The 144,179-nt window shown below is 41.0% G+C and overlaps 3 protein-coding genes and 5 long non-coding RNA genes across 8 annotated transcripts; 6 read left to right on the top strand and 2 right to left on the bottom strand.

Moving 5' to 3' along the window:
• Nucleotides 1-18,110: 18,110 nt before the first annotated feature.
• Nucleotides 18,111-28,124, bottom strand: LOC124262172 (sulfotransferase 1C2-like). Its single transcript, XM_046696628.1, has 5 exons — nucleotides 28,118-28,124; nucleotides 27,182-27,508; nucleotides 24,814-24,917; nucleotides 19,798-19,966; nucleotides 18,111-18,223 (listed from the first exon to the last, which is right to left on the bottom strand). Exons 1-5 carry the CDS (start codon nucleotides 28,122-28,124, stop codon nucleotides 18,111-18,113), a joined length of 720 nt encoding a protein of 239 aa, XP_046552584.1.
• A 1,668-nt stretch (nucleotides 28,125-29,792) lies between these two features.
• On the top strand, nucleotides 29,793-33,746 carry LOC124262177. Its single transcript, XR_006894516.1, has 3 exons — nucleotides 29,793-29,965; nucleotides 30,354-30,572; nucleotides 32,901-33,746. It is a non-coding gene; the product is annotated as an uncharacterized LOC124262177 (long non-coding RNA).
• Nucleotides 33,747-68,949: 35,203 nt separating this feature from the next.
• Nucleotides 68,950-69,598, top strand: LOC124262166. Its single transcript, XR_006894511.1, has 3 exons — nucleotides 68,950-68,983; nucleotides 69,162-69,344; nucleotides 69,437-69,598. It is a non-coding gene; the product is annotated as an uncharacterized LOC124262166 (long non-coding RNA).
• A 1,274-nt stretch (nucleotides 69,599-70,872) lies between these two features.
• LOC124262170 lies at nucleotides 70,873-74,534 on the top strand. Its single transcript, XM_046696626.1, has 5 exons — nucleotides 70,873-70,984; nucleotides 73,240-73,283; nucleotides 73,480-73,586; nucleotides 73,796-73,948; nucleotides 74,469-74,534. The coding sequence occupies exons 1-5, from the start codon at nucleotides 70,932-70,934 to the stop codon at nucleotides 74,532-74,534; spliced, it is 423 nt and encodes a 140-aa protein (XP_046552582.1). The 5' UTR covers nucleotides 70,873-70,931.
• Nucleotides 71,808-72,865, top strand: LOC124262176. Its single transcript, XR_006894515.1, has 3 exons — nucleotides 71,808-71,891; nucleotides 72,014-72,067; nucleotides 72,785-72,865. It is a non-coding gene; the product is annotated as an uncharacterized LOC124262176 (long non-coding RNA).
• A 177-nt stretch (nucleotides 74,535-74,711) lies between the features above and the next one.
• Nucleotides 74,712-75,637, top strand: LOC124262175. The gene is made up of 3 exons (XR_006894514.1): nucleotides 74,712-74,773; nucleotides 74,886-74,987; nucleotides 75,591-75,637. It is a non-coding gene; the product is annotated as an uncharacterized LOC124262175 (long non-coding RNA).
• Nucleotides 75,638-78,750: 3,113 nt separating this feature from the next.
• On the top strand, nucleotides 78,751-103,929 carry LOC124262174. The gene is made up of 3 exons (XR_006894513.1): nucleotides 78,751-78,844; nucleotides 89,812-89,815; nucleotides 103,881-103,929. It is a non-coding gene; the product is annotated as an uncharacterized LOC124262174 (long non-coding RNA).
• A 14,778-nt stretch (nucleotides 103,930-118,707) lies between these two features.
• LOC124262167 (mu-type opioid receptor-like) lies at nucleotides 118,708-119,926 on the bottom strand. Its single transcript, XM_046696623.1, has one exon. The coding sequence runs from the start codon at nucleotides 119,833-119,835 to the stop codon at nucleotides 118,708-118,710; it is 1,128 nt and encodes a 375-aa protein (XP_046552579.1). The 5' UTR covers nucleotides 119,836-119,926.
• Between the last annotated feature and the right edge of the window lie 24,253 nt (nucleotides 119,927-144,179).

Genomic DNA, 144,179 nt, shown 5'->3' with positions numbered 1-144,179 from the left:
AACATTCATTTAGATCAAGAGAAATCAGCCCACAAGCTCACAGATGATTCCAGAGACAAAGATACATTTGACAAATTCCAGTTTAGACAAGACATTAGTTTCATAGTAAGCCAGCCAATAGACTTTATGTTAATATCCCAGTTACAGTTATTTTGAAGGGTCAAGTCTAGATGCTTGTGATTATCTATGTCTTGAATTATCACACCGCTCATTGTAAGGTCAGGTTGGATGCTTCTGTTAAGTTTTCTACTAAACTGTAAAATAGGTTTGTCGCTGTGGTGACAATTATATACGTTTGAAAATGTTAAAACCTGCAATGAGAACACGACGCCACGCCAATAGCAACTCCATGCTTGTTTGATAGGTATTCTTGTCGATGCATAGAGAAGGGTTCCCATATTCATTCTTGTATCATTATCGAGATAAAGGGTAGGTTAGACATTTGGGTCAAGGTAAAAATCGTTTGATGTTTCGACAACGGTGTTGTTTTAAGGGATTCTACAAGATAAGAAAAACGTGTTCACTCAAGGAAAGAAATAAAACATGTATAGCAGACTACCAGTATGAGATTGAATCCATGTTAGTGAGTTCACACAGTCACTTTGATTTATAAATTAGTTCACTCAATTCATAAGTTGTGAGTTATTCATTTTCTTGCAGAAACTTGCTATAAGAATTTTGGAAATGACAGTTTTCACCATTATTTCTACAAATTCAGTTATGGTAAATGCACAGCTAGACTAGAAGTTTCTTCCTACTTTTCGTGGTTGAAGATATCTATGTGTAAATGGTTACCGGTATATGTTCATTCTGAACAAGAGAGAAGGAGAGAATGGATCTCATGGAGATGCAGTCAGAAAGACTGCAGAGCAACAGTCTCAACATTGAACGACATAATGTCTAAAATTCCTGGCCCGCGTTTCACAAAAGCCACCTAAATTTAGGAGGTTGTAGACCCTACGACCTTGTTTACGACCTCCTTTACGACCGTTTCACAAAGACGTCATATCCATGTCGTACGACGCGGTCCTAAATCCATGTCGTACATTGTATAAGAGGTACTTTGTTGCATAGCAACGCATAAAGCGAGACCGAACGGGCACCTGCTTATCCTGTTATTCCCAAAGTATTTCAAAATAGAAAAACAGTTTGAATAACAATGCAAATGTTATGTTTTTAATTCAATGTACAGGTTATCTTATGGTAAAAAATATCAATAAATGAATTATTTTGGATTCTCTCACTAAATTTCATTGAAAATTACAAGATAAAATGTATAAATCATTTCCATTAATATTATCAGTTTTACTTATAAGGTTTGAATTAAATCGCTGTCCATTAACTTGTTCATATGAAACTGCAATATTAGTCCCAATGTATTGAATATTGCACACTATAGGACCTAAAGTCAATGTTGCAGTTATGGCTACGCTTGATCTACTAACACTTGTGTAAAGGTTTAAAATGTGGTGTGATACTCTAAATGTGTCAATTTCTTTTGTAACTTTTATTCAAACAATCCAAAACGTTCAAAGAATAAAAACGTATACCCTGTATCCACGTATGATATGATATTAAACAAGGCTAAATGTAGGTAGAATCTACTGAAATTGGTTTCATGGGAAAAAAATATCTGAATGATACGCAAAATATACATCATAGTACTGAAAGTGTAATCAGAAGGATAGGACGATTGTGTTTACTCTTTTTTTCATCCGACCTTCACCTCAAAGATATTGCCTAATATGTAGTACTACAACAATGTTGACGTGTGACATCACAACCGATGACCGATTTCTTACAAAATGGCGGCTTCGCTGACAAGGGTACACAGGATTTTGCGAGGACTCTTCCCTTGCTTCAGGGATCGTTTGTACATAAATATGAAATGTAAGTAATCAGAGTGACTCTGACTATCTGTGTATTGTTATATGTTTTCTTTGTAAGTAAGAGAAGAAGCCAGAAATGCTGATAATTACCGTTGTCGTTCTGCGTGATTTTGCGTCTGTTATGGCGTCACGCTGCACGGAAACTTTGACAATTTCTTATGAAGTATCAAATCAAATCATTGCATTGTATCTATTTTTAATTTCCTCTTTCTTGCTATGATACTCTTTCCATACATATTCTAAAGGTATTGAGCCATTGCAAGCAATGAATAGCCGGCTGCTACGCAGTATAAATCGAATCTTTTCTTTGTTTACATTTCAAACTACAGTAGCGCAGTCTTCCGAGCACAGCGTTTGTTTTCACACCCAAGACCAACATTGATTTGATTTTAAAATGTATGGGGAATTCATTGATGCATTTGTCGCAGCTGACTATGAAATATACGTGATGTGATAGGCGTCTCAATACCGGCCTTTGCGAGACGTGATTTTGTAAACACTATCCAATAAGGCGGAAAGCGCACTTCGGCGGTCGTGTAAGTATATTTTCGAAAACATCCAAACCGATTCTAGGTTCATCGGCAGCGTTTCAGATTATCATTAGTGATATCATGAAAAACTGATTTCAGTGATCATTAATATGTTATTTTTTAAATTCACTACTCCCAGTAATTATCCGATTTTCACATTTGAAAACATACTGTCTACACTGTACAGCAAATAATGCTGTGAATCGTGATTTCGTATTGTGTATAAAATGGCGACATTTACGATGAAGCCTATTTTGAAAGGTTATTTAAGCACTTTAGCTTTGTCTTTTAGCTTTATTGTGAAGTATATTTGTGTGCCTGATATATTTAGAATTTTATTGGACTTCAAAGTGAGGGTTGAAGAGGAAGGACATATGTCCCTGTGGCACCCAGGGTTTTTTAATCAAGTCCAGATACGCGGCCAGAGCACAAGCGGTGTCGCGGAGTATTCTTGACACACTAGCTCGGGATACTCCATGGAGATCCCTGATTTCACTGAGGAAAATCCCTTTTGCCAAATACCTCTGTGTACACAACACTTGCAGGGAGGTCGGAATAGCATGTGAACGCCTTGTTCAGTTGAGTCTCTAACTTTCTGCACAGCTAGAAAACAACATGAGTGTCGAGCACGTTCGACCTGTCTCAAAATTTCTCAGGTCTTCTTTGTTAGCGCGTTTTAATCACTTGCAGTGCCATAATCGTTGACGCCATCTTTGTAGTGTTTACGACCTCCTAAGGCATTTACGACAGGTCAATCGGGGTCCTAAATTTTGGGCTGTTTCCGACACAGTGTAAATATACGAGGTCTTTGTGAAACAGGGTAAAAAAAGTAAGAGGTGGTCTACGACCGGCTTTACGAGGTCGTACCGGTAAGAGGGCTTTGTGAAACGGGCCCCTGGAGACCACAGCCACGGACCAGTACACAACGAAGTCAAGGAAAATCAAATCTCAAATAGATTGTAACAAAATGAGGAATGTTTTTTAAAAAAAGGTAAGAAGTATTCCTAACGTTATGTTAAAGGTCACATGCAACGTAAAACACAACTTTGCAGATTCTGATACCTTTCGGTATGGACGCGCGAAGTCGGAGTTCAAAAGATTCACTAATTTTCCCCAAGCGCTTGGGGGAAAAGTGGTTTCAACAGCTGGGCTGCGCTCATAGCACATGCGCAGTGAAATAGGTTCGCGCAGCGGGTTGTCCGGTGAATACTCGGTGAAGGCTTTGGTGTGAGCTATTTTTTTTTTAATGTTTTGTTCATATTTCACAGGCGCGAGCTTTTTATATGTTATACCAGTAGATTACCGATTTAACTGTTTATATAATTTCATTTGTCTATTTCACCACACGTTCTTCTTACCGAGTCACTTTCTCAGTTCGATACTTAAAAGCAATGTCATTATTTAGCGTTGACAGAATTTCTAACTGTGACACAGATATGTCGTTGTCACAGACAAAACTCAGTGTCGGTTTTATTGACACCTATGTGTCTGCCTGCCTGTTTGCTAATGACAATATTCAATACACAACTTCGATCACTGACCACATGCAATTTACACTTAACACCTATCAGGCTACACCATAAACAAAACGCATTGATTTATGGCCCGAGTTCGGTCTCTGTCACATTATGTAATTAGACAGACAGGCAGGTGTGATACTTGTACACATGACATGTTATGATGTCTGTTGATTGCAAATTGTTATACACAAGAAAATGAGCATGTATTTACGGTTCATTGCCGGGAATGCTAAAATCGTGACGCTTCTCGGTTCAATGAGCGTAGCCTTCGCGGTACTTGCAATGGCTGTGAGAGTTATGTGAGTATGAGTATGCCCCGTTCTTACCGCTCTGCCTTCTCCAAATTCAGATCAGGTATGCAGTGCTGCTCCTCTGCATTTGGAAACCGGCAGATATACAAATGTGAATTTGAATGAGAGGGTATGTTTTCAGTGCAGTGAGAGTGTTGAGGATGAAAGACACGTTCTGCTGTATTGCCCTATGTATGATGATTTGCGTGAAAGTTTATATGAAAATGTCTGTTTTAGCTATCCCAACTTCTTAGATCTTTGTGATGATGATAAATTAGTTTTACTTTTTAAACACCATGTATATTTCAGTGCCAAAACCTGCTTTTATATCTTGCAAAGAAGAAAACATATTTTATACGGATAGATTTTATACTGTATGTACCTATATCATTATTTAGTATTTAGTATTTATAATATTAGTCTCTCATAACCCTTAAAGGGTGGCTCACTTATATGCTATATTTTATAAATATATTTATATAAGTATTTTATGTGAGGTGAGACTGAAATAAAATATCTGTCTGTCTGCAATGTTATGGTTAAATGAACACGGGGCGCCTCACTCGGAGGCTCTGACAAATTACAAAGAAAACAGGATTAACGTGGACGCTCTTTAATTTGGGCACATACAAAAATATTGATACAGCTATACGTTTTCATTTTCAGTATACATTTTCTTGAATTCGACATTAAATTGTCATTATCCATAGCAAATCACATTTCTGTCAATCTACGTGGAGCTTAAGACAATTTGAGAAGTTCAGACACGTGGTCTGTGTAGGCGATGTCCCCGATGATGTTGTTCACAAGGCCCTTCAGGATTAAGTTGACTCTAACCTGCGCACCTGCCATCACGAATATGTGTACGATAGTTCGGTGTCAGTTTGCAACTTAAATATTATAGCAATGTTTTTCGAATTAAATACATCTGAAATAAAAACGCCACTTAAATACAGGTCTAAACAAGCGAAGAAGATAAATATGCCTGCTACATATTGAAGTTGGAAGATACCATAATGTACCTAGGGAAGAAATAATATGTGTCCATTGTTTATCTTTAAATCTTAATCGAATAGAAGACTGGTTCAAGTCTTAATAAATTCTATGTTCTATTCTGTTCTGATAAATACTCTATTATAACAATGTTTTGAAAAGAAATGTGATTATGCTTCCCGGCACCGTATCTTTAGCTTTGGTGGTACTCCCCTAATTAGCTCTCCCGGGAAATCCGAAATATACATTTTAGCCTTCCCGGGACATCTGAAAAATTCATTTTAGCCTTCCCGGTACGACACCGTATTTACAAAACCTAACATCTCTATATATACACACACAATGAGCCGTGAGGGCATCGGCAAATGAACCAGCCGTTACACTTGAGTGCACACCCACCCGCTCTGACTGGGTTCGGTATCCCGGCTGCTTCGTTTCTAAGTAAACCCAAGTACAAAATATTGCACTTTTGATTTGCGATTGTACGCTTTTAATTTTGTTTATATGTTTTTTCATAATCAGCAATGTATATTATATGCCATAAATAAGTGATAACTGTGTTTTAATTATGTTTGATTTTTGGGTTGCATGTGACCTTTAAGCAATCCACTCCTTTGATGATCTCCTAGGTGCATTATCGCGATAATGACATCGCGAGATATCGAACGAGCCTACAGCTCAGCAGGAACAGAAATCGTGACAATTGTTGTGAAAAATGAAAGCTATATGTTCTCACAATCTGCTGTCATTTAATTTTGTCACCTGCTTTGACTAGCCTCCGAGTGGGCCTAGGACAAATGCCACCCGGACAAAAGCCACCCGGACAAATGCCACCTAGGACAAATGCCACCCAAATAAAAATAAAAACCACCAACACAATAACATTTTTAAAAAGTCAACATTACTATGAAATCAAAATTTTACATGAAAATCAACTTTTTTATCAAAGTGAATATATTTTTTTAAGAACCCAAATTATTCATCAAAGTCTACATAATTTTACAACAAAATCAACATTAAAATCAATATGGGTGGTAAATGTCCTCTCTGTAATGATAAAATAACTGGGTGGCATTTGTCCGGGTGGCTTTTGTCCTGCTCCCCTTCCGAGTTACAACTTGTTTTCATAGACGATTCTGTCGTAATTCCCTGGTGTCGCTGGGCCTTACTTGTTCGAGTCAGCCGCTAGTGATAGTGAAATCTATGATGAGCCTCGCTCATCTCGGTTACGGTTAATTACTTCAACCTAAACAGTGCGACATTAGGAAGGGTGGATGCCCATCAGATGCGGTTATTTGAAAATGTCCCCGGTAGTTCTTGTCTGATTGTATTAAAGTATCAAAGCAGTGTGGGCTTTTGCAGGTTTTCTAATGGCTTTTGCCCATTTCTGTGGTTTTTTAATGCCTGGATGGTATTAATGACTATTTGATCATAATTGATCCCATTTCTGTGGGTTTTTACCTCGATATTTATTCACGTCATTTAAAAAAAATATGACGTTAATAATATTAAAAATGACATTTGATCTATTTGAATCCGTAAACTAAACAACCCCACTTTGCCATTGCTAGAAGACTCTGAAAATTTACTTAGGTGAATAGGTACATATAGTTTTAGCACATAGCAAATACTTATATGTATTTCTTATGCAACAATGAAGTTCTGTCCGTATTCTCAAAATAGTGTCGGCCCATAGGTTTTTCACATGCAATTAAAATTGCATGCAATACAGCAATTAATACTCCCTTGTTGTAACCCGTGTTAGGTGGTATAAACCTACACCTGTTATTTGTCATCATTCACTTGATGGTCAGTTAATGAATTTAAAACAGGTATAATTAGTGGTAACACCACTTAGATTACCCGACAAAGGTTCCCATTTTTCATTTCTTGTGTCTGGAGTAAATACTCAACATTATAAACATCGATCAAAGGATTAACCGATAACACGCTGATTGATAAATTACTTTTATCTTACACAGAAGATTTGTCAGAAGGTAGTGTTCATGTATGTAGATTTACTAATCTATACTGAATACACTCTGTCGTGTCGGTGTCTGCGTAAAACAACTTCCTCATTTCAAAGGATTAACCGCCAAGACATTGATTGATTGCTCATTATTGGCTAACTAAATTACTTTTTTGTAAAGAATGGTGGACATTATGCGATTAGTTCCCAGGTATGCTATCTTGGGTGACCAATGAGACTATATACCAATGTGAAATACCTGAAAAGATTTATCACTTTTCGTAAACATGTATTAGATGTATCATTTGGAACAGCTGCAGGTGAATGGCATATCACTCGTTTTTGTGGATATTGATGGATACATTCCTCGAACCAAGTAATAGCCTGACCTTGTTCTTATAACTCTTATCTGTTTTAATTTTAATAATTGCATTTTATTTTTATTCATTTGTCGTGGCATTCAACAGAATCATTGTTTTCGTCGTGAAGTAATGAGACAGACAACATACACTAGGGCGTGTGTGCGAATTATGATTTACATTGGCAAACTATAAAATGTCTAGATATTCAAGTTATAAGTATAGGCAGATCGCCTGATTTTTATTTAGTTTCAAAATGCATACAATTATGATAATAAAATAATTAGGATTATAAGACCAAATATAAAGACGCACGTTGACTAGTATCTACATACTGGTGAGTGGACGCCATAGTTTTGTTGTTTGTTGATTCCACACCTATTTTTTTTTAGAAACTGATTTCAAGACAATTTTCGTTCAACTTTAACAAAAATTGTGTGTTTGTTCGGGCTAGAAAGTTTACGTATCACGCAATTATTGGTTTAATTTGTGTTTGTCTTACATTGTGTGAAAACAACCATCACCGTGGTGTTTTTAATATCGGAACTGGTCTCTATGTTCTAAAAAGTCTTATCAGGTCGAATTGGTGAGATATCAATCTTGTATGCTTTGGGCCAAGAAACATTTTATCACATTCGTTTTGAGGAAGAAATGTCTGATGATGATGCCTTGGCCAGCCTTGATTTAACAGAATATTGATGTTTTGGCTGTAAAGTGATCCGGAATTGAGGAGACAAATTAAGGATCTCGGAAAACTGGAGCTGTGAAAGAAAATTGAAAAGAACAATGATATTTTCAAGCTGACACAGAAATATATCAGACAATAGATCGTTTGATAGACTTGTTCCGGCTTTCTCTCAAATGTCACGCTGAACTGTTTCTTGCATTTTGTGGCTAACAATTTGAAGTGGTATTAACTTGTTCCTCAAGCTAACAGGCCACAGTATAGGCTTGGTATGAAAATGGATGGTACTACTGTTGTTCAGTTTGCTCGGGAGACGGAAGCTTTTGTGCAAACTTGAAACTTGCTGTAAATTGATATTGCTATTGCTATTGGTACTGGACCTGTTCTGGTGCTGGCTGTGGTCACCCTGTTTGTTATTTTGAAAAGGTATTGTGCCAAACAATGTCAGAGAAAGTATTTCACCATTGAAACCGTAGTAGTACTACTTTGGGTCCCATCCAAGTGAACGCTGAACACAATCCACTGTCTTTTCTTCATATAATGAAGAACAAAAAAAAACCAATGCATAATGTGCTGCAGCTTGTTGCTGCAGGAATTTGATTGAGACGTATGAAAAGTAAATGAAACATTATCGCTGATGCATTGTAACGAGTTGGCAAAGGGTGAACACTTGCCTCCCATCTGACATTGTAGACCAGGTTACATGAAGACCAGCAAGTGTATGGAGATCTTTCTTACCCAGGATACTGTCACTCTATAATACCTAGGTAGTTATTTATCACTCTGCCTTTTTGTGCGTTTGTTTCCCATCAACGAGCAACACTGTACTTTACTTATAAAGTGTGATCCCAAATATAGCAATGGTTAGATTTTAAACTCAGTCACAATTGTACCTAACTGTCCAAGTTCTCTAAAGTACTTTCAGTCAAGAGGGATAGTGTGAGTGAGTATTGACTGAGCTGATTTTTAACCAATAGACTGTATGTTTTCAACTGTACCTGAAACGTGGCTGCAAGACAACAGTCTTTCACAGCGATTGATAACTACTCGCATATACATCCACTCATTTTGTCAGTAAATAAGTGGAGAATGTTGACAAATGTTTCGCCTTCTGTCTCCACGCTTAGTCTGTTTTGTCCACGTACTCGGCACCTTGTGTTATGATTATAACTAGTTATTAGCCACGATATGGCTGAAATATTTCGGATGTATCATAAAATCTTAGCTCACTCACTAACTCACACGCTAACACTCTCCCATTCTCTCCCACCTCACACCTGATGCTCAGATACTTATATTACAAATGTTACATATAAATACATTCTTCATGAATCGTCTTGAAATGAAGCAAGGCGTGGCATTACTGACGAAATCTAGACTTCCTGCAATTACGGCGTTTGTATTTAAGGCAGTCCTGGGTCGGAGGGAACGTACTTCGTTTCAGGGACTATGTTTTGGTAGTTTGTTTTGGTAGTTTGTTTTGGGATTAACGCTGCACTCAGCAATATTCCAGATACATGGCGCCGGTCTGTGAGTAATCGAGTCTGGACCAGACAATCCAGTAATCAGCAGCATGAGTATCGAACTACATAATTGGGATAACAATGTCACTTGTAGTGGCAAGCAGAGATATTACCGAAAGCAAACTGGGGGCATGAAGTGTTGTGCTTGACAAGTTGTACAGGCCTGGCAACGTTCCTGCAACGAGGTTGTCATGCTGACTGGTCATGCTGAAAGATGTAATGTAGGTACAAGATTCATAGTACCGGGATTGATACTGGCGGAAGATGTAATCAGTGGAGTGAGTGACTTTAGCTTTACGCCGCTTTTAGCAATATTCCAGCAATATCGCGGCGGGGGACACCAAAAATGGGCTTCACACATTGTGCCCATGTGAGGAATCGAACCCGGGTCTTCGGCGTGACGAGCGAATGCTTTAACCACTAGGCTACACCTGTAATCAGTGGAAGGGAAATAGCGATTTATCAAATGGTTATCAAATGATATCAGTTCATCAATATACCAGAAGCTTAATTTCATGAAATGAATATATTTGAGTTTATTGGGTTTTTTTACCGAACCATGATACTTTGAAATGTTTTCAATAGGTTTTGAAAATACACACAAATAAAATATTTTACATGCCATATAAGCAGATGTAAGAAGGATGTTCTTCGCAGTTGAAATTATTGTCAGATGTGAGAAGATTTTGCGTTTCTAAAAATGTTTCTACGGTAGGACTAATCCGGTTCCATAGACCATAGCTTTGCACCGAGTTACATGTTTTCATGTGCTTGTGTGTGTGTTTGTATTATTTGGTAGCTGGTTGGTTCAAGCACCGCGTGCATAACACTACCATGTAACCCATAGCGACTTAATATTGTAATTTAACCTCCAAGACACAGTGCAAATACACGTGTGCCTATTGTTTGGGGATTTGGACAACATATGACACGGCGTTATAATCTTATGCCCTTTTGCATGTCTATTTGCTGAGATAAGTTCAACCTTCATCGAAATAAACCCGTGAAGATCAGGATAAGAAAGGATTATTTAAAGACCGCCGTCATTTGGCTGAAATATTGCTGAGTGCGGCGTAAAACAACAAACAATCAATTCATTCAAAAAGCATAACTCTGACTCTCAGACTATTACTGCATGGTATTGCTTGTCTTTGATTTAGTGTAGTCTCACATTTGTCAAAACGAAACTGCATGCATTGGTCTTGATAATCATTTCATGATACGCATATTTTCAACTCTTGAATACTTTCGGTTGGACATATCAATGTTAAAATACTGATACATACAGACTAGGAAGAGTTCACTTTAAGACAGCCCGGGATTCGATATTTCCAAGTTTGAGAAAACGGGTTTGACTGTAAAGACAATTAAATGATTGACGTCATGAGCATCGACCTGAACAATCATGTCAGCCCGTCGCCTTTTATGACACGTATGGGTTACTGAAGATCAATTCTTCACGGCTCACCATGTATTGGCATCTCTTAACAACGGACGTAGGGCATGTTCGCGTTCTGTAGCCACATGGGCCATGTACACATTATCACGGCTCCATGCAACATCTATCCTGGTGAAGTAAATACGACTTACCCGTGTTCCTAGCGACGCCTTACCTGTAAATTCAAACATTGCTGTGCATGTTTGGCTTCACCGGAAAACAGGCGTATAAATGGGTTTGTTAACAATAAATTAGACCAATAAAAGACTAATACAAAACGTCAATGTTATGTGAGAAGCATGTTGTCATGAAATCCCTCATTTGAATCCCCTTAAATTCACTATATGGTTGTGTACACAGTTGAACAGGTTCGTAATCTAGATCCCCTTCCTGGTCTGTGCGGCAGTGTGTCGTGATTTTGCTTGCCAGTTTCAGCTTCGTTACAGGTGAGTGTTTTCTTAGAATATGTGTTTCAGCGCCAATTGAGGGCATCATATACCTGTTAGTATTTCTCAACTGTTAGTATTTCTAAACGGGTACCTACACAGAACGGTACAGACAACATTGGCGTAGATGAATCGGTACCTTAATATATCGTTGTATCATGCCGGATGATCAAAATACTGAATCATCCCACCCATGGGTGTAATTCAGAAAAGCAACATTATCTCAGCGATATTCAAACTATTTGTGAAAAGTAATGTTGATATATACAGATTCTATAAGTGTAACATGATCACATTCGGCAAGTAAGCTGGGTAGAAAGCATAATGTAAGTTTTGAACTTCAGTGAAAACACTTATGTTTGCTTTTCGATTGATCAACAATGAATGTATGCAGGAAGGTAGTCGCATACTGTCAGAACCTACTTCACTTTGCATTTAACATTTTTTTAAATGTTTTATTCACGTGATTTTGTATGGTTCCAGAAATGTTTTATAAACATTTTCAAAAACGTTTAACTATAAGGTTTTTAATGTTTTCCTGAAATATTTTTTTCGAGATGTTTTGGAATTTTTTAAAAATGTTTTATTCACGTGATTTTGTATGGTTCCAGAAACGTTTCAGCAATGTTTCCTCCAACATTTAGTGAATACATTCCATAATGGTTTACTATAGGTTTAAAGATGTGATTTTGTATGGTTCTGGAAACGTTTTAATAACATTTCCTTTGAACATATAGTTTTAACTTTTCAAACATATAGAATAGCCCTGATAACAATAGACCGATCCAGTCTGTCAATCAAAATGGCGCATGCTTCAAATTTGGCAAATCAGCAGGCCGGGCGCGCTGTGTGGATTTGTCGGACTTATTTCCGGGGTCAAACGATGTCTCCGAAGCGATGTGCTTCGAATTATGCCATTTACACTCGCTATATTTATTACATATTGCTGCGACTTGATGTGTACCTTTAACAAACCATTACGGTCAAGACAACAAAAATGGAGGCGGATCAAGAAACGCGATAGGCCTAACGATCAGTTAAATTTATGTCTGCACCATCGTTCAGGAAACCTACGTCTGCCTGCTGATGAGAATTTGCACGAATTTCCACTCTTTTGCACATGTGCAAAATCATTACCAATTGATGATAACAAATAGCAGTTTAAGACTTTGCAAGTGTTATAAACACGGACAATTCTCGTAACTACAAAATTGTTTTTGCTTAACGTATTTAGTCACAACTAGGCATTGAGTTGGTACGCCATAAAGCTCAAATGAGACAGGCGAGAAAGCCGTGACACAATGTAAACAAATCTCCATTTCGGTTACCGTCAACAGAAATAGCAAAACTTGTTACATGAAAGAACAATGTGGCGGATATTGTCCCCTTTGCTCTTAGATATTCTTCAATTTGTCACACATTTTAGGATGTTTTAAGTTTCATAAGCCCAATCTGAAGGCCTACAGTATCTTGTTAACAGAGCAAAATATTCGAGGAGTAATATTTTTTATTCAAACGGAAATATTGTCAGTGTCAGCAGTTGCCTATCATGCAATATCCAAGTATCAAACTTAATTCATATGAGTGCCTATAAAACCATGCTTTAAATATTTCAGCTCGTTTATAAAGAGTTGCATGGGACTTTGAATTGAATTACCTTCCTCCATGTTGATCGAATACGAAAACTATGTGAGAAGAATAGTGATCGACTTTCTGGAGTATTGGACGGAGTGAAATAAAGTGTATATCTTAATTATGAGAACATTATTTGAAGTTTTGTTACCACATAAATTATTCACATATATTGGTACATTTTAGGAGTAATATTACAACTGTAATTTTGATTAATTCACTGGAAATGATAGCAAAGTATGTTTAAAGAATCTTGCTTTTTTTAGTAAACGTGGAAGGGTAATAAAATTAATAATAATCTAATCAATAATAAATAATTATTTAAAGGTCACATGCAACCAAAAAATCAAACATAATTAAAACACAATTATCACTTATTCATGACATATAATATACATTGCTGGTTACGAAAAAATATATAAACAAAATTATAAGCGTACAATCGCAAATCGAAAGTGCAAAATTGTGTACTTCGGTTTACTTCCCAAGAAACGAAGCAGCCGGGATACCGAACCCAGTCAGAGCGGGTGGGTGTGCACTCAAGTGTAACGGCTGGTTCATTTGCAGATGCCTTCACGGCTAATTGTGTGTATATATATAGAGAGATGTTGGGTTTTGTAAATAATGCTCATTTTTTGTGTATAACATTTTGCAATCAACAGACATCATAACATGTCATGTGTTCAAGTATCACACCTGCCTGTCTGTGTAATTACATAATGTGACAGATACCGAACTCGGGCCATAAATCAATGCATTTTGTTTATGGTGTATAGCCTGATTGGTGTTAAGTTCAAATTGCATGTGGTCAGTGATAGCAGCTGTGTATTGAATATTGTCATTAGCAGACAGGCAGGCAGACACCCAGGTGTCAATAAAACAAGACATTGAGTTTTGTCTGTGACAACGACATATCTATATCACAGTTTGAAATTCTGTCAACGCTAAATAATGACATTGCTTTTAAGTATCGAACTGAGAAAGTGTCTCGGTAAGAAGAACGTGTGGTGAAATAGACAAATGAAATTATATAAACAGTTAATTTACTGTCATAACATATAAAAAGCTCGCGCCTGTGAGATATCAACAAAACATTAGAAAAATAGCTCACACCAAAGCCTTCACCGAGTATTCACCCGACAACCCGCTTCCAAGCTGCGCGAACCTATTTACTTGCGCACGTGCTATGAGCGCAGCCCAGCTGTTGAAACCCGTTTTCCCCAGAAAAGTCTGGGGAAAATTAGTAAAACGTTTGAACTCCGATTTCGCGCGTTTTTTCATCGCGTTATTTTTCAACTTTATAAGTTGAATTTGCATTTTTGACGATTTGTTTCGGTATGTCCATACCGAAAGGTATCAGAATCTGCAAAGTTGTGTTTTACGTTGCATGTGACCTTTAATTGATTGACATATCAGATTCTTATGATTTTAAGGCTGAACTAGGCAAACAAACACCATATCATGGCAGGACAATCACTTGGTATTAACTTAGTTTCTTGGCTCCTGCTTTTAGATGTTTTTTTAAATACTACATTTACTAATAAGATAATTCTGAAAGTGATTGCTAGTATCATAACTCATAAAAGTTATTTCAACATCCAGAGAATTTGAAAAAGCAAAGGCTACGTTTTGGTCAAACCCTGGTCATGCATTATCCAGTCCTGCAGGGCCTAGATTTTCGAAGCACTCTTAGCGCTAAGATATGGTCGGAAGTGCCATGCATTAACATTAACTTACGACTATCTTAGCGCTAAGAGAGCTTCGAAAATCTAGGCCCTGGAACAGAATAACTTACAAAAATCTCAGTTGACTTTTCATGTAACGGAATAAATATTGAAACATATATTTAACCCATATTTGATGTAATTCTTCTGATAAATCATCAGTTTTTTTAGGAGGTTATCAATATTTGAAGACTGAGCCAAAGCTAGTGTTTATTAAGATGATGGATTTTGACAAATTGTTCAAGGTTTGTTGATGGTTATTTGGAAAATGAGCTTCATATTAAATTGCACACTGGTTTGTAGGAGTCGAATGCTTCAGGACATTTTCATGTCTGTTTTCCTAAACCTTTGTTATGACTTTTAACAAATTTTGAATCAACTTTACTATAATTTTTATGACACCGGTAAGTATCTCAGAAAAGGAAATAGATCAAAATCAGTGTTATGTCCTCTAGGGATATGGTCTCAGATCTAATAAAACAAAGATTATCATTGTTTAATTAAGAAGCAATAATGTCAATATGTAATTGTATTGACAAAAAGCATTGAACATAGGATATATTCTTTGCACCTTATTTACACTAGTAGTTAGCAGTTAAACGTCTCTGATGAAAAAACAATAGATCTACATTTGTATTTTGTGTAACATTCTATTTTAATGCTAGTTAATTGTTCGGATAACTGTGGATTCTCTGTTCCAAGATTTTGCATCACATGTTTCGTATTTCTGGAAGATGGCTCAGCTAGTGTACAGGTGCAGACTGTATCTTGGATCTTTTTTGTGTTCTGGTACTGTGACATACCTGTACATAAACGCTGGCAGTTCATGAAGTCCAGTATTGTGGAAGTTTGTATGTAAATTAGGATTCAACAACAAAGTACATATAGAAAAGTAAAATGGAAATGATTAAAAAAATGATTTCCTTATATTCAGTGTCAGTTTATCATGGTGTACAGATTTTGAAGAGAGAAACTTTACTGAGAATTGCTGCAGATCAGCTGTTGAATATTTGCTTCTGGGTATGTCCAGATCTAGATACATCCATGGAAACATACTGTTTACAAGCCCAATTACTTTTCCAGATTTCCAAATGTGATTGATTTGTTTACATAAATTATATACAGACAAATAAAGTGCATGAAGTAGTACACGGGAAATATTTTCTGCTTTTTATTTACCATTCTCTTAATTCATTAAAAGATGGAAACCCATGTTTTCAGATTATTGAACTAAATTTGAACAACGCCAGCGGATAAGTAAAGGCACCAAGCGCAGTGTTGATAATCTATTTATAGATACCAAAACTATCTGCAACATGAACATGTGGTTGAGTTCACGAGTTTTATAAATTTATAAACTCAAACAACAAAATTTCAGTTACCCTTCCCCTGCTAATATCTGTGACGGAGGTGAATTGCCAGATAGATTAATTGATTCGAAAGAAATTACGCTTCCTACAGTCTCAGCAGCTAGTCGAGACGATTTTTCATCGGGCATGTAACTCATTTTCACTCGCCAGTTGCAATCTGCCAGCTATAATATAATAAAAATCACATACGTATAACTTGCCTCTTTAAATAACATTCACAAACGACGGATACTAAAGTATCACAAGCAGAATTCATCAACAACGTTCGCAATCACGTAACGTTTCGCCGGCGGTGACGCCATTGTGATTTGTCAGTGGTTGTCCCCCCTAACGTCAAAAACGAAGTTTGCGGGGCTTATCGGCCGGGACTGGATCGGTCTATTAGGTGGCGTTTTGTTTATAACGTAAACCACTGGAACAAAACGTAGAACACTAACAGTTAACAATGTACAATTTAATTAATAGTTAATTTAGCCAATTTGGAATTTGAAGGTTCTGATGTGTATTGTATGATCAGCAAGGGGGAAATGTTTGCCGTTATAAAAGCAATATATACTAATGTGAGGTCATGTGTTCGCAGCAGGGATGCTGAAACAGATCTCTTTGATTGTCCTTGGTTTTAAGACAAGGCTGTATTTTCAGTCCTATTGTTTTCATGTTTCATTAATGAATTATGTATATTGAAATAGCTTCAAATGGTAAACACGGTATCCAAAAGTTTCCTGACTTAATATAAGCTTTGAGGTTACTTTTTGCAGACGATGTCATTTTAGTGTCAAATCTATATTGTTGTTCTTAAAAGACAACTAGATGTTCTAAATGCATACACACAAAAATGGAAATTATCAGTGAAACTAGAAAAAACCCTAAGATATTTGTTCTTTTGAAAAGGTGGTCCAATAGCGCTAAAAGAGTGAGTGAGTGAGAATGGTTTTACGCCGCTTTTAGCAATATCACGGCGGGGGACACCAGAAATGAGCTTCACACATTGTACCAAAGTGGGGAATTAAACCCGGGTCTTTGGCGTGATGAGCCAACAATTTAACCACTAGGCTACCCCACCGCCCAGCACTGAAAGAAAGATGGTTAGTTGATGGAGAGTTAATCAGTGTAGTAGATCATTATTCATATTTAGGATTCTGTTTTTTGACACATAGTGAACTTGAAAAATTGTACCCAACATTTATCATTGCATGCAAATAAATGCTTTAATAAAGCTGTAATGTCTAGAATGTTTGAACCATGTCACCTAATATGTTCTTTAAGCTCTTTGATACCAAGATACAACCAATTATTATTATTATTAAACGGCTCTGAAATATAATGATTTCAGTGGTATTACTGTTGGGAGGTTTACATATTAGCATGTAACATATTCCTCTGTGTTCGATGCTCTACACCAAAACGTATGGTTTACGGTGATTGTGGTAGATACCCATTATATATTATTTCCAAAATTAGATTTTTAAAATACTGAGTCAAAATTCTTCATATACACGAATAGTGTCTCCCCAAAATAGTCTAAAATAGTTTCAATCTTGAAAGCACAATGAACACCCCCAGTTCGACATCGACTGTCACAATGTCTTCCAACAAAATCTCTGAACTAAAGCAATACACATTCTGGCACAACATTCCATAATACAGAAATCTGATTAATCGAGAAGGTTTCATTAGAAGTGATGCAGTCTTTATAACTGGTGTTTCACTCTGGAGAGATTTGGACATTCAGTGTGAATTCATCAAATCGAATATTTAAGTGGGAGATCATATCCTGTCATCTTCTCAGAGTAGACCTTGTCAAATTCCTCGTTCTGTGCCACCGTGTACCAGTTCTTCCAGTCCCCAACACCACCTGATTATAGGAGAAGAACAAAACACAACCATATGTCTGTGACCAGAACCTAGTGGGTTATACATTTTCCATAGCTACCTCATACATCTTCAATCATTATCACATTTGCTGCACCACATGGACATGCCCAGCCCGTTCCGAGTTTCTTTGGATTGTTAACGCCACACAGCTGTTCGTGGGCTTCATATAGCTGATGCAATTGTAAAAAGTGCATCACCTGGCGTCATCTCAGATAAGGTGATGTAAATTTAATACTTCCAAGGCGGCGAGGAAATAAAGAGACAACATTTCCAGTTTGTCTGTAGTCAGTGTAAACCAGTCGCCTCGTTTCATGCCCATAGGGCCTCGCATAGGATATTAGGTCCAGTTTCATCAACAGGTGGCAGTGGAGCTTACCTAACATGTCAACTTGTGTCCGTTTAGTTTTACGCCGCATTCAGCAATATTCCAGCTAAATGGCGGCGGTCTGTAAGTAATCGAGTCTGGACCAGACAATCCAGTGATCAACAGCATGAGCATCGATCAGTGCAATTGGGAACCGATGACATGTGTCAACCAAGTCAGCGTGCCTGACAACCCGATCCCACTTGTCGCCTCTTACGACAAGCATGGGTTACTGAAGATCAATTCTAACCCGGACCTTCACGGATCTAAGAACAGAATAACCTGTTGAGGACAGACTGATAACAGCCATACAACAAGCATGGGTTACTGAAGATCAATTCTAACCCGGACCTTCACGGATCTAAGAACAGAATAACCTGTTGAGGACAGACTGATAACAACCATACGACAAGCATGGATTACTGAAGATCAATTCTAACCCGGACCTTCACGGGTCTAAGAACAGAATTACCTGTTGAGGACAGACTGATAACAACCATACGACAAGCATAGGTTACTGAAGATCAATTCTAACCCGGACCTTCAAGGGTCTAAGAACAGAATAACCTGTTGAGGACAGACTGATAACAGCCATACAACAAGCATGGATTACTGAAGATCAATTCTAACCCGGACCTTCACGGGTCTAAGAACAGAATAACCTGTTAAGGACAGACTGATAACAACCATAAAACAAGCATGGGTTACTGAAGATCAATTCTAACCTGGACCTTCACGGGTCTAAGAACAGAATAACCTGTTAAGGACAGACTGATAACAACCATACGACAAACATGGGTTACTGAAGATCAATTCTAATCCGGACCTTCACGGATCTAAGAACAGAATAACCTGTTGAGGACAGACTGATAACAACCATACGAGGCAGGATGTGGTTTACAGTCAATTTAAGACACTGCTCCATTGCTGCCTGAGGTATCACGCGGAAAAAGCTGCGTGGACATGAGTGGATGTGATTGGATATGAGTGGACATGAGTGTATATGATTGGGCCGAGGTGTTACAGTCTACTGACAAATGGGTTTTAGTCCATGTCACAATTTCATTCATATTATGATTCATATTTTGTTTTTTTCATGTTAATAAATTCCTACAAAGACAAGTATCCAACAAGGATATATTTAAATGCATGACATATCAACCACACACTGACATGTACCTGCATCTCACCTTTTCTGAATACCTGCGGCACTCCGTCTTGTATCAGTCCTTTACCAACTTCCAAGGCAACGGTTTTCATATTTTCAAAGCCACATTTATCGCAGATGCCTTGGATAAGTTCCTCATCCACCTCCACACCAATGAAGTCAGCCAACTCCTGCACGCCAGCGACCGGGTCCTGTACACGCACCATAAATGTACATGAATGAGCATCACACACAGAAACTATTAATTACAGAATTTAGCACATGAATGTGTAACACTTATTCTTCACACAGGATATATGCCTTTCTAATATTTGAACCTGGATCAGATAATGTCATGATTCTGGAGGTTGGATGATGTGGCATCAGGCGATCAAGTCTTCTCTAAAGGCAACTATTGCTCTACATTGTCAAATGACTATGACCTTACAAGTTACATGAACCTTACACTCAAACGTGCTCATAGCCTTGTACTGAGAAATTACTATAGCCTTACAATGGCAAGTGACTATTACCTTTCAATAACAAATGACTACAATCGTACACTGAGAAGTGAATGTAGAAGATACTACTACTGTAGCCTTAGACGGACAAGTGACTACATCTTGCACTGACAATAGATTTATTCCGACACAATAACGTTACAGCCACAATATCCTTTCACGACCACTGTTTATATGATTATACAGAGCAGGGTCTATAATGTACATGCACTCGTGTAGACCGGGGGCAGAAAAGGTCCTCAGCACCATATTGTTGGTCGTAAAAGGGGACCAAACTGGGTAACCTGTTTGCCGTGGGTTGCGCGCATGTGTCGGTGGAAGAGGTGAGGTGAGGTGAAATTGGGTTTTACGTCGTGCTTGAGAATATTTCGCTCATATGACGACGTGCATGCGTGTGTATGTGTACGTGCAGCTGCTTGTACTAGCCCAGACTTAAGCTGGTTTTATAGTGCTACCTCATTGAGATACCATGCCGCAGTGAAGCATGAATACCCCACTCAGACACATTATACTGACTCCGAGCCGACCAGTCCTTGTTGTGCCCATTAATGCCGAGTGCCAGACTGAGACCAACAAGTACCATATTTTAATGTCTTTTGGTATGACGCGACCGGGGATCGGTCAATCGGCTGGTCACGCCAAGCCCTGTGCATAAAATATGCACATAAATTATTTGAATATAGAATATGTTTTGATTGGACATGGCCAAAATATTTATGTTTTCAAAATGAAATATGCCAAGAGTCTTATGCCAGAAGGTGGTAACTCATGGGATAATTTGGTGATGTTGACCTCCGAAATCTGTAAGTCTCCAATTTCTGGTTATGGCCCAAACCTGCCAGACACTTAATTTGGTAAACTAATGCGGCTTTTCGCGTCATACTTGCAGATGTATACCATCCCTGGTGTTTACATAGTGGATATCTGATCCTAATAAACATCGCTCATTTTGGCACTCCATGGTGTGTTTTATTCACAAAGTCTCAACAAAATCCTGGTTTAAACTGGTCAAAACGAAAACGTAGAATGAAACTGCACAGAATATAAATGTGTCTCCTGAACTGGATTCATGGTCTCGATTTGTTGTCATCAAAGCTGCAGATAAATATTTTGAACCAATTAAACACAACCCACTCGACTTTTCCAGAAGTGAAGTACGTGACACGTGTTTATGGTGGATCACTGCTTATTAAGTTTTCGCGGAGACAACATCGAAGTTGTCCGTGCATAAAACCTTGAACATTTGCCGTGGCATTGTTCGTGACAGAGCATGTTGCCTGTCTGAATTGTCTGAGATGGAAATTTCAAAAGAAAGACAAATATTAGTTACTGTAATCTTTCACTAAGTAGTTACACATACTATACTCTTTCAACAAGTAGTTACTATAACCTCACACAGTCGAGTGACTGTAACCGTCCACCAACATTTGACTATAACCTTCCACCAACATTTGACTATAACCTTCCACCAACATTTGACATTAACTGTCCACCTACATTTGACTATAACCGTCCACTGACATTTGACTATAGCCGTCCATCTACATTTAACTATAACTGTCCACCAACATTTGACTATGACCTTCCATCAACATCTGACTATAATCTTCCACCAACATTTGACAATAATCTTCCACCGACATTTGACTATAACCTTCCACTGAAATTTGACTATAACCTTCCACCGACATTTGACCATAACCTTCCACTGACATTTGACTATAACCTTCCACCAACATTTGACCATAACCTTCCACCAACATTTGACCATAACCTTCCACCAACATTTGACTATAACCTTCCACTGACATTTGACTATAACCTTCCACCGACATTTGACTATAACCTTCCACCAACATTTGACCATAACCTTCCACTGACATTTGACTATAACTTTCCACTGACATTTGACTATAACCTTCCACCAACATAAGACTATAACCTTCCACCAACATTTGACTATAACCTTCCACTGACATTTGACTATAACCTTCCACCTACATCTGACTATAACCTTCTACTGACATTTGACTATAACCTTCCACTGATTATTTGACTATAACCTTCCACCAACATCTGACTGTAACCTTCCACCGACATCTGACTATAACCTTCCACCGACATTTGACTATAACCTTCCACTGATAATTTGACTATAACCTTCCACCAACATTTGACTATAACCTTCAACCAACATTTGACTATAACCTTCCACTGACATTTGACTATAACCTTCCACCAACATTTGACTATAGCCGTCCTACTACATTTGACCAAAACCTTCCACCAACATTTGACTATAACCTTCAACCTACATTTGACTATAACCTTTCACTGACATTTGACCATAACCTTCCACTGACATTTGACTATAACTTTCCACTGACATTTGCCTATAACCCTCCACCAACATTTGACTATAACCTTCCACCGACATTTGACCATAACCTTCCACTGACATTTGACTATAACTTTCCACTGGCATTTGACTATAACCTTCCACCAACATTTGACTATAACCTTCCACTGACATTTGACTATAACCTTCCACTGACATTTGACTATAACTTTCCACTGACATTTGACTATAACCTTCCACTGACATTTGACTATAACCTTCCACCGACATTTGACTATAACCTTCCACTGACATTTGACTATAGCCGTCCTACTACATTTGACCATAACCTTCCACCGACATCTGACTATAACCTTCCACTGACATTTGACTATAACCTTCCACCTACATCTGACTATAACCTTCCACTGACATCTGACTATAAGCTTCCACTGACAATTGACTATAACCTTTCACTGATTATTTGACTATAACCTTCCACCAAAATTTGACTATAACCATCCACCAAAATTTGACCATAACCTTCCACCAACATCTGACTATAACCTTCCACTGACATCTGACTATAACCTTCCACCAACATTTGACCATAACCTTCCACTGACATTTGACTATAACATTCCACTGACATTTGACCATAACCTTCCACCAACATTTGACTATAACCTTCCACCAACATTTGACTATAACCTTCCACCTACATTTGACTATAACCTTCCACCAACATTTGACTATAACCTTCCACTGACATTTGACTATAACCTTCCACTGACATTTGACTATAACCTTCCACCAACATTTGACTATAACCTTCCACTGACATTTGACCAAAACCTTCGACCGACATTTGACTATAACTTTCCACCGACATTTGACTATAACCTTCCACTGACATTTGACCATAACCTTCCACCGACATTTCACCATAACCTTCCACTGACATTCGACTATAGCCGTCTTACTACATTTGACCAAAACCTTCCACCGACATTTGACTATAACCTTCCACCAACATTTGACTATAACCTTCCACCAACATTTGACTATAACCTTCCACCAACATTTGACTCTAACCTTCCACCAACATTTGACTATAACCTTCCACCAACATTTGACTATAACCTTCCACAAACATTTGACTATAACCTTCCACTGACATTTGACTATAACCTTCCACCAACATTTGACTATAACCTTCCACAAACATTTGACTACAACCGTCCACTGACATTTGACTAAACCGTCCACCAACATTTTACTATAACTGTCCATTTGACTATAACTTTACACATTGCAGTGACTGTAACTGTAATACAAGCAAGAGACTATAACCTCACACCGACAACTGAAAATATTCTGACACAAGCAAGTGACCATAACTTTACAAGTGTCTAGAACCATACATTGAGTAGGTCCTCACAAACATCAGATGAACGCTATAGTTAGCCCAAATGAGTAAATGTTCTTTGAGTAGTGTGCAGATAATGCCGGGAATGAATCATTAGGTGTTTGTTTCATACAGAGGAAGGTCTCGTCAATTACTGTAACAACAGGGTGCTCAAATGTCATCCCGAAGTCCCCCCCAAACCTGCACAATGTCAGCGTTGGCATGTATCATTCAACTGTATGGCTGGTGTTCCTGTGCCGTGCTCGCTGTAACTTTGTAAGGGTCAAAGAGACGTTTTAAGTCATGCAGAGAAAATAGGTTATGTTACCATGCAGGTGTACCGTATAAGATTCATTGTTAGTATCGTATTTCTGTGGGGTGAAGGCAGCTATTGTGCAATCCTTTAATAAGGGTTTTCATGTTAGTTCAGTGGACGACCAGCATTTGTACACAATGGATACACGAGTAAATTGTTCTCTTCACCAAAACATTTTAACCAAGAAGGTCACGCATTGTTCACGCATGTTGGAATTGATGTGAATTAACCATGTGTTTTGTTAGGCCTCCCAGCCCTTATGAAGTGAAACTCTATGACTATCTTCATCAACTGGACCTGTTTACAAAACGCTCTGAGAACATGTCTGTCGTTTCTTGAATTTTGCATTCATTATGTGAATCAGGATCTCGGATCTTGCGTTAAGGTGAGTTCCCGTGCTCACGAGTGAATGTTACCAAAGTAGTAAACTTGGGGCTTTCCTCACAAGCACTGGAACAAAGCTCGTGAATACATACCAGTTTCATGTCTTCATAATACATAAGCTTTATTGGAAGTTGAGGATTGTCTTGCTTTGCTCTTATGAAGGTGATAGTGTTGTCAAACCAGGAACCCCAGTCAACTGAAATATACAAGACGTCGAATGTTATAAAAAATTCGAACGTGAAGCCCACATTTAACAAAATAAACAAGACATTAGTTTTTTCATAGTTGTCCAGATATGGGCCCCGGTCCACTGCAATATACAAGATGCCAAACGCTTTACTGGTGTCGAGGAACCCCAGTTAACGGAAGATACATGATGTCTACATATTCTCTGGAACGGTATTGGTGGGTTCGAGATTACAGTGCTCCCTGGGAGAAGTCTCATTCGCTGCCTGTCCTGCATGGAGAAGGACAAGGCTACACGACCTGTTGTAGGACCTTACAAGATCACCCAACAAAAATGATGTACATGGGTAAATGCGGTTGCCATTTGTGTGTTCATCACATACTGATTGCTTTAAAAATATGCTATAAAAAGGTACAAATCTGATGCGGCGCCAGGGTCTGATGGTATTCGAAATCGTTAATGGAAACCTCTCTTGTCTCCAAACACTGTTACTTCACTGTTTCAGTTCACTCGTGGATTTAGGGATGTTCGCCCTTGGTTCTGCTAAGGTCAAACAATACTTCTCCCAAAGAAGGTGATTTGACTGATCCCCAAAACTTCCACACAATTACGTGTCTGAATACTCCATACAAAATATGTACAGATCTTGTGGTACCCTACTGTTCCTCCGATGATATTGACATGGTGCAGAACGGGGCCAGAAAGGTTGCAAGGATTGTTGGTTCTAAACATTGACCTACCACTGTAACCTTCCTATGTGCTGAATGTATGTCAGACTCGTGTATGATTCTGTACCTCACGCACGTATTGACCTCCCTGATCGATTGCATGTTTTACTCAAGTTTTTAACGAATTGCTGGTCAACTAAACTTGAGATGAATTCGTAGTGGTAGGTGCTGACCTCTGACCCCATTTACATTAGAAATGCAACATCCTTCATTTGAAACGTGGCAAGATAGAAAATGGAGGATCAGTCAGTTTGCTTGGGGGAGAAGTAATTAGGAGTGCAGGTTAGAGACAAACTCCAGAATGCCAGTATAAAGGCGAAAATTAAGATTCAGGCAGAATACGAATGTAGACTTAAGAAAACATGCAGTTGTCACTAAGGTGACATAATCCCCCTCCGCAAATTATCAAATCAAACCTAAAATGTAATGAAAGTGAAGGTCGTAGTTTAAGATGAAGTTAAATGTCATCAAAAACATTACCAGTCAACCTCTGTTGATATCATGCTCTGTATCTGTTCAAACACACAAATATTTTCAAGACTCACTTTGACCTTGACATGAATGTCATGGTGTATTGGAATATGCAAAAAATAGTAATAAAGAAATTGCTTATCAAACAACATTCAAAAGGAGTCTTGAAAGTCTATGAAGAAAATCCAGTGAACTGTTCTTGAGATATCTTGCTGACAATCTTAACATGCTGAAATCTTCAAAGTGTCGCTGTGACCTTGAATATTATGTGAAGGTCACCAAAATCGGCTGGGCCCTGCGCCTTCCCTAGATGAATCTGCTTGGTGTCAAATATGAAGAAAATCCAGTGACAGGATCTTGAGATATCTCGCTGACAAGGGTAAAACGTAAAAGTACCCTTGTGACCTTGAAATGAAGGTAAAGGTCACCAAACCTGACGGGGACCTTTCGCATACTGTGATGAACGTAGGTACCAAGTATGATAAGAATCTAGTCAACGGTTCTTAAGATATTCCAATTTGTACATACGTGTCTACATATTCTCCGGAAAGGTCTTTGTTGGGTCGAGATGGCTTCAAATCCTGGAAGAAATCCCATTCACTGTCTGTCCTGCATGTAGAGGGGGACAAGGCTACCTGACCTGTAGAAGGGCCTTACATGACCACTCAAGCCCTCTCTACTGCATACTATGTCTTAATATGAGACATTGACGCAGAGAGATCAAGAATTGCACTGGTACTCTATCAGAAGCACACCCCTTCTGACACTCTGGGTATTTCAGAAGGCTGCCGTGTTGGGGAATCTCCACATTGTCCGGGGAACGCTTCTTGGGAAAAGTCGCTATCAGGCTGTGTGCAGAGACGGCATGGGCACTTGGGATGGTGATAAACCTCACAAACCTGACAGTGCCAGGGTCAACCGCACCCTCTTTACTAGATTTGTTTGCATATGTAAATAATAGCAATAGCTACAAATGACACGTAGAGTAACATGGTTCTTAGATAACATTTGGCAGAATTTGAAGACTCTAAGAACATAGATATTGAGCAAATACTATTTATTTGGTATACATACCCAGCCCATCCAGAAACATCTGGTGGTAGTCCTTCCATTCCCCGTGGTAGTTATACATGTCCTTTAACGCTTTGTGATGGTTGTAAAACGACACAGACACGTCTTTTGGGTTCCTCATCACGTGTACAATTTTGCATGCCTTCTCTGCTATCTGTGTGGGCAGTTGATCAAACTGGACATGTGTGTTGAGAACCCTAGGGGAGGGCGCAGCGTCTAACGCTGACTTAGGGGAACACTCTATCATCAGGTCCCCCTTCCAGGTGTCTCTCATGTTCTCGGCCTTTCTTGCTGCCAGCTGACTGAGGATCTCCCAAAACCAATGTGTTCCTGCAAAACAGTTTGAACAATTGTTTTGTGTCTATGATCATTTCATTATAGCATCTTTTTGTCAATTGTTCATCACCAATAAGCGCTAATTAACTGTTGACTCTCTGTGTTACTTTACTTGGTTTTCATATTTCCTCTAGGCATCGTAGCATTCATTCTCCAAACATGTACTTTCTTATGTGTATAACTTCTAAATGCCCATTCTCAAAACATATACTTTCTGATGTGTATTACTTCTAAATACCCATTCTCCAAACATATACTTTCTTATGGGTATTACTTCTAAATGTCCATTCTCTAAACATATACTTTCTTATATGTATAACTTCTAAATGCCCATTCTCCAAACATATACTTTCTGATGTGTACTACTTCTAAGTGTCCATTCTCTAAACATATACTTTCTTATGTGTATAACTTCTAAATATCCATTCTCCAAACATATACTTTCTGATGTGTATAACTTCTAAATGTCCATTCACCAAACATATACTTTCTTATGTGAATTACTTCTAAATGCCCATTCTCCAAACATATACTTTCTTATGTGAATTACTTCTAAATGCCCATTCTCTAAACATATACTTTCTGATGTGTACTACTTCTAACTGTCCATTCTCAAAACATATACTTTCTTATGTGTATAACTTCTAAATATCCATTCTCAAAACATATACTTTCTGATGTGTATTACTTCTAAATGTCCATTCACCAAACATATACTTTCTTATTTGTATTACTTCTAAATGCCCATTCTCCAAACATATACTTTCTTATGTGAATTACTTCTAAATGTCCATTCTCTAAACATATACTTTCTGATGTGTACTACTTCTAAATGTCCATTCTCTAAACATATACTTTCTGATGTGTACTACTTCTAAATGTCCATTCTCTAAACATATACTTTCTTATGTGAATTACTTCTAAATGCCCATTCTCCAAACATATACTTTCTGATGTGTACTACTTCTAAATGTCCATTCTCTAAACATATACTTTCTGATGTGTATAACTTCTAAATGCCCATTCTCCAAACATATACTTTCTTATGTGAATTACTTCTAAAATGCCCATTCTCCAAACATATACTTTCTGATGTGTATTACTTCTAAATGTCCATTCACCAAACATATACTTTCTGATGTGTATTACTTCTAAATGCCCATTCTCCAAACATATACTTTCTTATGTGTATAACTTCTAAGTGCCCATTCTCCAAACATATACTTTCTTATGTGAATAACTTTTAAAATGCCCATTCTCCAAACATATACTTTCTGATGTGTATTACTTCTAAATGTCCATTCACCAAACATATACTTTCTGATGTGTATAACTTCTACATGCCCATTCTCCAAACATATACTTTTTATGTGTATAACTTCTAAATGCCCATTCTCAAAACATATACTTTCTGATGTGTACTACTTCTAAATGCCCATTCTCCAAACATATACTTTCTTATGGGTATTACTTCTAAATGTCCATTCTCTAAACATATACTTTCATATATGTATAACTTCTAAATGCCCATTCTCCAAACATATACTTTCTGATGTGTACTACTTCTAAATGTCCATTCTCTAAACATATACTTTCTTATGTGTATAACGTCTAAATATCCATTCTCCAAACATATACTTTCTTATGGGCATTACTTGTAAATGCCCATTCTCCAAACTTTTCAGAGTTGCACATAGCATTGCTAAAAATTCAAGGCCCATTTCGGATGATGAGTGGATGTGTTGTTTGGAAGGGAAGCTGGGTGTGGATCTAGGACCTACATACAGAAACCGTACATCATGCAAGGAGTTCATGATTTAAATAGCTGAGGTTGAGCGCCAGAAAATTGAAGATGAGTTGGCTCAGACGAATTACTGTACCATCATGTCTAAGGGATCAACAGATGTCTCGGGTGTTGAGAACGAGGTGGTGTATGTCCACTTTGCCAGACAAGGAGCATGTCACTGTTATTTCCTAGGGATGATGGAGACTGAATGTGCCAATGTTAGTGGAATTTACTCGGCAATAATGGAATCTTTGCATTTCAACAAACTCTCAACTGAGGAGATACAGGAAAAACGTGTCGGCTTTGCTGGAGATGGAGCATCAGTAAATACTGGTAAACTGAATGGTGTCATTGCATTATTTCAAGGCAGGATCAATCCGTCTTTTTTGATGATTCAGTGCATGGCACACCGTGTTGAACTGGGCTTGAAAGATGCTATGAAAAATGTTCCCCTGTTTTCTAAGGTTGTTGAACTTCAGGATGATATCTTCAAATTCTACAAAAGTGCTAAACAGAAGTCGGAACTAAAATCAGTCTTTGAGACTTTGAAACTGCAGTTCTCCATGCCTACTCGAGTTGGGGGTACGAGGTGGGTGGGCCATATGCTACTAGCGGTCAAGAACATGCTGAAAGGATACAGAGCCCTGGGTTTTCATTTGAGCAAGGTAAATTTATACATATAAAAGTTTAACAATTAAGGCTCTTGTGATAGTAACTTACAGTTATAGCAACCTTGATAGTACACATAAGTAATAGATAATAATATACTAATAATCAGATAGTACACATGATATATAATTACAATTGTCAGAGTGTGTTTTTTGTGAATACATTGAGATATATGTGTACACTAAACTGAACATTCTTGGTTGATATCTGTTGAAAAATGTTTGAGCAAAGAAAGTTAGTACAATGTCTGTTCTTTACTTGCGTTGTATCACATTCACAGTAATGTTCCTTTTTGTAAACATCATCATGATACTAATATCAGACTTATTTATAGTACGACAGTAGTACTCTGATAGTTTACTTAAATATTTATGTCTGTTTCAGGTTGCTCAGATACGTTCCCAGTCAGCAGCTCAGTCTAAGGCGATGAACTTCATCAAAAAGTTGAAGACAAAGAGTATTATCTTCTTTGCCCACTTCCTTGTAGATGTGCTCAGTGTTTTGGCTCGCCTTTCCAAGCAACTCCAGGACAAGAAGGATGTGTCTTCCAGGTCCATAGACAGCTTGAAACTACACTTATCAACCTGAACAAGCTGGGGAAAGGTGTGCATGTCAAGTGACCAAATATAATCTTTTAACTTGTATGTTTGTAGTGACCTGGCTTTGCAATCCTTTCCCTGCTAATGCTTATCTTTTCTGTAAACACAGTCTCTGCTTTTGTGTACTGACCATATGAATGCATATAATTAGTAATATCTAGTTCATTCAAACACCAGCATCTCAAATCTATTCTAATCCTACACCCTGCTTGTATTCTCTGTCTGTTTCCTGTTGTGTTCTTCTGTCAAGGAGCTCTAAGAATATGGTGGTGGCATTTCAGAGATGGATTTGAACTGAGAAAATTGCTTCCTCAGACACGTTTGAAGGTGAAAGTTTGACAGGAAATACATCTGAACATGATGCACAGTCAGCCAGAGTAATTAAAGGTCTAGTCAGCTGCCTTCAGAGAAGATTTGATGATCTTGACGGGAACTAGTCAAAAGGGCCGAAGGACAAAAGGGCCGAGAAGTGCCTAGTCAAAAGGGCCGATGGAAAAAGTCAAAAGGGCCGAGGTGAAAGTCAAAAGGGCCGTGACAAAAAGTCAAAAGGGCCGAGGTGAAAGTCAAATGGGACGAATAGAAAAAAAGTTTAGAAAGGTTTTACATTATTTATTGACACATATAGCATAATATCAGCATAACATTACTAAAGCATGTAGCCAAGTTTTCATGTAATGGCAATACATATATCTAATCAACACAAGGTCACATAATTAACAAAAATAACATTATGGCAATTTACACAAGTTCATTCGTTCATAATTTACACAATTTCATAATTGGTGCGGACTGACTGGTTGAATACAGACCAACTGACCACTGTGAAGATGGAGTGACTCATCCACTGTCGCTCCATGTAGTCACAGAGACCAACCAGCTTCTGTGACGACGCTCTCAAGACAAGAATAGGAACAGAAGATGACTTTGAAACATGTGGCTATATGAATATTATGCTTATACGAATGAATGAATGTGTTCCTGGCAATGTCGCCAGATGGCTTGTGTAAGATGGAAAACACAGCCGCGTAGCTTGACATCGGGGAGGAGTCGATCAAATACCTTCCATGTGGCAGCTTCGAAATCCATCATAATGCATCGGACTTGGGGTGGACGGGGTAGGACGAGCAGCATCTTCGTATGACTTTCAAATTCCAATTCCAAATCTTTCGGATTCTTTGGCCGAAGTTTTTCTCTACACCTGTTGGCGATACGAGCCAAATATTCAGGGTTGTCTCTGCTCCCAATGGCAGTATTGGATCTACCATATCGCTGGTGATATCCTCAGCTATTGACCTGGCAGACTTAAACAGGTCTTGCCTTGCAGTCCTCTTCACCTATAACAACAAGGTTGATTGATCCAATTACGAATCAATTCAATTCGTTAATATCTACCAATTAACAATTAAGGATGTTCAATTGACAATTTAACTAATCCTAATTAGGAATCAATCAATAGAAAGTACTACTCACCTGAGCTCTTACTTGGACTGAAACAATTTTGCCTGCCTCTGCTGTGTGGCTGTGGTTATGTTTGCCTGGCACTCTGTCTCCTGTTGAATTGGTCTCGGCAACAGTTGCCTTACAGGGACGTTTGCTACATCTGTAGTAAATCTTATTCTGAGTGACCTCCTTCATACTATTTTACTACGTAATTTATTAAATTTTATTTATTTTCGGCCCTTTTTTCGGCCTTTTTGACTTTTCATTTCGGCCTATTTGACTTTTAGCCTCGGCCCTTTTGACTCATTTTTTCGGCCCTTTTGTCTTTCGGCCCTTTTGACTACAACCCATCTTGACAAGGGTATTTTCAGTGCAACCAAGTTGGCTGATCTTAACTCTTGGCCTACCAGCTCTGAAGATGCTAAGGGTGTGTGCGTGTTGTTCAGTACTGATATGAATTCTAATAGTTATTGAACATATTCCAAACTTAGTACCAATGAGGTGTCTCAACTATGTCTTGTCTTTACTTAATGTACTTTATCCCTTTACTTAATTCCAATTTGGCGTATTGTCTGACTAAATTTATTACTAGTAAATATTAAAGATGATGTCCAAAAATGTTCTGTAACCTGTATGGTGGAAACATCTTAAAATGTTCAGCTTTTTTCCCATTTGAGATTATAATTATCTGCTTTTGACTTTTGTATCTTTGTTATGTGTTGAATAGGATAACTTAAAAATATACTTGTTTTTACCATAATTGAAAACTGTAAAGTATTACCTGATTTTTCATGATGTAATTAGGCAGAATAGTGAAATCAGTATTATATGGATGACACAAATGACTTCAGTTCAGGATTAATAAAATCTTTAAAGTGATTCATGTTTGCAGATTTTGGTGATGATTGCCTCGTGAAATTGTTGGATCACTTCCATGACATCTTAGAGAGGAAAGGGGTGGACCTAGCTGCAGCTGAAGAAGAATGGACAGCCCTGAAACAGGCTTTGTATAAAAGCTTAGGAAATTAGTCTGAGCTATGCTGATAGCCAGATACCATGTAATTACTGATTGTAATTATCTCACTCTGGTGAGAGCTCATATTCGTATAATGTCTAGAATTTAACATTACAAAGTCATTATTAGGGCATTATTATTTTTCAGTGATCAGGTCCATGAGGCTAACTTGAATTGGGCCACAATCAACAAACTTCACAGAGAGAGGTGTCCTAACATCCTGGAGGTAATAGATTTGATTCTGTCTCTACCATCTTCCAGTGCTGAATGCGAAAGAGGATTTTCACAAATGAAGCTCACCAAGTCTCAATACCGAAACAAACTCAGCAGCTCATCAATGACACTCTTGATGACAATCCAACTTCACTCCAAGGCAGTTGTTGACTTTGACCCAACACACTCTATACATAAGTGGAACAAATATCATCATAGAAGGCCAGAGTTTTTGCCTAAGTCAAAGCGGGTCAGGAATTCAGTTTCACTGAATACTCTAGAGCATCATTTGAGTGAAGTTGAAGTGCCTCAAGCTGAAGAACTGCCTAGTGCAGGGGGAAGTTCTGAATCTGCACCCCTTTCAGATTCAGACTATAATTCTGTTTTTTCAGATTTGGACGAATCTGACTTTGAATATGATGACTAAACTGTTAAAGCCTTGACTGAAACAGATTTGAAAACATGTGTTATTGTGACAATAACCTGACATTAAACAGTTCCATCCTCTTATTTGCACTCTTATTTTTTACTTAATCCAGAAAAGTCTGGACTGGCAACTTTCCAACTGGTCTGGTAACTTTTGAGAGTTACCAGACCAGTTGTCTGGCTGAACTTTTGGGGAGTTTACAACACTGTGTAATGGCATCGAGTAATTTCTCCTTCTGATCGGCAGCATAGTTGTACATCTGAGGAGTGTTTGTTAAAGGTGGAACTGCTTGTAGTTCTATCTTGTATCCTCTGTGTAGTATCTGGGATACATAATCATCTTGTAGAATTCCCCAATTCTTCCTGTAAAGTTGTAGGCGTCCACCCACTGGTGAGGGTTGTACGGGAACGGTTGGGGGTGGAAGACTCCAGTCGTTCCGACCCTGTCCATCAACGTCTAAAGTTCATGGCACCTCTGAATCCTCTGCCTTTTCCGGGTTACCTCTGGGAGCTCTGGTAGGGTGACGAAAATAATCCTTATATCCCTTGGAAGTGCCATATTTCTTGTCTCTAGCTCTCTGAATTCCTGCAAATTTAGATTTGCCAAAGTAGCGCTGTGATGTCTGTCTGATAACGCTGGCCAGTGTATCGATGGACTTGACCATCATGACTTCTCTGGACTCCTTCGTAACTTCTTTTGCCACGTCCTCAATCTCCCCTGCGAAGATATTCGTTGCTGCCCATGGAGCTCTGAATAACGGTTTGGTGAACTTCTCACTCCATTTACAAGATGATAGCAGACCTTGTCTTCTTAGCAGCGTTAATCCCGCCGATGTAGACGCTAAATGTTCTGACATGAACTGTTGGTCTTTCCTTTGGGTCAGTAAGGCTGAGTAGATCATTCGATCTTCTTCAGATGTAGAGTTTGCAAACTTCGCAATTAGGGTTTCGTTGATGGCTCTTGATCTGGCTAAACCAAAGAAGGTATGTCTGGTGGTTGTGTCTAGTTGCGCTAGCTTCTTGTCCTCCACTTTATAAGTCCTGTTATTGATGAGTTTATAGTTTTCATCTACGTCCGGGCCCTTCATGAATGGTTCCATGTGGTGTAGTGAAAATCTCTTGGCATTAAAAGGTGGAATGCTTTGACTTTGATACTTCGTTGCCTTCTTGAAGGCTGAACTGAGGTTGTCTGGGATGTCCAGCTTCATTATTCTCTTTAGATGGTGATGCAAGCTTTAAGCCATTAGCCATGCAGGATTTAATCTCTGTGTCAGAGAAAATAATTCCCCCATCATCTTCAGGTTTAGATGTGTCTTGTTCTGAGGATCGTTGCCGTTGGTCCTGATCTCTAGGTGGAGATCTATGTGTAAGCCTGCGCGAAGGCACTCACGGGTGCCTTCCTGGAGATGTGGTAGGTGATCTGTATCTGCGTGGCAACAACCATGAAGACCTTCCTGAAGACCTGCGCGAATGTGATCTGTCTCTGTGAGCTGTATGCCTTCGTGAAGGTGTATTCTCTCTTCTACGGGACGTTCGCGCACACCTCCGATGATTGTCTGAGTCCGAGGTTGAGGATGATCTGCGATGCCTTCGCAAATGCTCCTCGTGTATTGCAGGAGCCTCTTCATAATTGTTCCTTCCTTCGCAAATGCCTTCACAGATGCTGTCTCGACTGTTGTCTCCATGAATGTCTTCACGAGTGGTTCTTCTGTGAATGCCTTCGCGAGTGCCGTCACGAGTGTTGCTGTCATGAGTGCTGTCTTCTTCATGAACGTTCCCTTAACGAACGTTCCCTTCACGCAGGGTGCTTCCTTCATCCCGATGAGGTGTAGACGATGCTCGTCCTCCTTGCAGATTCGTCTGCTTCTCTGCAGCCTTCTCCTGTGCAAACCTTCATTCCATCAGGTCCATCATCTGCTGGGTAAACTGCTGCATAAAGATGCCCGGGTTGAAGGTCTGCGCTGATAACTGTTGTTGTTGTACAGATGACGCCACATCTGACAGTGCTGAGGTGTCATCTAAGGACTGCCTGTCCTCCCTGGTATCTGCAGTCTGCGTAGATAGGACATCTGATTGCGTTGATATAGTTGCTGACGTCAGTGTAGAAGATCTCGTCTTCTTCCTCACCGGTACTTCAGGGATGAGGATCGGCGGCTCATCGTAAACGTCTGCTTCGTCCGATGGGTTGATATCTGCGGCGAAGGACCTCGACTTCTTCGTTGCCCCCACAGACGACTTGACTGAAGACGGCTTAGTCTTCACAGCAGACGATGTCCTAGTCTTCTTAGACTGCGACAAGGGTTGTTGAACCGATGACCATCTCTTCCTAGGGCCGGAAACCTCATTCCTCTGCTCTGAAGACGCCACCAGCAGCTCACTGGAATGATGTACCTCGACAGACAACAACCCACGGTTATTTACGCATTCACCCTGTTGAGACATGACTTGTAATTGTCGCCTCAACCTGTCCTTGGCACGACTATGAACAGAATATAAATAATTAGAAAATTCAATTTGAGATAAATGTTGACAAAGTTTACAGCGAAAGCTGGAAGAACATATAGAAGTGCAGTTAGGACATAGAGAATGCGATCAGCAGCTGACAACCGAAACCTGCAAGAAATGCAAGTCTTCATGAAATGTAAACAAGTTGAAACATGTTGTCAAACAACGTGAAAAACGGACAAATTTAGAATAAATTTCAAACCATATTGCTGGTAAATCCTTGCTAAAGTCCTTATACAGCTTAATTTAGTATAAAAGCCTAAAATTCAAAGGATATATGCCGTATAGAGGACCCAGGCGCTCTCACAACCGTCCACTAGGGCGAAGAAGGAGAGAGTGACAAGCATGGCTGATCATGTGACCAACTTTTGGCGCCAAAGATGGGGTAAAGGGAGACTACTGGGGTGAGTGATTTTACGTCCACTTTTTTAAGGGAGCTTCAAAGGGGATTCAAGTGTTCCACTATAGTTCGCAAAAAGAAGAAGACAAGCATTTAAGAATGAGTCAGGATAAGGAAAAATTACCCCTGTATTCCACATACCAAACCATAGAAATATTGCGATTTGTACTTTGTATTTGAAGCTAGAAAGGAAGATGGCACTAAGTACAAATCGCAATCTCTCTATGGTTTGGTCTGTGGAATACAGGGGTAATTTTTCCTTATCCTGACTCATTCTTAAACAGCACTGCAGAGCTTTGTTTAACGTATCGAAATCCATGTTCAAAATTGGTGTCGTTAAGCATTCCTTCGACAGAACAAAGTTATCAGCGATAGAAAGAAGTAGTCTATTATTTTGCCATTTTCGAAAGCTCGATACTGCCCACTCGTTTTTATATTTAGTGTTTGTTGGAACTGCATTTTTTACTTTTTCTTGAATTGTTTCTATGTCAAATGTTTCTGGTAAATGTTTTCGAGCTTCATCCACACTTACATCAAGTTCTTCCTGAGAAAATCGACTGTGTCAAAAACACATCCTCGTCGCTGGCCATCAGTCAGTACATGTGTGAGCGGCGTGCACGTGCAATACGCACTTTAAAGGCTGTGGGAGCACGTGACAATGGATCAGTCAACTATATAGGGGGTATGCTAGGTGTTTGAAACAATGCATATATATCGAACGGATAACATGTTTAATATTATTTTGGTGTTAATATTCATTTTATAAGACAGTTAAGGTACTCAGATTCGTTCTTTATGGCTCTAGAAAGACGAAGACGTTGTTCTATCTGGCCCACCCTGCACTCCCTGAGGTCTTTCTACAGCCATAAAGAACGAATCTGAGTACCTTAACTTTTACAAACACAAAGCAAGTTGCCAATAAATATTGGCTCGGCATCATGTTGTGATGTACGAGTCATATGCTGATGACACCCAGCTGTTGCGTTCCACTAAACCGGACTCACTTCCAGCCGATATGTCTATAATCGAAGACTGTATCCTTGACTCCAAAGCATGGATGATACAAAGGAAGCTGAGATTAAATGACAGTAAGACCGAGGTTTTGCTGTGTGGATCACCCAGTAGCACTGCTAAGGTGGATGTGTCTTCGTTGGTAGTGGGTAATGTGAAAGTTCCTTTCAGTGATTCCGTGAAAGACCTTGGTGTTTTTCTAGACTCAAATTTATCCATGGAAACACACGTAAACTCTGTTTGTAAGTCATGCTATTTTCATCTCAGAAATATTGCTTCCATTCGTGATATTCTGACATTTGATGCAGCTCACCACCTAGTTCGTTCACTTGTTCTCTCACGTTTGGATTATTGCTGCAGTCTTCTTGTAAATATCCGCCAAGATCTATTGTCCAAGCTCCAGAGGATTCAGAACTCTGCGGCGCGATTGATTTGCCGAGTCAACAAGCGCAGTCACATTACACCATTGCTGATACGCTTACATTGGCTGCCCACGAAACAGAGGATAGAATATAAAATCCTCACTCTCGCTTTCAAGTGCCTCCATGACAAAGCTCCAATCTATCTGAAAGATCTCCTCAGTGAATATGTCCCACCACGGCTTTTAAGATCAAGTTCTAATTGTCAGTTGAATGTCCCCAAGGTCAGATTAAAGTCATATGGACATAGACAGTTCTCTTACACAGCTCCCCTTTTCTGGAACTCACTGCCTCTTCACATCCGACAAGCCGCGTCCGTGGAATCTTTCCAGTCCCAACTGAAAACTTTCCTTTTTAAACAAGCTTATGAACTTTAATCCTTTCTTCAGATCACTCTATCTTTTAGCGCCTAGAGAAATTGCCTTGCAGTTTGATTTGTGCGCTATACAAGAACACTTATTATTATTATTATTATTATTAAATACGCAATCAAAATTATAAATCACAAACCAGATTTGGGGTAGCAACTGAGTATGATGTCCTCTTCACGTATCGTCATGGACTGGAAGTTTTGAATGACGTCCAAACTGATAAACACAGGAAGGTACATCCCTCCATACTCCTGCACATCAAGAGTACACCCTCCGCCATCTTTGAGATGAAGAATATTCTTTTCCATTTCTCAGATTTATCTGAAACACAACATATGAGAGGGAAAATCAGAGATGAAATGACACAGGAGATGTCATTCTACGCAGCGAGTCAGCGTGGTTGTAAGGCCGAAAATTAGGCTCGGTGGTTCGGTGTGCCCTCGAATGTCACTTTAGCTCCTGGGGTTATCAAACTACAACAGCTGCCTGTGAGGTGCTAGAAGGTTACCTGCCGGGTTATACAACAACAGCTGCCTGTGAGGTGCTAGAAGGTTACCTGCCGGGTTACATAACAACAGCTGCCTGTGAGGTGCTAGAAGGTTACCTGCCGGGTTATACAACAGCTGCCTGTGAGGTGCTAAAAGGTTACCTTCTGGGTTATATAACAACAGCTGCCTGTGAGGTGCTAGAGGTTACCTGCCGGGTTATACAACAACAGCTGCCTGTGAGGTGCTAAAAGGTTACCTGCCGGGTTATACAACAGTTGCCTGTGAGGTGCTAAAAGGTTACCTTCTGGGTTATATAACAACAGCTGCCTGTGAGGTGCTAGAAGGTTACCTTCCGGGTTATATAACAACAGCTACCTGTGAGGTGCTAGAAGATTACCTGCCAAGTTATATAACAACAGCTGCCTGTTAGGTGCTAGAAGGTTACCTGCCAGGTCATACAACAACGTTAAGTGGAAAAAAGTCCATATTTACAAGCTTGGAAATGTCTTGGAAAGATGATGTTTCCAAGACATTTCCAATTTTGGAAAGATGATGTTTCCAAGACATTTCCAATTTTGGAAATATGAGATTTCCAATTTTGGAAATGTCCACAGGGGGAGATAACTGGTGGGTGATGGTAAATTATTGTTATTTGCATGCCCCAGGACCTAATCCCTTGTTGATTGATGAGTGAGTCAAGGCAGTGAAGAGTCACCAATTAACAAGGCCTACTGCCTTGTTAATTAACAAGTTTTTATGCCTCTTAAAGAAGCCTCTGGAAGTAAGTTAAAATCTTTGATGGGCATTAAGAAGTGGAATGCATTACTGTGACCTGATTTTCACCTGATGAAGGAGCAAGCATATGCTCCGAAACTTCGTGTTATTCACAATAAAGAAGTTGACATCCATAAATCTTGCTTTTCTTATGAAAAAGGTAAGTTATTAAAATCTGCTGAGCTGTAGGTTTGTTAATCATGTCGCGATGTGATTATCGTCAACAGTGTGGTATGCACAGGCGGTGAAAATTGTATTGTATTACATTGGGTTGGTTGCATATTGTTTTGTGTTATGCTGTCAGTTTGTATGTATGTGTGAATGAGGAACCTCACATATTATGACATTGAAAACAGACTCAACTTAACATTATTCCATGGTCAATATTGCAATGTTAGTGAAATGGTAGTATACCGAAGTTTGTTGCACATTTTTGATAATACTTCTTTTATGCAGATAAAATTATTTAAAAATGAAGGAATAATGCCATGCTTCTCTCAGAGTAAGGAAAGATAATTTATAATGTGATTCTTATCAAATTAGATATTTCTTTATCGTCCGAACAGAATTCACAAATCACGGATGTTTTGTGTGGGTGTGTGTGCATGCACGCGTGTATAACATCTAACTTGATAGGTATTAAAATCAGGCCGTTTGTAACCATAATGACTATATTGGTTGGAACACTTGAGGAACAAAAATAATTTCACTCTTCAAAAGGAACTGGAACAGTAACATTTTTCATATGAGCTTCAAAACATTGAATGAAATACATGCTGTATGATGAAATGTATCAGAGAACATTATAATGGCATAAATGACGTGTGAATGACACATGTTATGGTCAAAAATATATAATCACTATGTTAGTTAACTCATGACCAGAAACGTCAAACTGGTACCGATAGATTTATATCTAATACGCAAAAGTTCAGTATTTCTTAGTACCTGAAATAGAAAACACGAATTTGGAATGATGTGTTTTAATCTGAGATCAATCTGTCAGGTAGCAGTTTACTAAAGTAGAACTTAAATCAGCTTCAAAATATTGGTCATTCGCAAACTGAAGCAGATCTCACTTATACTGCAGTAAACAGCATGGGAATACATAACGAAACATACCACTTACGTGATAACAACTCCCTGTTTATTGCATAGAGCGGCATCTCCATGTACATCGTTCAGGATAAACAAGCTGATTGAATGTTGATTGATTCCATCACTTGGACAATGGAGTGGATTTCGACTTGTTGATCTTACTCTCCTGTTGGCCCCAACGATGTGCTACTTGCTGAATTACCTGTTGTTAATTTGCTGCTTGTCACTATGCATATATACTTCTATTCACCTGCTTGTAGTAACTTTTATCTTGATAACGGCGTGAGAGTATACATGGAAACTCCCCTCTATCGACCTTTGATCCAAACGGATGAGCTAAGAGAAATGTTGATGTCCCGTCCGTTAGCAAATTAACATTGCATTATAGAGACAATGATAGGCCTACATGTTGATTTATAGAAGAAGATATTCCGGATTATGCGAATGAGAGCAACCTAATGAGAAAACGAGCCAAATATATGTATAAAGATAGAGTTTTATTTCAGTCTCAGTTCACTTAGCATATATACATTGAAATATAAAACACATAAAAAACATAGAAGGCGTAAGCCACGAGTGGTAACGGGAGACTATATGGACAGATTTTATTTAATCATGTTACAACATGCTACATTTTACAGGAATTACATCATATTATCATAGTTATATTACATCATATTATGAAATGTTTCAAAATATTACAAAAGTTTAAATATACATACACATTTATAAGTACATTATAAATATATTAAAGATGTGAAAGAAGAGACGCTGAATCAGCAAACTGTCTCACAGTTAACATTCCATTTTGAAACTGGTGTCTCAGTTCTTGAAGACGACGTTCCAGGTATCGGTATTTCTTCTTCGTGGGTTGTCTTTGGCCTTCGGCATATTGCACCAACGAGGTGTAGGAATAAACTTATGTTCAAGTTGAGCATAAGCCATTTCGAAATCGAATGTACACTTTCATGCTTCTTCTCATTATATATCCCCATGTAATTAATGGGGAACTGATCCAGAGCGATTAATGTTTCTCGCCAACAGTCTAATTACCTGCGCCTGACAGGCTGCATTTCACCTGAGGTCCCACATTTTCCTGGAAAACCCTGTTTATTCTCGGCGGATCTGCTTGAAAACTGTTCATGGTGTTCCTAACATATCCAGACATGTGTATTTGTGACTTTTGTTATTTTCACTGCAATATTTGTCTGGATTTTCCAAATATTTGAAACCAGTGAGGCCTACCATTGTTCAACAATCAGGGAAGCAAGCGTCTTTCACAGCCCAGTGACAATGGGAGTGCGCCAGCCTGAGTTGAATAGAAGCCGACTAATTGTTATAGGCAAGCAGGTGAAGAAAAGACAATGGATTGACCCTGATGTATATCAACTAATCAAGCACCTGGGTATCAGCCCCTTTGTGAGGCGTAGCCGAGGTGGACGACGCAAACAAAAGAACAATCAATCAACAAGTGCTGTGTTCAGTAATTTGGATAAGTCAATGAACCAGCTTTCAACCCATGTCCCTGAATTCAGTCAAATGGAAATTCAAAACCTTCTGATTTGATTAAAGTTCATCTATTTAATTCCCAATCTTGCAACAAAAAACAGTTGAAATATACGACTATATGCTGGATCATGACATCGATTTGCTCTTTCTCACTGAAACTTGGCTAGCTGCCGTCGGTGATGAGTCAAAATGCCATGAAATTACTCCACCAGGCTACAAACTGTTTAATGTACCTAGACCAAACAGGAGAGGAGGTGGTGATGCACTGATCTACAGGAAGGATTTGATTATTGAAAAGTCAAACCTACATACTGACTTTGCTTCATTTGAATATTTGCTTGTCACTGTCACTTGTGGTAAAAAATCTTTTAAAATTGTGTGTCTCTATAGGCCCCACCATCAAGAGTGAATAACGTCACTAACTCAAACTTCTGCGATGAATTTTCCTCACTCTGTGACTTACTAAGTCCCAAACTTGGATCCTGTGTAATCATGGGTGTCTTTAATGTCCATTATGATATCAAACAAAATTCCTTAACTAAGCAAGTGCTCAACGTACTGGAATCCCACAGCCTCAAACAACATGTCAGCTGTTCCACACATCGCTCGGGTCATGTGCTTGACTGGGATCTCTCAGGATCTGATGATCTGGTAACAGACCTAGAAGTCAATGATTTGCAGATATCCGATAATTTCATGATCTCCTTCCTTCTGAATTTCCAAAGACCCACTCCAAATACCGAGTTCATCACAGCTCGCAACCTGAAGAAAATTGACATTGGCATATTCTGTCACGATCTGAGCAATTCAGGTCTGTTTTCTAACACATCTGATAACGTTAACGAGTTATCTGATCTCTTTAACTCTACTTTGACGGCCGTCTTAGATAAACACGCCCCCGTTAAATTGAAGCTAGTACGTAATCATGAAGCATCACCGTGGTACAACGATCAAGTCCGTGAGGCAAAGAGGAAGAGACACTTTGCTGAACGCACATGGCGCATCTCTGGCTTGGAGATCCATAGACAATTGTACAAATGTGCCCGAAACAATGTTGCCAAAGAAATCAGGAATGCTCGCGCCCATTACATCAATGAGGAAATTTCTAGGATTGCAGACAATCCAAAGCGCTTACACAGCTCTCTCCACAAGATCCTTGGAAAATCTAAGGAAGTCTTACTTCCTCATGGCGAGGAAAAGACATTGGCAGAGGATTTCAACACCTTCTTCAATGAGAAGATCACGAAACTACGAGGTGATATTGATTCTTCTTCTGAGGACGTTGTATTCGGGGAGCCCATTGGTACCCAGCTCAGTTCATTCCATCCAGTAACAGAATCTGAGGTCAAGAAAATAATGCTTTTGTCAAAACCAACTTCATGTGAGCTTGATCCTATCCCGACAAAATTCCTTTTGAAAATACTGGATATCATTCTGCCAATCATTACCAAGGTCATCAACCTAAGTTTATCATCAGGTTGTCAACCATCATGCTTTAAGCCAGCTGTAGTCAAACCACTCATCAAGAAAACCACGCTTGACCCTCAGAGCTTAAAAAACTATCGTCCTGTCTCAAATTTGATGTTCATGTCTAAAGTTCTGGAGAAAGTAGTCAAACAACAACTCTCGGATCATCTTTCTCAGCATAACTTGACTGATTGTTACCAATCTGCCTACAGGCAGGCTCACGGCACAGAAACTGCTCTAAATTATGTCTTGAACTCTGTCAGATCTGCAGTCGACCATGGTGAATCTGCTTTGCTTGTCCTCCTGGATTTATCTGCGGCTTTCGACACAATTAACCATGAAATTCTTCTTGAGCGTTTGGTGAAAGAATTTGGTTTGACTAATACAGTTCTTGACTGGCTAAGATCCTACCTTTCAGACAGAACCCAGTCCATTCACATCGGAACGTCTTCATCATCCAGTCACACCCTAACCTGTGGAGTTCCCCAGGGATCAGTTCTTGGACCAATTCTTTTCTCCCTGTATACTCAGCCGCTCGGAAAACTGATGTCTGCTTATCATGTGCCTCATCATTTCTATGCGGACGACAGCCAATTGTGTGACAGTTTTAAGTCTTCAGAACAAAGTCAGTTAGAGTGCAAGTCCAACCTTGAAGCATGCCTCTCCAGCACAAGATCCTGGATGTCTGCTAACAAGCTGAAACTTAACGACGAGTATAAAACAGAAACAATGGTCATCTCCACAATCTCAAGACAACGAAACCGTATCATCAAAGATATCTCCGAGATGACCAAGCCAAGAAAGACTTGGATTCACACAAGTGGATTGATTGCTATTTATTGGCTAATCAAATTACGATTTTAAGAATGCCGGACATCATGCAATTAGTTGCCACGTGTGCTATCTTGCATGACGAATGAGATTATACACCAATGTGAAAAAAACTGAATCGATGTATCCCTTTTTCGCATATTAGACTGTTAAAAGACACTTGACATGGAACAGGATTCTTTGTCAGCTGCAGATCAATGGCATATTGTTCCTTTATGTGGAGGTAGTGTCCCATTTTTGACAGCGTCTTGGTCACTGATTCGCGAAGTTTCGCTCTCAAACCTGGGATAACTAGCTGCACCAATTAAGGGTATTTATGTAACTGCAATCACCTGAGAAAAGTACAGAACAAGTAACATTCTTGAACACTAATACCACAATCAACTGAGAGAAAAGGATGAATTATCCGTTGAGATGTATGACTGCAATATTTAAAAAAAGGTTACGTCATGAGCAGGATTGGAGAAGTAGCTTTACCAATTACTTGCAAAGTATATATGCCCACATATTTTCTTATCGTATTTCATCATGGCTGAGAAAGGTACAAAGTTAGAGGGTAGGAGACCAGGTGGAGAATTGTTGCTGGATGGATATAAGTATCTGAGACGAACTGCCAACAGGAATGGTACCATTATATGGAGATGTCAGTGCCTGAAAACAGCAAATGGGACTGTTGTCAGAAGAGGGGACAAAAAGCATACACATCCAGACCAAAGCTCTATTGGTTCCTATATCCTTACCAGTAATGTCAAAAGACAGGCACGAGAAGATCTGACAAGTGTACCAAAGTTCATTGTAAAAATTGGGATAGCACAGAAGTTAGAAATTTCACTGTCAAATTTGAGGCTGTCAAAATCGGGACTAAACCTATGTGGATATTGATGGATACATTCTTCGAACAAGGTAATAACCTGACATTGTTGCAGACTTTAGTCTTTTTTATTTCTAATATTTGCATTTTGTTTTTATTCATTTGTGGTAGCATTCAACAGAATCATTTGTTTTCTCTGTGTAGCGTAATGAGACAGACAACATACACTAGGTCATACCTAGGGCGTGTGTGAAATATGATTCATGTTGGCATTCTATAAAATGTCTAGATATTACAGTCATGTTATAAATATGCTATAAGTATAAGCAGATCGTATGCTTTTTATTAAGTTTCAAAATGCATACATATATGACAATTAAATAATTGAATTATAAGACAAAATATAAACACATACATTGACTTCGTTATTTTTCAGTCCTGACTTTTTTTACCACTGGCAGATGATTAAACTTCAAACTGTTTTCATTTGTTATAATAAAAATGGAAATATTATCGAGTAAAAAAGATTTCATTTTTGTTGATCAGTCTATACCTATACGATCAATTGCGCATGCATGTGGCGCAGCAAAGGTCACGATCCCATCGAAAATACTGGGATATCATCCGGGTACTCAGGGGAGAAAAACAATAACAAAAGCAACAACCAGTGCCCAGAAATTGCTCTTGATCAGTGCCCTTTTAAATGTGTTCATCATATGATTGTTTAAATCATGTTTTTACACGGTCGGCTTACGTGTGCGATGTGTTCACTTCCATCAACCACCAGCTTGTAATAACACGTCACATGAGATTAGCCATGTGCTAAAATAACAATTATCTATTATCAAGTTCATGATATTTCGTGAATACATCAACTGCATAACACTGTCTCTGACCACAAACCCAAACAGGTTGTTCTCCATTCGCCTACAGTCTTAAAACAACATTTCATGGTCTGTTGACTGTTGATTTCGCAATTATAAACCACCAAAACGGTCCATCCCTTGTGACAGGTGTTAATTAGAGGGTACCATTAAAGAATGTATTCTACTACAATAAGCCTATTATTCCCTGGCAAGGGTTCACTTTTATGACATGTAATAAACCCTGTCCAGTCAGTCAGTGGGTCCGGTAAACTTTTATTTAATCAATGGTGTAACGTAGGTCTATGTAATTTGTGTTTATGCAAACCGTGACAGGTCAAAAACTATTTGCGCTTCTGTGGATAATAAGTAAAACATACACTTAAAACGGTATTTAGGAAAATGCTAGCCATATCAGGGCAAATATGACAGTCAATATCAATTTTTAACACCTAGAACAACAAGGATGCAGACGAGTGAAGTAATACCAGGGATAATCTACAACGTCTTATAGTCTCCCTGGTTATACTAATATATAGAACTGGTTCCTAGTTGATCGCATAGGAGGACGAATACACTCCTAGGAGGACGAATACACAGTCTATACACTCACGGGGATCTTTGGGAAAATGAGAAAGTGAAAGAAGTAGTGGTAAAATCCTTCCTAAATTTCCAAACATTTCCAAGCCTTGGAAATATCATGTTTCCAATTTTGGAAATTTTTGGAAATATGATATTTCCAAATTGGACATTTTTGGAAATCACCATGTTTTTTCTTGTGATAACAGCTGCTTGTGAGGTGCTAGAGGGTTACCTGCCGGGTTATAGAACAACAGCTACCTGTGAGGTGCTAGAAGGTTACCTGCTGGGTTATATAACAACAACTGCCTGTGAGGTGCTAGAGGTTACCTGCCGGGTTATACAACAACAGCTGCCTGTGAGATGCTAGAAGGTTACCTGCCGGGTTATATAACAACAGCTGCCTGTGAGGTGCTAGAAGGTTACCTGCTGGGTTATATAACAACAACTGCCTGTGAGATGCTAGAAGGTTACCTGCCGGGTTATATAACAACAGCTGCCTGTGAGGTGTTAGAAGGTTACTGCTGGTTTATATAACAACAGCCGCCTGTGAGGTGTACCGCCGGGTTATACAACAACAGCTGCCTGTGAGATGCTAGAAGGTTACCTGCCGGGTTATATAACAACAACTGCCTGTGAGGTGCTAGAAGGTTACCTGCTGGGTTATATAACAACAACTGCCTGTGAGGTGTTAGAAGGTTACTGCCGGGTTATATAACAACAACTGCCTGTGAGATGCTAGAAGGTTACCTGCCGGGTTATATAACAACAACTGCCTGTGAGATGCTAGAAGGTTACCTGCCGGGTTATACAACAACAGCTGCCTGTGAGGTGTTAGAAGGTTACTGCTGGGTTATACAACAACAACTGCCTGTGAGATGATAGAAGGTTACTGCCGGGTTATACAACAACAACTGCCTGTGAGATGCTAGAAGGTTACCTGCCGGGTTATATAACAACAACTGCCTGTGAGGTGCTAGAAGGTTACCTGCTGGGTTATATAACAACAACTGCCTGTGAGGTGTTAGAAGGTTACTGCCGGGTTATATAACAACAACTGCCTGTGAGGTGCTAGAAGGTTACCTGCCGGGTTATATAACAACAACTGCCTGTGAGGTGCTAGAAGGTTACCTGCTGGGTTATATAACAACAACTGCCTGTGAGGTGTTAGAAGGTTACTGCCGGGTTATACAACAACAGCTGCCTGTGAGATGCTAGAAGGTTACCTGCCGGGTTATATAACAACAACTGCCTGTGAGGTGCTAGAAGGTTACCTGCTGGGTTATATAACAACAACTGCCTGTGAGGTGTTAGAAGGTTACTGCCGGGTTATAACAACAGCTAGGTGCTAGAAGGTTACCGCCGGGTTATACAACAACTGCCTGTGTGAGATGCTAGAAGGTTACCTGCCGGGTTATATAACAACAACTGCCTGTGAGGTGCTAGAAGGTTACCTGCTGGGTTATATAACAACAACTGCCTGTGAGGTGTTAGAAGGTTACTGCCGGGTTATACAACAACAGCTGCCTGTGAGATGCTAGAAGGTTACCTGCCGGGTTATATAACAACAACTGCCTGTGAGGTGCTAGAAGGTTACCTGCTGGGTTATATAACAACAACTGCCTGTGAGGTGTTAGAAGGTTACTGCCGGGTTATATAACAACAGCTGCCTGTGAGATGCTAGAAGGTTACCTGCCGGGTTATATAACAACAGCTGCCTGTGAGGTGCTAGAAGGTTACCTGCCGGGTTATATAACAACAACTGCCTGTGAGGTGCTAGAAGGTTACCTGCTGGGTTATATAACAACAACTGCCTGTGAGGTGTTAGAAGGTTACTGCCGGGTTATATAACAACAGCTGCCTGTGAGATGCTAGAAGGTTACCTGCCGGGTTATATAACAACAGCTGCCTGTGAGGTGCTAGAAGGTTACCTGCTGGGTTATATAACAACAACTGCCTGTGAGGTGTTAGAAGGTTACTGCCGGGTTATACCACAACAGCTGCCTGTGAGGTGCTAGAAGGTTACTGCCGGGTTATACAACAACAACTGCCTGTGAGATGCTAGAAGGTTACCTGCCGGGTTATATAACAACAACTGCCTGTGAGGTGCTAGAAGGTTACCTGCTGGGTTATATAACAACAACTGCCTGTGAGGTGTTAGAAGGTTACTGCCGGGTTATATAACAACAGCTGCCTGTGAGATGCTAGAAGGTTACCTGCCGGGTTATATAACAACAACTGCCTGTGAGGTGCTAGAAGGTTACCTGCCGGGTTATATAACAACAACTGCCTGTGAGGTGTTAGAAGGTTACCTGCCGGGTTATATAACAACAGCTGCCTGTGATGCTAGAAGGTTACCTGCCGGGTTATATAACAACAACTGCCTGTGAGATGCTAGAAGGTTACCTGCCGGGTTATATAACAACAACTGCCTGTGAGATGCTAGAAGGTTACCTGCCGGGTTATATAACAACAGCTGCCTGTGAGGTGTTAGAAGGTTACTGCCGGGTTATATAACAACAGCTGCCTGTGAGGTGTTAGAAGGTTACTGCCGGGTTATATAACAACAACTGCCTGTGAGATGCTAGAAGGTTACTGCCGGGTTATATAACAACAACTGCCTGTGAGATGCTAGAAGGTTACTGCCGGGTTATATAACAACAACTGCCTGTGAGGTGTTAGAAGGTTACTGCCGGGTTATACAACAACAACTGCCTGTGAGATGCTAGAAGGTTACCTGCCGGGTTATATAACAACAACTGCCTGTGAGGTGTTAGAAGGTTACCTGCCGGGTTACATAACAACAGCTGCCTGTGAGGTGTTAGAAGGTTACTGCCGGGTTATATAACAACAGCTGCCTGTGAGATGCTAGAAGGTTACCTGCCGGGTTATATAACAACAGCTGCCTGTGAGGTGTTAGAAGGTTACTGCCGGGTTATATAACAACAACTGCCTGTGAGATGCTAGAAGGTTACCTGCTGGGTTATATAACAACAACTGCCTGTGAGATGCTAGAAGGTTACCTGGTGGGTTATATAACAACAGCTGCCTGTGAGGTGTTAGAAGGTTACTGCCGGGTTATATAACAACAACTGCCTGTGAGGTGTTAGAAGGTTACTGCCGGGTTATATAACAACAACTGCCTGTGAGATGCTAGAAGGTTACCTGCTGGGTTATATAACATCAACTGCCTGTGAGATGCTAGAAGGTTACCTGCCGGGTTATATAACAACAGCTGCCTGTGAGGTGTTAGAAGGTTACTGCCGGGTTATATAACAACAGCTGCCTGTGAGGTGCTAGAAGGTTACCTGCTGGGTTATATAACAACAACTGCCTGTGAGGTGTTAGAAGGTTACTGCTGGGTTATATAACAACAGCTGCCTGTGAGGTGTTAGAAGGTTACTGCTGGGTTATACAACAACAGCTGCCTGTGAGGTGCTAGAAGGTTACCTGCCGGGTTATATAACAACAACTGCCTGTGAGATGCTAGAAGGTTACCTGCCGGGTTATATAACAACAACTGCCTGTGAGGTGCTAGAAGGTTACCTGCTGGGTTATATAACAACAACTGCCTGTGAGGTGCTAGAAGGTTACCTGCCGGGTTATATAACAACAACTGCCTGTGAGATGCTAGAAGGTTACCTGCCGGGTTATATAACAACAGCTGCCTGTGAGGTGCTAGAAGGTTACCTGCTGGGTTATATAACAACAACTGCCTGTGAGGTGCTAGAAGGTTACCTGCTGGGTTATATAACAACAACTGCCTGTGAGGTGCTAGAGGTTACCTGCCAGGTTATATAACAACAGCTGCCTGTGAGGTGCTAGAGGTTCCCGCCAGGTTATATAACAACAACTGCCTGTGAGGTGCTAGAGGTTACCTGGTGGGTTATACAACAACAGCTGCCTGTGAGGTGCTAGAGGTTACCTGGTGGGTTATACAACAACAGCTGCCTGTGAGGTGCTAGAAGGTTACCTGCCGGGGTTATAACAACAGCTGCCTGTGAGGTGCTAGAAGGTTACCTGCCGGGTTATACAACAACAACTGCCTGTGAGGTGCTAGAGGTTACCTGGTGGGTTATACAACAACAGCTGCCTGTGAGGTGCTAGAAGGTTACCTGCCGGGGTTATAACAACAGCTGCCTGTGAGGTGCTAGAAGGTTACCTGCCAGGTTATACAACAACAATTGCCTGTGAGATGCTAGAAGGTTACCTGGTGGGTTATACAACAACAGCTGCTTGTGAGGTGCTTGAAGGTTACCTGTGGGGCTATTAAACCCCAGCTGCCTGTGAGGTGCTAAAAGGTTACCTGTGGGGCTATTAAACCCCAGCTGCCTGTGAGGTGCTTGAAGGTTACCTGGTGGTTTGTACAACCCTAGCTGCCTTTGAGGTGCTTGAAGGTTACCTGTGGGGCTATTAAACCCCAGCTGCATGTGAGGTGCTAGAAGGTTACCTGGTGGGTTATACAACAGCTGCCTTTGAGGTGCTAGAGGGTTACCTGGTGGTTTATACAACCCCAGCTGCCTTTGAGGTGCTTGAAGGTTACCTGCAGGGCTATTAAACACCAGCTGCATGTGAGGTGCTAGAAGGTTACCTAGTGGGTTATACAACCCCAGCTGCCTTTTAGGTGCTTGAAGGTTACCTGTGGGGCTATTAAACCCCAGCTGCCTGTGAGGTGCTAGAAGGTTACCTGCCGACTTATCAAATCCAAGCAGCCTGTGAGGTACTTGAAGGTTACAGGCCAACCTATTAAACCCAATGTAGTACTCTATTAATAATGATGCAAAATTAGTCAAAATACAGCTACACTAACAGGAGAATATGGGAATCTAAGAACTAAATTATATATCAGATAGGGCCTTCCAAATCGCTATTACGTGCTTTCTCATGTAGTGCTTTGTCATCTTATGTATTGTGCAACTACCAAAACATACCGCTCACATTGTGGAACTTTGTATTAGTGTAGTTTTGTTCATGTTGAACAAACCATAACGAAAATATAGCGTCCATATCCACAACAAATTCTCTCCAAGTACTCTGAGTTACATTGACCTAGTGTTAACCCAGCGTATAAATTTCCGCCTGCCCGACCGTCCGGAACGGTCTATTTTCATCTTGGACGGTCAAATTTCAAAAGTAGCCTGTCTGGTGGTCTGGTAGACATTTTTACCCCTAACTGTAAATATTTCATAATATCAGACATGTTCTCATGTCGTCAGTTTGAGGTGTTTAAGGTATTATGAAAATTATGTTAAACTATATACGATTGTACAGTTCATGTTACGATAACCAGTAAAACACGTGACTTTTCAGTTTACCTAACCTCGGTGCATTGCCTGTTAGTGCTATACAGTTCATTGCGATGCCTACAAACAGTGAATGGAGCTTGCACGAGTAGGAAATGGCAGTCAGTTTTTTATTGTTGACAACCGGACAGGCAAGTTTGTATCCGGACTGGTAATGTTTTAAAGTTACCAGTCCGGCTTGGAATTTTGGGAGTTTTAAACACTGGTTAAGCATGTCGGAGTTATGACCCCTTATCTTTATACGTGTGTGGCCCCTCTGTCATCGTTTGACGTCATAGGACAAATTCCTTTTGTGACATTTATTGCAAGTCATTCCTAAGATCGAGCGTATAACGTTATGCATGAGCACAAACCCATTTCATATATACTTATGTCGTTCAGATATCAGGCTGTAATTTCTTCGCTCACACTTTCCGTAACGATGCCAAATTAATTTTTTTTTAGCACAGTGCTTTCATCAATACACAATCAAAAGCAGAGATATTTACTGTTTTTTAACGCATAAAAAGAATTTGGACAACATTTAAATCATTAAGCCTGAGGGCCACTTCACTACTCAACACCTGGAACCCCTCGCTGATTGCTCGGCTCGCTGTTGCGAAGCTAATTAGTGCTATTCACACCTGATTTCCCTGGCAGGTTTCGGGGATGACAGGAAACTGTCTAGTCGTACAAACAAGCTCTGATTGTTTAATTGTGCCGTAAAGATACAAGTTGAAAGAAAGCAGGTGTGAATACATATCATGAATTGCAACGTTTTATGTAATTTTATTGCAAGTTTCTCTTGTAGACCTTTGGCGGCTTGTACATTTATTTTTTATTAACATATGTATGCATTCTTTGTATGTAAGAGATGAGACATACATAAACAAATTCTTTCTCTTATATCATTGTGTGAGGTTTAATTTTACAAAACATCTATGGCAATGACATACTGTAATTTATTTACATACTTTATAATCTTCTACGATATTACCGTTTTTGCCGATACATTTCTAGTGTAAACTTAATATTTCAAGGAAAGTACTATTACACTAGTCTGTGACTAACATAGAGCACATTCACAATTTTGTTTCATCTAGATTTAATGCAAAAACATACGTTATCATACGAACATACAAATACAAATTGTATAATACAGATTCCTTGTATAGACATAAAACAAAGAGTCACGTGATAGGGCGTCATCAAATTTCCCCAATAGAACGTGCTGTATCTCAATTATTCAATATAGTGGCTGATCGTTTGTTGTCTATGACCAATCGTATCATGAGATACCTGTCACAGAGGATAGAGACATGTGATGGGGCGTGGGCGAAATTTCTGAAGATCACGTTTGGTCACTCAACAGCTGGATAGAGATTGATTATTGGCTATGCCGTTGACCAGACGGTATGCTGGGTTTTGGCTTTATCAAATAAGCTATCACGTAACAGTTTGTGTATTGTAAACATACATAATCGTAACGATCTATGAAATATACACATAAGACAAATAGGAGTAGATAGATCTCAGAGATCGAAAACACATTTTAGTGTTTTTGATAAGTAAACGAAGTGATTGAAATCCAACCATTGAGTAGAGATAGTACTAGAAATGCTAGGAATTGTCTTATATGCAGGGATTAAGATTACCATTGTCATAGTCTCGGATACAGCGCCGGAAATAGCAATCAGCTGTGCGGTGCACACGTTCCCCTTCCTGTGATTTAGTTGAAACGTACCCGATAATATTCCGAGATGATTTCTGATGCAGTGATCTTAAAAAGTTAGTATTTGAAACTATTGTTATATAAAGAGAAATATATTCTAATTTTGTGTCATTGTTATTGCAGGTTGTGCTCTATACTGACTGACTGAGTTTGGTTTTACGCCGCTTTTAGCAATATTCCAGCAATATCACGGCGAGGGACACCAGAAATGGGCTTCACTCATTGTACCCATGTGGAGATTCGAACCCGGGTCTTCGGCGTGACGAGCCAACGCTTTAACCACTAGACTACCCCACCTTGTGCTCTATAAATGTAAAATATTTATAATCATAACTAAGTTTATGCGACAGCTTTTTATGGCATAGCCGGGTAGTTTTTATGCATGGAACAATTTAACCTGTCACCGATGAGGTTTCGCGCGATCTCGCTATTTCTACTGCGAACATCTGTGGACTTCTTGACATTGTTTGATCACGTAATTTACATGGACCGGGAATAATTGCTTTGATGTTGTTATCTGAGAGAATAAACAAATTACATGTTGTTCCTACTTGAGTATTTGTCATGACTTCACCATGAATATTTCGCTTGGTATGATTATTGGCGCACAATCTTTTTGCGATAAAAGCCGAAAATTAATCCCACGCGAAAATAACTACGATTACAGTATTTATTTCCATATACATTTTTTACGCACACAACTAGTACATAAAACATAATGGTTTGCTCTACATGTAAATATAATCTTCACCTTGATACCATGGATACGAATGAATTTCTAAATTAAAGTACACGTATTATAGAATTCAAAAAGTGACACGATACCTAATTATTATAATGTATAAACTTGCAGTTTAATCCCCGAAATATTTATGAAGATGGGTGTGCCTATATTTATACTGAATGTAAACGAGGTTCATAAGATTACAGATGTGTTTGTATGCATAAACATTAGAAAGAGGGGCGTGACTCCATAAAGCAGGTTGTCCAATGATATAATGCATCTGTTTATTTCACGCTTGTCCCGGGACAAACATTTCAAAAGGGCGTAACTACACATGCATTCTACCGGAGACTGTTATTTCATGGTCGAAAGAGGTGTTCGATTATCTCATTACTGAGATCTGATTGAATGATTATACGCATGTATATAGATACCCATTTTCTTCCCACAGAGGTTACTTGTCATATCTTCCTACGAAACTCTGTTCTAATACGGCCATATTTCCCGGTTCTCGTAAAATCCCCTAGCGGCAAAAGATCGCAACACGAATTATTTCCCTTCTTTCTATCCAATCAGAACACGTGTTACATCGACTTAGATTCAACTTGACTAACACAAGCAAAGATGGGGGCCAAAATATCCCCCATCTGCCGGGGACTTGTGTTGATGTTACACACAAGACGTTTAATGGCTAGCTTGTCCGTTGTCAACGAGGGCGATGGAGACGCCACTGATCCGCCATAACATGACTGAGTTCTGTCTAGAAGAAACGTTTGCGCATCGCGCAGGGGAAGAAGTTTAGTTTTCTCGAAGCATACGGAAATTACCGAGGCCTTGCGAATGATCACTTTTGAAACAACGTCGCTGATTGCACAACTAAATCTGATTGCCTCCAATCACGAGTCTTGAACGCTCGAACCATGAAAGGGCCGTAATAGAACAGAGGTTACGTAGGAAGATATGACAGGAGTAACCTCTGTGGAAAGAGAATGATAGATACCGTAACTGATATACTATCCAGCTTTTATTGACGATGGATCAATAGAGCCTGTGGTCAATGATACACGTGATAATTACATCGGATTTGATAATTACAGAGATCAAATACAAATGTTTACACAATGCTCATGTAAATTGCATAGAAAACTGACAATTCAAATCAACATGAAACTTTCAACAGCTTGAACATAAATGATTGAAATACCTTTGTATGGTTTACATGTAATAACTCACTCACTCACTTCTGGCTATGTCTAAGAATTACCAACTTACTGTATTTTGTAACAAACGTAGTAAAAGATTTCATTGTTGTAATAACACTGACATGTATATATTCGATGCAAAGGCGCGACTTATCACTTTATATTCGATTAGGTAATATATCAACTTTAGATTGTGGAAAATAACTAATTACAATTCAGTAAGCTTTAAATTAGTAAGTTAAATTATGTCAAATCTATTCGAGCTTGGATGTATAATTATTTGTGTTTATACATTATGTTTCATTATATGAAACATGACAACGTAATAATACCTGAAAAGTAAATTCAAACTATTCTATTGTGTTTGAATTCTTTGTATGTCCTTGAAATTTCGTATATTTGTTACCTATTTATTAGGAAGTTGAAGAATATAATCTTATCCCCTTTCTCGCCGACATGTGTTCATTTGCCAAACGCTGTATAAGTCTATGATAGTGATTAGCAATTGCTATCAAAACACTTTAAATACTTCTTCTGATTGACACTAAAGGTAGCATCTCTCGTAAGAAAGCCTAATATTTGCTCAGTACTACTAAATTGGTTGAAATAATAGGTACAGTACACGTGCAATTTTCAAAAGTACGATACACATGTGCGTCTCTCGCTGAATAAGAGGTGCGAATACTGCTGCTGCTATTGTCAATACCACTACTGCTGCAGCTACTATCATCACCACTACTACTGCTACTACTACTATCACTACCACTACTACGGCTACTACTACTATCACCACCACCACTGCTGCTACTACTATCACCACCACTACTGCTGCTACTACTATCACTACCACTACTGCTGCTACTATCACTACCACTACTGCTGCTACTACTATCACCACCACTACTGCTGCTGCTACTATCACCACCACTACTGCTGCTACTACTCACCACCACCACCACTGCTACTACTACTACTATCACCACTACTACTGCTGCCACTACCACCACTACTGCCACTACTATCACCACCACTACCGCTGCTGCTACCATCACCACTCACTACCACAGCTGCTACTACCATCACCACTACTGCCACTGCTGCTACTATCACCACCACTACTACTGCTGCATGCCACCACTCACTATCACCACCACCACCACTACTACTGCTATCCACCACCACTACCTGCTGCTACTACTATCACTCACCACCACTACTGCTGCTACTACTACTATCACCACCACTACTGCTGCTGCTACTAATATCACCACCACTACTACTGCTGCTGCTACTATCACCACCACCACTACTGCTGCTGCTACTACTATCACCACCACTACCACACTGCTGCTACTATCACCACCACCACTGCTGCTACTGCTACTACTATCACCACCACCACTGCTGCCACCTGCTACTATCACCACCACTACCACTGCTACTACACTATCACCACCACCACTACTGCTGCTACTACTATCACCACCACCACTACTGCTGCTACTACTCACCACCACTACTACTGCTGCTACTACTCATCACCACCACCACCACTACTGCTGCTACTGCTTATCACTACCACTGCACTACTACTACCACTACTACTACCATCACCACCACTCACTGCTGCTGCTACTACTATCACTACTATCACCACTACTGCTGCTGCTGCTACTATCACCACCACCACTACTGCTGCTACTACTATCACCACCACCACTGCTGCTGCTACTACTATCATCCCCACTACTCACTGCTACTATCACCACCACCACTGCTACTGCTACTACTCTATCACCACCACTACTGCTGCTACTACTATCACCACCACTACTGCTACTACTACTATCACCTCCACCACTACTGCTGCTACTACTATCACCACCACCACTACTGCTGCTACTACTATCACCACCACTACTGCTGCTGCTACTACATCACCACCACCACTACTGCTGCAGCTACTACTATCACCACCACTACTGCTGCTACTACTACTATCACCACCACTACTGCTGCTACTACTATCACCACCACTACTACTGCTGCTACTACTATCACCACCACTACTACTGCTGCTACTACTACCACTACAACTACTGCTGCTGCTACTACTATCACCACCACCACTACTGCTGCTACCACCACTACCATCACTACCATCACCACCACCACTGCTGCCACTACTATCACCACCACTACTGCCGCTACTATCACCACCACCACACTGCTGCTGCTACTACTATCACCACCAATACCACTACTGCTGCTACTACTACTACTCACCACTCACCACTACTATAACTGCTACTGCTACTATCACCACCACCACCACTGCTGCTGCTACTACCACACCACCACCACCACTGCTGCTGCTACTATCTATCACCACCACTACTGCTGCTGCTACTACTATCACCACCACCACCGCCACCGCTACTACACCATCACCACTACCACTGCTGCTACTATCATCACCACCACCACTGCTGCTACCATCACCACCACTGCTGCTGCTACTACTACTCAACCACCACCACTGCTGCTACTACTATCACTACCACCACTGCTGCTGCTACTATCACCACCACTACTGCTGCCGCTACTATCACTACCACTACTGCTGCTACTACTATCACCACCACTACTGCTGCTGCCACTACTATCACCACCACTACTGCTGCTACTACTATCACTACCACTACTGCTGCTACTACTACTACCACCACTACTACCGCTGCTACTACTACTCACCACCACTACTACTGCTACTACACCACCACTACACTATACTTCACAAGCACCACCACCACTGCTGCTACTACTACCAATCACTACCACCACCGCTGCTGCTACTACTACCATCACCACCACTACTACTGCTGCTACTACTCACCACCACCACTACTGCTGCTGCTACTATCACCACCACTACTACTGCTGCTGCTACCATCACCACCTGCTGCTATCCTGACCACTGCTGCCACTGCTACTATCACCACCACTACTGCTGCTGCTACTACTATCACCACCACTACTGCTGCTGCTACTTACCATCACCACTACTACTACTGCTTACTACTATCACCACCACTACTGCTGCTGCTAATACTACCATCACCACCACTACCGCTGCTGCTACTACTATCACTCACCACACACTACTGCTGCTGCTATCTACTATAACACCACCACTACCACTGCTGCTACTACTATACCACCACCACTACTACTGCTGCTACTACTATCACCCACCACTACTACTGCTACTACTACTATCACTACTACTATCACTACTGCTACTACTGCTGCTACTATACGTCACCACTACTGCTGCTGCTACTACCATCCCCACTACTAATGCTGCTACTATCACCACCACTACTACTGCTACTACTACTATCACTACTACCTACTGCTGCTGCTACTATAACATCACCACTACTACTACTGCTGCTACTACTATCACCACCACTACTGCTGCTGCTACTATCATTACTACCACTACTCCTGCTACTACTACTATCGCTACAACTACTGTTGCTGCTACTACTATCTCTACAACTACTGTTGCTGCTACTACTATCACCACCACCACTGCTGCTACTACTATTATCACCACCACCACTGCCGCTGCTACTACTATCACCACCACTACTGCTGCAGCTACTACTATCACCACCACCACTGCTGCAGCTACTACTATCACCACCACCACTACTGCTGCTACTACTATCACTACCACTACTGCTGCTGCTACTACTATCACCACCACTACTGCTTCAGCTACTACTATCCCCACTAAGGATGCTGCTACTATCACTACCTCTACTGCAGCTACTACTACTATCACTACCACTACTGCTGTAGCTACTATCACCACCACTACTGCTACTACTACTATCGCCACCACTACTGCTGCTGCTACTACTGTCACCACCACTACTGCTGCAGCTACTATCACCCCCACTACTGCTGCTGCTACTATCACTACCACTACTGCTGCTACTACTACTATCACCACCACCACTACTGCTGCAGCTACTATCACCACCACTACTGCTGCTGCTACTATCACTACCACTACTGCTGCTGCTACTACCATCACCACCACTACTGCTGCTACTATCACTACCACTACTTCTGCTACCATTACTACCGCTACTGCTGCTACAATCACTACCACTACTGCTGACTAACACTACTGCAGCTCCTCCTAACACTTACACTACTGTAGCTACTGTTGCTACTACTACTGCTACCGTTACTGCTACTATTCCCGCTGGTAGTACTACTACCGCTGTTGCTACTGCTACTGTTACTGCTACTATTGCAGCTGCTAATACTACTACCACTGTTGCTACTACTACTGCAACTGTTACTACTACTATTGCCGCTGCTAGTACTACTACCGCTGTTGCTACTACTACTGCTACTGTTACTGTTACTACTGCCGCTGCTAGTACTACTACCGCTGTTGCTATTGCTACTGTTACTATTGCCGCTGCTAGTACATCTACCGCTGTTGCTACTACTACTGCTACTGTTACTGTTACTATTGCCGCTGCTAGTACTACTACCGCTGTTGCTACTACTACTGCTACTGTTACTATTGCCGCTGCTAGTACTACTACCGCTGTTGCTACTACTACTGCTACTGTTACTGCTACTATTGCCGCTGCTAGTACTACTACCGCTGTTGCTACTACTACTGCTACTGTTACTATTGCCGCTGCTAGTATTACTACCGCTGTTGCTACTACTACTGCTACTGTTACTGCTACTATTCCCGCTGCTAGTACTACTACCGCTGTTGCTACTACTACTGCTACTGTTACTGCTACTATTGCCGCTGCTAATGCAACTACCTCTGTTACTACTACTACTGCTACTGCTACTGTTACTGCTACCGCTGCTAGTACTACTACCGCTGTTGCTACTGTTACTGCTACTATTGCAGCTGCTAATACTACTACCGCTGTTGCTACTACTAGTGCTACTGTTACTGCTACTATTGCCGCTGCTAGTACTACTACCGTTGTTGCTACTACTACTGCTACTATTGCCACTGCTAGTACTACTACTGCTGTTGCAGGGTCAGGGTCAGGGTCAGGGTCAGGGTCAGGGTTAGGGGTTAGGGTATGGGTATGGGCTGATATACGAAATTGATCAATGATCATATCAGGGACAGACAACTCTATTTTTCGTTTTTACTTCTGTACAAAGTGCAGGGGAAATTACATGAATTACCTCCCTTTGTGATTGCAAATGGCCGCCCGTGGATATGAGCAGCTTTTCCCTTGCAGTTTGTTCATTTTAAGGCATTATTTTAATGTAATAATTAACACGTGAGTTTATTCGATGGCTTTCTTGTATAGATAAGATGATTTTAGTATATATGAGGCCTGAGAAACAGTGAGAAAGTGCCAATTCATTCAGTTTACCGGCCTCTAATACTTGTACATCCTGAGACATATGTAAACAAACATTGAGCACTGGCCCAGTACAATGAATGGAGTGAGTGAGTGAGTTGAGTTTTACGCCGCACTCAGCAATATTCCAGCTATATGGCGGGGGTCTGTAAATAATCGAGTCTGGACCAGACAATCCAGTGATCAACAGCATGAGCATCGATCTGCGCAATTTGGAACCGATGACATGTGTCAACCAAGTCAGCGAAACTGACCACCCGATCCCGTTAGTCGCCTCTTACGACAAGATAGTCGCCTTTTTATGGCAAGCACATGGGTTGCTGAAGACCTATTCTACCCCGGATCTTCACGGGTCACAATGAATGGAAGTATACATGAGTTGTCCTATTGAAGAATATATATAGGTAATAAGTCAGATCTTAAACTATCATAAACTGAACATTCAAACATTAGGTGAAACACATTTTAGTGTCTTCACCTATTACCTACAACCTAAAACCTATTTATTGCTGAAATATTATGTTTTCTACCTTCTTCAAATATGAATCCATGATCGCTCTACCAAAACTTGCAATTTTACACACTTTTACACCTGATTTGCAGTCAAAGAAAACTGAAATGCCACCTTGTAAACATACACATCATTAGACAGTTTAATATATGTTTCGAAGTAAGCTAAAAGTTGTCCCTGTAACATTTCCTGTCCATTACTTATAAAACATACCCTCACAAAACACAGAATCGAAAACTGCTTTCAATGGAAGTTATGCAAGGCATTTGTGTGGGTTTCATACACTTACTAGGACGATTATATGAACTGTTAAGGTAGATGGCATTGAATTTCTTACTCTGTGAAACAATAGAATCTCAGTTATGTTTTCTACTTTATTCTCATTGCATACCTCTGCATATTAACCCAGTCTAACCACCACTAAATGCCACACTGCATGCTTATGTGGAAGAGTTTGTGTCTGTACATAGTGATCATGTTTTATCATTTAGCTGTTTTACTTAACAGGTTAAAATACTGTCATTTGTATATTTCTGGAAAAAACAATCACTAATACCTATTTATTGCATGACTTTCATATGTATGGGTCAGTGATTTTCACTCATTTATGAATCATCCAATCTTTCTTGCCAAGCTACATAAGCTATTGAAGCAGTTGTAATTAAAGTAATATTAAAGCTCTTTTCTTTTGTGAAGTTTATTTCATTGTTTAAGTTCACTTCAGTGTCAAGTACATCAGCTATCAATCAAAGTAGATGTTTTAATGATTGTCTATACTTGAATTTTAAACACTTTGTTTTCACAACTGCATGTTACTCACTGACACAACACTCTGCACTGGCACAGAGACACAGGATCAGAGGCTGAAGTGGCTAGTAGTTACTATTATGATGTTCTTTCCATGCCATTCTAGTGTATAAATCTCTTCATGGAAATAGGTCTATCTGACTACAACTACATTACATGTGTAATAAATGTAGAGTTTAGGTTTGGTAATTTAACACTATAAGATAGCCCAAATCACAGTACTATGCACTTGATACTAACAAACAATGATACTACTACACGTTATATCTGACAGACAGACAAGTTTATTCGTAATGTCGGCCTCATGGCCTATAATACAGTCACAACTTTGGCAGTTTCGTGAAACAGTGGTCATAATTAGTATTGGGCTCTTACTTTAAAAACATAATGTCAAAATAGTGCTGTGCAGTATATAACTTGTGGGTTTTTGGATTGTAAAATTGACGGCAGAGTGAGTGGGCCTTTGTAGACATTTTGTAATTGTTTGAAGTAACTGTCTCTGTACCGCTGATATTTGACACATCGGAAGAATACGTGATTCTCAGTTTCTGTTTCTGCGGCATCACAGAATGAACACAAATAGTTCATACGTGGGGCATCCTCATTATGTCTGTACATGTTCACTTTAAAGTTGTTATTCGAAATACGAAACTTGATAAGTGAACGGATCAGATGTTATATTTTAGTTCTGTACTACACGTTATATCCAAACTATATGAAATACACATTACATAGGTAAGATATTCAGTGGTTAAAGTAAAATTACACCTAAGCCTGTTACCAGATGCAGTCCAACCTGCACAAGCCCTATTTCATATACAATACAAAACAACACAATGTACCGATGACTACCTATATATATGTAGCATCTACAGACAAATAATGGATACTGTAATACTAACTTAGGCCCTATGCCTACCAGATGTAGTCATACCTGTAATTATTATCTATATACCTATGCCTAGTTATGTATATGTAGCATCTACAGAGAAATACTGGATAATATAATACTAACTTAGTTCCTATGGCTACCAGATGTAGTCAAACCTGTAATTATTATCTATGTACTTATTCCTAATTATGTATGTGTAGCATCTACAGAAAAATAATGGATAATGTAATACTGAGTTAGGCCCTATGGCTACCAGATGTAGTCAAACCTGTAATTATTATCTATGTGCTCTGTACCTATGCCTACTTATGTATATGTAGCATCTACAAAGAAATAATGGATACTGTAATACTTACTTTGGCCGTATGCCGACCAGATGTAGTCAAACCTGTAATTATTATCTATGTCCTTATGCCTACTTATGTATATGTAGCATCTACAAAGAAATAATGGATAATGTAATACTGAGTTAGGCCCTATGGCTATCAGATGTAGTCAAACCTGTAATTATTATGTATGAACTATGTACCTATTAACACGGTAAAACTAGACAAAGTTTTACCAATATTTATGACAGTATATATTATTGAAAACTGGACATGTACAGATTAACTGACCACGGTTCACAATCTTCAAGCTGCCAAGGGTCACATTGATAACGGACATCCGAAACCAGTATCTGGTCCGGGTCTGCTGATAGCAATAAACTAATCAAATTCACTGTGAACTTCACCCATCAACACCAATGTCTTCAATACGTTTATGAAAATTATCATATAATCCGGACAAGATAGAGTAGCTTAAGTGCGCAGTTGGCACCGTATCGTCAGTCGAGTTAGGCAATAGGATTTAGATATAGCAACTGAAGTTCACAACAACAACTTTATCGTCAGTGTATCAGTAAATGAGATTATCTATGATAACTGGAATAGGTATAAAACAGGGACAACACACAGTCACAAATCGTTCAGTGACTGCTGTGTAATAAACTCCTTGTTTATTTACTCAGGTAAGAAACTTTACTTTCTTCTACTTTGACATATATACCATTGTTATTCTAGGTTAACTTTAATCTATTGTAAATACCTTAACTATAAGTTACAACCCTGGCAGTACCTTCAGGTTTATGTGGAACGAGGCATCCCTTAGTGTGTGTCTCATATCTTCGGTATTACAGTTTAGGATTGTTTATTTAATACTGATTGACACTACACTATTATAGAATGTATAGAGTGTGTCGGATATTTTAACTGTTGTTATACGTTGTGAACACTATGCTGTTTGGGACCGTTACAGAATGTCGATTGTATGAACCCCCACTGGGGTGATGTGTAGTGTACTGAACTATTGTTGTGTACATTGGAATATGTATCGCGATTAATGTAGTATGTGTCGTGTATAACGAATCTACATGTGGTGTTTATGTACTTTGATATCTGATTGTATTGTGAACATGTTCTAATAATTAATTGTAAACTATGCTATTATTGACTGATTATGTAAAATCGTTCAGTGACTGCTGTGTAATAAACTCCTTGTTTATTTACTCAGGTATTGTGTTGTGTGTGGGTTGGTATGGGCAGACGTCTTGCCAAGCGAGCTGATTCCCCAAAACTCGCGTTTTAATATACCTATGTCTACTTATGTATATGTAGCATTTACAGAGAAATAATGGATACTGTAATACTAACTTAGGCCCTATGCCTACCAGATGTAGTCAAAGCTGTTATTATTATCTATGTCCTTATGCCTACTTATGTATATGTAGCATCTACAAAGAAATAATGGATAATGTAATACTAACTTAGGCCCTATGCCTACCAGATGTAGTCAAAGCTGTTATTATTATCTATGTCCTTATGCCTACTTATGTATATGTAGCATCTACAAAGAAATAATGGATAATGTAATACTAACTTAGTCCCTATGGCTATCAGATGTAGTCAAAGCTGTTATTATTAGCTATCTCTGTGTACTTTGCACCTATGCCTAGTTATGTACATGTAGCATCTCACAGTGAAATAATGCATAATATAATATCTTTTTTATACAACAGAGGCATCCAATAAAGTCATGTGTTAAATATGACATGAAAACATTACCTTAAATATGAAGAAATTGCCAGAAAATGCGCCCGTGAAAAAATCCGTTCCTATCCGCGCTCAGCCATTCCCTCAATATCCCTAACGGTCTCTCTCTCGGTCGTCGCTATTATACACCCTCTCAGATAACCCATATAGGGAAGGCTCATGCAATGAACGGCACATGTGCCACTCAGAAGAGTCAATGACCTGACACACATCGCAGTGTTATTGTTTAGACCCCCATTCAGAAACAGTTGTGTTGCGGCGAGACTGTCCGTTATCTTATATAGACTGGGGTCGAGAGACCTGGACTTGCACAGGTTCTTCCCAAAGTATAGAACTCCATGTTAATCTTATTATTATGCTTATTCACATATATTATATCTGTTGATTTGATTTAAACATATTTTATTCACAAATGTGAAGGGGATTGGGGACAAGTAATCCAACTTAAAATACCCGCTCCTAATATTTACATACATACATTTTCAATTATATACATATTAGGAAAGAATAGAGAGAAGAGATAGGAAAGTTAAGTAGAGGAAGGGATACAACTCATGTGATCACACAAAACGTTTTGATTGATGAATAAAAGTTTGCACACCTTTAAAACGTATTCATTCTGTTGAATGGTCATATCAGGACTTCCAAATAACATCAATGACAATGTGATTGGAGAGTCTCGATTTACAATACTTTTTAAATTTAACATTAATATTTCCCTTTGAATGTTGTACAGTCTACATTCTAATAGGAAGTGATGTACATTTTCACAAGTATTGCCACAGTAACAAGAAGCAGAATCTTTCATGTTGAAACGATACAGATCATAATTTAGCTGACTAGTCATATATCTCAACTTTGTGTGTATAATATTTAAGTTTCTAATTCCAAACGAGTAATATGATGGAGCTACAGGTTGCTCGCACTTTAAGTACGACTTGAAACTTTGTAATGAAGGTCGATTTCTTTCGGTATCAGAAATATTATTCCACATTCTTACAGTTGATGGAAAAAAGGAATCATATGAAAGTCTTAACCTTGCAGAAGGTAGAATAATATTGTTAGCATTCCTAAGGTTATATTATTTTTTGTTTGTTCATATTTTTTGTTTGTTCATAAATATCTGTTCTCATGTTACATCTTTTTGTCACTATATCCTGGTACATCTCACCTGCTTATTCTTATATTTTGGTTCTAATGTAAAGAATACCATCTCTCCAATTATATTTAAGTACAATTCCTTCACTTTACAGTTTGTCAGTATCATATGTGTGTTTGCTTTTGAATTTACTTTATTGCTCTACTATACATGTATTCTCAATAAGCAATTTACACGTGAGTTATAATTTCTTCTGTTAAAAATCAGTGGTCTATAGGACAGTGGAAATATTATGTTTGGATGACCAATGTTTTCCACAATATAAAAACAAGCGGCAGTTATACTGGACTGATACAACACAACACTATTGTTTTATGAGATTAATAATTCAACCATTCACCCCCCTAACTCCCCCTTCCCGGCTAGCCCTTACCGCGACGCCTATGTGCGCAGTGCTTCTGTGTACATATGTGTGTTCGCGAGTAAGTGGAGCTGGTACTGGCAGTAGTTCTCAGTTCAAATATACTTCCCCAAACCTTCTTGATCACCCTTGTTCTTCTAATTTACAGATCTAATCAAGTAATACAAGTCACTCCCTAACCCCTCTTCAAGGCTACATAGGTACCCTACATCAAGGGGGGTCTCTATGCAAAGCGTAACGAAAGAAATAGCTTGAAATATGGACGGCACATTTGGGAGCGGGGCATTTTTTGTATGGAAATACTTGAAAATACAGGTTGGAAATAACATTATTGTCTTCCTCAACCATTTGGCCATCTAATCAAGTAATACAAGTCACTGGCTACCCCCTCTTCAAGGCTACATAGGTACCCTACATCATGGGGGGTCTCTATGCAAAGCTTCACTATAGAAATAGCTTGAAATATGGACGGCACATTTGGGAGCGGGGCATTTTTGGGATGGAAATACTTGAAAATACGGGTTGGAAATAACATTATTGTCTTCCTCAACCATTTGGCCATCTAATCAAGTAATACAAGTCACTCCCTACCCACTCTTCAAGGGTACATATGTACCTTACATCAAGGGGGGTCTCTATGCAAAGCGTCACTATAGAAATTGCTTGAAATATGGACGGCAATATATTCAGTGTGACAGACAGAAATTAGGCGAGCTATAAACATGTTAGCGAAGCAGTTTAGAAAGGTAACAAATACATACTTAACTAATGATTGCTGAAAGAACAAATTAGTACAATAATACACCATGTGTGTACATGTGTGTGTTCGCGAGTAAGTGGAGCTGGTACTGGCAGTAGTTCTCAGTTCAAATATACTTCCCCAAACCTTCTTGATCACCCTTGTTCTTCTAATTTACAGATCTAATCAAGTAATACAAGTCACTCCCTAACCCCTCTTCAAGGCTACATAGGTACCCTACATCAAGGGGGGTCTCTATGCAAAGCGTCACTATAGAAATAGCTTGAAATATGGACGGCACATTTGGGAGCGGGGTATTTTTTGTATGGAAATACTTGAAAATACGGGTTGGAAATAACATTATTGTCTTCCTCAACCATTTGGCCATCTAATCAAGTAATACAAGTCACTGGCTACCCACTCTTCAAGGGTACATAGGTACCCTACATCAAGGGGGGTCTCTATGCAAAACGTCACTATAGAAAAAGCTTGAAATATGGACGGCACATTTGGGAGCGGGGCATTTTTTGTATGGAAATACTTGAAAATACGGGTTGGAAATAACATTATTGTCTTCCTCAACCATTTGGCCATCTAATAAAGTAATACAAGTCACTCCCTAACCCCTCTTCAAGGCTACATAGGTACCCTACATCATGGGGGGTCTCTATGCAAAGCGTCACTATAGTAATAGCTTGAAATATGGACGGCACATTTGGGAGCGGGGCATTGCATTCGTGTCGTACGGCAAACTGCGATAATACTGTTCATACAATGTGAAATATTTTCTTGAACCAGCACCACTTGTTCGTCTTTAACACCTAATGGTACTGTTTTCTCGGATAGCCGTGGTCAGTTGTTGTCCGGTTATGCAGGAATTGCGGTGAAATACGCTGATTACTCTTAAAGAGATATTGCAAAGTACAGATTGCTCACTAACTCATACAGTGGTACTCAGCAGTTTGAAATAAGTAACATCGTTTTCAGCAATAATGCAGGTCGCGGAGCATTACCCAGAACTCATACAATTGTCCGTTAGTGTCCTGAATAGTGTTCGGTTCATGTTTCATACAAAAGGGCGTGGTGCACCAATTGCATACCACGGAATGGATATACCTGTGTAAAAATATACAAACGTTTGACGTATATCTCATTTTAGCAAGCAAGTACTCTAACAATTCGTCATATTGTCATTTTAGGGCAACTGGAGTGTATCCAAGAACAAGCAAATTCAGCAGATTCAACATCAACTAAACTTGATGTGGTGAGGGTGATTCAATGTATCGCATCGTAGAGATGATGTAATGATTTAATGGTTACAGTGCGGTACACTTGTGACTTAAAAGTACATAATGTGAAGTACAGAATATATTGGGGACCTAACCTTGCCTGATGCAGCTATACCGTTATTTTCATAATAGCTTTGATGTAATTATTTTCAGTTTCAAGATATCTGCAATGATAACAGTCTACTGGACGACATAGTCGTGTCCATAGGTCCCTATAGAGTTTCAAAACTGGATATCCTGACGATAGCACCAAGGCTTCCGAAAGAAACCGAAGACCAAATGAGAGACAAAATAGAGAAAGAGATGAGATGGATGGTTGGCTGGGTCAATGATCAGGTATGTGTAAAAGACAGTGTAAGCAGTTTATTACACGCTGATAAAAGAAAAAACCCCAAGTAACAATAATAGTAAATACGTTTCTTTTGCAGATAATAAATGCCTTCCTGTATGTGCTGTGTCAAGGACGAGAGGTGGGTGGAAGGATTTTTAACCTACAAGGCAATTTAGAAATAACAACAATACAAGATGTCGACTCGTTTGTTCAAAGAATATACAATATGACTGAATGTTGTGTTTATGTATACAATGACATACGGTAAACAATATTCGTCCTTGAATACATAACATGTTCTTTTTTTTCGTGTTATTTGCTTCAGTGTAAGGAAAATAATGTAGTTTTATCAACTCAGGTTATTGAGGGATGGCGAAATTTCAAGTCGGGAAGGAGTCACAGAGTGGCACTTCTACAAAAGGTGATGAATTGATATTGAGTACAGTACATACCTGTGAGATAATAAACACTGCAACAGTTGATAAACGTCGGCAATGACTAATTATGGAATTGAATTATTTCCTACGAATATAACAAATTCATTGTTGATCGCATTATAATTTGTTTGTTTGTTTGTTGTGTAATGCCACAATATGACGATTCGTTCACTATGTAACTGCTATGTTGCACAATACTACTGCATTATGAAGATGGCACCTCAGAACGAATATTGTTCCAAATGTAACAGACAATATTCGTTATATTCAGGAAAAACTCTCAGACGCAGAAAAGTGTTTATACCGATTCATAGACAGGGCAGCCATTGGACATTGTTGGTAATTGGTATTTCCTGGGTATTTAAGACAGTAAGACTGACTGACTGAGTTTGGGTTTTACGCCGCTTTTAGCAATATTCCAGCAATATCACGGCGGGGGACACCAGAAATGGGCTTCACTCATTGTACCCATGTGGGGATTCGAACCCGGGTCTTCGGCGTGACGAGCCAACGCTTTAACCACTAGACTACCCCACCGCCCCTAAGACAGTAAGAGTGGTGACTTATAAGCTATATGTGTCTGGGACGCGTGTTGAATTTTGAGCAGTGTTTAAACTTTTGTGATTTCCTGTCACCGAGTCTGATCCAGATGTCATGACTAAATGTAACTTGTCGTAATCTGTGGTTATCGCCAATAGTGATGTGTTTTTGGCGTTTCAGCAGCCTTATATTGTATTTTTGGAGCAAATGTATTATTCAGTGGGAAAGGGGAACGCCAGGTGTATTGACATATAATAGTATAACACTTATTCTTCTCACTCATGTTTTGGATGTACAAACCAAACAAATGCGTTTCTATGACCCCATGAACCGGACATTTGATGAAGAGGTGGTCAACCTCACAAGGTATGATTGTTGACTTAGTACATGCCCTGTTCTGACACCTACGAGGACATTAAACTTGCACGCACGCACACATACAGAGGGTAACTACCTTCACGCCTCCTAGTCTATGTCTATTCATTGTTGAGTTATCTGTCGGGTTCTACTCTCATTGCTTTGGTATGTTTCTATGAAGGGAGTACATGGGATACAGACTTCAGAATGTACCGGATGATGCCATTGACCCAACACACTTCAACGTAGAAGTCGGTCATGGGTACACAACACAGAAGGACACTACCAGCTGTGGGGTTTACGTGTGCATAGTGAGTACAGTGATGTGTTGAAAAGGGTTTTGTAAGCGTTTTACTGAATTAATGGCTGCATATTTCACTTTTACTTATTCAACACCTATTCAGAAAATATTTAATTTTGTACATAAATGAAAGTATACTTACTAATGTAAGGGTCACACTGAGCATCGTTTACCTATTTCAGTATGCTTGGAACGAATGCAGGAAGGACAAAAAGGTATGCCCTTTTTGACGTTTGTGTTCTGTCTCTAATGTTCTGAACAAAAAGCACAAACTTCACATGTGGCTATTTTACGGACGTAATGAGCGTACACTTAAACAGGATTAGGCATTAAGGTGCGCCTGGGGTACAACAGGAAGGCAACGTTGTGTCATCGACTGCCTAACACACATGAACCTAGCTTTAAGCAACCTGCGCAATTGCTGTACCAACATGGCACCCAGCTGCTGAACATTCTGGGGTTGACTTCTCAAGGCACGAAGATTTCTTTCAAGAGCTGATGGGACTAAGGTCAGCTGGTGTCGATGCATTTTGCAGGACATTTCGTGTCAAAACAGCTCTGTGTAGTGTTACATTGTGATATTGGAATTGGTGGCTTCAACCGTGAACAGCCACGCACGCGAACAGGGTCACGTGTTCATAAAAGAGTACCGCAGTAAAAATTGGTGGATGCGTCAGGTGTAGACGTGACCATTATGGTATTCGCCCATATCAACTACTTTGTATTGCCCATTTCCGTAGTTCAATTATCTGTTTCTGTTCAATATACGGCGTATTTTACTTTTGACGGACAGACAGCATGATATATATGTATGTCTAAAAAAAGCAATCATGACATTTTTGCAGGTTGACCCGAGCAGTTGCCGTTCTTTCATTGCTGAAGAAATTTTGAATGCAGGGAAGGATATGCAACCGAAGGTACGTCTATTTGGGTATTCAGTAAGATTGTGACGTTGATAGAACATAGATAGATAGATACACGTTCTGATAGAACAGGTATTTATTTACACATGCTTGCACGAAAACGGTTTCCATTTCAGAATACCACACATGACGTACCAAGAAGATACGGACTGCGAGAGCAAGTTCCGGCGGTAAGACATAATATGTGTCCTAGATTGAAGTACATAGTTTTCCATTTCATGAAGTGTGGAAATACGTTTAGCAAGAGTTGCATGTATTATATTCAGAATGAGAAACGTGGCTCTAATAACAAAGTGCTATATCGAAAGATTGACAATCCAGATTGATACAGGTGTATGTAACAGCGGAACTAAATATGGCCATTGAAAAGAACTGAAACGGTAACTAAATAGATACATATATACCCAGTTATGAATAAAGGCTCATTGACTACATGAATCAATGTCATACATCTACATGGTTCCACATGGCATGGTCTTTACACCTGAGCAAATATACCAACATGAGAAATATCTAGCTATTTCGAAGTCAATAGACCACTTTATGTCCACAACTTGGCGATGAGGATATTTCTAGGGGCGCAGCTACCATTAAAAGAAACTCCGGGCTTACACATGATTTTTGCTAAAGATCCCCATGAAAGTTGGGCAAGCCCTCAAAACTATCTACCTATAAAGCTGTGCGACCTATCGGGTTTGCACGAAAGAATTGACTTGATGCGCGCCTGATTCCGATCACTGTGTATGTTGTATTCATGTGCACATTTTCGGGCTTCATAAGTGAATGTGAAACTGACGTAATTTAATTCCTACCATAATGAGTTGTAAGTAATAATTGTGGTAATGATATACGGCCACAGAAATACGTATGTTATGTTTCTATATCAGAAAAGATTTTCCGATTCATGGTGTGCTGACCAACCGCTGCCGTTGAAACGGACAAGACCACCTGGACATACGTCAGCGAAGATCCATTCACGGGTACATGAATCTAATCAATGACATATCGGTAACTGTAAGAGGTTAGAGCATGGATGAGCATATAAAAAATATGGAATGTTTTGTAAAAGAATACAGTGTTCTTGTGTTTGTGCATAAATAAAACACGTTTCTGTTTCATTTGGAAGCAGTCTCCTTAGGTTCAGCTGAAACGGTATGCTACCGTTTACTTGTGACAATTATAAACGAAAGCTGCCAAAGCATTTTCAAAGTGCCTGTTACTAACACTTAACTATTATGACTGTGTTTTAGGCATAATTTATAACCAATGAACTGTTACACCTCTGTGAGCTTGTGCAGCATTGGATGTACGAGGAACTAATTCTAATTCACTACTATTTCAGCGAAGGATGTGCGGAAAAGGCGACAGCGAGAAGAACAGCTTTGCGTGGGTATATCATTTTTTCCAGAAAAGGGTAAATTGAGGGAGAGAGGGAAGTGTGTGTGTGTGTATGTGTGTGTGTTTGAGAGAACGAGAGAAAGTAATGGTGTGTCTATGTGTGTGAGGGGGGGGGGTTAAAGTTTGAGAGATTCCATGGAGATAGCATACTGTTTTAATGAATATGTTTCTTTAATACAATTAGCGGTTCCCGTAGTGGACATGACTGAGTTCGGTGATCAGCAGGTGACTATACTTGCTGATGATCTGGAGGAGCTGAAGACTGTGGAGCGATCTCAATTCCGGAACGTGGTATGAATATGGAAATATATTCACCTACTTCATCAGCTTAAATATATACTGGCATAACTGTAAGTTACTAATTAGGGGATGTACATGGATGGAATGATTGGATGTTGATTCTGATGTTAATCACTTTTTCTTCTTTAGTATTGTACTAGTACTAGTATTTATGCACACTGGATAACCTTTGCAACAAGGTTTTCTTTTCGAACCTTCAGGTGGAAAAAGTAATTGAAGAAGATGTTCCACGGTTGTACAATTATCCGACAGAAACAACATCAGAAGTACCGAATGAGTATGAGCGGCATCTGCTCTTCTTTAAAGGAAAGAAACTTGAGAGGAGCAGAGCAATGTCCCACCTCAACGCCGATGTAAGTATCACTGTACTGTGACTTCATAACTTTTTGTCAGAAATGACTATGACTATTTGCAACTCTCAAAAATTACAGCCAGACCACAGGGCTGGTTAGATGTAAAACTTGCCAGCCCTGACCAAAACTTACCTGCCCGCAAATAATACAAGCGACGTAGTTTATCATCAATTTATTTTTACGAGTGAATTAATACTGATATATGATGACTATCTTCATATACATGTCTAAATTTTAACCCGACCGTGGGGCAGGTGAATTTGAGAATGTGACAGTCCGTGTTGAAAATATCCCGTCCCGGGCGGTAGGGCAGGCAGGTGTTTCGAACGCTGCTATTTGTTGGCATTGTGTCGATAAATATGTATCACAGTTGTTACATTGTATGCCTCTACATCTGTTCCAAAGTACAATTTGTCTAAGCCAACCCCTTACTAATGCCGATATGTTCATATTGTTCAATATTGTGTGCGTAAATTTGTAAAGAGAGTATGTAACAATGCTAGAATGATTTTCATTTCAGGGGTATGCCATACTTATGCAGGCGATGGAATCGAAATTAGTGATCAGGACAAGAGGTCCAAGGTAATGATAGGATACAATGAAATTTAAAATAAACGTGTTGTTCATGATGATGGTTGGTGTCAGTAATAAGAAACAAGTGATTAATAAAGATTGAGTGTTTCGTACATAATTACCAGGTAGAGTTCCAGCATGTACTACCATGAATATACACTCTTCATGCATAGTCATACTGTTTTCAGACTATGATATAACCAAAAGAAATTTGGTACTTCCGGATGCTGTACTACAGAGTGGACGTCCAAGGTATGTCACTGAAGGTAATAAGGTACATGTCATTAGAATAAAATTGTTCTATTGTTTGTACGTGGCTTTAGCTCCGACAAAAGTGCTGTCATTTTATTCATGTATATTTCAGGAACGACTATTTTGTGAAGGTGGTGGAAGACTACATTTTCTTTCATGTCAGGAAGCATTTCGGAGCGTATAATTCTTGACTGGATGAGTGTGCCACACGTGGGTATGTGTATGTTAGTTAGAGTGAGTGAGGGAGTTTAACTTTACGCCGCACTCAGCAATATTCCAGCTATATGGCGGCGGTGTGTAAATAATCGAGTCTGTACCAGGCAATCCAATGACCAACAGCATGAACATCGATCAACGCAATTGGGATACGATGACATGAATAAGTAAGCGAGTCTGACCAACCGATCCAGTTAGTTGGCAAGCATGGGTTACTGAAGATCAACCCGAATATTCACGGGTTATCTTAGTTAGAAAAGGAAAGAGAGAGCAAATGCCAGTTTGACGAAACTCGACACCCTTGAACACACAGACACTTCATTTAAAGCATTGCTGAGTGCGGCGTAAAACTAAACTCACTCACTCACTATAAGCCTTGTGAATTTGTGGCTTATGTTGAAATCCAGATAATAAATTATATAGGGCATCCTTGAACCTTGGACTCAACTTTACTTGGATATACTATGTTCTGCCTTTATGTCAAAGTAACATGGCTGAAAAGGAAGAATGCAAACTGAAGCAAGTGTTCATGCAAGCATGTACTCATCATGTCGTACTATAGCAATTCCTGAATGTTTCAGTATATGTTATTCTGTTTCAGATTCCAGACGGATAGTCAAATGTTCATTGTAATAAAAGGCAGTATAGGAACGGAATAAACCACTCTCTCATACGTACTGTATAAGATCAATTTAACAAAAGAATTCATTAATAGCCCCATATTTTGGGTACATAAAGCAAAATGGGTTTTTATTTTTAAGCATATGTCTGGGAAAATGTTCTGAGAAGACTCTTCATTATGTCAAAACCAAATTGAAAACATTCATTAATATAATGCCATTTTCCCCCGTTTAACGCCAAATGTGTTACTTCTGTTGTTAATTCTAATGATGGAGTCATCAACAGTCCAAGGTACCGATATGATGAAACAACTTCAAAAAGTTCATTACGATAATCCACTTTGTTTTTGTTTCCGAAAGGTTGGCATTTAACTTCCATGTTCAACAGTAGTTATGTAGAATATTAAGTTGCGCTTGTAACCCACTTACTGGATCACACATAAAAGTAACATCATCAGAAGAAACAGTTGATGTAAATCAGGGAGTAATTGTACTCCTCTACAATTGATGAAGTAGTAAATAGAATGAGGCTTAATATACAGCCCTGTTTTAGTCCAATAGGACAACCAAAACACTCAGTAAGGCCATCGTTACGCCGTACGCTAGTATGTCTCACAGTGTCTGAACCACATTATTGCCCCAACTGCTCAGCCCTCCCTGCAATGTTACAAAATGTACACCTATTAGACTAGGATATTTTAGTCTCTTTTTTTAATCCCCTATTTATTGTATAGTATGACCAGAAAATATTGAGAATTTTAGGAATATGTTTAATTGGATTTCTAGTATAAACAACCATGACCAGCTATGAAGCGCTTGGTTTCATTCAAGAGAGACAACTCCGTTAATCCTTTTTCATTAGTTTGTGAAGAGTTATCCCCTTTGTTTACTTGCTAGCAGACGACATTTTCAGTGATCCTCTGTTTGGATGATTAAGAGAAGAGGAAGTTGATTTTAGAGTATTATAACAAGGACATCAGATCAGCTAAAGTGATTTCAAGTAGAACAGGCATCCCTTTGTCCACTGTTTATCGTGTTTTGAAAAATGTTGCAAATAGATATGGCATTGAGCACCAGGGAGGTGCAGGTAGGCCCAGAAAATTGACTGTCGGTGACAGGAGGCGGCTTAGTATTCTTGTTTCTAAAAACAAACGAAGGAGTTTAGAAAACTTAAGGCTGGATATGATTGATAGAGGGACTGTGGGACTGTCTGTAAGGAGACAATTGCAACTGAGCTGCATGCAATGGGTGGGCAGAAAAGTCGAGGATTTTTATCCCCGATCATGAAACCTGAACAAAAGGAGCGAAGGTTGAACTGGTGCTTACAGTATAGAAATTTTAAGTGGGACAATGTGATTTTCTCAGATGAAAGTTCTGTGTGGCTGTTTCCTAATACACTGAAATTCTGGACCAAACAAACTGAAAAAAACTTTGTATCAGCGCCCAAAGTACAGTCCGAAATTTAACGTGTAGGGTGGCATATCTGTGTTAGGGACAACGCCCCTCTGTGTATTTGAAGGGAATATGAACAGTGAGCGGTACACAGATATTCTCGAGGGACATTTACTTCCATTTGCTCACGTGTTCTATGGAAATGTTTGGATTTTCCAGCAGGACAACGACCCAAAACATTGTTCAAAAGCATCCACAGGCCTGGTTTCGGACCCACAATATGACATTATTAGATTGGCCAAGCTATATCCCTGACCTTAATCCAATAGAAAATGTTTTGGGACTTATGAAGGAAAGTGTCAAAAAGCAAAATCTGACAAATATTGCTGAAATGAAAGAAGAGGTGGTCCGATATTGGGACAGCATGGACCACGACTTTCTAACTTCTTTGATCAGTAGTATGCCCCGCCGCATTGAAGCCTGCATTGCTGCCCATGGTGACTTGACAAAATACTAACTGTTTACCTGTCTTTGAATCTGCAGTTATGTTCTGCTAATATTCCCATTTAATCCGTGAGTAATGAGTGAAAAAAATATAAAAAATTACAATCTTAAAATTCTCAATAATTTCTGGTTGTACTGTATATACATGCTTAAAATCACTCTGGCTTCATGTACATTACTAGTATATATTTCCGGTATATCTCTTATTTAGCATTCACCTGACGAAGGGGCAAGGAATAGCCCAGAAACGTTGTGTATACAATACAGAAGAAGTTGACATCCCTAACATTTTGTCTTATACTTGAATACCAACTTCTATATCCCTCTCAAGAACCTCAACAGTGAAAAGCATTTATGCATGTGTACTGACCTCCACTTTCCATGGATAGAGCGAGTTGCACGTGCACATCATTGACATTAAGTAGCAGGTGGATTTCCATATTGACAATTTGAATAAAGATTGTGCCATGTGTAACAGAATGTAGCGGACGTTAAAGAATGTTATAATGACATTTCAACGGCCTGATGTGTTTTAACATACTGTTAAGACAGTTTGTAAAGCATTCAGTTATATATATTTCAAAGAAATACGAAGAGTTTACAACTTTTAAGAAGTCATGTTACCAATAACACGTCCATTGTATATATTTCAAACAAAAACAACTTTTAAGAAATAGTGTCACCAAAAGCTTGACCCTTCATTAATGACGCTGAGTATATATTCAGAGACTAAGCCTTAGTCTAGATGTACGCTTGCTGTTACAGACGAATACATAAATCAGATTCAACATTTTAACAGGTACAGGGATAAGAGATAAAATATTTATTGTGCAAACGTTCCATACAGAAACAGTGACAATATTCTAAAAACTACATAAACAAGATATATCATGTATCATATATATATATGATGAGTAACAAAACATATAATAATAGCACATTGTTTAGAACACGTATAAGTTAATTTCAAAAGCTTTTGTGAAGTGTATGAAGACAACTCATAGTCTACCCCTGGTTTGTTCTTATCTTGTTATTATTGTCTTATCCCTGTAGTTATAAGGATCATGCAGAGGATCATGTCTTGTGCATTATTATACTTTCACTCCAAGTGTGCAAGTACTCCCAAATATACTTTGTATTTATGATATGTATCATACACTTACATTAATGTATGCATAAATGTTTCTTTGTGTTATGAAATAAATGGTTTCGTTTGTTATACTGTACCTCATAGTTGTGTTCTGTGTGCACTGTATGCGTTTGTATGGTTTTGTAGCTTTAAGTACTTCTGTGGCCGTATCACGGCGGCGGAGCAATACTTGAATGGGTTCCATACGAAGTACTGACCCAATGTCATGCAGGAATCGAAGTGAGTGAATTTAGTTTTACGCCGCTACAAGCAATATTCCAGCAATTTCACGGTGGCCGAATCTTTCCAAAATAGAGTGATGAAAACATGACATGGACATTCGTTACGCACGATGCATACTGCGTTAATCATGATACACTTTCCAGTGTACACGACGTCATGCAATAGTTCACTTACGATCAAACATACTGTAACACATCACCCAAATTGGCGTTGATGCGCTCTGTATTCTGTAATGTATATAGTACATATAGCAGGTTGCTCTACGTTACTACACGATACATAGTTAAAGCCGTGACCAGGGTGCATTTGTGAAAAAGGGCATAATGGGTCTAATATGTAAGTTAAAAAGGAATAAGTAATAATGACATTGTTTAATTATTTCGGCAAATGTTCCTGCTTGATTAGACCACACAGTATGACCGAAGTTTTGTTGGGAGTGTCCCCATGTATAAACAGCACAGAGATTTCCAGGCTATTGTGCCTGGAAACCGTGCATTCTGGACTGAATAGAAATGATGTGAAGGATGTGAAGCTTCTCAGATTACATAAAATGTGGTCATGTACGTGTTATCAACCTTAAACAAATAAAACATTTCCCGTTTTGCTGATAAAACGATATATTTAACCAATAATTCTTAAAAACACATGATACATGTTTAACGAAGTGAAGAACATTGCAAAAGTTTTTTCATTTCACGCAAGAAGTCGGCGCTTGACAGCTGGTGAGATATGGGCGGGTCGAGTTACCTCCAGCCGCAGCCTGAGAATACAATGACGGAGACTTGATGCCAGTCTAGGTAACCCAACCCTCCTCAGGTTCTCGGTGACTGGCTCTTCACAGTGACTCCCGGCACACGGCACATGGGAGCCCGGTGTGGGACTGAATTTATCGACTTGTACACCCTCGTTGCGTCTTGCGTATTACTCAAAGTGACTGTCATTGTAGGTGTAAAATAGCGACGACCCTCTCTCTCATCAGCTGCCCTGATTGGCTGTCTTTATGTTAGCTCTTATCCGGTTCTACCCTGTCTGTGTTAGCGAATTGGGTTGTCTGAGCACTCTGCCGAGGCATGATAATGATTTGATTTCTTGTCCTAACTGACTATTCTTAGAGCCAAACACCCTAAAACTGATGTGTGCGATTAGAAAATGGTCATAGATACCCACTTGCCAAAGAAATACACGTACGACTATGTACTTATGTCTATAAAGCGTAAAAAACAGCAAATGTAATGCTTGGTTGTCTTCTCAGAGGCCCGCGAACCTGGTATACGGTCATCTGCAGTCTGGCTGCGAAAGGAGAAGGAGCTTAGAGGAAAGCAGCCAAGAAAGACTCAAGACAAGGAAGGCCAGTTCATAGACTAAGACTTTGTCTCTTAATATATATAATTTTGATGGTAACAAACAAGCCCATTTATATTGAAAAGGAACCCTAGGGAGACCAGAGATTCAGACCTGAACCTGAGGGAATCTAGACTTGCTTTATTTAGGGCTTTAGCACTGCAGAGAGGGCTTGGCAATAGGGAAGATAATGTGGTTCAGGGACTGTGAGACAGACTAGCCAGTTCACTGTGGGTTCTACTCGCGAGGAACTGTTCTCAGCCTACTCATGGCGAGTAAAACTGGGAACACCTCTGTTACCGCCGAGGTACACAGAAAGCAGGAATGTGAAGTAGGGGGACGGCCGTGTCCGCTCCCCGAAGAGAGAGAGCAGGGGAGTGGCCGTGTCCACTCCCCATGGTGAAAGAGAGAGCAGGGAAGTGGCCGTGACCACCCCCCAAGGAGAGAGAAAGGTGGTTGCCGCGATCACCAACCAGGGAGTGAAGGGGGGAGCGGCCATGTCCACTCCCCGGAGAGAGAGCAGGGGAGTGGCCGTGACCACCCCCCAAGGAGGGAGAAAGGTGGTTGCCGCAACCACCGACCAGGGAGTGAAGGGGGGAGTAGCCGTGCCCACTCCTCACGGAAAGCAAGGGGGAAAGGCCAGGGGAAAGCAGGGGTGTAGCCGTGTCTACACCCCAGCTAGAGAGAGGAAAGGGAGCAGCCGTGACTGCCCCATGCATTGAGAAAGTAAGGGGAACAGCCGTGCCTGGTCCCCAGTGCTTGAAAAATGGAATAGCCGTGTCTATTCCCCACAAAACAAGGAATGTAGCCGTGACTACATCTAATCCAACCCATCCGGGGGTTGGAAAAAAACAGAGAAAGTAAAGCCAGAAAAAGGCAACTGGCATCAATGGGGACATGCCGCCCCCTAGCCAGGACTCGGTCAGCAGGGAGACTGAGCCCGAGAGTCTGCCCAACTCTCGGGGCCTCACTGTTAGCAAGGAGGTAGCCGTGTCTTGGGTTGGTAGGGTTGGCACAGATATGGGACTGACGACCCCAATATCTATAAACATAGAAATGGACTCTGAGTCCGAAGAGGTAGGGCCTAGCCCTCAAAATATCGTAAGGGGAATGCCCAGCCGAGCAGGGTAAGCTCAGAAATGAAAGTGCCTGAGAGCGGTCCCGGTAGCACCAAACAGTATTTCAGTCCGGAAACCACGAATCCCAAAAATCACAAACTCGCAACAGCAGAAAGCCAAAACAGCTCCTACTCAGAAGCTGCAATGGCTCTGCCCAAGGGGAACACCGGTTACACTGAAATCAGCCAGTCAGACCGATACTAGTTCAAGAGCTTTGGACCAGGAACATTAAGAAGTCCAATGACAAAGCTAAACAAGCCAAAGCTACGGCTAAGGCTGCCCTCCAAACAAAGCAGCAGGGGTGGGAGAGGCTAGTCTACTGTACAGACTACAACCTCACCCTCTCCAGCAGGGTCTCGGCCCAAGCTTTACGGGAGGAACTAGCCAAGTCAATCTCTGTGACAAAAATTCACAAAGCAAATGGGGGATATGTAGTCAGAGGTGACAACATAAATCATTGCGCCAAGCTCCCCACAAAAGTCCTTGACCAGGTTATAGTTTGGAAAGCGCCAGACTGGGTCTCACACACAAGATGCGCGGTGCATCTTGATAAGGGTATCGGTGACGAAAGGCTCACAACCCAGCAGCAACACGATCCTACCATAACTGACATGTATAGGATTAAAAGCCAAGGCAGGAATACCAGAGTAGTAATACTCACAATATTGGGAACGACAGTCCCAGAGATCATCAAAGTGGCAGGCGAAGTAGTAGCGACACTTCCTCAGGCGACCAAAACAGTGTGTCAACTGTTTAAATTACGGGCATGTTAAGGCAAACTGGTTCAGGGAGTCAAAATGCCGAACATGCTCTAGGCCAGCCAAAAGCTACAAGGGCAACTGTTCACTCTATTGCACAAACTGAAAAGTTAAGGGACACTCGTCCCTATCCAACTTCTGCAGGAGCAGGCAGCAAAAAAAACAGAGTCTAAACACGGAGACTCTTGGCCTTAAACAGAGGGCACAAACTGTTAAGGGCGATAAACAGGCGGCGACCAAGGGCAAGATCAATGCTGACACACGGGCGGAAAAAAACGCTGAGGCAACCAGCGCAGGCAACCCTACAGGCAAGGGTGCCAAGCCAAAGAGGCGTAAAGGCAAGAGAGGAAAAAGGCAAAAAGGGTCCAAAGAAGGTGGCAAACAACACTGGCAATGTTGAATAAGGACACAACTGTCATCATGTGCTTACATATATTGCAATGGAATGCCAATGGTCTGAAGTCGCATGGCGAAGAACTCATAGCCCTAGTCAGACAACAGGTACTGAACCCCCACATTATACTAATTCAAGAAGCGAAGCTGGGGAAGAGAGCAAACTTTCGGTTACCTGGCTCCACACAATACCGCAAAGACAGAGCGGGGCGAATGACGGGTGGACTGGTCACTTTTGTCGTCGACAATTGTACATCCACTGAGGTCAAAGCAGAGGTGGGAAGCCTTGAAACCCAGGTCATCTCGGTCAGCATGGCAAATAGCAAAGAGATCGCATTGCAAACGTCTATCACAGGACTGCCGATCCCACCAACATCGAGGAGCCAAACACACTCAGCGACTTGGTCGGGCATTCAGGCCTAATCCTTGGCGACTTCAGCGCCCACAGCCCGCTATTGCTATTGCCACCAAAAACCTAACCCATGATTGCCAATGGCAGGTTCATGATGACAGTTGGGGAAGTGATCACTCTCCGTCCTTCACTTTTCTCGGTATCCCACCTCTATGCGATTAAATCTCAAACCCTAGAGAGCGATGGAACTTCTCCAAATTCAGAACGAAATGCAATAAAATCGAAAGGCCTGTAATCGTCTCTGACGACGTTGACAGGTGTGCGTGTAGGTGTGTTGGAAACAGCGGCCGCATCAACACTACGCCGTTGAACTGAGACTTCTTGTATTTTTTCCGGAAATGCTGAGATGTCCGTCTACCTTTTCATGTGCAGACCATACCTTTCCTTCCCTTCCCAAAATATTCTAAACAATCGCCGAAAACTGACAAAATAGATGGCCCCCACAGCTTGGAACATCAATGTGCGTTTTCGGCGATTTTTTAGAATATTTTATGAATGGATGGAAAGGTATGGTCTGCACAAATGAACGGAAATCTCAGAGTCGGAAATCTCAACACACCTACACGCATTTCAAGCTGGGAAGCCATCAATGTGCGTTTTCGGCGATTTTTTAGAATATTTTATGAATGGATGGAAAGGTATGGTCTGCACATGAAATGTAGACGGAAATCTCAGCATTTCAGAACAAAATACAAGGAGTCTTAGTTCAACGCCGTAGTGTTGATGCGGCCGCTGTTTCCAACACACCTACACGCACATTGATGTTCCAAGCTGGGAAGCCATCTATTTTGGCAGTTTTCGGCGATTTTTTAGAATATTTTGGGAAGGGATGGAAAGGTATGGTCTGCACATGAAATGTAGACGGAAATCTGAGCATTTCAGAAACAAATACAAGGAGTCTCAGTTCAACGCCGTAGTGTTGATGCGGCCGCTGTTTCCAACACACCTACACGCACATTCGACCACGGCAGCCCTATATAAATATGATGTTCCAAGCTGGGAAGCCATCTATTTTGGCAGTTTTCGGCGATTTTGTAGAATATTTTGGGAAGGGATGGAAAGGTATGGTCTGCACATGAAATGTAGACGGAAATCTCAGCATTTCAGAAAAAAATACAAGGAGTCTCAGTTCAACGCCGCAGTGTTGATGCAATTATCAAAACACATTCTCTGTTGGACCGGCGGCGTCAACCCAATGTGCGTTGATGTCGCGCATACACAAATAATAAAAATTGTTGTGGGTTAATGGTCATGAGCGTGGCGGTTCTTGGAGGGGTCCTAACTTAATAACTATGGAAGAGGAGTTAAAACGTGCGACTACGGAGTAGACACAAGCAGCAGGATATAGCATTTGCAAACGAAGTTGCAGCAGCAGGATATAGCATTTGCAAACGAAGTGGCAGCAGCAGGATATAGCATTTGCAAACGAAGTGGCAGCAGCAGGATATAGCATTGGCAAACGAAGTTGCAGCAGCAGGATATAGCATTGGCAAACGAAGTTGCAGCAGCAGGATATAGCATTGGCAAACGAAGTTGCAGCAGCAGCAAAATGATAGGTAAAGACATACGTCCGCTGAGAAGCAGGAATTTATTTATATGTCAAAATAGCCCCACCACTGATAAGTGGAGGGAAAATAAGATCCAACAGAAAAGTAGGACCCCTAAATTTAGAACATTGTTATAATATGTTTAAGCCTCCAAGAATCCCGCCAAAGCACGCACGTGCCGAGCCACACAAATGACCATTAACTCACCCGGTTGTTTCCCACCATAGCTTGCCTTAACAAGGTACCTGTGTTTAAGGGGATTTCCCAGCAGCCAGCACAGCACAATTAATGTTTTCGACAAAAACTTGCAGCCCACGCGGGGAAAGGTGGACGCCGTCCCATGAAAACATGGAACTGTCAGCACTTTCAATGTCATGCCTTATTTGCACTCCCCCCAGCTCCCTCACGCGGTTCCCAACCCGCCTGTTGAGGGTCTTGCGGGCCCCCTCGATGGCCGAAAACGAGGCGGTACCGCTCCAGTGGCGACGGGGTAGCATGTTCCTCGTGTTGGGCAGCAGTAGCTGCACCCGCAGCAGCGACTTCAAGATGTCGAGGTACAGCAGGCTGGTCTTGGTCTGTACCATATCATTAGATCCGAGGAGGATTACGAGCACCGCGGGATGGGGTCGAACGACGCATTCCCTCTCGATGATTGGGACCAGTTCCCTCCATCTCATCCCCCCTCGAACGAACCACGTACCACGTCGAAGCGCCCCAGACGAACGTTGAGCTCTGGCCATATAGGATGTCCCAATCAGCCACACTGAAAAGAGTGAGACAAGTGATAGGAAATATATCTGTTAGATTGTGCTAAATGATTACTGGCAAACGAATGTAGGATTCATATGCATCGGACCCCCATCTACCATATTTTTTAATTATGTGTGGGCTAACGCCGTTTGCTGCAGCCGTAGTTGCAGCCCCAATCCTAAAAGAATGGGAAGAAAACGCTGAGGTGTCTACATCGCTGTGCGCTAATGCTTTTTTAAGCACGGCCTGGAACTGATATCTTTTGAGAGGGGAGTGGTCAAAGAGGATAAAGGCTTGCTGTGGACCACTTGGGCGAATGTTAAGGTAAGAATGGACAGCTGTCACGGGACACAAGGGGTTGGAGGGGATGGAGGAAATGGCAACAAGCACGCCTTTGTTCAGCCTATCAGTCTTGGAGCGTCTCAAAGTAAATTGTACTCGCCCGGCAGATTTGTCCAGCTTCACGTCATTGGTGGCAATGCTTGGCTGATCAACCGAGGTCTGTACGAGCTCCCCCACCCTGAAAAATCCAAAGAATGCGGCACAGAAAACAGCTTTGAAAAGACATTGCTCATATACGTTGCTCCACACCGCTGGAAGATTACGGATTATTAACTTTAACAAATCAACAGTTATTAGTTTACGTGTGTCACGTCGCGACTGGTCACATGACATGCCAGCAAGTAACTTAGAAACCAAGAAGTGATCGGTGCAATCCTGCCACCCATTTAACTTATGAAAGGATGATAGTGCAGAGATGTATGTTTTAGCTGTACTGCTGGAGTAATAGTTAACCGACAGATACGAAATTAAATGCACAACCTGATCCATCGGGGCCGGCCAAAGTGGTGACAGCTCATGGGCTCGTCTGAAGGTGTGGAACGTCTGCAAGCTCGTGTGGTATGTCGACCAGGTGTTCGACGACATGGACTTGTGTAGCAGTCGCTGGACCTCCCGATCTACAGGTCCCAGATCCCGTCCGGTAGGGGTGTTGGTGTCCGGTCCGCTGCTGGCGCACATTTGCGGAACTGGTCCCACTGAAATCTCGACAGAGAGTCAGCTATAACATAGTCATGGGTACTAATGTATACAGCTTTGAATGTGATATTGTACTGCAAGCAATATAGAACGAAGCGTCTCACAAGAGACATAGTACAAGGGACGCGACAAGACTGCTTATTGATGATGTGAACGACCGCTTGATTGTCGCAATTAAACAGAATTCGTCTGTTGGCCAACGACTCGCCCCAAATTTGGACAGACAATACAATAGGGAACAATTCCAACAGCGTCATATCCCTCGTCACGCCCTCCCGTACCCATTGCTGTGGCCAACGCCCACATGTCCATTTGCGTCTCAAAGTAAATTGTACTCGCCCGGCAGATTTGTCCAGCTTCACGTCATTGGTGGCAATGCTTGGCTGATCAACCGAGGTCTGTACGAGCTCCCCCACCCTGAAAAATCCAAAGAATGCGGCACAGAAAACAGCTTTGAAAAGACATTGCTCATATACGTTGCTCCACACCGCTGGAAGATTACGGATTATTAACTTTAACAAATCAACAGTTATTAGTTTACGTGTGTCACGTCGAGACTGGTCACATGACATGCCAGCAAGTAACTTAGAAACCAAGAAGTGATCGGTGCAATCCTGCCACCCATTTAACTTATGAAAGGATGATAGTGCAGAGATGTATGTTTTAGCTGTACTGCTGGAGTAATAGTTAACCGACAGATACGAAATTAAATGCACAACCTGATCCATCGGGGCCGGCCAAAGTGGTGACAGCTCATGGGCTCGTCTGAAGGTGTGGAACGTCTGCAAGCTCGTGTGGTATGTCGACCAGGTGTTCGACGACATGGACTTGTGTAGCAGTCGCTGGACCTCCCGATCTACAGGTCCCAGATCCCGTCCGGTAGGGGTGTTGGTGTCCGGTCCGCTGCTGGCGCACATTTGCGGAACTGGTCCCACTGAAATCTCGACAGAGAGTCAGCTATAACATAGTCATGGGTACTAATGTATACAGCTTTGAATGTGATATTGTACTGCAAGCAATATAGAACGAAGCGGCTCACAAGAGACATAGTACAAGGGACGCGACAAGACTGCTTATTGATGATGTGAACGACCGCTTGATTGTCGCAATTAAACAGAATTCGTCTGTTGGCCAACGACTCGCCCCAAATTTGGACAGACAATACAATAGGGAACAATTCCAACAGCGTCATATCCCTCGTCACGCCCTCCCGTACCCATTGCTGTGGCCAATGCCCACATGTCCATTTGCCTTGATTGTAAGCACCAAAACCTGCACCGCCGGCTGCGTCAGTAAAGAGCTGAATGACTGTGTTTGACGTCCACGCAGGACTCTGAAAAACTGATATGCCATTAAAATGTTCTAGAAATTGTAACCACAATACCAAGTCATCCTTGATGCCCTTTGTGAGCCGACATCTGTGAAATGGAGACTTTAACTTGCACATCTCATCGATGAGACGTCGACAAAATGCCCGTCCCATGGGAATGGCACGACATATGAAATTAAGTTTACCCACAAGAGACTGGAGTTCGCGTTTGGTTACCTTCCTACGGTCAGCACTCAGCCACCCTCTGATCTGCGGGGTCGTCTCAACAATTTTGTCTTGTGGGATTCGAACATGCCCGGCAACTAGGTCTAGCTCAAGGCCCAGGAAAGTAATTTTTGTTGTAGGTTGAACAGTTTTCTCAGGTGCCACTGGGACATTGAAGTGATTCAGTACATGCATACAAGATTGTAAATTATAATCACAGTCACTGGTACCGGCAACGCCCCCTGTGAGGAAGTCATCCAGGTAATGCATTAACTGCTTATTTGGGAGACTGCGGAGAATGCACCATTGCAAAAACGTGCTGAATCTTTCGAAAATTGCGCATGAAATAGAGCATCCGAATGGTAAACATTTATCAAAATAGTACTTGCCGTTAAACTGAATGCAGAGCAACTCGAAGTCATGGGGATGGACTGGTATGATGCGGAACGCTGATTTGATGTCAAACTTTGCAAGGAGGGCGCCCGCTCCCAACTGTTGTACCATCTCCACAGCTTCGTCAAAGCGTGAATATGAAACAGAACAGTCTTGTTGGTTAATGTTATCATTAATAGAGTCACCCTGCGGATATGATAAATGGTGAATCAAACGAAAATTATCAGAGAGCTTACTGACCGACCCACCGTCTATTTTCTACTTGTAATGCAGGAAGCGGTGGATCATCAAAAGGACCGGCCATACTACCTAGGGTGACCTCTTTGTTCAGCTTTTCAACAACAACCTCCACACCCACAGCATCTGTCGCTGATGACAGATTTTTTGACATTCTGAAGACGCGGGTACCCTGAAACTTAAGCTTAAAACCGTACAGAAATCCATAATGCAATGAGTGTGCATCCGAAGGGTTAACCAGTGAATACGAGTGAAGAGACTCCAACATGTTACTTACGCTGACCGGAGTTGGTGCTCGAGACATTTCGTCTATACTGCTGGGGTGTATATGCAGTGCACCGGTGGCAGCTGACGCTCCGACGGACGCATGGGGACGAAAACAGCTCTGGATGTTGTGACTAGACTCTCCACAGTTTCCGCACTTGTGTGGGTATTTACAGGATTGACGTTGACAGTTCCCCTTGTTGAAGTCCCAACAAATATTAAATGGTAATTCGCGATGATTATTTTTTGAGACACTTACCCCAGTATTGGTACGTGGCTTGATCTGTTGGGGTGTCAGCATGTGCTGCAACCAGAGCTCACCGTCGACACGTCCCCACTGACGAGTGGGATCCCTTGCCATTCTGTGACGGAATTGTTGATCATACACCCTCCATCCATCTCCGCCGAAGCGCCAGGCAGCATTGCGTATGGATTCAGAGTATGACAACATTCCCTGTAACACACTAGGTGAAAAAAGTTTTGTCATGTAAATCGACATAAAAATATGAAATGCCGATGTCCATGCACCAAGAGTGATTGGCTTACCCTGCGATTGCTGGCGGGTGACGAGAGAGACACTACCGTCTCTATCAGCGATCAGTTCCATTTTCGCTTGGTTATCGATACCCGAATTCACATTAGGAAGTAAGGTTGAAAGATCAACGTACTCACCGTTGTAGATTTTGTCACGGGTGGCCTGTTTCACGTGAGCACCAATTTCCTGAGCGTCATACGTTAATGGCGATGGGGCGGAAGAGGGAACTGAAATGTCAGACACGACGGGGAGGGAGACAACCGGGTTCTGAAGATTACCTTGGTTTGAAAGCAATTTTAGAATTGCTTCGAACTGTCCCGAAATACTGGGACTTGTTCTTGGCGCCGGGGATGTGAAATCGGAAATTTCAACCGATGCAGATGGGCGCGATGGATTAATATAATTATTGCAGGACTCATCATTCTCAGAAATGTTACCGCCTGTAATGCGACAGCCGGCGTCTTCTTTGGCTGCTTTGGGCCCTTCCCCGTCCTCACGAGCCGGTGGTTGATAGCTGCCTTCCTTTTCCCGGGCATGACGAAATGAAGAACAGATCGATTTTACCGAATGGTGTTGATGGCACGATAAGATCGGCGCGAATGACATTCAACAAGTGACGTAATCGGCACGCGTTTAATACATGACGTCACTGGTAACTAAGTGACGTAACTATGGCGGCAGATAACAGAAAGCGGAAGTAAACACGAGAACTCAGAAGCAAATGCGAAGGATGCAAGAGAATGGTTTTGATAACCGCATTTAGTGTCAATCACTAAATGTAATTATTGTTTTATTGTTTATTGACCTGTTTATACAATAGTGACAATGTTGTGGTACATATGTGAAACGAAACACAATACTACTGAAACTCCAGTAAATTCCATTCTGTACTCACGAGGTTTTCCAGTACTCCTGTATTGAAAAAAATAAGGAGTATGTACTCCTGATGTTGAAATATTATCTTGAGCCCTGGATTAGATTTCATTGTTCTTAGAACATAAACACAGATTGCTCTCAAGGGTTTTCAAACCAACAACACCACAGTTTGATAGGGGTAAAACATTCATGTTAGATGAGTGCCAGGGATTTGTGGCCAACGTTTATTACCAACACAAATGTGGACTGAAAATAAAAATGCACATGCAGTACCTAAAGGCATAATACCTTGGTCCAGATGAAATGATTGTCACATAGCCCACAGGCCTACTGGTTGAACACCGTTGCGATGGAGCCCATGACAGCAGCGCAATGAGCCAGGAAACCCTTCTCTATGAGTTAAGTGAGGGAGGAAGAGCAAGAGGAATGACGGGATGACGGGATGACCTGGAGAGATAATACCGACACTTGTACTGTCGATGAGTTTGTATTTAATCCAATTGGATTTACAACGTAAAGACAGACATTTTTTGTACTTTTGCTTGCTAACCAAGAACGCCCCCACGTAACACAATATCCCATTCATTACGCCGAAAATAACAGATAGTAACGTCATTGTAATGTAGATTAATGATCTGGACCCAGTTGTATCAACGCGTAATTATGTAATCATCAATTAAACACTAATCATGGATTAAATTCTTAATGTTTGATTAGTTAATGAAGTATTTAAATACGGTTGTATAAACCCTTATTTAAACACCCATTAACTAAGTATGCCTCTAACAAAGGTCCCGTCATTAAACCATGATTAACATAGGGGAATCCCCTAATTATTATCCATGATGCATTGCAGGTAAACACTCATCTATAGTCTGCATAATGGCTGGCGTCAGAAATCGCAGTAAACACTTTGAAAGTTGTGAAATACAGGCCTAGTTGAAGATCATATCAGTGTGTTAAACAGCAAACTGACTAACTCCATTACTAATGACAAAAAGAAGCAGATATGGGACAAAATAATGTCTGAGCTCAATAGGATTGGGGTAAGCAATAGAACGTCCAAAGAAATCAATACAAAATGGAACAACATGTTTCAAAATGCAAATAAAAAGTGTTTTCAGACAGAATATGGTCTACTACACTTAATGTGTCAATTTCTTATGTAAATATTATTCAAACAATCAAAAACTTTCAAAGAATATAGAATGTATACCCTATATCCACGTATGATATGATATTGAACAAAGCTAAATGTAGATGCTGAAGTCAGTTTCATGAAAAAGTATCTGAACTATACGCAAAATACACATCATAATACTGACACTGACAGTGTAATCGGAAGGATAGGGCGATTGTTTACTCTTGTTCAACCGACCTTTCACCCCAAAGAAATTGCCTAACATGTGCAACAAGGTTGACGTATGACATCACTACCGCTGACCGATTGAAATGGCGACTTCTCTGACAAGGGTACACACGATTAGGCGAGGACTCTTCCCTTGATTCAGGGATCATTTGTACATAAATATGTGATGTAAGTAATCAGAATTATTCTGACTCTCTGTGTATTGTTATATGTTTTTATAGTTTTCATTGGATAAATAAGAGAAGAAGCCAGAAATGCTGATAATTACCGTTGTCGTTCTGCGTTATTTTGCATCAGTCATGGCGTCACGCTGCACGGAAATCTTGATAAATTCTTATGAATGATCAAATCATTGCATTGTATCTCTTTTTAATTTCCTATTTCTTGGCACGATACTCTTTCCATGCATATTCTAAAGATATTGATCCATCGCAAGCAAAGAATCGACGGCAGGGTGTCGGACAATTTCCAGAAAATGCTACGCAGTGTAAAATCGGATTTTTTCTTTGTTTCTTTGTTTACATTTCAAACAAGTGCAATCTTTGGAGTACAATGTTCGTTTTCACCCCAATATCTTTCGTTTCATTTCATCTAGACAGTTGGTATTGGTGACAAAGACCATTTGCAATTTGATTCCAAAATGTATAGGGAATTCAGTGGTGTATTTCTCGCAGCTGAATATGAAATATACATGATGTAATTGGTGTCTCAATACCGGCCTTCGCGAAACGTGATTTTGTAAACAGTATCCAATATGGCGGAAAACGCACTTCGGCGTTTGTGTAAGTGTATTTTCGAAAACATCCCAACCGATTCTAGGTTCATCGGCAACGTTTCGGAATTATCAGTAGTGATTTTATGAAAAACTGATATCAGTGATCATTACTATGCTAATTTTGAAATTCTATATTCCCAGTAATTGTCAAATTTTCACATTTCAAATAACTCTGTGAATCGCGATTACATATTGTGTCAAAAATGGCGACACGACGAAGTCTATTTTGAAAGGTTATTTTAAGCACTTTAGTTTTGTCTGATTTAATAGTGGATGGTATCAAGAAACAGGGAATTTCCCGCAGAATTCAAAACTGTGAAGTATATTTGTATATAGATATGTGATATATTTAGAATTTTATTGAACTTAAAAGTGAGGGTTAAAGAGGAAGGACATTTATTACCCACGTGGTCAACGTGTGGGTAGTTGCATACTAATCTCGTACGTCACACGAGTGTCGTATCGCGTTGACCTGTGTCGTAACGACTTGACCTGAAATTCTAACGATTTGATTGGATAACCGATGACCTCTCAATTAGGTCACATTCTCACGTAACTATTTTTTCATTCATAACAAACACGTGAATTCATTCATTCTACAACTTAAATGCATTGTGGGAATGTAAACATTGCGAACGTTGCCGTGTCGCTGTTTAATTGTGAGTCGAACTGAGACATTATATCTGTCGAAAAACATAAACGCAATGTTTCCACCAGTGATGTCAGCCGAATGAGGCAACTGGAAACCAAGAAACGAGGTGCAACCGAGTAGTTTACTGTAGGAGGCTGTACGAGGCGATGACAACTGACAAGCATCGTGACGTCGGTTACCAAGGCAGTGACGTCATTAGTGTGAGATGCAAATATTGTACTACAGTACAAAACTCTTCCCCAACCTCTTTATGAAACCGGTTTCGGTTTGAAACCAAAAACATAACAAAAATACGCTAATTTTTCCTTATCCTGACTCATGCTTTTTTGCTTGCCTTCTTCTTCTTTGCGAACATAGTGGAACACTTGTATCTCCCAATTGAAGTTCCCTTCAATGTAAAATCACTAATTAGTACTCCCGAGTTATCTGTCACCTCAAGCGCGGGAACGAGGGCGCCACCTCCTGCCATGTGCCTCACTCTCTCTCCTTCTTCGCCCAGTGAGCAGGACGTGAGAGCGCCTGTGTCTCCCTACACACTATATCCTTTATTTATATTAATTTGTTACCTCTTATATTCATCTATAGAGGTGTAACTAGTATCCTTATTCAACATGCATTGATATTTACATTTAAATTACGTTTCTCTGCTGCTGATCCGCATTTAATATGCCCTAGTTGTACAACGCCAAGCTCTATTGTTTCACGCTGCAATTTATGTATTAAATTGTCTAATTCTGCCTTTGATAAATATTAATATTATGTCTTGAGACGTGCAGAAGATAGATCTCGGAAACAATCTTCAGTCATGGCTGATAGATCAGAGTCAGATATACCCTGTCAACTGTTGGCGGACGACCCTCTACCGTCTGGTGTTCCGCCTGAGTTACCTTCGGGGGAGAAGCGTGGGACGCAGTCCGCTATACCCAAGAAGCGACCTGCTTCCCAGGACGTTCCTTCATCACAGTCTAAGACTAGAAGAGCTTCCATGTCGTCTCAACGTACGCTCCGAACCCCCCCAGGTCTACAGCTTCGTCAAAAGGGAAATCCACGAAGGCTACTAAACACTTTGCTTCTGATCTTCTACTTGTTTCAGAATTATGTTTATATGATGATGACATTCCGATTATCATTCCAGATGTACGTCATAAGAAGCGACCAGTATCAGCTACCGTCACTTCAGCGCAGATCAACACACAACCAAAGATGCCTACGCTGACGCCTGAGATTATAACTGAGGGTCTCGTCACTATCGCAGAGAGGACACCCCCAATGCCAGCGCAGACCGTCCCAGACGACCTGGTCAACCAAATCATGAGATTGATGGAAGACCGACAGGTTTACAGAGGCCCCAGAGCCACGGGCCCAAGAGCCCAACCCATAATAAGTCATACAGGGCCCCAGAGGCCGCCTTGATTTCGCGTAGGGCCCCGGAGCCCACAAACGCGCCTCCACGAAGGGCAGCCCAGCCCGTAGCGAAGCCTTTGCGAAGGACGTCCCAGTCCACCTACACGAAGGACCTAGATCCTCACCATTCGCAAAAGGCTTCACGGAGGAGGAGTGCTTCACCGAGCTCAGACCCTGTAGAACACAGAGGTCGTTCGTGAAGCAAGCTCCTATCTAATGAGTCGGACTCAGACTCGCTACCTTCATGAAGACCTTCATGAAGGCCTTCACGAAGGTTAAGTGGCTCCAAGTCATCTTCATTCAGAAGATCTATGAGGGATTCACCAAGAGCTTCACGAAGCCACCATCGTTCGCCAAGAAAGCTCCATGAAGGTCTCCCTATATAAGCCACTCGTCAGTCTGTTCAAGACATCGCATGACTTGTCTATCAACTGTATGCCACATGCCGCCTATAAGCCTACGCGAAGACAATTGCACAGGCTATTTACAACAAAGAACGTGGCTGTATTATTTTATCAACAGATGAAGAGCCTAATTAAGGATCTTCAAGCCGACTACCTACATCAAGGGCATCAACGACGTTTCGTAGATCTTCACAGGAATCAACATTTCCGTATAGATTGCTAGGTATGCAATCCCGGACTACGATACGATTATCTACATGCGTGACCTTTACGCAGATCTGCAGAATTCCATAACGGAATTGAGCAGCAGCCTTGATACAGCGAGTAAAACACATAATCGTCAACGATTTCCTGAGAAGAAATATGTACAACAAGTTCAGCATTAATTCTACAATTATGACGCTACATTGATGTATACAGTCTACAAGCTGACAACTTGCAAGTTTATTGAGCCTTTATATAAGGAAGTCGGCATTATCTTCAAGACTGAAGTTACTTTCACAACAGCCAGGAAAATAACCTACCCAGCATTAATTCGCGCCGGAAGATTCGCGCGTTTACCATTAACCCTCGAAACACGTGGTCACTCGTGTAACTTCGGGAAGCTACGGTGAAGACCGACGATTGTTCTTACATCAACGACGGCACTATATTATACAAGGTTCCTTTTCCTGCTACACCGGTGACATCACAGCGCGGGTACTCTTCAGAATCAAAATGCCTTGTTCTGATTGGACCGGGATAGACAACGCCCTACGCAGAGGTCGATCATAGTTCACAGTTCAAGACATAGGTTGCAAGTGACCACAATATATCAGTGAACGAGCAAAGCCTCCTTACAGTCCAGCTAATCTGAACCTTCACCCCTAGTTGTGCACCTACATCGTCAAGGACTTCGCAGCGAATTTACCTCGACGACGGGATACAAGTGGATCCAAATCCACAGCGTCTCAGACTACAGTTGAATTTCATCATCAAGCTACTAACACAACTAGGATGGTTAGTAAACCTGCTTAAGTTGGACCTAGAACCTACGCAAGATCTGCAATTTCTAGGTTTTTTGATTGTAACGGCACAGAATCATATAATTGTACCGGATGACCATGGATCAAGATCCAACAGTCAATCCCCCAAGCCTTACTCTCTCCGCTACCACTACGACAGTGGCAGAGCCTGTTGGGGTTACGCACTTCAGCTCAAGACATGACAGACAGAGGCAGACTACAATTACATCCGTTACAAGTCATCATCAATTTGCATCTAGACGAATCTCTACCGTTCAATTTACCGGATCAGATCAAACCTCATCTACTATGGTGGACCAAGAGATCGAATGTTTGCGTTGTCACTACAAGGTTGGGGAGCCCATCTTGCCAACAGGACGGCATCAGGACTATGGAGCAATCAAGAGAGCAAATTACACATAAATCTGCTAGAGACGCAAGCAGTGATAAAGGCCTTAATGCACTGGAGCAACTTACTACAGAATGCCAAGTTGATGATTCACACAGACAATTCGACAGTGGCGTTTTTATGTGAACAAACTAAGCTCAACCAGGTCCCCGAACCTATCGACTCTATGTTTTCAATTGTTCGAGTTAATCGACAATCTCAACATACATGTCAGAGCATATCACATTCCAGGAGTAAAGAATGTAATAGCAGACGCTCTCTCTCGGCCACACCCACCATCGCCGACAGAATGGATGGCAACGGACGCACTAAGCATATCGTGGGAAGGACTCAACGCGTACGCTTTTCCGCCACCAGCGTTAATCCCACAAGTCTTACTCAAAATCAGTCAAACGCAGAGCCTCCATCTGAATTTGGTCACGGCCTACTGACCAGCGAGAACGTGGTTTCCAACTCTTATTCAAGGAATCGGACAACCAATACTACATCTTACAGAGTGTTCGAATCTGTTGATACATCCGCACACCAAACAAGCGCACGGAAAGCCAGAAATATTCCAACTTCACGTATGGATTGTATCAAGGCGTGTCTGAATAACAGGTTATTCAGCCAGAGTGGCAAAGCAGTCAAGCTTGCCCTGCGTAACTCAACTCGCAACTTATACGATGACAAATGGCACAGTTTTGTCAATTATGCTGCAAAGAAAGGATTTACAGCTAGATATGCTACTCATCCTCAAGTGGCTGACTACTTATGTTATCTACGTCAGACTAAGAATTTAAAAGGCTCAACTTGTCCACCTATCTTGCAGCAATAAGCTCTGTCATAACTGAGAACGGGCGTCAAGTTAACCTAACCCCAGTTACTCACCTTGCTACGAGCTTTCCGATTGGAGGATTAAAACGGAAGTTTCACGCTCCAGCTTGGGATCTGAATATAGTGCTCCAACACCTCACAAGTGAGGTTTATGAACACGCTTTGATGATATACTTGGACCCCATGATACGATGATTCTATCACGATGGCCAGTAAGAGCACTGAAAATATATCTCCACCGATCCAAACAGAGGAGGGAAAAATTCAAAAGATTTATTTCCTCTATCAACAGCTACGCAGACTGAAGTCTCACGTACTACTATCTCCATTTGGATCAGAACTGTCATACTACGTGCCTACAAGACTGCAGGACTCGACCCTCCAAGAGCTTCTAATCCTCATGATATTAGAGCGCTAACATCTACACTTGCTCTACACGGCAAGTGCTCTTGAAATACCATAATGGAGGGTTATTTCTTGAGATCCGATATGGTGTTTGCCAACCACTATCTGAGAGATATCACCACCGAGAACGTCTCAGGTATCCACCAATTCGGTCCCTTGGTCCTCGCACAACAGTTGACAGTTCCTCGGAGAAGATAAGTCAATCTTACAGATTTCTACTTATCTTATAACAGTACTAAATAGCTACATGCTATATATATTTTGCTTAAGTTCTTTTATTATCTTAAGCTCAGTACTATGGTTATTATATCATACAATATATAAGCTAACAACTCTACGGAGTTTGTTATTATATATTAAGCTTAAGTTAATCATATCTTAAGCTCAGTACTATGGTTACATTATATATGTATTAGCTAACAAACTCTACAGAGTTTTTGCTATTATATATGTAGCTTAAGTTTATTCATATCTTAAGCTCAGTACTATGTTTATATCATAAAAGTATATTAGCTAACAAACTCTAAAGAGTTTTTTGCTGTTATATATTTAGCTTAAGTTTCATCATATCTTAAGCGTTATGGTTACATTATAACATGTATTAGCTAACAAACTCTACGGAGGTTTTGCTATTATATATGTACCTTAAGTTAATTATATCTTAAGCACAGTACTATACTCATATCATAAAAATATATTAGCTAACAAACTCTACGAAGTTTTTGCTATTATATATATAGCTTAAGTTTTATTCATATCTTAAGCTTAGTACTATGTTTACTTCATAAAAGTATATTAGCTAATAAACTCTATGGAGTTTTTGCTATTATATATTTAGCTTAAGTTTAATCATACCTTAAGCTCAGTACTATGGTTTTATCATAAAAGTATATTAGCTAACAAACTCTACAGAGTTTTTTGCTATTATATATGTAGTTTAAGTTTATTCATATCTTAAGCTCAGTACTATGTTTATATCATAAAAGTATTTTAGCGAACAAACTCTAATGCGTTTATGCTATCATATTAACAAGCTTAAGTCTATTCGTCTTAAGCATTGTATTAATGTTGTGTATACTTTTATCATAATAAGTATATTGTAGTAACCCATATATGGCAGCTGATAAGTTAGCAGCAGGAATTCATCAGTTCAGTGCCTTTATGAAGTTCCCATAGGGTTATTACAATCATTACGGTTCAAATCACTAATTATCAAAATCCAAAGTATTATATATTCCCACCTCCATTTCCGTCGGATTCTACAATCAAATAAGCATGAGTCAGCATAAGGAAAAAATATGTAATTTTCTGAATAAAATTGATATTTTATACTTATCCTGACTCATGGGGTAAGCCCTCCCATCCACCCCACTTAACACTTTGGATTTCCCTGAACATTCAAGTGTTGGGCTCAGGTTATGAGGAGAGAGTGAGGCACATGGCAGGAGGTAACGCCCTCGTTCCCGCGCTTGAGGGGACAGATAACTCGGGAGTACTAATAAGTGATTTTACATTGAAGGGGAACTTCAATTGGGAGATACAAGTGTTCCACTATGTTCGCAAAGAAGAAGAAGACAAGCAAATAAGCATGAGTCAGGATAAGTATAAAATATCAATTTTATTCAGAAAATTACATTTTTGTCAATTTAAATGCATGTAAGACGTGGGTAATAAATAAAATACCACACTCGGTCTCATTACATACGAATTATACGAAACTCGTGACCTCGAGGACACTCGTTTCGTATAATTCGTATGTAATGAGACCTCGTGTAGTATTCTCTATATATGTCCCTGTGGCACCGGGTGGAGGTTAATTAATCCGTTCACGAAAATGTTTCTCTTTTCTCCGACGTCGAAGTTGATGGTACATTATGTCGTCTGCCATGTTGATACAGCTAATGATGAGTTAATGATACCCCCAAACCTTCATTAGCTTAATGATGGATTAATGACGGGATTCCTTTATTAAGGATTTCATGCAACTGAAGATAATCAGTGATTAACTAATCATAGTTTAATTAACGATTAAAGCTTTATTAAAGTTTGATACAACCAGGTCCTGCTAACAAAGGAAATGACTTGGTCTTTCTATAGTGACGACATAACCATACCATTGACATACACAGTATATATTAGCCATGGTAATGAGGTGTAGCAGTTTGGCGTCTTTAGATAATGAAATCCCATATAACTGAGGATGGAATTGGGCCGTAGGGTAAATATTACTGTGCATGGCTGTTGAACATCTGATTTAACAGATTTCCTCTAAAGACAATATTGACTTGAATAGAAATCCATCTGTCCATGACACAGATAATTGTATATCCCTGACCGACAATTCGAAACATTCTTGATCTCTGTACTTTCAATTTGATTACATCGTGAAAACGAAGTTGCGCAGCTACTAGCAACTATTTGAGACCTCGATTAGTTTTATAATACTAGATTAGTAGGATATTCTACAATAACAGTCGATTAGATCCAATGGAACACATTTCGTTTCACCTACATTTTTGCCCGCATGTGCAGAACTAATGGACTCTGTCAGATCTGGAGGAAAAGCATGTGCTTCGCAGCACAGGGGTCGTATTGATATACAAATTAAATTAAATAAAACAACAAACAAAACTAACATCTGGCAGTTTGATGTGTTCACTTTTATTTGCGAGTCGCTTGTTCACTCGAGCTCACAAGTTCACAGACAGGTAGGTGCCGTCTTGCAGGACCATGGATTTATCCACGTGTACTTTCCTTGAGGTCTTCGGACGGTGTAGTCACGGTAACAGTTCCTGTAGCCGGTGGCGTACTGGTCGTATCTGTGTGAGACGTCACCTTCCTCGACTTCCTTTGTACGACACTGTCCACTTTGGCCGTCAGTTGTTCAGAGGTTCTCTAAACATAATTCAAAACATTTTTGTGTAACTTTCAACTTTGATAAATACAGTATGCCCTACTCCTTTAGTGAGCGAGTGAGTTTAGTTTACGCCGCACTCAGCAATATTCCAGCTATATGGCGGCAGTCTGTAAATAATCGAGTCTGAACCAGACAATCCAGTGATCAACAGCATGAGCATCGACCGGCGCAATTGGGAACCGATGACATGTGTCAACCAAGCCAGCGAGTCTGACCACCCGATCCCGCTAGTCCTATAGAGCATAATAAAAAAGATTCATATAATATTAAGGTTAACAAACCATCTATAAAGTTAATTAATCGTGATACAAGTTTGACTCCTTGCTACGAATCAACTGTGCAGTCTACGTACGCACGTGATAATTTGAACTCCGTCGTGACGTCATCAGTAGAGGCGTAGTTAGTATTTTTAAAGGTGTCAAACACGTACCTTATAACAACGGATAGCTGATGACTTGTGTCCAGTTCGCTCGCAGATCAACTGTTCGTCAAGTCCGGCATCGTAAAGTCGAGTTGCTGTGGTCGCTCTAAGCGAATGGTTGGTATAGAAACCACTGAAGCCTGCAGCCTTGCAAAGACGGCTGATGGTTTGGGTGAGAGTGTGCACGCCAATTGGGACGTCAGCAAACCAGACATCTGTCTTAGCGTACCGAAGTGGTCGTAGATAAAACGCCCGGCAAAGTACCATTACGTGGCCTGAAAGTGCAGACAAATTGTTTGCTAATGGGTATACAATATTTGTTTAAAAATAAGATCAAGGTCGCGACTGATTCCGCTGCACATAAGGGCAGTGCAAATATCAAAGCTGCATGCATGTATTTACCAAGCAATCATGTCTTAATATTTATTTTATATTATATTTATGTAAACGTTCAATATCAGTTATCCATATATATTGCAAATGAATAGATCGCTAAAATTAACTGTAAGTGACATATTCATGATATCTTACCTTAGATTCAAGTACATTTCGTATAGACGAGACCAAACATCTCTCTGGCCGCTCGTTGTTCTGAGACACCTTCACTACTTTACGTTCGCACTTCCGGTGTTTAAGGCCGCCCTGTTGGTCCTGGACATGTCCTCGGTGTAAACTAGGAACTTGGACCCTTCATTCACGTTTTGCATTACCTTAAGTTGGGATGTTTCGCCTACCTGCAAAAACCGATGCTCGTCTCCTGCTCTGAGGGCAAAATTAAGGCCAATCAAATAGATTAGGGTGTCACTGAGCTGTTGCGGAGAATCGCTTCCTAAAGAGATCTCGCCCACAAAATATCCTCTTCTTCCTCTGTTATGACTTTCGCCTGTCGCTTTGTGATTCCTATCCCCTGTCTAACCAATGCTTTCATTTTGGCATCTAGTATGTTTCTCAGGCCTTCGTAACGGTGCTCAGTAAAGAAGTTTAACGGGATACCATTTCTCCGGATATAGTACTGTAAAGAAGTGAGAATCTCGTACAGAGAGTTCCCGCGGTATTCTGTCCCAGTCTGCTTTCGAACCTCGGTAATAAATATCATTAAAGTTCGATTCAGATCGGATTCATTTTCGCCAAAGTCAAAAGGTCATGTTTTTTGAGTTGGGGAATCGTTTTGTCTTTCTTCACACCAAGAATTGAACAGACGCACTGCCCACAAACTCTTGTTTTCAGTTTTGTCGAAAATGCAGACTTGCTTAGTGTCTGTAACTGACTACCCGACAATGGAGTTCGAAACAGAAACGTTTCAAGAGCATTGCTTCCTTTATCAGGTTCTTGTGCACGGGGGATTGAATTAATGGGGTCAGACTGCAACTTGTTTTCAATTTCTTGACTGGCTAGGAAAAGTTCAGTGTCAGATGAATTTTGACCCTCTCCTAAAACAGAATTTTCGTTTTCAAATTCCTTCAAAGTAATCTCATCGATGTTTGATTTATCCAAATTGATTAAAGTCTCAAATTCATCATTTATTGCAAAATCACCAAGGGTAATGTTATACCGGTCTTGGGTCAAAAACAGATCATCATCAGAATCCATTGTTTACGCTGACAGTGGTGACGAGAAGGTAGTTTCCGTTGTGATTTTCCTTTTTATACGTCACAAGCTGTAGATTAGTGCAGCACGAGTATTTATAACGGGTGCGTTTTTCAGAATGTTTTAAAACGTTTGAGATCAGTACGTGTTTTGGTGTCCAGTGTCACTGTACATTAGTTCCACACGTGAATGCAATGGTGACTTCGTTTTAAGTTGGAGAAAGTCCTCAATCCATCGATTAGTTTCGCTCGTGAAGCCCGTCCTCGGCCTAACGGCCTCGAACGAGCCTCACGAGCGAAACTAACCGACGGATTTCGACTTTCTCCTACACATGTACATGCTTTTCATTCATGTACAATATGTTGGTATCGATTGTCCCAAGTAGCAATCTTCGTGAACGTGAGTGAGTGAGTATGGTTTTACGCCACTTGTAGCAATATTCCAGCAATATCATGGCGGGGACACCCAAAATAGGCATCACACATTGTACCCATGTGGGGAATCGACTTCGGCGTGAACAGTTTAACCTCAAAGCTACCCCACCGACCGCTACCCCTATCTCTCTCCAGCCCCTCTTTTGTGAATAGAAGGAATTAGTGTAATGGTCTGTTTGTTGATTTGCATGTTCAACACCGCACATTTTTCACTTTTCTGACAGCGGTCGGTAAATAATCGAGTCTGGACAAGACAATAAGTGCTCATGAGCGTCGATCTGCCCTAATTGCATACGATGCCAAACATGAGTTGCTGAGGACCAATTATCAGCCGGATCATCATTAGCTCCAGTCTATTGGACAAAACTATTTAAAACGCAACCTCAAGGGAGTGAGTATGGTTTTACGCTACATTTAGCAAAATTCCAGCAATATAACGACAGGGGACACCAGAAACGGGCTTCACACATTGTGCACATGTGGGGAATCGAACCCGGGTCTTCGGCGTGACGAGCCACGCTTTATATGTTTTTATTACAAGTCAGTGGGTTATAGTCGCGTAACTACGATTAAAAAACTAGCTCGAGAAAAAACTTTCCTTCTAATTGTAATTATATACCATGAAAAATTACGCGAGCATTGAAAACAGAAATCCAATTTAATAGAACCATAATAAGAGAGTAGAATGATCCACCGTCATTAGGAGCAATAATGTGTCACCGTGGCCATAACCATCAGGTATGTTCACAGTTAGCGATCAAGCCTCATCATCCTGATGTAACATCATCCCGCCAAATCCAGGAAATCCCTCTTTGAACGGCACTTTGATGCCATAGCTATTAACAGGTAAATCCGATACCGCACTCTGCGGGTTTTCGGCTTGACAATACAGACACAATATAAACACTCCGATCGTAAGTGGCTGTTCAGGACTGTACATCATTTTCATGTCACATCGTCGATAGTTCCTACCGAGGGTTAATCTCACCATTATGGGTCTAGTTACCGTTACTTGTTTTTGGGAGCGGGCTGGCGATAGGTTCATGTTGCAGCAGGACCAGCCCCTCCCCGAAGAATTATTGTTTATTTACTTAAACGAACATCAAGTGACAAAAAGCCTACATACATCATGTGGACGAAGTTGGTGATTCATAAACACAGTTTGTATCATCCTCGATGTTCCGGGGAATATTTCCTTGCTTAGCGTGAGTGAGTGAGTTTAGTTTTACGCCGCTTTTAGCAATATTCCAGCAACATCAAGGCGCGGGACACCAGAAATGGGCTTCACACATTATACTCATCTGGGGAATCGAACCCGGGTCTTCGGTGTGACGAGCAAACGCCTTAATCACGAGGCTACCTCACCGCCCTCGTTGATTAGATATCACTGTTCTTAAAACATAAACACATATTGTTCTCAAGGGTTTTCAAATATGAAAAAATAACACTCTTTATAGTACTTATAATTACGGTGGTGTCAAGGAATCGGGTTCGAATCCCAGTGTTGCACCAACAACACCGCAATTTGATAGGGGTAAAACATTAATGTTAGATCACTGCGAGGGATTTGTGGCCCACGTTTATTACCAACACAAATGGGGACTTAAAATAAAAATGCACATGCAGTACTTGAAGGCATAATACCTTGGTCCAGATGAAATGATTTCTACATAGTCACATGACTCCGGCCCGGATTGACCAAAGTTCAATGATGATGTTTATCACAAGCACAAATGCTGCTTCTTAAGAGCGGACTTCGCAATATATTTCATTACTGTAAGCAATATTTCTCATCGCCGGAATGGTCTGTATTAAGGTACTTAATGTTTCGTGATCCTGTTTCAAGTGAGAAGGATTATAGACATCTTTCATTATCTTAGAAGATGAGCTTCTGTCATTTTGTGCCCAAAGGAGTTCACCTACAGGGCAGATCATCAGGAACCTGTAAACATGGCATGGTCGACTTGGAGGATCAGGTTGTGATAGTTATGTGTAACTTTGCCATCACAATAAAATACACAGTTCATTCCCATATATGCTCTTGAGGTAACACCTGATGAATTATCACATTGTGACGTAATAATTATGTCTCATAGAAAGGGGATAGTCATGCGTGTTAACTACACTTAGTACTCGAGTGTGTGAGTGAGTTTAATTTCACTCCACACTCAGCAATATTCCAGCTATATGGCGGCGGTATGTAAATAATCCAGTCTGGACCAGACAATGTGTAACAGCATGAGTATCTATCTACGCAATTGAGATACGATGACACGTTTCAACCAACTGAGCAAGCCTGACCACCCGTTCCTGTTAGTCGCCACTTACGACAAGGATGAGTTGCTGAAGATCAATTCTAACCCGGATCTTCATAGGTTCGAGTCAAAGAACACACAGCACAAAAAGAAAGAAATAATTTTATATTGTTATAAAAACCTTGGTCAAAGGTTGCACGTCCAGACAGTCCACTCCAGAAGACAACTAAAAGACAATCCACAGATTGAACGGGCATGTTGTGAGGCAGAAAGAGGCAGCTGAAAGTTTTGGGGGTCTCACAGGGGCCGCTTGCCCTTGTCACATAGCCCACAGGCTACTGGTTGAACGCCGTTGCGATGAAGCCCATGACAGCAGCGCAATGAGCCAGGAATCCCTTCTCTATGAGTAAAGTGAGGGGGAAGAGCAAGAGGAATGATGGGATGATGGGATGATTTGAAACATTTGCATAAAACCGACACTCGTACCGTAGATGATTTTGTATTTAATCCAAATGGATTTACACACAACTCATCTTCTCAGCATTGGTGTCCAATTATTCTAATATTAACAGTGGATAAAGCGTCTCTCCGGAGAGCGGGAAGTCGGTGGTTTGTTCCCGTCATAAAGATGGTATTTGTTATTATCCTGCCTTCAGCTCGGCATAAGAGGGTTAATGGACTGACACGTTGCGGACGGGGACACCTATCAGGAATAGCGACTTTACACTCGGCTTTCAGCACTAGTTCCTTGATTCAGGAACGTGACTCATTTCTTTGAAAAATACTGGATATTCGTAAGTGTATGACGTTTGCATGATGGTCCGTTGCTCTAGACAAACACAGTTGTATCGAAGAGTAGTATATAGAATGGGGATTCTGTGACAGGCCAACTAAGAGCGTCTTTATATACCAATTCCGCTTCCAGCCCTAAGTATAAATTAATGATTTCAAGCAGAGACACCATTCGATGCACATACCAGACCCCTATAGGAGCCGTAAAACCTGTAGGGTACCATGAGTTTCGGCAACCCCGGGCGGGAACGAGGATGAATCAACTAACATTGATGACTCAGACAGCCTGCAATAAGTCCCCACAGACTACAAGCTGCAGATGCTAAGCAGTCACCAGTTTCCCCGGTCATAGAATGGGGATTCTGTGACAGGCCGATTAAGAGCGTCATTATATATCAATTCCGCTTCCAGCCCCAAGTATAAATTAACGATTTCGAACAGAGACACCATTCGATGCACAGCCCAGACCAACCAAATCCACCACTCAGTGGTTTATGAGCGTGTGCCCGTACGCGTAAGTCGTGACGCCGTCGGCGGCGATCCACCGTTTGGTGTCCATGGGCGACAGCGACGTCTTGTTGAGGGTGATGCCGTAGATGTTGTGTTTGTCGCTTCTGAACGCATTCATCCGGTGTTTGAACGTCTTATTCTTGAACAGAGCTTGAGTGAAGAGGACGTGCTTGATGTGTTGTTTCACCACGTATTTCTTGACCCCTTTTGCCTTTCGGATCTCACCCTTGTCAGCTTTCAAGATGGAGTACATCTTAGGCCTCAAGCCGACGTATTCGGCGATGGGTGTGCCCGCACATTCGTCCTTCATCTTACCGAGGACCTTTTTGTTGATCGTGTTGTGTAGGGCATGGTTCTTGGGGTAATCACTGGTGTCGTACAGGTGTATGTGTTTTGCCATTTCCTCGTACACGTCCTCGGTGTGTATATCTAGCAACAAGGAATCCGTGTCCGTGTACAGCAGCTCACATCGATCACCGTATTGCTTCTTGAGCTGGTTGTAGTAGAAATCATACATGAGATGTTTGGACAGGTCGAGAATGCTCATCCCCACGTAGACGGGTCGGTTGAGCTTGATGTGACTTTTGTTCATGTGCAGCGCCGCCAAGTCGTTATGGAATAGCTTGCTTCTGTTGAAGGCCGGGCTAGCGATCAGTTTCCTGAGTTTTTCCTCCTGGTGTGATCGCACGAGTTTGACCGTCACCCGTTTTCTTAGGTTCTCCATCGTCTTACCAAACACCGAGTTGTTCATGAGCTTATACAAGTTCTTCTCGAAGTCACTGGTGGCTACCTTTCGCAGGTCCGTGTTCATTCTGATGTAGGGCTCCATCCAAGGACTTTGGTCAAACTTCAGCACCCTATGAATTTTGGTCAGTTTCATACCCAACGATAGGTACAGCTGCAGGTTGCGATAGTGCACGACGTACTTGGTCTTGTTCATCAAGTTCGGGACGAGTTTTTCCACCCGAGCCAGGATGTTCTCACCCAACAAGTCCCGCTGATAGTCGGACATCCAGTCTCGGCAGACCATCAATCGTTCAGGGGCCAGCGGGTAGCTGTTGTGAGCAGCGTGCAATGCCTCGGGATACTCCAGATCCACTTCGAGGATGTAACCCTTCCCAGAATCCGGCGCGATGTTCGTGATATCGATCTCATCGTCCAACCACTCAAACCCACCCGTAGGCAGAGACAGGTTGTTGGCGTCGAGGTAGAGGAGATGATTGCTGGGCTTGCTAGAGTCGTAGCCTTCCACGTACTTATTGTTGGCTCTTGCGTACCGTTTGGCGGCCATGGAGATCCCACCTCGCAATCCTTTCTCGATGAACAGGTGCATGTCGTAATCCGTGAGCAATTCCAGCTTAACTCCGGTTTTCTTCAGCAGCGCATCCCACGACAGACCGGGGCTGGTGTAGTACCATGCAGGGGTCGAGTTGATACTGTTTCAAACACGTCCTCCTAAACGTCTCAAACACATCGGCTAGCAGGAGCACGTCCGTTCTCAAGTACAGATCGTGGTAGTCGACCAGATTCTTACATCCCAGTTTCTCCCAGACATTCTGCGCATGGTCGTAATCGTCCTGGGAGATATGGGATTCGGTCAGGTTGCTGTAAAATTGGCTGATAGGAGGTAATCGGGTCTCGTCGAACTTAGACCAATCATCCATGTACTCGTACGGGTACACACCCTTCCTCATCAGCAGGGGCCGAGTCTCAGCATTGGTGTATCGATCGGTGATGGGGAAGGTGTCATTGGCTTTGACCAAACTATCGAGCGATGACAGGAGGAACTGAGCGCTGTCAATGAATCATAGACCGTTGAGCGAGAACGAGATGTATTTTTCCATGTTGTTGTGGATGCACTTGATATCACCGTCGACCTTCGAGATGGCCTACATGATCAGGTGGGCATCTTACCCTCTCAGATTGTGGAAGACCACGGGGATGTTGATTGTTTTAGGGTTGATTCTAAGCTGGAGGTTGCACGCGTTATGGGCGGCACCTCGGTACCGGCCGGTGATGTGGCAGTGATCTCTTACGACATCCCCATTCAGCGACCCCTGGCATATGTGGCAATTCTCAGCACACTTGTGGGCGACTTGGTCCTTCGGCGTCATGCGCATGGGGGCAGCGGCGTACTGCCTTTTCCTGATGATTTTCTCTTCCTGTTGCAAACACATCAGGAATCGTTCAGCTGCGCTAGGACCTCGGTAGATGACTGGGGGGTTCGTCTGTCCATCGCATCGGACGACCACGTACCCGAACCCGCAGGCTTGGTGTTCTTGGGTCTTGCACGTAAAACTTTGCTCAGTGTTGGGCACGTCGTGGTCGACCCGTTTGATGAGGGCTTCGAAGTCTGCGTAGATCATGTAAGGCACAGGCATCTGATGTTTGTGGTTGGTGAATTTCAAGATGTTGTCGCCCTCCTTAGGCATGTCGATTCGGATGGCCGTCTCTCCTACACCTAGGCAATCCCCCTGGTGCGCTTGCAGCAGGTCGGCTCGCGTAAAACCGTACAGACATCGTTCGCAGAAGTGTTTCTTTTCTCTGTGCATTGATTGATCGTGCAACAGCCGGCTCATATTTTTTATTGCCGTGTAGTGATACTGGCCGTCTTTTTCGATGAGGAATATATTGGTTCTACGCACGGTTTTATCACCCACAGGGCTTATCCTATACACGATGGTTTTGTCGCCTTCGTGGCCGAACACGTTGACGGCCACCTTGTTTTGCTTTTCGAATTGCGCCCAGTAGGAGATGGGTGTTTAGCGTTCTACACCCGTGAAGTCGAACCCGGATTCTTCGATCGATGGATAGCTGGAACGCCTGCCCGGATTACCCGTTAGTTCATGCGTAGCAGCTATGACCGCCACCACCGCACAGTAATCGTTAACATCTTCGCCTTGGGTTTTGGGGTTAACGAGGGCCTTTTTGGCCTTGAAATGCTTGGGCACCGGTATGTGCGACCCACCTTTGAGCGGCATGTAGTTCGCTATGTCGAGATAAACGGTGTTGATTTTGTCTACCACCCATCCAGAGCCCATATGGGTATATCTCTCCAACGACTCTTGTATTTTCTGCAACGAAAAGCGTCGATGGAGGATTCAATCAATTCTGGTTGGGTTAGGACTTCCTGCTTGCCTCTGAAATAAGGTGCAACGTACTCAGTACTGCCGTCCGTATTCTGCTTTTGGAGCTCCATTTTCATCGTTAGTTGGTACTTGATGCTTTTCAAGTCGCCTAGTTCTTCGCAGGGTGTTTACTAGCGATGGGGGGTTTGACTGTACCGGTATCGATATTGGAATCAACCGTCATTATCCAACCCCGGAGATACTTACCTACGGCGGGCTCCCGTCGGCACAAATCTCAACTCAACTGGCCTGGTGTCTTCCAGCAAGGTGATAAGCTCAGCTCTTCTCATGCGGGAATAACCGTTCAATCCCCGTTCTTTAGCTCGGAGTTTAAGGTCTCGCACGGTAGGGGGCTTGGTATATTTCATATCGAGCAAGGTGAGCAGTTGGGGTTTCCTCAGGCGGGAATAACCCGTCAGTCCACGACTTTTGGCGAGAGCTTTGAGTTCAACGACAGTAGTCATGGTGTATACCATATGCGGAGCCACATGTCTAATAGGGCGTTTTCAATGTGCAGATAATCCCGTCAGCCTTCAAAAAATATGAATCGTAAACTAGCCGTTACATTTATCGTGAAATAAGTTGGTTTCATCCCTCCCATGGTCTTTGCATCTTTCATGCGGGAATAACCGTTCAATCCCCGTTCTTTAGCTCGGAGTTTAAGGTCTCGCACGGTAGGGGGCTTGAGCAAGGTGAGCAGTTGGGGTTTCCTCAGGCGGGAATAACCCATCCAGTCCACGACTTTTGGCGAGAGCTTTGAGTTCAACGACAGTAGTCATGGTGTATACCATATGCGGAGCCACATGTCTAATAGGGCGTTTTCAATGTGCAGATAATCCCGTCAGCCTTCAAAAAATATGAATCGCCCCTTAAACTTTCGTCCTGAGCAGCCGGTTACATTCGTTGAGGTAGTCTTTCTTCTTATCGTAAATAAGTTGGTTTCGAACTACGTCCCTCCCATGGTCTTTGCACAGCCCATAATGTCCTTTGACCCCTATGCCGCATACTTTGCATACGTGAATTGACATGACCCTTTCTCACACAGTAGGCATGCGAGTGGCAATATTCAGTCATACAGCGTTTACCGCAGGCTGTTGGCTTGCCGAGCAATACCCATTTGCAATAATGGGTTCCCACGGGCCACATGGTGTATACCTTATGCGGAGTCAAATGTCTAAATGAATGTTACTACATGTGAAAGGGGTCTGGGGTTTGGAGCTTGGGTGTTGCTGGGGAAACTGGCTTGCTATGCTCCCAGGTCTTGTGGATGACCTTCCAGAGTAATACGGCAGCTATCGAAACATAGGTTAACCTTTGGGCTGATTCTACCATCTCCCGCACCTTCTGGATACACAGACGGGTGTCTTCTTGTTCCTCTTCTATTTCCTCCAGGACTTCGTCATTGTCATCATCCTTGTCCAACCTCGACAGGATGTCAACCAACAAATTCGACGATGTATTCGCGGTTTGCTCCACACGAGCCTCGAGACTCCCCAGGCGATCGTAGAAGTCCTGGATGGTTGGTAACCTACTACCAGGTATTGTTACTTTCGAACTATCCCGAGTCACCTTTTGTGGTTCGTCGACCGGCAACGATACTTGTAGGTCATCGACTGGCAACGATACTTCTGGTTCTTCGATGGTTTCCTGGGTCAGATCTCTCCATATGTCATAGAGTCTTGTGGACCCAATACCGAAGCGCTTTTTAACCTCATTTGCTGGGAGCACCCCTCGAAGGGAGCGTATTTCTTGGATCTTATCCGAAGGTAAATCTCTTTTTGGTGGCATGGTTGTTTTTCCTAGGCATATATATACCCATACTTCCTATATGCCTATATGGGAATCCAAATCCTCTCCCAGGAATCCCAATCCTCTCCCAGTAATCCCAATCCTCCAAGGAATCCCAATCCTCCCAAGGAAACTCCTAGCAATGTTTGGCAACCCTCTAGATTATGTCTAGTGTACCCAGTTTGTCTAGTGTGCCCTAGTTTTCCATATAGACAATATTTTGTGAATGTAGATATATTGCGCAACCAAATGCCTCCAAAAAGACAACTATCGCAAGACCAAGTGGAGGAGATTCGCAAGATGCGTGGAAAAGCCCCAGCACAAGAAACGAGACAACGATTCGGCATCGGTTCCAATCGACTGCGTAAAATATGGAATACAGCCCCTGGAGAGAAAGCGCCGAGCCCCCGCACAGACGCAGCCACTAGCGAGGCGTCTGCCGGCAGCATATTGCCCGCTGCAGAGCCAACTGTGCTCCCCGTCCAGGACTTCTACGAATGCTTTGGGAGGCTCGTGTGTAGCAAACTGCGGTGATGTGGTGTACATGGAACGATGTCTCTGCTCGAAAATCGTAGAGGTGTACACCGAATGGTGTCTCTGCTTGAAAACGTGGAGGTGCATGGGCTGTGCATCGAATGGTGTCTCTGCTCGAAGCGGAATTGGCATATAATGACGCTCTTAGTCGGCCTGTCACAGAATCCCCATTCTATGACCGGGGGAACTGGTGACTGCTTAGCATCTGCGGCTTGTAGTCTGTGGGGACTTATTGCGGGCTGTCTGAGTCATCAATGTTAGTTGATTCATCCTCGTTCCCGCCCGGGGTTGCCGAAACTCATGGTACCCTCCAGGTTTTAAGGCTCCTATAGGGGTTTGGGATGTGCATCGAATGGTGTCTCTGCTTGAAATCATTAATTTATACTTAGGGCTGGAAGCGGAATTGGTATATAAAGACGCTCTTAGTTGGCCTGTCACAGAATCCCCATTCTATATACTACTCGAAGTAATAGTGACCTAAGTAAATACTTCGAGTTATCCGATGTTCGACAGAACCGTATAATGACAGCTAAGGACAGAATACTCATTTAACAAGTTTTTTCTTCGAGACATATGTTATTTCGACACATCAAGCTTGACGCAGTGGTGTTTAAGTGTGACCTTTGGTTTTGCTTCGTATGAATGTAAGCTTTATCCTGTGCATGGAAATGTTATTTCTTGGTTGTTCACTAAAAACAGAAATAAATGTATGTCTGTACGTTCTGGGTTAACTTTCGCGTCTGGGTTAACTTCCGCGTCTGGGTTAACCTCTCTGCCACAGCTGGATATTTGGCATGTCGGTTTGCTTGTCTATCAGGAGAGCGCAGATTGTGTGAACAACGTAAATTGTATGAACAAAATATATTTGTATCTTTTCGGATATTGAGTGTGTGTTTGCTGCATATGAACAGCTGTTGTTCAATAGGCCGTTGTTTGGTTTCCAGAAATATACACGGTTCAGTGTCAAGCCGAATTTCAGCCGTCGTGAGACTGTAGTTCGATGCGTGTGTACACCGATTCTTGACATAAATTCTTGAAAACATTTCACAAATATTTGCCCCCTGCCGAGTAGAAAATTGATTAAAGTGGCAAGACCACATACGGGGCCTCGGCAGGTGAGGCGCCATATATCGACGCCACTGACTGTAATCGACAAGGTCAAATTACATGTTTTGTAGCACCGTGTTCGGATCTCATCAGATTGATGTAATTCGTAATAACATATGATAGACTTGACGACACATTATGACATCATGTAATCCCATTACTTGACACAGTATCTATCGACTACTAGTAAGGTGCCGGGTTTTCATATTCGGGGTATTCTCTATCGAGTAGATGGTAGTTATCGGCAGAAAAGGCTCACTGACTATCTAGTGAATTAGGCTGGATTTCAACTTTGTATCGCAATATAAATACATGTATGCGATGTTTACGTTTGGGACCTGTTGCAAATATGGTTGCGCAACAGAGAGAAAAATGACGAGTCTTCTTATTTGCAAGCGAAGCGAGCAAAGGTTGGCAACGTACTTCCGCCCTTCGCTCCGTTGAACCGGAAGCTGGCAGGGGTAATGGAGGCGAAGAATGATTTGATATGCCCGTGTCGCTTAAAATATGAAATATATTTTGCGTGTGTAATTATTGAATATGATGTTGGAAATCTGAGAGCAGGACCCTGTGAGGAAATGGGTTTCTACATTTGATGGTAGCGATGTCATATATTGACATTAAACATATTTTTTGAACCGAAGAGAGGGAAACAAGTTGACACGTTTGCTCGCTTCGCTCGCATAAGTAGTATAAAAGGAAGACTGGTAATGTTTCTCTCTGTTGCGCAACCCTATTTGCGCTACAATTTTTCCCTGTGGGTCCATGGGGTATGTACGTATGGCCTTCTCTTCCATACGTTGTTGGTTCAACAAGCCATATCCGACTAGTTCTCTGTCTAACAGTCACTGTAGAACTCAAATCCAGAAGAATTCTTCGTGACTGCTTATTTATTCACTCACTCACTCATTTATTTATATATTCTTTACATTATTCTATAGATGCGTATTTTTTAATAGGATAACCAACTTACTGTGATTAAATATCCGTCGACCCGTGAAGATCCGGGCTTGAATTGATCTTCAGCAACCCATGCTTGTCGTAAGAGGCGACTAACGGGATCGGGTGGTCAGATTCGCTGACCTGATTGACACGTCATCTTATCTCATCGTAGATAGATGCGGATGCTGTTGATCACTGGATTGTTTGGTCAAGACTCGATTATTTACAGACCGGGATATTGCTGAGTAATCATCACACACCAACCAAACAAACATCCGTGACTGTCTGACAGGCAGGCACGCAAAAGCTGGCAGATATGACCACGTGTCCGCTGATCATTTGACCAGCGTTCTGACCCTCCCGTCCGCAGGGGTAAAAGTACAATGTCATGTCGTCAGTGCACTGTTATCTGTCATGGTCTGTGATCGTTCCATGACATGCCCATAGGCGAATTTACATACGCGCAAAGAACCGTTCCACTGACCCGAGTTTTGATTAATTAGTTTGGGTCTCACTTTGATGCAAGGGCAACGTGGATGAAGTTAAAGACAGAACCAATTGAGTAGGGTTCGTGGAAATGTCAAACCGAACTTTGGTTTGACATGAATGTTGATATACATAATGCAGTCGGTTTCCCAGTAATCAGGTTTACTTGTTTTAATACTTGGACCGTGTTCCATAAAGCGATCATAGCGCTAAGGCGAGCGTAACTCACACCACAGGCAAACTGTAGCGCAAACAGGGTTGCGCAACAAAGACCAAATGATCAGTCTTCGTATCGCGCGCATATACGAAGACTGGTCATTTTCTCTTTGATGCGCAACCCTGTTTGCGCTACAGTTTGCCTGTGCTCACACACATTACCACAGTCTTACGACTGACGTAGCTACGATAGTTATTTGGAAAGGTGCATTTTTCCACTGATGTATAAATGAAAGAAAATGCGAGAAAATATAATATGCTCCTGCAAGACATTTATTTATGTTCTTTTCATGCAATAGACATTCATAGAATGGTTCTTGAAGAATTCACATGTTCCTTTAGATCACATAAAAATATACTTCTCAATCGGAATGGTCATACAATGGTAACACAATAGGTTGTACTAAAACACAGAGTACGTATTACGTAGTAACAGATGTTCTTGATGCATGCATGCCTACGTGAGTGCGTGCGTGTATATGTGTGTGAGGGAAAGACACATTTAGATTAATCTAAACCTTGCAATGAGGGTTTCACCATCCGAGGCTCGGCAATCTATGTTCCACCATACTTGTGAAGCTTTCGAACATCCTTACTGAATTACTGCTGATGAACAAACCCGTAAACATCCTGGTTTAAACCACCTCTTCAGCAACCCATGCTTGTCGTAAGAGGCGACTAACGGGATCTGATGGTCAGGCTCGCTGACTGGTTGACACATGTTATAGTATCCCAGTTGCGCAGATCGATGCTCATGATGGTGATGACTTTCCATAATCGATAATTTGCAGACCGTGCGGCGTTAAACAACAAACAAACAAACAACACTGATGAAGCTCTTGTGACTGGTGGGTGCTTCCAGTAAGTTTAGTTTTACGCCGCACTCAGTATTATTCCAGCTATATGGTGGTGGGGCCTCCAGCAGAGAAAGATGAGCTTACTATAACCCAGAACACCTGGTGTCATCGCTGGTGTTATCCTTCTCAGTTATCCTTTCATAAAATGTTGCCTTTCACGCACATTGACAAATGTGTCGACAAACATTACAGCCTAGTAATTTTTCTCACGGTGACGTGATGCGTTACATGATCATTTCTGTGTCACATATCACAACAAAACACAATAGCCCTTCACGCACACTTTCAGAGTCCGCTTACGTAAACACAACATCAACAAGGGACGAAATGGATCTCTAAAATTAAACTCTGCAGCTTCCCAACCATGAATGAATACAATCATTTTAAGTGGAACGTGCTTCTATCATTCGATATTTCAAACACAACAGCAAGGCGCGAGCGATCGATTATACTTGAATCGTGGTAATATTTCAGACTTGGCACGTTAAGGTGCACGTGCAAGCCCAGATACCCCATGATGCATGATATAATTGTCTTATTGTCGGATTATAAGCCTGTGACAAAAAGAAAAAATGATACTATTTTCTTTATGATTTTGAACTGGATTGTTGATCAAAAGTGTCGCGGCATGATTAAAAGAATTACTATATAGTTATGTATATTAATTTAAACATTATACAAGATATAAAGTGTTACATATACATAAATCATCCAAAAACGTAACCAAGTAAATACATTCAATGATGCAAAACATTTCACGGAACAAAGAAACGACAATTAAAGAACCAACACAGGAAACAGTTCTCTTAATAATACTGTACACCACAGGCAAATTGTAGCGCAAATAGGGTTGCGCAACAAAGAGAAAATGACCAGTCTTCCAAAATGCGAGCGAACCCTATTTGCGCTACAATTTGCCTGTGTGTACACACACTGTACAATCTATTTAATATCATTGGACAGTTTCAACGGTTTTCTAAAAATGTTCAGTATGAAAATATATAGAGATTTGACAATAAAATGTTTTCTCTGCTTTCGATGTTGTAGGTACTTTAGACGCACTGATGCTGATTATGTCAGCCCATATAGAAACAAGACGGGCATGTCTAATCTGTCCAGTTCGGACTTAATAGACATAAAGATAAATGTATTATTGAATATGCTAATACACACAGCATTATAACAATATTCATAACGGCATATGACAACCAAGATACCAGACAACATATACTCATGCCAATAATGGTTATCACCCCCCCCCTCCCCACTCCAACCCCACACACACCTCACACCCACACCCCACACACCCTCTCCAATTAAAAACATTGAAGGGGGTGACAACCGTTATTGGCATGAGTATATTTTCTCTCCATATGTCAGTGAGTAGCCCAGTGGTTATGACGTCCGCTTTACATGACGCAGGTCCGGGTTTGATTCGGACCAATTTGAAGCCCATTTTTGTGTTGCCCGCTATGACTTTGCAGGAATATTACCAGAAGCGGCATAAGAGCACACCAACTAATTCTTTATTTCTTTTTTCAATCTACCGTCCTTTATACTTTATCTGTGTATACCGTGGCGTTTGACTGGGAGAGTTTTCAAACGCACGGTTTCAACAGTTCTTCTTGATCTTTGACCAAGTATTTGGGACCTTGAAATAATCAGTGCACGTTAACATGACAGAAAGAGAAATTGGTTCCTGAAATTATACCGACGTTGTCTCCGAACATGCCATGGTTCCAAGCATGGTACAATGTCACTTCGTTGCAGTAATACGTACCATGAGTATCGACGTGCACGATGCGATACTGTGATTGCCAAGAAAACTTCGATATCCCACAATGAGTAAGATCATTGTAGCTAGGGCTTCCACGGGTACTCGAGTAATCGAGGACGAGTCGGGTTTAGCTCGAGGACTCGAAAAGGGGAGATAGCTCGAATTGTTGGGTTACGTTGACAGACTGTCTGCCATGTGCTGAGCATGAGCGGCCGTTTAGTCTAATATTAAGATAAGATATAACTTTATTATCCCGGAGGAAATTCTTATTCACCCAAACTGTCTCAAAATTAATATGTACACAATTCACAAAAAAATACACAATAATTACATGCACAAAACGAAAGCTATTTACACAATAAAACTGACACGATATAATTCAATTAACCACATAGGTAAAGAGGCTGAATAATTCTAGTTATTATTACATGGTGATAATTCAAAATATTTGTTGCATTCACGAATACTTAATGGTATGAAAGACTGTCGAGCTCTGTTTGTTTTGAGGGAAGGTAATCGACAGCAGCGTCAATAAAGAAGTACTTCAAAATGGTGAGATAAAATATGTTAGCTATCAAATCTAATTTTAGTTGCCTTTTTGACAATCTGGCGCTCACAGATAAAGGGAATATACTCGAAATTTTGCCAGCAGTATTAACAATTTTGAAAAGTTTGTTTTTGTTGCGATCAGACAGACCCCATACCAACATAGAAAATTGTAGGTCAACACACTTTGAATAAAGGTTTGATAAAAACTGTCATTACGGTTTTGTCAATGCCTTGACGATAATAAGGTTCAGAATCAGACATTAGGCCAGTAACAGTGGCGTCATCTGCGAATTTCACAGTAAACAAGTCATTTAATGACAAGTAACAGTCATTGGTATACAAAACGAAGAGTACGGATGAAAGAACACAGTCCTGTGGAGCTCCAGTAGAGGTTCAGAGGAAAGAAGATTGATAGCCATTGACACCGACATACTGAGTTCTATGTACCCTGAATTCTTTTACCCATCTGATAATGTTTTTATTAACACCTAGATTAAATAGTTTACTCCTCACATGGTGTGGCTGTATGGTATTAGTTGTTACAAGTCTGTAGATGAGAGTAATTATTATACATCGTTTACTATCTACTATCTTAACAGACATAGAGAACGATAAAAAATCAAATGTATGGGCGTGTCTTGATCTGGATAATAGTGAAAAGAGAAAAATAACCAAATGCCGCCTGTGCGGTATATCACTGCCTTATGCAGGCAGTACAACCAGTACGATAAAAAAAAAAACATTTGGCAAGTAAACATCCAAATACTGATTCTGACCAATAGGAAATGTTAGTCACACGACGATATGAAATCGAAAAGAAGTAAGTGTTCACTTGTGTGATCGGAACACATGTCATGCCGGTTACGCTATCGTTTGTTTGAAAGTTATGAATTTCGAGTACTCGGGTCCGAGTCGAGTCTCACCCCTCGAGTACACGAGTCCAAGAAAATGGACTCGTTGAAGCCCTAATTGTAGCCTTGACTCCATGTTACAATATGTAAATTTTCTTCCGTGTGAAGAAATTGTTATGTCAGTGTACATATTTTCATTTCCTTTGTTGTTCCTATATTCATACATGAAGAGTAGTTTGACTGGGTCAATATCTGTTGCCACCCTCGGGAATGTTGACGTCATCTCCGTTTCCGCTAGCGCCAGCATCGCTTTGATTATTCCGCAGCGATGCATTGGAATTGCTCGGGCGGATTCTGTTTCGACGTTGAAGCAGTTCCTTTAACGTGTTTCTGAAGCGAGAACCACTGATGCAGTACAATAAAAAGTTAACAGAATTGTTGGTATACATCAGTGCATTACAAAAAGCCCATATAAGGGACAAAACTGCGTCGCGGTGTGGTGTGGTGTCCACCGTCCAGTAAGTTTCCCCAATAAGGTACACGCTGACGGGAGCGGTACACACAAAGAACACCAGATTCACAACCAGGAGCATCTTTGTCATGGACGACGTCTTTTTGTCTTGATATCGTTCGTGGTTCGATGTTGTTGTCAACATCTCAGGGTTTATTCGCCGAGCATTCCTCTTTCTGGATACAACTTTCTGGGCGATGGAAATATTGGCAATAATGAGCACGGTCAGTGGTATGAAGGAATACACACACAGGTCAATCCATGGCCAGACACGTAACTCGAAGTGTTCGTAACCCTCATTAACTGGAGCACAGCGTTCGATGTTCGTAGTGCCATCTACCGTCGTCTGAACGTCCCCAAGGCCGTACAAGTAGTGCGAGTTGAGCGCCAACAACAAGATTGCTATGACTGCAATGTTTACGAATGCTGTACATCGTGTGTAGTACTTCTTCACCGTGTATGGATACATCACCGACACAAATCTCTCAACGGTGACGGAAACGAGAATCCAGACTGACATGTCGAGGGTGAAATAAACCACCCAGATGTGGATCTTGCAGGACATCTCGCTGATGACCCGGATGTCCAAGTGGATGACCACACGCAGCCATTGGCGCAGAAGACCAGTATAGAGAACCGAAATGTCCATTACAGACAAAGCTGTGAGATAGATGGACACCGTGGAGTCCCTCATGGACTTCCTGTTGAGAACGATTATGGACAACACGTTACCAAAAGTCCCGAGGATCATTAGTACGGGTGGGAAGATGGACCACACCCATCTACTCGCCTTGTATTCAACGTACTGGGTGTAGTCGTCGGACGGTGCTGGTGTAACGTTGGAGATAGCCGTAGTGTTCATTGTCGTTGGGATGTATGCTTGGTTTCAAATTGAGGGCCAAATGTCAGCAACGTTCGATAACTATCACCACTAATCACAGCATGTTCTTGAAATGTCACAGTGCGGATAGACACAACGATATGTCTTAAGAAACATCTTATATTGGCCGCAAAACGACGTCATTTGTATTCATATGATATTACAGTGGTTCGATTCAGAAGATTTCCCTTGATTTGTGACGTGATATGATATTGATAAATCTAAGCCAGTTAAGTGATTGGCCTCGTTATTCTGACAACAGGGAACCGATTCCCAACGGATCAGTAGCAATCATTGTATTGATATTTCCTGCATACGGGAAGTCTCATACATTGTCATCGTTATGGGTGAGGTTAGATAACTGTCAATCAAAACTTTGGTCTGAATATCAAGTTCTTGTAGATCAGCGCTGATGTTTGCATGGCCGACACTGAGAACGTGGTTGATAGATCAACGGGCCACTCGCATATTGGTTTACATATAAGGTAACTGAATATCAAAGACCAGGTTCAACCTTCTTTGACCAGTAGTGGTAGCTCATTTGTGGCTGGTGACATTAAGTATCACTGTTTTAGTACTGCTTGCGATATGATGTGCCTCTTAGTAAACTGATTCAGGTATCTTGTCTGGACGATGATATATCACCTAACGGATGAGCGCTCTCATTATTATGAGATATTCCGAGACATGGTTGTCAGGATATCATTTCATGCAGGTTGTTACAATTAGAAGCCCTGTATTTCTCGTAAGTTATGAAAGCGAAAAATATATTTATTAAATACTGAGATAATAATTCAAAACTGACTACAACAGCTGAAAATAGCATCCTCTGAGTATTAACGTGTTCTCAAGTCAGGGATCTGATGTGAGGGATCGATCTGGTATTTTTTCTTCAGGTCAGCGAGACTGGCCCAGATGCCACAATGGCAGAACAATCAATTCCTTGGTGATTAAGTGAACATGATATATTAGCTTTCTGGTGCATAAGAGCTCCCTTAATATTGATTGTCATTTCCATGTGCATCTTCTATGTGTCTCAGCTCCGATGTGAAATGTTATGAAGAGTCAGTCGAAAAACGTTCCCACTTAATGGCCACATTGTGTCCGGCCATGTGATTGGTCAGTTTTGGAATGGGAATGGCAGCGTCACGTCCATCTTCAATGGTTGTTAGGGTCAAGTGTTCTTTGTCTGAGCAATGTCGGATCTGAAAACAAAAAAACCCAACGGTGCTGTCAAAAAGTGGATTGGTTGTCGAAATGTCATACATGTAACACATCCCGTGTTAAACCTGGAACCATATGTCCGAACATGACCATCTCTGCAACCGGTCCAAGACATCAATATTAAAATAAATATTTACCTTTAAACCGAAAGATTGAAATGATAAACGTTTCGATCGACGAGCAAGGTATGTTATATATTACTTTCATGCCGATGTGTCGATAACATATGTTTCGTCGCTATCAATCCAAGCTACACCGACACGTTAACAATGTCACATTTGTCAAGGTCATGGCATATCAGGCCATACTGTGGCATATTGCAATAACGTTCAATATTGCATATCACCGACATTGAATAATATGGGCTTAAACTTGCAATTCGCTGTGCATATTTGCCATGCAATGCATTTATGGCGAAATCTGAATCCAAGAACCCATTTTTATGATACATGATTTGTAAACGTAATTCACGTACTTCACCTTTTCGATAAAGTTATGCGGCTTCGAGTGAGTGAGTGAGTGAGTGAGTGAGTGTGAGTGAGTGAGAGTGAGTGAGTGAGTGAGTGAGAGAGCGAGCTTAGTTTTTCGCCGCGTTTAGCAATAATATAAATTAAGACTCTGGCCAATATGAAATATTTACCTTACCTGTTGTACCTTATGTTTTAGTGTCCTGTTAAACTCAGCTTAAGTCCTAAGAAATTTCATTTGTTTACATCTTTGTTTGTTTATTGTTAACGTCACACTCAACAATATTCCAGCTATAGTTTGACATTGAAAATAAGGGTAAGGTCACCAAAATCGGCTGGTGTCTGCGTAATCCCCTAAAGTAGGCTGTTGCCAAATTTGAAGTCATTGGGTACTTCAGTTCATGACATATCGCGTTAACAAGAATCGGGACGGGTCGTCGGACGGACGGACGTACGGACGCTGCTGAATACATAGTTCCCCGTTCCGCGTTGCGGCGGGGGACAAAAATGAAATGTCCAACTCAAGTCGAACTCAAGTCGAGAATGATTGGGGAAGTTTTGATTGCCTCAGCTCTTGGCTGAACTAGTGGACGTCTCTGGGGTCAATCACTCACTCCAGAACACCAAGAATTAAGACATCCATCCATCCCCTTGAGACATTCACTCACTCACTCACTCATTACTCCAGAACACCAAGAATTAAGATTGTCATCCCTTTGAGGCATTCACTTACTCACTCACTCATTACTCACTCACTCCAGAACACCAAGAATTAAAACATCATCCCTTCGAGACATTCACTCTCACTCACTCACTCACCTCACCCACTCACTCCCTCACTCCAGAACACCACGAATTAAGCTTGTCATCCCCTTGAGGCATTCACTTACTCGCTCACTCATTACTCACTCACTCCAGAACACCAAGTATTAAAACATCACCCCTTCGAGACATTCACTCTCACTCACTCACTCACCTCACCCACTCACTCACTCACTCCAGAATACCAAGAGTTAAGACTTGCATCCTTTGAGATACTGACGTGAGATTATACGACACTGGTTACAAGGATCAGTGAGATCAAACATTGCCAATCAGTAGTTATACGTAGATATTCGACATTCCCAGGTACCCTTTAGTCACATTAGAATATTACGTCATAATATACTTTTCAGTTCTCGGCAGGGATTCTTGTAGAGTTCATGTGCTGCTTCTAAATTATGTTCAGGACTCTGTTTTGCTAGTAACCCATGCATAAACATGTAACCATGTTATTTAGTTAAAGGTCACATGCAACCAAAAAATCAAACATAATTAAAACACAATTATCGCTTATTCATGACATATAATATACATTGCTGGTTATGAAAAACATATAAACAAAATTATTGTGTACTTGGGTTTACTTCCCAAGAAACGAAGCAGCCGGGATACCGAACCCAGTCAGAGCGGGTGGGTGTGCACTCAAGTGTAACGGCTGGTTCATTTGCAGATGCCTTCACGGCTCATTGTGTGTGTATATATGGAGATATTGGGTTTTGTAAATACATGCTCATTTTTTGTGTATAACATTTTGCAATCAACAGACATCATAACATGTCATGTGTTCAAGTATCACACCTGCCTGTCTGTGTAATTACATAATGTGACAGAGACCGAACTCGGACCATAAATCAATGCATTTTGTTTATGGTGTATAGCCTGATTGGTGTTAAGTTCAAATTGCATGTGGTCAGTGATAGCAGCTGTGTATTGAATATTGTCATTAGCAGACAGGCAGGCAGACACACCGGTGTCAATAAAACAAGACATTGAGTTTAGTCTGTGACAACGACATATCTATATCACAGTTAGAAATTCTGTCAACGCTAATTAATGACATTGCTTTTAAGTATCGAACTGAGAAGTGACTCGGTAAGAAGAACGTGTGGTGTAATAGACAAAAGAAATTATATAAACAGTTAATTTACTGTCATAACATATATAAAGCTCGCGTCTGTGAGATATCAACAAAACATTAGAAAAATAGCTCACACCAAAGCCTTCACCGAGTATTCACCCGAAAACCCGCTTCCAAGCTGCGCGAACCCATTTCACTGCGCACGTGCTATGCGCGCAGCCCAGCTGTTGAAACCCGTTTTCCCCCGAAAAGTCGGGGGAAAATTAGTGAAACGTTTGAACTCCGATTTCGCGCGTTTTTTTTCATCGCGTTATTCTTCAATTTTATAAGTTGAATTTGCATTTTTGACGATTTGTTTCGGTAAGTCCATATCGAAAGGTATCAGAATCTGCAAAGTTGTGTTTTACGTTGCATGTGACCTTTAACGATTATCGATCTGTATGATCTATATCGATAGCCAGCCCAACATCGAGTTGTTATTCTCAAGCGTCACTCTTTCTTCGCATAATATCTAATTAGTGTATAAAAGAAAACCTATATCGTGACAAGGAAGCAGAAAGGTAATCCCATGGCGTAGGTTATTCGTTACTGTAGTGAGTGAGTGAGTTGAGTATTACGCCGCACTCCGCAATATTCCAGCTATATGGCGGCGGTCTGTAAATAATCGAGTCTGGATCACACGATCAAGTGATCAACAACATGAACATGGATCTACGCAAATTGGGATACGATGACATGTGTCAACCAAGTCAGCGAGCCTGACCACCCGATCCCATTAGTCGCCTTATACGACAAGCATGGGTTACTGAAGATCAGTTCTAATCAGGATCTCCACGGGTTCGTTACTGTAGGTCTTCGGGTCTTTGATTAACGATCGATGGCTACCTTTAAATTACGATAGCTGACCATGAGCAATGCTATTGCAGTAGCGTACAGGTCTCGCTCTGCGCATAGTTGCTGGGTAGAAGGGCGACTGTGTAAGATTACCTTAAAACGATGTTTGTAATCCTTGAGACCGAGGCGAGACGGAAAAACACTAATTATCAATCACTTTAACAATCATAATCACTGCTGGATGGGAAGTATTGGAGTTACTCGTGGCTGGAGGTAATCGGCGTAATGATTACATTAAAACGTCAATTAAAAATAATTCCGGCGCCGTGTTATAAATGCAAGATAAACACAGGTACCACACAGGTAAGGCCACGGTGATACATATTCATGTTTATATGTCTTATTTATCGTCACCCATTTTGAAAATGCAATTGACGGAATTCATATTTGCATTTTAAAAATGGTTATTGTCTCTTTTTGTCTTCTAGATAGGACAAAATTTAAGGTTACTAAAACAGTGATTTAATGCCATATCGATATAGACGACACCAGTGGCATGGTAATACCATGCAAAATAAATTTCAAACTTCTTGAGCAGGCCTGTGATACATGATAAAATATTTACCTTTCCTGTTGCACACTTTGTTTTGGGCGAGTGAGTGAGTGAGTATGGTTTTAGCAATATTCAGTTGTTTTCCCGTTGCTTTGTCTGTTTGTTTTTGTTCCTCTTTATGGGTTTTTATTTTATTTTTTTTAGAAATATTTTTTTTTTATTTTTCATTACTTTTATGGGGTGTGTGTGTGTGGTGGGGAGGGGTGTTGTGGGGAGGGGTGTTGTGGGGTGGGGAGAGAGAGATGGCGGTCTGTAAATAATCGAGTCGACACCAGACAATCCAGTGATCAACAACATGAGCTTCGATCTACGCAATTGGATGGTATGTGTCAAGCAAGCCAGCAAGCCTGAACACCTGATCCCGTTAGTTGCCTCGTGCACATGGGTTGCTGAAGACAAGTTCTAACCAGGATCCATAATTCCACACAAACGATGGAAACTAATTACTAGTTTTCTAACACGGATTTTTACCGTGTTTTAATATGAACATTTGACTTGCCTCTGCATGTGTTTGTGACCGATGCCAACAGGCGGCGGATACGCTCAACACCTGGTACCTTCACTATTTGATAGTGATACTTAAACGACAGCTTATGACATCATCGAAATCTTACATCAAACAAGTATTTTGTTCTAATCATGGAAAGTTATGGATAGCAATATAGTGGTGATAAACCTCTGTAAACATATCACTCTGTCCCAGCATCAATACTTACAGTTACTGAGTATTCACTGATTGGACAAGACGTACCTCTTCAGCCACGTTGTCTCATGTTATTCCATCGTGTAAATTGCTATAAGGCATTCAGGCTCGTTCCACTCTTTACTGCACTAGGTCTTGAGTGGCTGATGGTCTCGCAGCTGTGTACATTACGCCATATTCAACAAGCATGATGACGGCTGCGTGAAGCTATCTTATCCGGTTTAATAATCGATAGTTTATGAATAGTTCAGCATGAAATGAGTGAGTGAGTTTGGTTTTACGCCGCTTTTAGCAATATACCAGCAATATCACGGCGGGGGGTGGGACACCAGAAATGGGCTTCACACACTGTACCCATGTGGGGAATCGAACCCGGGTCTTCGGCGTGACGAGCGAACGCTTTAACCACCCCACCGCCCCCAGCATAAATTGAAAATATGGTCATGTCAAAATTTCTTGATCGTGATCGATTGGAAGATGGAGGACACTAACCTCATATAACTGTGATCGAATTAGTTGTGTAACAATATATAAATAACGCAAGGACAAGAATAACAGCGTTATTCGAGATCAGAAAGTGCTCTGTCGTTATCAGTTATCTACACTAAGCGCATTTATTCATGTTAGGTTTGATAATATCTAACCTTTCGAAACCATTATTACGTTCGCTCAAAAACAAACCTCCTGATGAAGAATAGATTCAGGATAAGAGAAGGGGCGATTGATCTGGAACACACACATGAGGGTATTGTACTGGACATTTACTGTTTACCATGCGTCCCTGAACTGACCAAGAATAATGGACAGCGACATATCCATAAAACATTTCAGCAATTCAAGTATCAAAATAGTCGTACCTATCAAACTGTCGCTGCTCAGGAAATGTATATACAGTTAAACACAGTTGTGTCAAAGTTGAAAAGACTAACATAACTACTTCGAGTTATCATGTCATCGATTCCCAATTGCGTAGATCGATGCTCATGCTGTTGATCACTGGATAATCTGGTCCAGACTCGATTATTTACAGACCGCCGCCATAAAGCTGGAACATTGCTGTGTGCGGCATAACTAAACTCACTCACTCACTTCGAGTAATCCCAAGTTCGATACAACCGCAAAAGAATGACTAATCTACCTGCCAGTGTTTACAGCTGCACGTGCCTATCAGTGTTATAGAGCTGCACCTGCTTGCCAGTGTTTACAGCTGCAACTGTCTGTCAGTGTTATGCAGCTGCACCTGCCTGTCAGTGTTACACAGCTGCACCTGCCTGTCAGTATTACAAAGCTGCACCTGCCTTCCAGTGTTATACAGCTGCAGCTGCCTGTCAGTGTTATACAGCTGCAGCTGCCTGTCAGTATTATACAGTTGCATCTGCCTATCAGTGTTACACAGCTGCATCTGCCTGTCAGTGTTATACAGCTGCAGCTGCCTGTCAGTGTTATACAGTTGCACCTGCCTGTCAGTGTTATACAGCTGCATCTGCCTGTCAGTGTTATACACCTGCACCTGCCAGTCAGTGTTATACAGCTGCACCTGCCTGTCAGTGTTATACACCTGCACCTGCCAGTCAGTGTTATACACCTGCACCTGCCCTGCAGTGCCAGTGTATACACCTGCACCTGCCTGTCAGTGTCACCCGCACCTGTTCAGTAAAGTTATACACCTGCACCTGCCAGTGTTATACAGCTGCACCTGCCTGTCAGTGTGATGCACCTGCACCTTCCTGTCAGTGTTATACACCTGCACATGCCTATCAGTGTTATACACCTGCACCTGCCAGTCAGTGTTATACACCTGCACCTGCCTGTCAGTGTTATACACCTGCACCTGCCTGTCAGTGTTATACACCTGCACCTGCCTGTCAGTGTTATACACCTGCACCTGCCTGTCAGTGTTATACACCTGCACCTGCCTGTCAGTGTTATACACCTGCACCTACCTGTCAGTGTTATACACCTGCATCTTCCTGTCAGTGTTATGCACCTGCATCTTCCTGTCAGTGTTATACACCTGCACCTGCCTGTCAGTGTTATACACCTGCACCTGCCTATCAGTGTTACACAGCTGCAGCTGCCTGTCAGTATTAAATAGATGCAGCTGTGCGACTGTACAGACTGTAAGACTCAATGTTGTTTCATTCCAGACATGTGGCTTGCTCACCATTTCCTTTCTGACAAGGAGATCTTTGTGGAGCTCAGGAAAAATTGCCACCTGCCTTGAAACACCCACGCTAGGTGCAGAATGTGGGGTGTCCGGTATAGCAGGGTCCAGACTAACAAGTTTGTATTGATTTATCTGATAAGGTCGATAAGACGGGCATAGAGGTTCAGAGAAGACACTCGCTCCAAGTAGCGATTATCATAATTTTACGAAAATCGTTAAATCATCGTTTTGGGCCAGTTGCTGTTATGGATGTGCCAGTTGCTTTCTGTTTGACACATTGGGGATGCTTTGATTACGCTTTCAATCAACTGGTTAGTTAGACAAACATTGACACTGCCTGCAAGTAATCACGACAATTTGGCCTAGAGAAGTAATCATTGTACACGAATATCACTGCTGCATTAATTACACTCAGTGGAGTCCCCACTTCGAGGGTTGCTCTTATAGTCGCTTGGAAAGCTATATAGTTACTGCCACAGAAAACACTTTCAAAACTAAAACTACAACATCTAGGTAGATAATACGATGATTCCAAAATTTACATATGTGATATTGTGTTCTACTTGGGAGAAGGTATCTTCCAGTATTGAATTATTGCTTTGGTAACCATATATTCGACAATAATAGATAGTTCCTGGTCTGCTTTATGTAACCGCCGTCTGAATTAATAATCACCGAGTTGTTTAAATCTCAACCTGGCTGTGGCTTTTATGAAGTACTGTTGGTACTATCCGACGCTTCAAATTATTGTGTCAATGTTCTGTTAGAGATATTTATTTGAGTTTTGTTTTCATGTTAAGGCTGAAACTTTGAACTGAAACCTGTGAAGATACAGAAATAAAGGACCAGACATATAAATAAAGAACATATATGTTCTTATAAACCATCCATCGTTCCTTTAAACTAAACTCTGTCAAAAAAGAAACGCAACCCCTGTCCTCAGATATGAAAAATTCGTTTGAATGAAGTTATTGCTTCCAAACTAAATTTTATTCGAATGTATTGAAATGATACACGTAATTAATGAAGATTACCATCCAAACAACTGCATTTGTACGCATAAGTGTATTTTATTGCTTATTCCGTCACAACGCATGAAATGACCCTCATGGTGACTTCGCACAAAAAAAACACATGCAAATCATGAAAATGGCAGTTAATGTAGGGGTGTATAAAAGCCCATGTGCTTCCGTATTATATTCATTCATTTGTCGCCGAAAAGCTGTGTTAAAAATGCCACGATTGAGTGCTGCCGACCGAAATATCGCCATTGGTCGTGTTCAAGCTGGAGAAAGTTTTGGAACTGTTGCACGGCACCTAAATGTTCACAAAACAACGATATCCCGACTTTGGAGCCGCTACAACAACTTCAATTTGACCAACGATCGCCCGAGAAGTGGAAGGCCAAGAATCACGACCCCCCGTCAAGATCGGTACATCCGGGTCCATCACCTGCGTAATCGGCATGCCCTACCAACCGTGACTGCCACACAAATACCAGGTTTGAGGAGAGTGTCAGCTCAAACGATTAGGAACCGTCTGAAAGAAGCGGGTTTACGTGCCTGTAGACCAGTTGTTGGACCTGTACTACGCCCCCTACATCGACGCCGACGACTCAGGTGGTGCAACAACGTAAGGATACGGACTTTACAAAAACTGGAGGCGAATCTGGTTTTCTGATGAATCACGTTTTTCTTTTGCAACGTCACGACGGAAGACAGCGTCTGTATAGGAGACGTCATAAACGTTTTGCGCCCATCTGCGTCCGACAGGTGGACAGATTTGGCGGAGAAAGCGTCATGGTTTGGGGAACCATCTCATACAACCAGAAATCAGACTTGGTGATCGTTCCAGGGAACCTGACAGCCCAACGTTACATCAACCACGTGTTAGAGCTTCACCTTCTCCCGATTATTGACCAACAGACACAGATGTTTCAACGGGACAACGCCCGGCCTCATACTGCACGTGCAACAATGAACTTTCTGCAGAATTCCAACGTCAATGTCTTGCCATGACCCTCTAAATCACCAGACCTCAACCCTATTGAACACCTGTGGATACTCTGGATCGACGCGTACGTCAACGTCAGCCGCCGCCACAGACGCTGCAACAGCTCGCCGTTGCACTGCAGGAGGAGTGGAGAGCCATTCCCCAGGAAAGAATCCGGCGTCTTATCCGTTCTTGTCCAAGGAGATGCCGTGCAGTGATTGCAGCGCGTGGTGCTCATACGAGATACTGAGAAAGACGCCCCCCTGGTGACAAACTGGTGTCTGTGAGATGACTTTTGAAATGACAATTTTAAACATGCCCATCTGGGTTATTATTCTGCCAAATTTCAGACTTCTGTCTTAAATAATAAAAATGCCGTGTCGTCCTAAAACTTCAGATCAAAATCTCTAAAATACAGGGGTTGCGTTTCTTTTTTTTGACAGAGTTTACATTCAGCTGGGGTCGTAAATCCAAAAGACAATGCCACGGTCTCAGTAACGATGCGAAAAGTTATAAGACCATATTTGGAGATGAAAGTACCTTCAACGTACATATATATATGTATATGTATATGTGTGTGTGTGTGTTTAAATAAATAAATATATATATATATATATATATATATATACCGCCGCCATATTGCTGGAATATTGCTGTGTGTGACTAATATAAGTATATTTTGTGTATATAATAAACACAGTTTAGACTGAGGCATCAATAAGTTTGTCAGCATGCTGTTTGTCAGTGTTATGTAACTGCACCCGTCTATCAGTGTATATCATATGTACCTGCCATATAACCATATATGGAGATGAAAGTATCCCAAACGTATGTGTCAGTATATCCAATGTAGATGAAAAAACACACATTTTGAATGTGGCGTTAATACGCTTCGATATATTATTCCAATATGGATTTGGTTTCTTATGGATATCTGAAGACATAGGCTGTATATCCACATTCATGGTAATTTTTAAACAGAGACTCTATGACTGCTTCACTCAAAACTGGCATACATCACTATTTTCGTCACCCAAATGTAAATACTATTCACAATTTAAATCATCTCTAAGCGTCGAACCATATTTAACCAGTGAATTGCTACCAAATCAACCTAAAATCATAACTCAGTTTCGGTGCTGCAACTTCAGACTCGCAGTGGAATGTGGCCGTCATACAAACACCCCGTATAATGAACGTCTCTGCCTCTTTTGTCATGCTGCTGGCCTTGATTACATCGAAGATGAATTCCATATTTTATTAATACGACCATAATATTCCCAACAAAGATCTGATTGTTTGTCAATATATCTGACTCAACCACCGACAATTGAAACCTTCATCCGATTGTTGTCATCAGACAATATACATATTTTAAAATCATTGAGTAAATATCTTCACAAGTTCGCCTTAGAAGGAATGATTATCCGTAAAACAAATCAATACTAAACTTTACTTAGTTTTACTCAGTATGTATTTACTTTTGCCAAATGTATGTATTATGGGCCTTGTGCCTAAATTACCGAATAAACCTGTCTGTCTGTGTGTCCGATATATGTCAAATAAACTGATGCAGCTACACGTGCAAATATGGGCGTTTTAAGAGGGATAGGAGAGGAGGCACATATGGAAAACCAACACAATCAACTCATTTGTTTAGTAGTATGCTTCCACTATACGACTATGTAAATCATATTGTTTGGCTGCTTATCTGCATGCATTATCTAACACGTTGTATACCAAAGGAACCTCCACTGCTTTCCTCGCTTGGGTGGGGTTTCATTGGAGTGGTCTCATACACACGGGGAGCCGGGGGAGGGTTGAGGGGACAAAACTTTGATCTTAAAATATGGTAAACACCTACCATAAGTTTTTACTGCGACGTTAACGACTTTTATAGATACCCTGTTGTAACGTGAATATTCTTTAGGATCATTGTGTACATCATTTGGAGGATTAGTGATGTATTTTAAGTCCATCATAACTCCACAGAAGTAGCGATTGTACATTTCACGAGGTTGCTATGTACTGAATTTACATCTGATGAGGTTATAACAAACAATTTGTCTGTCTGCGACCTTATAAGTAATCTACATGGATCTGACCGGATGATTTCTTTTCCCAAATGAACTGGAACCGTTACGAGGAAAGGTTTTCTAGTTCTCGTTATACAACAAGCATAACCAAAGGGATGACTGTAGCATGAGACAAACGGAACACTCCGTGATCCAAAATTAACATAGTAATTCCGACTGCAACATTTAAATAACCTGCAAACTGATAACAAAAATGAGTAATTAGATGTAAAAACGCTACTTCACCTGGTGAAACAAATGCTTATACCAAGCAACCTTCAATAAACTCCTACCCGTAGAAAGGTTCATGTGTGAAACAAACCAACTTACTTGGGAGAGTGTCCTCCGTCGACTGTAGAAACATGAAATGTGAGGACATGTCCTCCAAGCGTCAATTGTCCTCGATAGTGACTGTTCCTTTATTGGTTCCGATGCCTTTTAAAGAAGAGGTCCCTCGCAGTTACCTCCGTTCCCCTCATTAATTTACCTGGCAGGTGAGACAGTCGATCGATAATGCTACCTGTTTACCTGGTCTCAGGTACTGCTGGACTGAACGCCCGCCTACCTTGAATACCATTCATTACCTTCCAATCACTGACCAGCCGCTCTGACACCCTGACTGTAAACAATGCGTCGACGATGTTCTTGTTTCGGACAAAGGTACAGGATTATGCCTTCCTGCATGCTGAACATGTTGCTGTATAGATTATGAAGTGGAAGGACAGATTTAGAATATTGATATGAATGTCCTAACTCTTTGGAAAATAGCACCATACAGCCTATTGTGCATGAAGAAAAAACATCTTTCAATATTATCTTTTGTTAGCAGTATGATAGATCAGAACCGCCGTCAGACTTCACGAGAAAAACAGAACATTACATGCAGTTGCCAGAGTTATTATTATGCCAAATAGAAACTATCTTCATCTGGGAGTTATCATTTTCAGGGTCAATAACTAGAATCAGTTTCTGAAACACAAGACAACACACGCGTGTACGCATTGACACAAACACGGGCACGTGCAGATTCCTACAGTTTGAACTGACAGCGTGTCATTGCATCGTATGGACGTAAGAGAGTGATTGAGTGAGTTAAGTTCCGTAAAAGAGAAAAGACACAGAGACAGGGTGCAGGGAGAGAGGGAGGTGTGTGTGTGTGTGTGTGCGTGCGTGTGCGTGCGTGCGTGCGTGCGTGCGTGCATCAATATATCAATATAAAAGAGTCAAAATCAACATATTATATTTTTAAAGAATAAGAAACCGGAAAACATCGTCTGTACCTGTGTATTATGCCAAAGTACCTGCATGTTCCATCATATGCCAAAATGAACATGCATCTTCCATCATTCATTGACAGTAAATCATTTCGTTTTAAAGTTTCATTGATGTAACTACAAACATATGAAGCATGAGGGCTTGGGGGCTGCTGTCTTTTAATGGCCTTTGTCATGTTAAAAAACAGCTGTCATCAGAACATTGCCTTTTCGTGGAAAGCTTCATCTCGAGTGTTCTACCAGTAGTCAGAGTTCCAATTTTATGGAAACCCCATTGGCTGGAAGGATTAGATAGAGTCAGTTTGACTTTTCTGGCTAACCTGGTGGTTATTGTGCGTTGGCGACGGGGACTCAACCCAAAACAGTAGTAGAGTCAGTACTTTACTAACCTGGTGGTTATACGGGTCGGACGTGTATTTGTAGTGCTCCGTGAAAGTGCTTGAAAAGTGCCCTAAACGTAAGTCTGGACTTGTAATTTCACTCCAAAAACGTGTACAAGTGTATGCAAGTACGATGGGTTGTGATAACGAAACATTTAGAGCCAGAATTTGATGCTTTTTAAGCGCATTTATGGCCTTCATGTCGGTGAGAGCGAGACAAGCCGCCATCCGAGTTCACGGGCTGCACGTGCCCGCGGGACTTAGACTCTATCTTCACATGGTCCTGCTCTTGTCGTTGCTACTCGTCCTTTCCAACGATATTGAGTCAAACCCAGGACTACGAAGGCAAACAACTACTGAGGGAGAGGTTTGTGATTCCGAAACGCTAAAAGAAATTAGGGATATGAGACGAGAGACACAGAAAAATTTTGAAAGACTCATCGGTCAAATAAAAAAAATAGAACAGGATTTGGTTACACTCACAGAAGAAAATGAGGAACTGAAAACAACTGTGAAACGTTTAACAAATAAAATTGACCAGGATTTCACTGAACAACATAATACTGTATCAAAGTCTAGAATCCAGACGTTACAAAAAAGTTCTCAATAGGATTCATGACAGACATAAGAGAATTTGACCAGGAACGAAGGTAAAGTTCTCTAACCTCTTACAAGGTTTTATAAAATCCACGGTAATTGAAATTTCACAAACTTTGTCTACCAGACTCAAAGGATTCGACAGGCCAGAAGATGGTAAATTCTCTACTCTTAAAGGTGATAAAATCTGTTTAAAAACATTCCATTCCCTATTCGATCTCCTAATATTGACTCTGACAAATAGGGGCGTGGCCAAGGCCCACGTGCAGTAACTAAGTCCTGGACTGCTGTTCTGTGGAATGTAGAAGGTCTAAAGAAGAAAATTTGCCGGGAACATATCATCAACTTTCTGAAACAATTCAGCTTTATATCTCTCGTGCAGACGTGGTCAGATGAAAGTGAGGAGTTATTGTTTCAAGGATATACAGTGTTTGGGAAGTGTAGACAAAAACATGCCAGCGCTATTAGAAATTCGGGTGGAATAACTGTATTAATCGCCGACACTGTTTCAGAATTTGTGTCATTAATCTCGATGGAAAGTAACAACATACTATGGTTACGTGTACGTGTACCAGCTTATCATTTTTCCATATTTATGGGTGTTGTTTACTATTCTCCTGCAAGGTCCAGTGCACATGCTGATGAACCTATTGTTACTCTTTTTGAAGATAATGTAAACAAATTCAGATCAAATGAACCTGATTGTAGAATTATAATTCAAGGTGATTTGAATGCACGCACTGGGAACGGATGTTTCAAAGACTATATTGTTAATGATGACCCGAGGTATCTCCCGATTGATGATGAAATAGATTATATAACCGACGACGCCATCGAACCACGTGCATCACGTGACACTGTGATCAACAAACGTGGCTATGCCCTATTGAACTTCTGCAAAACATTGGACCTGAGAATATGTAACGGCCGTCTATTTCATGATAAAAGCAAAGGTAACATAACATGTTTTGCCAATAATGGACAAAGTGTTGTTGACTATGTGCTTTGTTCGGACAATGCTTTTGAACTTTTTGATGATTTTAAAGTGTCCGATGAAGTTGAGTCGACTCATCTTCCAATAACATTTTCGTTTTCATTGACACTGCATAATAATGAACGTTTCCACAATCTTTCATCTAAAACTAGATATCGATGGAACAATAACTGTTTACTAGAATACCTGCACAACTGGTATGTATTACCCCCCGATATTATAGACCAGTTTCATTCCTTTATTGATAACGGTGATGTTCAAAAGGCATCGTTACTTTTTAATACGGTTATGCAATCATGTGCCAGTTTCTGTAAATCTCGTGTATTGTCGACAAATAATGCTCCAAAGGGAGACGGCTAGTATAACGGTGAATGCAAGAGTGCACGTGATACCGCTCGGCGCCCTCTGCGTGCATTTCAAGCAAGTAACTGTAAATCTGACAGACAACGTTATGTTGAGTCTGTGTCACACTATAAACAGTTGTGTGCTGTGAAACTGTCTTCATCATTTTCAGATTACACACATAAACTTAGTAACGCACTCTCTACTAAAGACAGTAAATTATTCTGGAGAACTGTGAAATCGGAATCATCATTTGTAAACAATAATATTACACCATTGGACTGGATGAATCATTTCAAGAATGTTTTTCAGTCTTCCTATTGTTCAGCCGATGAAGAACACTTCTATATTTTTGTCAATCATTTTGTTGATTCAATCAGTGATAGACTTATTGATTCATCTGTGGACATTGACTATTTGGATAAAGAAATATCCTACCAAGAAATAATTAATGCTATTCAAGAAATGCATAATGGAAAAGCACCAGGACTCAGTGGCATTCCAGTTCAATTTCTTTTTAAATGCACCTCATCATTTTATTGATTTATTGAAATCTCTTTTTAATAGCATTTTGTCTACAGGTATTTATCCATCTCAGTGGACGTATGGAGTTATTATTCCCTTGTATAAGAAAGGTAAAACTGATTGCCCTGGGAATTATAGACCTATTACACTGCTTGAAGTAACAGGTAACATATTTTGTAAAATTATCAACAACAGGTTAAACTCTTGGGCTGAAAGGGAAGAATTCTTCGTTGACGAACAAGCTGGGTTCAGGTATGGTTTCCAAACACATGATAATATATTCATTCTTAATGCTATAATTGATAAATAGCTTTCACTTTACAAAGGTCGCCTCTATTGTGCATTTATTGACTTGAAGGCCGCTTTTGACTCAGTCGAAAGGTGTGGTCTCCTTTACAAACTGTGGCTTGGCAACGTGAAAGGTAATACTTACAGGCTATTGAAAAAGATGTACCAAAATGTTAAAGCTTGTGTGTCGATGAGAGATGGTTACACACCGTTTTTTGATTGTTTATCAGGAGTTCGTCAGGGATGCCAGTTGTCTCCCTTTCTCTTTTCCTTCTTTGTCAACGACATTGTTGATCTGCTGATGGTCAGAGGGGTATCAATCTTGACTTAGTTGAGCTGTTCATCCTATTGTTTGCTGATGATATTGCGCTCTTTGACTTTACAGTTATAGGTCTGCAAAAGAGGCTAGACAAGCTTGTTTCGTATTATAACAAGTGCAAATTGAAAATAAATCTTGATAAAAGTAAAATTATTGTATTCAGGAAGGCTGGTCGACTAAGACATTATGAAAAGTTCCATTTGAATGGACAGTTGCTTGAAATTGTTGCATCATATAAATACTTGGGTGTTCACTTCTCTTCCTCTAGATCATGGTATATTACACAGAAAAGTTTGGCTGACCAAGCATGGAAGGTGTTGAATATTTTCAAATCATCGGTTAAGAATTTTTATAATCTACCAATTAATGTTTTGCTCCATATATTTGATGTCAAGGTTCTGCCATTGTTACTATACGGAAGTGAAGTCTGGGGTTTCCACCCGCCGCCATCTGTATTGAATGTACACGATAGGTTCTGTAAACAGGTTTTGGGTCTCTCAAGATACACGCCAAATATTGTAGCGCGTGCTGAGATTGGTCGCCATTCATTAAAGGTAAATCAGTACATTAAGATTGTTAAATATTGGGTTCGCCTCCTGTCTTAAGTTGAGAATGTAATCTTAAATAAGGTATATGAGTATCAGTATTGTCTTGCCGAAAAAGGTATAGATTCTTGGGCTTTTAAAAAAATCTCTTTTGTACAGTTATGGTTTTGGCAATGTGTGGGCCAGTCAAAGTGTTGGAAATATCTCTACTTTCATATCATTATTTAAGCAAAGACGTATTGATATAGATAACCAGTTGTGGTCATCTCGTATTATACTTGTTTCGAAATTGGATTTTTATCGCAGGCTCAAAGAAGGTATAGCTTTCGAGTTCTATATCGATAGTGTAAGTGTAAAACAGTTTCGAATCTTCTTAAGTAGATTTCGTTGCTCAAACCACAATTTGATGATAGAGTACGGTAGACATTTAGGTCTTAAAAGGGAGGATCGCCTGTGCCCGCTTTGTATCATACCTAACATAGAAAATGAATATCACTTTTGCCTGGAATGCCCTTTTTATGGGGAATTAAGAAATGATATCCTCCCTAAATATTATCACATATATCCATCTGAAGTGAAATTAGCCCAGTTGTTTACTTCAACAAATACTTGTACTATAAATTGTCTTGCAAAATATCTATTTTTTGCCATGAAAAAAACGAAATAAATTTCTTTCAGCCCTAGTACCCACAAATGTATAATTGTGCAGCTCTCATGATGTTGTACGGTGCTCTAATAATTGTATATTCTGTACACTTGATGTATAATGGTGTCGTAACTGGCGTTTGGGTGGTAGTAAACCCTACCCCAGTTACCTACTAATTATGGTCGTTCCACATTGTTCGGGGAGATGGTAGCTCTGGCGCTCCACTCGCTTGGTCTTTTGCAGGATGCTAAGTCAAGGAGTGAGGGTTCGGACGACCGTGACTCCTAATTAACCACATAACATTCATGTACTGGCACACATACATTCAAAGATAAACGCAACACCAAGTTTATACTCACATAGTTTTTACTCAGTCTCAGTCCATCTCTCTAACTACAACTTCAACATCAGACAAGGCAGGTTCGTACCACACGAGGCAACTGAGTGGCGTGGACTGGCTTCAGTCACTCAAAAGCGTGCACCACTCGCTCAGTGCCCAACCTGTCTCTTTAAATGGTTCGAGCCTGGCCTGATCTTGATCACATGTTTCAACTAATTGTTTTGATTCGGTTAGCCTGTATCCAACCTTGCACTCATGAATATTACATATGGAAAAGTACCGGTAAGAATAGTTCGGTCACTCACCTCTTTGTTGTTTGTTTCAATGTAAGATTAATCTGTTATGTCTTTCAACAAAATGTGTTCTGTCTCTCTGTCCATAGCCTACGGCTAAACGCCATTCTATGGAAACTTTCCGTCTCCATACCGTGCCTAACCGTTATGACTCATGAGCAAACTGCAAATCTAAATGTGAATCTGATGTAATTCTCTCATGGTTTGGGGGATGCATTTTTTACCTTATAACATCCTCCGCCTGTGGACAAGAGCTGCCCACAGCTCGGATACATGAAACATGAGCACAGGTCTGATATGTTAAAGTTAAACACATTGAACACCATCGAAGCAAAACAGGATCGGTAATTTCTGAGAGGAAATGATAACCCATTTCAAACTTTCGAAATAATCGGAAAAAGTCGAGGATACTGTACCTTAAAAACGAGCATGCCAAGTCGGGTTGGATTAGTAAAAATGTTAGAAGTGATGGGACGATATTGGACCGGACTGTCATAGGACGTAGATGAATCTGAATCATTTCCACCAGGCATTACAAAAATTCCAAATATCCTGAGGGAAAACTGCAGATAACATATCCCAGCCGCAAAATGGGAACCTACCGTCAAACGTCAACGCAAAGGAATAAAAGGGTAGGAACGACCATATGAAAAACAGCGAAAGGGATCGTCTTAAACATTGTGTTCAAGAAGAACCCACAGACTCCACCATGTCGTAACTGGCGTTTGGGTGGTAGTAAACCCTACCCCAGTTACCTACTAATTATGGTCGTTCCACATTGTTCGGGGAGATGGTAGCTCTGGCGCTCCACTCGCTTGGTCTTTTGCAGGATGCTAAGTCAAGGAGTGAGGGTTCGGACGACCGTGACTCCTAATTAACCACATAACATTCATGTACCGGCACACATACATTCAAAGATAAACGCAACACCAAGTTTATACTCACATAGTTTTTACTCAGTCTCAGTCCATCTCTCTAACTACAACTTCAACATCAGACAAGGCAGGTTCGTACCACACGAGGCAACTGAGTGGCGTGGACTGGTTTCTGTCACTAAAAAGCGTGCACCACTCGCTCAGTGCCCAACCTGTCTCTTTAAATGGTTCGAGCCTGGCCTGATCTTGATCACATGTTTCAACTAATCGTTTTGATTCGGTTTGCCTGTATCCGACCTTGCACTCATGAATATTACGTATGGAAAAGTACCGGTAAGAATCGTTCGGTCACTCACCCCTTTGTTGTTTGTTTCAATATAAGATTAATCTGTTATGTCTTTCAACAAAATGTGTTCTGTCTCTCTGTCCATAGCCTAGAGCTAAACGCCATTCTATGGAAACTTTCCGTCTCCATACCGTGCCTAACCGTTATGACTCATGAGCAAACTGCAAATCTAAATGTGAATCTGATGTAATTCTCTCATGGTTTGGGGGATGCATTTTTACCTTATAACATCCTCCGCCTGTGGACAAGAGCTGCCCACAGCTCGGATACATGAAACATGAGCACAGGTCTGATATGTTAAAGTTAAACACATTGAACACCATCGAAGCAAAACAGGATCGGTAATTTCTGAGAGGAAATGATAACCCATTTCAAACTTTCGAAATAATCGGAAAAAGTCGAGGATACTGTACCTTAAAACGAGCATGCCAAGTCGGGTTGGATTAGTAAAAATGTTAGAAGTGATGCAAGGACGATATTGGGCCGGACTGTCATAGAAAATGACCAGTCTTTTATATGCAAGCGAAGCACGTAGGAGGCGACGAACGGGATCGGGTGGTCAGGCTCGTTGACTTGGTTGGCACATGTCATCGGTTCCCAGTTGCGTAGATCGATGCTCGTGCTGTTGATAACTGGATTGTCTGATCCAGACTCGATTATTTACAGACCGCCGCCATATAGCTGGATTATTGCTGAGTGCGGCGTAAAACTAAACTAACTCACTCACTCATCGAATAAGGTATTTCAATCTAGAAGATGTGTCATAATAACATTTCATAATCGTGGAGTATCCAGGATATCATTCGCTGGATAATCGAGTAAGCCATTTAAATTGATTTGCGCATACAGACATTGAAAAAATGCATGTGCAGTAAACTACGATTATGGCCAATTCAAAGGGACCACTACTTTTCGTTCGTTATTACCGTATTTCGTATATGCATTTCTGGTGAAACATACAGCGAGTGACTGCTACCTGACAAAATCAGTTGGTAATAACGCCATTCCCTTTATACACCCGTTCGGTATAACAGAATTCCACTGGATGTACGAGGGGTGGTGATGGGTTTGGGGGATTATTGGTCTGAACAATCCGTTGTAACGATGATGATGGTGATGATGATGCTTTTACGTCGCTTTTAGCAATATTCCAGCAATATCACATTGGGGAACACCAGAAATGGGCTTCACACATTGTACCCAAGTGGGGAATTGAACCCGGGTCTTCAGCGCGACGACCGGACGCTTTAACCATTAGGCTACCCCACCGCCCGTGAGCAAGATGAATAGCAACTTAGTGGAGATATACAGTAACTATTGAAATGACATCCGAGACGTTGGTGGGTAAATATACATCTTTATGCATAAGATTCTTTGGTTTTATAAACTCTTTCAGCGGCATTATGTTACAGATACGCATGTAGGAATCTAAGTGGAAACAATGCATAAAACAGAAGTTGTTATCAATACAATTGTGCGTTTTTATATTTGTTTATTTGAGATTGAGTTCTACATTTTACAGAAGATTAGAATGTTTAGAAATTTATGGCATATATCGCATCAAAGTAAAAATATTTTGATAAACAATATCCAGTAGGAAATATCAGTTTTACGACGGGGGAAAAGGTACATGTACGTATATATTCACAAATGTCTGATGGTGATTAATAATGAAATAAATAGAAAAATGTTTTTTCGATAACAATATTTTTCACACGGGCGTTTTGGACCCCCAAATCTCGCTTCTTACGACTAGCATGGGTTGCTGAAGATCATATTCTAACCCATCTTCACGTTTAAAACAGTGCTTTGAAGAAGCACTGGTAGGTTTAATGGCTCTTGCAGCCATGCTATTTATTATCATCTTTATTGCTCATTCATAACATGCATTCACCGTCACAGCGTGCATCTATTTAAGAGTAATAGACATACTGATATATACACAGACTGCTAATCAAGATTGCCAATCACAGTCCGCTCGTGCTGATTACATGTTACATAAATTTCCAAAACGTAACACGGATCAGTAGCCTAAAGACAAACTGATCATACAGTCTCGTTAACGAGTCTGATGTAAAATCAGGACATCCATATAAAGTTGATTCACGCAACAAACCAATCACCGCGACATGTAACAATGTCTGTGAAAGACATGAAACAACTAGTGGTGGTCCGATTAATTGAAATAATCGAAGATTGGTCGCAGTGACTAAACGATCAAGAAATCAATCATGTTTTCTCATAATCGAACACAAACAATTCTGGAACACGTGTTTTCATCAACAATATTTTTCACAAGGTTGGTTTTATCTATTACATTTCATAAGCACTACAAGCTTGTTCCATGTCGTGATTGAATTCATCTTAAAGACACCAAGAAAATTATGTTCCTAACATACTAGTCATCCTTTAAAGGTCACATGCAACGTAAAACACAACTTTGCAGATTCTGATACCTTTCGATATGGACTTACCGAAACAAATCGTCAAAAATGCAAATTCAACTTATAAAGTTGAAAAATAACGCGATGAAAAAAAACGCGCGAAATCGGAGTTCAAACGTTTCACTAATTTTCCCCCGACTTTTCGGGGGAAAACGGGTTTCAACAGCTGGGCTGCGCCCATAGCACGTGCGCAAATAAATAGTTTCGCGGAGCTTGGAAGCGGGTTGTCGGGTGAATACTCGGTGAAGGCTTTGGTGTGAGCTATTTTTCTAACGTTTTGTTGATATCTCACAGGCGCGAGCTTTTTATATGTTATGACAGTAAATTAACTGTTTATATAATTTCATTTGTCTATATCACCACACGTTCTTCTTACCGAGACACTTTCTCAGTTCGATACTTAAAAGCAATGTCATTATTTAGCGTTGACAGAATTTCTAACTGTGATATAGATATGTCGTTGTCACAGACTAAACTAAATGTCTTGTTTTATTGACACCGGTGTGTCTGTCTGCCTGTCTGCTAATGACAATATTCAATACACAGCTGCTATCACTGACCACATGCAATTTGAACTTAACACCAATCAGGCTATACACCATAAACAAAATGCATTGATTTATGGCCCGAGTTCGGTCTCTGTCACATTATGTAATTACACAGACAGGCAGGTGTGATACTTGAACACATGACATGTTATGATGTCTGTTGATTGCAAAATGTTATAAACTGAGGGGCAAAAAGAAACGTCCCCGATCATTTTTTTATCATAAAATGATACAAACACGTGCAATTCAATGTTGAAATGTTTGATATAATTTTTGAACATATTATGCAGACTGTCATTACAGAACAATTGAAACAATTTGCTGTAAGTAGAGTTTTTGTGACGTTTTTCACAGGAGGTTCAAATGTCCGGTTTTCGATCATGACAACACATGCACATCAGTACTGACAGAGTGTCTTTGAGTGTCCAACTCCTCAGTAGCGAGTGTGTCCACCTCTTGCAGCGATACATGCTGCCACACGACGTCGTGCAGAGTGCACAAGACGTCTGATCACGTGATCTGGGATGCGACGCCATTCTTCCTGTAGAGCTTGAGCCAAACCGTTTCTTGTCTGTGGGGGATGTTGACGTTGCTTAACCTGACGGCCGAGATGATCCCATAGGTGCTCAATAGGTGATAAATCGGGGGATCTTGCTGGCCAAGGAATGACGTTTACGTTGTTGTTGTTCAGGAAGTTCCGGGTAACAACAGCAGTGTGGGGAGTAGCGTTATCCTGCTGAAACAACACGCCTCGATTCTGCTGGAGGAAGGGTAACACGACAGGTCGTAAAACAACATCAATGTATCGACGGGCATTCAGGTTTCCCTCTATCACCAACAAGTCAGTTTTCCTCTCGCCACAAATTCCCCCCCCCCACACCATCACACTACCGCCGCCAAACGTCTCAACTTCCTGAACGCAACAACGTGCTGTGCGTTCGTTCCGACGTCTGTAGACTCGTACCCGACCATCAGCTTTGTTCAACTGGAAGCGGCTCTCGTCACTGAAGAGTACCCGGCGCCAGTTCCGCGGCTGCCACTGCCGAACTCTACGTGCCCAAGCCAATCGACGACGTCGATGTTCACGCGTTAACGTCACGCCCCGGAATGGTCTGTAGGCTCTGATACCGAATAAGCGGAGTCGTCTGGATATGGTCCTTCTACTGACTGGATGGGTAAGGCTGGTTGTTGCTGATGACGTCACAGTCAGGAATCTGTTGCGCAAGTGAAGCACCCGTAAATGGCGGTCTTCCTGAGGGGTGGTTACGGGTGGTCTCCCTGTCCTAGGCCTGTCTGCAGTCCGACCTGTTGTTCTGAAGCGTGTCATCAGTCTGGTGATGGTTTTCTTGCTGCAACCCATGATTCTTGCAACGTGACTGTGAGAAGCACCCAGCTGCAACATCCCAATAGCTCGTTCTCTCTGTTCTGCCGTGAGTCGAGGCATGTTCTTTGTGTCCAACGTATTGAAGTGATGAATTCGAACAGTCGAGCATAATTTTTATACTGTACTTTCATACGGGTATGTTTCCACAGAAGCATGCAAAAAACGTGAATAAAAGCAATTTTCATGCTTACAAAAAACTCCACGTGGATTT

The sequence above is a fragment of the Haliotis rubra genome, unplaced genomic scaffold, assembly GCF_003918875.1.
Source record: "Haliotis rubra isolate DU_JTF1 unplaced genomic scaffold, ASM391887v1 Scf825, whole genome shotgun sequence".
NCBI classification, from domain to species: domain Eukaryota; kingdom Metazoa; phylum Mollusca; class Gastropoda; order Lepetellida; family Haliotidae; genus Haliotis; species Haliotis rubra.
This window is presented reverse-complemented; position numbering and strand designations above follow the sequence as displayed.

Bases quoted from the DNA above. Each gene is read 5' to 3' on its own strand.
- LOC124262172 (XM_046696628.1), bottom strand. The intron at 24,918-27,181 runs GTATGTATACCA...TGTATATTTCAG, and splicing joins GATGTTTCTGGATGGGCTGG to TTGACTGGGGTTCCTGGTTT. The intron at 18,224-19,797 runs GTGAGATGCAGG...TCCTATAATCAG, and splicing joins GCCGCAGGTATTCAGAAAAG to GTGGTGTTGGGGACTGGAAG.
- LOC124262170 (XM_046696626.1), top strand. From the start codon at position 70,932: ATGGGTACACAACACAGAAGGACACTACCAGCTGTGGGGTTTACGTGT. The intron at 70,985-73,239 runs GTGAGTACAGTG...CTACTATTTCAG, and splicing joins GTGGGGTTTACGTGTGCATA to CGAAGGATGTGCGGAAAAGG. The intron at 73,587-73,795 runs GTATGAATATGG...TCGAACCTTCAG, and splicing joins GATCTCAATTCCGGAACGTG to GTGGAAAAAGTAATTGAAGA.
- LOC124262167 (XM_046696623.1), bottom strand. From the start codon at position 119,835: ATGAACACTACGGCTATCTCCAACGTTACACCAGCACCGTCCGACGAC.